At 48.3% G+C, this 141661-nt stretch overlaps 4 protein-coding genes and 1 non-coding gene across 11 annotated transcripts; 1 reads left to right on the top strand and 4 right to left on the bottom strand.

Annotated features, from left to right (window-relative positions):
• Nucleotides 1-7012: 7012 nt before the first annotated feature.
• On the bottom strand, nt 7013-40528 carry Ywhae (tyrosine 3-monooxygenase/tryptophan 5-monooxygenase activation protein epsilon). 2 transcript variants are annotated; one of them, XM_051157978.1, is made up of 7 exons: nt 40337-40528; nt 21919-22118; nt 18003-18109; nt 16666-16872; nt 14606-14742; nt 8804-8848; nt 7013-7273 (listed from the first exon to the last, which is right to left on the bottom strand). In XM_051157978.1, exons 1-6 carry the CDS (start codon nt 40398-40400, stop codon nt 8841-8843), a joined length of 723 nt encoding a protein of 240 aa, XP_051013935.1. In that variant the 5' UTR covers nt 40401-40528; the 3' UTR covers nt 7013-7273; nt 8804-8840. The 2 variants fall into 2 exon arrangements, with proteins under 2 accessions (XP_051013935.1, XP_051013934.1); XM_051157977.1 differs by lacking the exon at nt 8804-8848.
• A 19548-nt stretch (nt 40529-60076) lies between these two features.
• Nucleotides 60077-83463, bottom strand: Crk (CRK proto-oncogene, adaptor protein). 2 transcript variants are annotated; one of them, XM_051157975.1, is made up of 3 exons: nt 83159-83463; nt 70757-71292; nt 60077-60249 (listed from the first exon to the last, which is right to left on the bottom strand). In XM_051157975.1, the coding sequence occupies exons 1-3, from the start codon at nt 83397-83399 to the stop codon at nt 60112-60114; spliced, it is 915 nt and encodes a 304-aa protein (XP_051013932.1). In that variant the 5' UTR covers nt 83400-83463; the 3' UTR covers nt 60077-60111. The 2 variants fall into 2 exon arrangements, with proteins under 2 accessions (XP_051013932.1, XP_051013933.1); XM_051157976.1 differs by having other exon boundaries at nt 60101-60249; nt 70927-71292.
• A 7780-nt stretch (nt 83464-91243) lies between these two features.
• On the bottom strand, nt 91244-113819 carry Myo1c (myosin IC). Of its 5 annotated transcripts, none has more exons than XM_051157969.1 (32): nt 113578-113819; nt 106498-106653; nt 106292-106407; nt 105581-105779; nt 105418-105498; nt 103496-103675; nt 103313-103411; nt 102998-103111; nt 102841-102912; nt 102409-102528; nt 102199-102281; nt 101883-101988; nt 101688-101768; nt 101351-101442; nt 98227-98321; nt 98104-98150; nt 97928-98008; nt 95895-96000; nt 95677-95794; nt 95097-95210; nt 94944-95020; nt 94588-94656; nt 94404-94488; nt 94141-94300; nt 93837-93920; nt 92893-92986; nt 92737-92792; nt 92455-92590; nt 92277-92347; nt 91769-91866; nt 91573-91672; nt 91244-91289 (listed from the first exon to the last, which is right to left on the bottom strand). In XM_051157969.1, exons 1-32 carry the CDS (start codon nt 113650-113652, stop codon nt 91263-91265), a joined length of 3192 nt encoding a protein of 1063 aa, XP_051013926.1. In that variant the 5' UTR covers nt 113653-113819; the 3' UTR covers nt 91244-91262. The 5 variants fall into 5 exon arrangements, with proteins under 5 accessions (XP_051013926.1, XP_051013929.1, XP_051013930.1 ...); XM_051157972.1 differs by lacking the exon at nt 113578-113819 and adding an exon at nt 112717-112880; XM_051157973.1 differs by lacking the exon at nt 113578-113819 and adding an exon at nt 112713-112878.
• A 2337-nt stretch (nt 113820-116156) lies between these two features.
• On the bottom strand, nt 116157-137099 carry Inpp5k (inositol polyphosphate-5-phosphatase K). Its single transcript, XM_051157968.1, has 12 exons — nt 137052-137099; nt 134807-134914; nt 134428-134536; nt 130781-130897; nt 130302-130477; nt 129666-129777; nt 128493-128602; nt 119327-119513; nt 117570-117707; nt 117258-117341; nt 117023-117127; nt 116157-116899 (listed from the first exon to the last, which is right to left on the bottom strand). Exons 3-12 carry the CDS (start codon nt 134524-134526, stop codon nt 116840-116842), a joined length of 1188 nt encoding a protein of 395 aa, XP_051013925.1. The 5' UTR covers nt 134527-134536; nt 134807-134914; nt 137052-137099; the 3' UTR covers nt 116157-116839.
• Nucleotides 118697-118801, top strand: LOC127200857 (U6 spliceosomal RNA). The gene has a single exon (XR_007832084.1). It is a non-coding gene; the product is annotated as a U6 spliceosomal RNA (small nuclear RNA).
• Nucleotides 137100-141661: the final 4562 nt, after the last annotated feature.

Raw genomic sequence — 141661 nt, 5'->3', positions numbered from 1 at the left:
TTTACATATAGGGAAACTGAGGAGTTCAAATATGTGAGGCTGATCAGATACATTTGCCACATGCCTCAGGGCCTGAGTGTGATCCCTGGAACCCAAATAAAAAAGGCAAGATGTTTCCTGGTGTGGCCCACACTTTTAATCCCAGGACTCAGGAGGCAAATGATCTCTGAGTTCGAGGTCAGCCTGGTCTACAAACCCAGTTATAGGACAGCCTGGGCCACATAGTAAGATCTTGTCTCAAAATAAATCAAGAGGCAGAGGCAGCTGGACTTCTGTGAGTTCGAGGCCAGCCTGGTCTACAGAGCTAGTTCCAAAACAGCGCTACACAAAGAAACCCTGTCTAGAAAAACAAACAAAAACAAAACACACACACACACAAACATACAAATCAGAAAATGCTGGGCGGTGGTGGTGCAGGCCTTTAATCCCAGCTCTCAAGAGGCAGAGGCAGGCAAATCTCAGTGAGGTCCCTACAGAGTTCTAGGGCAGCCAAGGTTACACAAAGAAACCGAATGGAAAAGATAAAAAATCAGGATATGATGTGACAAGTTAATAATCTCAGCAACTCCTGGGGCCAGACAAGGAGTGGATGGGGGAATCGCCCAGAGCCTTCCTGCCAAGTAACCCTGAAATGAACTCTTGAGAAGAGCATCCTTGCCTCCCGGTGTAAGGTAGGAAGTTATCTTCTGACTTCCTCACACCTGAACCAGTTTGTACGCTCAGTCTCTCAACCTCCTTCCCTCTGTATCTTTCCTCCTCTCCTTCCCCTCCCTCTCCCTCACTTATATACACACAATAATTTGGTTTGGTTTGGTTTGGTTTTCTGAGACAGGGTTTCTCTGTGTAGCCTTGGCTACCCTGGACTCACTCTACAGACCAGGCTGGCCTCAAACTCACAGCGATCTGCCTGCTTCAGCCTCCCAAGTGCTGGGATTAAAGGCATGCGCCAGCACGCCCGGCAATAATTTTTAAAAATAATAAGCAAGGAGTTAAAATGTTTGTGCATTTTAGTTTACACAGGATTCAAGTCTGGATCTCCAGAGATGCCGCCGTGGCCTGGATCAGTGCTGTCCACAACAGGGCTTAGTGCTAATGCTAGGTACCTGGGAAGATGACGTGACCTCCACAGATAGACCCAAGAGGCCAGAGAGGGCACTGGGCTTAGAAGACTTGAGGGGCATGCTCCAGGTGGAAGGAACAGGCGTGACCTCATGGAACAGGGACAGGCTTGTTATAAACAGGGAACCTCAAGGACCTCAGTTTGGCCAAGAGGAGCAGGCAAGGTACGAGGGCAGAGCGCCACAAGGGAGGCTGTGTACTTCACAGGAACTGGCCAGGCACACTGGTTCATGGCTGCAGTTGAATTTGGGTAAAGATGTGCCAATCGGGTCTTAGCTCAAAGAACCATTTCCCTGACTCGTCCTACTGTTTTTCCCATTTCCTCTTCAGTTCCTTGGACCCCGATTCTTCATTCCTTCTGTTGATTTTCTTTCTTGGCTGCAGCACGTGAGGCCAACCCAAGAACTTCCCTGCGCAATGCTTTCATCGAGTCCCGTAGGTTTTAGCATGCTGGGGGGTTGTTTTCTTTCAATTTCAGTAACCTTTAAATTTTCAATGACTCCTCGTTTTAAGTGAGTTTGTATAGGATATTGCATGGTTTTTTTTGGGGGGGGGGATTTCTAGCTTTATTCTGCCATGGTCATATAGGATACAAAACAAGTCGTCTATGGTAGGAAGAGGTAGCTTTGCAAACACAACTTGTTTGAATGCCAGAACCTGTGTTTTCAAAAAGCACACCCTACCCCACCCCACCCCCGACCCTGTCAGGAAAAAAAAAGAAGGGGTGCGGAGATGGTTCTGAGGTTGAGAGCACTGGCTGCTAGTCGATAGGATCCAGGTTTGAGTCCCACATGACAGCTCACAAGTGTCTAACTCCAGTATCAACAGCAATGTTCTCTTTAGGCACTGCATACATGTGCCACATAGGCATACATACATGCAGGCGAAACACACGCCTCCTCCCCCCTTTTTTTTAAAGAGGACTCCTGGGCACTTGGGATTGAGGCAAGGGTTCAAGGCCAGCCTGGTCTACATATAGAGTTCCAGACCAGCTAAATCTACATAAGACCCGGACTCAAAACAAAATGACAAAACTGAGCTGGGGGTAGAGAGAGAGGAAGTGCTAGCTCAGTGGTTAAGAGCAATGGCTGCTCTTCAGATGACCTGGGTTCCCAGTACCTAGGTGGATGCTCACAGCAGGTAAACCCCAGTTCCAGATCTGTGGGCACTGCACAAATGTGCAGACACACACACTGACAAAACACCAATACATAAGCCGGGTGTGGTGGTGCACGCCTTTAATCCCAGCACTCAGGAGGCAGAGGCAGGTGATCGCTGTGAGTTCGAGGCCAGCCTGGTCTACAAAGTGAGTCCAGGATGGCTAAGGCTACACAGAGAAACCGTCTCGAAAAACAAAAAACAAAAAACAACAACAACAACAACAACAACAAAACCAATACACACGAGATTTCAGGTGTAATTATATTGTTTACTGAATGCAATGTTCAGAGAATACTAATATATCAAGAGCTCACACTTTGGGGGACATTCAACTTTTGCAGCCTAGGCAATGGAAGGAACTGTCCTTGCAGGATGTAGGCACCTTCCCAGCCTTCATTGCTTGCCCATCTTTACTCGAACTTGGCTCTTCCTGCCTTTAGACTTCTCCATGGTCTCCTGAGTAAAGGCTGGTCTTCCGTTCACTATATGGCTGAAGGTGGCCTTTGACTTCTGAGCCTTACTTCAGCTTCCTCAAGGTGCTAGGCAGGTTAGTTTTTATTACCAACTTTGCTTGGAAATGCTCATGAAAGGCTGGAGAGATGTTTAGAGAATAGCTCACATGGTAGCTCACATCTGCTTTTTTTTTTAATTTCATGTGCATTGGTGTGAGGGTGTCAGAATCCCTGGAACTGGAGTTACAGACAGTTGTGAGCTGCCGTGTGGTTGCTGGGAATTGAACCCGGGTCCATTGGAAGAGCAGACAGCGCTCTTAACCACTGAGCCATCTCTCCAGCCCCTCACAACTGCTCTTAACTCCAGTTTCAAGGCTCCATTGCTTCTTCAGTCCTCAGTGAAGAACGGGCCCATGCTGCAGGTACACACATGCAGGCAAAACACCCATAGACATAAAACGCTTGGCCAGGCATGGTGGCGCACACCTTTCAACCCCAGCACTTGAGAGGCAAGCAGAGGCTAGAGAGTGGGTTCCATACAGGATAGCCAGGGCTGTCTGGTGTATACAAAAACCCACCTGGGGTGTGTGTGTCAATGCTCATGCCAGGTCCATGTTAGTCTACACACGCTGGACAAGCCAACTTGAGTGACATCTGTATGGCCAGGCTTGGGGTAAAGCTCCATTGGTACAGTGCTGCCCAGTAAGCAAATTCCAGGTTTACCCTCAGCACTGCCTACACCAGTGTGGCAGCACACACCTGTCTTCCCAGCACCCGGGAGATGGAGGTAGAAAGTTCAAAGTCATCCTTGGCTGAATCTCCTGGCCAGCGTAAGTAATATGAGACCCAAACTCACAAGAAAACTGAGTTGGATATTACTTCATCCCGTCAGGATCTTGACGCTGGGGGTGCATGTATTCTTGTTTCTGTGTAGCCTTGGCTGTCCTGTACTTGCTTTGTAGATCACACTGGCCCTGAACTCAGGACATTAGCCTGCCTCTGCACCTGTTGGGATTACAGGCGTGTGCCCTCTGTGCCTTTTTGTCTTTTGAGACAGGGTTTCTGTGTAGCCTTGGCTATCCTGGACTCACTTTGTAGATCAAACTGGCCTTGAGCTCATATAAATACCCTGCCTCTGCCTCCTGAGTGCTGGGATTAGAGGCATGCACCACCACAGCCACTTTTAAAAAATGTATTTATGTATAGTGTTTTGCCTACATGTACACTTGTGTGTCAGAAGATGGCTGTGAGCCACCATGTGGTTGCTGGGAATTGAACTCAGAACCTCTGCAAGAGCAGCTAGTGCTCTTAACCTCTGAGCCATCTCTCCAGCCCTCTTGATTGAGACAGGGTTTCTGTGTAGCCTTGGCTATCCTGGACTCACTTTGTAGATCAAACTGGCCTTGAGCTCATATAAATACCCTGCCTCTGCCTCCTGAGTGCTGGGATTAAAGGCATGCACCACCACAGCCACTTTTAAAAAATGTATTTATGTATAGTGTTTTGCCTACATGTACACTTGTGTGTCAGAAGATGGCTGTGAGCCACCGTGTGGTTGCTGGGAATTGAACTCAGGACCTCTGCAAGAGCAGCTAGTGCTCTTAACCTCTGAGCCATCTCTCCAGCCCTCTTGGTTTTGTTTTTTCTTTTTAACTTCACTATTAACAAACAAACAAACAAAGACTTGAGAGTATTATGCCACGTGTTCGCTAGCCCTTGTGGAGCCAGGTGAGTTCTGCCAGAACTGGAGTTCCAGGCAATGGTGACCAGCCTGACAGGGGGTCTAGGAACTGAACTTGTCCACTGTAGGGTGTGCTCCTCCTTAGCCACTGGGCCATTTTTCCAACTCTATCTCCACTGTTTAACTCCATCAAGTCCAAGAATTGGTAGACATTAGTGTTTGGTGTGCTAACACAGTGGGCATCTGCATTCCCCAAGTGGCTTCAAAACACTGGCAGGGTTTTAGGTCTTTGATCTTGGCCTTAAGAGTATCTAGAAACCTATGCTGGATAGAAAGCAACCAATCATCTGAAAGCCCTTTATGACACCGAAGACCACTGCCCCTTCCATTATGAGACGGAAAAGGAATTCACAGTATCCTTTCAACTGCTGGAGATAAACTAGAACTGGCCATGCACATGACTATGATGCTAGCAATTTGGGAGGCTGCGGCAGCATGGTACCGTTGACTTAGCTAACTTGTGTGGCTATGATCTTGTGTAATACTCAGGGTCCTCTCCTTTAAATAAAAGCTGGGCTTCATCATCCACCAAATACTTCCTACGCCAGATTACAAATCATAACAGTAGTGTAGCCAGGCATGGTGGCGCATGCCTTGAATCCCAGCACTCAGGAGGCAGAGACAGGCAGATCATTGAGTTCGAGGCCAGCCTGGTCTACAAAATCAAGTCCAGGATAACCAGGATTGTTACACAGAGAAACCCCATCTCGAAAAACCTTTAAAAAATCGTAGCATAAGCCGGGCGTGGTGGCGCACGCCTTTAAACCCAGCACTTGGGAGGCAGAGTCAGGGGGATTGCTGTGAGTTCGAGGCCAGCCTGGTCTACAAAGTGAGTCCAGGATGGCCAAGGCTACACAGAGAAACCCTGTCTGGGGGGGAGGAGTAGTGTACCACTTTTAGTCAACTGTGTTGTTTTCTAATTGAAAATATTCTTTCGGGGACTGGAGAGATGGCTCAAGGTTAGGAGCACTGACTGTTCTTCCAAAGGTCCCAAATCCTATTCCCAGCAACCACATGGTGGCTCACAACCATCTCTAATGTGATCTGATACCCTCTTCTGGCCTGTGGATGTACATGCAGGCAGAGCACTGCGTATGTAATAAAAGACACATAAATCTTTAAGTTTTTTTTCACCCCCAGCATGGCAAAAGGTATGTTTTCTGACACGGGATATTTACAAATGCACCATGCCATCCACACAAACACTTCAGCACTCAACACTGTTTACCGCAGCACCTTCAGAACAACAAAGCTGGATCTCCTCTCCAACTGTCCTTAGGAACGCAGGCCCTGGCCTGTGTTAACGGACAGAGCTATCTACACATTTACCACACAAACTGCCTCTGAGGAAACTACGTACGCGCTTAGATGTCTCTCTGGGAAGGGGCGACTCTGACAACGGACCCAGTCAATTCCCATTCTTCCTGCTGACCTTTGCAGTAAGAATTGTTATTTTACTTTTGACCAAGGAGGATTATTTCAACACATGGAACAAAGTATTGCTGTAGAACTCAAAATTAAACAGTAGAAAATGATCCATAGTTACACCTGTGTTAAATGATTGTTGTACTTTAATGATAAATTTAAACATAAATACTGTGTTGCTAACTGGTTTGAAAGACAGGACAAGTAATCTACTGACGTGGTTGTTCAACACCAGATTACAAGCAATTTCCCCACCCCCCAAATACACATCATTGGGAAACAAATGATTCATGAAGATAAAATGGGGTATATTTTCACATTCAGACAAACAATACTGTCAAATATGTTTGGACTAGAGATTTTATTTTAGAAGTATAAAGGATGGAGGCATAATATATTTGGCATTTTTAATTTAGGTTTGTTTTATTTAAGTTTAATGTTAATTCCATGCTGTGTTTCAGTAAGAACAATACAGATCCGCATCTGTGGCTCCAGTCAGATATCCAGTAGTACAAATTAGCTTCAAGTTACACATACTGAACAGAAGAGGTTGAGCGAGCGAGGGAGGAGGGAGGGAGGAAAGGAGGGAGGGAGGGAGGAGCGAGGGAGGAGGACAGAGTTGAACACGCATGCAGGCTTCCACACCACCTTCAATGCTAACCTGCTTCAGAGGGGGAGGAGTCGGCAGGAATGAGCAGCCACGGATTGTTGAACTGTCACCAGCACCATGCTTTTCAGCAACACTTCAGCAGAGTTCCAAACACATTTTACAGCAAAACCATTACAACAAACTCCCCCAAACACCTCAAGCTAACACCCAATTAAGTTTAAACATTGGTATAAAATTCAATTGAAACAATTAAAAAAAGGAAAAATGACAGCACATATGCCTCTATTGTGTGATTAATCTTTCTGAGATGCATCACTTAGAAGTCTAATGGCTTTCAAATGTCATTTCCATTTCTAATGATGATCTTGCCACAAGTGGCCGGAGACAATACAGTAATGCTGAAAAAGCCTCTATGCAGTCCTGTTAGTGTCGTAAAGAACCTAAAAGCTGGGACCAGTAAAATCCACAGAAATTCACTCTTGCCTTAAGAACTTCTGAAAACTGTGTTTGTTTGTTTTTAAAAAAGGGGAGGGGAGGGGGAAAAAAAAAAAAGAAAAAGAAAAGAAAAACAACAGGGCAGGAACCTAAATTCTGAGACCAAATGTAAAAGTCAAATTTGGTGGTTCTCAGTGACAATGGGGAACTTCCCAGGGGAGGGGTGGAGAGGGTGGGGTGGTCAGAGATGGTTTCTCTTGTTGGCTTTTATTATGTCTCACTGATTTTCATCTTCCACATCCTGCAGCGCTTCTTTATTCTGCTCTTCACCTGTAAGGAACAAGGCACGGTTATTTCACACTGCCACATGCCCTAATGGTCACACTCCAAGCTAAGGGCCCTAGCTCCACTGTTAGCAAACACAGGCGAGCAGGCAAAGGTCTTCTAACCCTCACAACTTAAACCAACTCAACCCTCACTTGCTTAAACAAGAGCTGCCAACCAGTCCTGAAATAGTCAAGTGTTAGAGGATAATAAAATTAAAAATTTAAAGGCTCAGAAATCAAATGGCTCTGGTCAAACAAGTTCTTCAAGAATACACAGCAGAAATAATAGTCTTAAAATGACCTTCAAGCCTCTGTGTGTTTCTTGGGTCATATAACTTTCTCAGTAACCTCAGCTCTTGAGGAACCAACAGTATTTTGGGGGTGGGGTGGGAGGAAAGTAACCCACAAGCACGGCATCAGCCCGCCTTCCAGGGAACAAAAGCTCCATACAAGTTCTTTGGTGTTTGGAGAGGAGGTGCCACTGCACATGAGCACTTCTTTGTTTGGTGGCCAGATAGGCCAAACAGCAGATTCTTTTCCCTCCGAGTGCAGCACCCGGCCACTGAGGTGACTGCAGAAGGGCACTGGGCCAGCACTCCAGCCGTTTCTCTTTACTCTTTGAACACAACAATTAGCCTGCCGAGTTTCAGCTGCACTAAGACATGCACCGGAGGGTCATCTACCTATGTATGTAAGCACTTATCAAGTCAGCCATAGTGAGGAAACATGCCAAGCTTTCCCCAAGTAAATGATCAAACAGGTAAAAATTAAATTATTTTGGAGAATTACTATTTTGAATCAAAAAATTTAATCAGAGGGTAGGAAGTACAGCATGTACTCAACATGCATAAGGCTGTATGTTCAGTCCCCGGCAATACACACGTAACCACACGCTATTAAGTGCTACTTAACCAATTTTGAAAATTCTATTTTAAAAACAAGCGAAAGCAGTCTAACAGAAATAGTTTAGATAACAAGCTTTCTAAAGGTTCTTGTAGTAACAAAGTTTGACACTGTGATTAACAAGTCACGTTAAAACCAGGCCTTTATCACAGCACCAAGGGTTCAAGGCCAGCCTGAACTACATAATAAGACCCTGTCTCAAAAATAAAAGCTGCTTAGAGCTCATGGAGGGTTTATCTTGTAAGATGGAAAAGACATGCAAGACAAACATAACCACTTCCTAGGAACAATGTGAGGGAGGCCAACCCTGCAGAGTAATGCCGCACACTCAAGAGCGGGCACGTTCAGTCTCACTTGTAGTAGGAGCACACCAGCAAATGTGCTAACACATCTAGGGAACACACACAAGCAACTGGCAGATATGACTAGAGTCGCAGCCACTCAGACTCGAGACAGTAAAGTCATTTAATCATATAAGCTACTTCCAACTAGGCAAGGCAGGTAGCAGGCCACTGCTGTCTCCAGACTTAACTCACTCCAGGTGAGTCTGGAGGAAAGGCAGTAACAGGCAGGCATGATTAGTGAGAGCCAAACTTAAAGCAGAGCTCCCTGCACCATGGCAACAACTTACAAAGTGGCTTTAGGGGAAAGAAGAGGTGGGTTTTCCTTTAGGAATCTACAGTCAAGAGAGGGAGGGAGAACAATCAGGTGAAAGCACATTACAGGAAAATAAACCACAACAGGACAAAGGAGACATCCAGGAGTCAGCTCTGCTCTTCCTATTTGAATAAACCTCAAGAGTCAGCTCTGCTCTTCCTATTTGAATAAACCTCAAGAAATAACCTGTCCAATTTCCCCTTTACTCCCAAGAAATCCTTTGGAGGTTTATAAATGGGGAAGAGGTCCACGGATGTTTTTTGTCAACTTCAGGAGGAGTAGGCAGTGTACACATTTCCCTTCTATGAAACTAGTCCTTTAAGTACTTAAGAGAAAAGGCCAAGACACCATGAAAACAGCAGTTAGGCATTGATGGTGCATGTCTGAGTTCCAGAACAGCCCAGTCTACAGCCAGGGCTACACAAAGAGACCCTGTCCTGAAAAACCAAAACCAACAACAAAAAATACCCATCACCATGGGAAACAGTGTGACAGCATGATCTGGTAAGAGAAGCTGACAGACAGACAGACACACACACACACACAGAATTAGAATAATTTTTAAAAAGAATTATCTTCTTTGCCGAGCGGTGGCGCACGCCTTTAATCCCAGCACCAGGGAGGCAGAGGCAGGCAGATCGTTGTGAGTTCGAGGCCAGGCTGGTCTACAAAGCAAGTCCAGGACAGCCAAGGCTACACAGAGAAACTCCGTCTCTAAAAAAAAAACAAAAAACAAAACAAAACAAAAAGAAAAAAAATTCTCTTCTTGAGCTGGAGGGCAAGATGGGCTCAGTTCCTGCACCCATGTGGTGGCTCATAGCCACCTATAACTTAAGCTGTAACTTAAGTTCCAAGTGACCTGACACCCTCTTCTGGCCTCTGCAGGCACCAGGCAGGCATGTAGTGTACACACATACACACAGGCAAAATACACTCAAAATTAAACAAACAAAAAACTATATTCCAGTAAAATTAAACCAATAATTAGCATCATGCACAGAAAAAATATACACGTAGGCAATATACAAGTGCTCGCCCACACACATGCACGTGTACACAGGCACTCACACACACATATGCACGTGTACACAGGCACTCGCCCATACACATGCACGTGTACACAGGCACTCACGCACACATATGCACGTGTACACAGGCACTCACGCACACATATGCACATGTACACAGGCACTCGCCCACACATATGCACATGTACACAGGCACTCACGCACACATATGCACATGTACACAGGCACTCGCCCACACATATGCACGTGTACACAGGCACTCACGCACACACATGCACGTGTACACAGGCACTCGCCCACACATATGCACATGTACACAGGCACTCACGCACACACATGCACGTGTACACAGGCACTCACGCACACATATGCACATGTACACAGGCACTCACGCACACATGCACGTGTACACAGGCACCACGCACACATATGCCATGTACACAGGCACTCGCCCACACACATGCACGTGTACACAGGCACTCACGCACACATATGCACATGTACACAGGCACTCACGCACACATATGCACATGTACACAGGCACTCGCCCACACATATGCACATGTACACAGGCACTCACGCACACATGCACTGTACACGGCACTCGCCCACATATCAGTGTACACAGGCAACTCACGCACACACATGCACGTGTACACAGGCACTCGCCCACACATATGCACATGTACACAGGCACTCACGCACACACATGCACGTGTACACAGGCACTCACGCACACATATGCACATGTACACAGGCACTCACGCACACATATGCACGTGTACACAGGCACTCACGCACACATATGCACATGTACACAGGCACTCGCCCACACAATGCACGTGTACACAGGCATTCACGCACACACTGCACATGTACACAGGCACTCACGCACACATATGCACTGTACACAGGCACTCACGCACACACATGCACATGTACACAGGCACTCACGCACCATGCACATGTACACAGGCACTCACGCACACATATGCACATGTACACAGGCACTCACGCACACATATGCACTGTACACAGGCACTCACGCACACATATGCACATGTACACAGGCACTCACGCACACATATGCACGTGTACACAGGCACTCACGCACACATGCACATGTACACAGGCACTCACGCACACATATGCACATGTACACAGGCACTCGCCCACACACATGCACGTGTACACAGGCACTCACGCACACATATGCACATGTACACAGGCACTCACGCACACATATGCACATGTACACAGGCACTCACGCACACACATGCACATGTACACAGGCACTCACGCACACATATGCACATGTACACAGGCACTCACGCACACATATGCACGTGTACACAGGCACTCACGCACACATATGCACATGTACACAGGCACTCACGCACACATATGCACATGTACACAGGCACTCACGCACACATATGCACATGTACACAGGCACTCACGCACACATATGCACATGTACACAGGCACTCACGCACACATATGCACGTGTACACAGGCACTCACGCACACATATGCACATGTACAAGGCACTCACGCACACATATGCACATGTACACAGGCACTCACGCACACATATGCACATGTACACAGGCACTCACGCACACATATGCACATGTACACAGGCACTCACGCACACATATGCACGTGTACACAGGCACTCACGCACACATGCACATGTACACAGGCACTCACGCACACATATGCACATGTACACAGGCACTCACGCACACATATGCACATGTACACAGGCACTCACGCACACATATGCACATGTACACAGGCACTCACGCACACACATCTGTAACGGTGTTAGTGTTTGCTGCATGAGACTGTAGTATGAGGCCACATAAGAAAGCCGCGTGGTGCAGGCTTTGCATCTCAGTGCTGAAATGAGGAGTGGTAGATCTCTGCAGGTGGAGCAATCCTACACAAGGAGAGAGAGGGAACCACGGTGGGCAACACCCAAGAAGAAACAGCACCCTAGGCTGTCTGTCCTCTGGCTTCCAGACATATCACAACCTACCCGGGCCCCTAGAAATTTATAAAACTTTACAGAGCCTGGTAAGAAGACACTCTGTCTATCATGCCTTCAATCTGCAGAACCCCAGTAAAGGCAGAAAGAACAGTATGAGCTAAGTGTGACTGGCACACACCTTTAATCCCAGCAATCAGTAGGCAGAGGCAGGTGGATCTGAGTTCGAGGCTAGTCTGGTCTATACTGAGAAACTACGAGCCGCCCCCAGACTCTACAAAGCTATCTTCAGCCCTCTATGTGCGTACACTCATGCATAGGTGTACACAAAAACATACAAAACAAAATTAAACTTGTATAAATTATGTCTTACTCATTTAAATGGGGGGCAGGGGTTTGAGATAGGGTTTCAGGCAGCCTGGAGCTTACTAGTAGACCAGGATTGGCTTCCAATTTAAGAGATTTGCCTGCCCAAAGTATTGAGTGCTGGGATTAAAGGCAAGTAAGTACCTAAAATCACTTTTACTGATACTGGTTTATCATTAATAATTACCTACAGCAAAATTATAAAAGACAAGCATTGTAATATCCACAATCTAGCAACTCATTACAACATAGCTCAGGTGGACCTCAAATGCACCATACTTTTGGGGGGAGGGGGCGCAGCTGTCCTAGACTCACTTTGTAGACCAAGCTGGCCTCAAACTCGCAGAAATCTACCTCCCGTTGACTCTCTGAGTGCTGGGATTACAAGCATGTCACTGCATCTGGATCCAACGGTGTGGGAAGGATTGTAAACTTTGTCCCAGGTGAAGGCACTCTTGGGGGACTCTGCCCTTGGACACACCATGGATACTCCTTGAGATAGACTGGGTGGAGCCATCCTGGGCCTGGATTCAGGAAGGGGACCTAGGGACTCCACCTGTACTATTTATTGTTTTTCTCATCAACCCTCAATGGGAGAGGGAGACCGCCCCTTGCACGTGAGAGATAGGAAGGCGGAGACGACAGAGAGGAGCAGCAGGTTCAGACTGGGCTTGAGCGCACGTGTATCTGGAAGAGGATCAGCAAACAGGCTGGACCAGCGTGTAGGCCAGAGACACCTAGGGACTCGTCCTGTGGAACGGATACCGCAAGGTTCGCTCTAGTTTCCCTTTAACATTTTTTCCCTTTTGTGTAAGCTAGTTGGGTTGTATAATAAAGTTTAGTTGTTAAGAAACAGAGCCAACACAATGGAACATCTTAAAAGGCATTTTAGAGACTGGCAAGACACCTACAGACATAAAATAGTATTTTTTTTTTTAAATGAATTTTATTAAAAACAAAACAAAAAACTAAACTAAAAACGGTTGATTCCAATGCCCTACATATCAATTGTGTAAATTCATCTCATAATAGATCAACCCCAGACAAAACTCATCTTTGGAGAACAAATGAAGTATAGCTAGACAAGTGTTAAAACATGCGCTAACACGCACAAGGGCCTGGACTCTCTGTCTCTCTCTCACACTCTCTCTCTCCTCTCTCACACACACTCTCTCTCTCCTCTCTCTCTCACACACTCTCTCTCCTCTCACACACTCTCTCTCCTCTCTCACACACACTCTCTCTCTCCTCTCTCTCTCACACACTCTCTCTCCTCTCTCTCTCTCACACACACTCTCTCTCCTCTCTCTCACACAACTCTCCTCCCTCCTCTCCTCTCCTCTCAACCACTCTCTCTCTCTCTCTCACCTCTCTCTCTCCTCTCACACACACTCTCTCCTCTCTCTCTCTCTCACTCTACTCCTCTCTCTCTCTCTCCACCTCCCTCTCTCCACTCCCTCTTCTACTCTCTCTCCTCTCCTCTCTCCCCTCGCCTCCTCACTCTCCCGCCTCTCTCTCTCTCTCCTTCTCCCCACACAACTCTCTCTCCTCTCTCTCTCTCTCTCTCACACACACTCTCTCCTCTCTCTCTCACACACACTCTATCTCCTCTCTCTCTCTCACACACACTCTCTCCTCTCTCTCACACACACACTCTATCTCCTCTCTCTCTCAAGACTTCTACACAGGGACCCAAGCACAGTCAGAAATGAAGAATGTATGTAACCTGGCATATACAGCTTGGGGTGTGGAAAGAGACCCCCCCAATGCAGAAAGGCTGTTTCAGTAACACCTACTGCTGCCATGTAGCTTTATGAACAGCTTCTGTTATCTCCTCCCAAAGTAAATTTCAAGAAAATAAAAGGCAATGCTGGGGGCTGGAGAGGGGAGGCTCACAAACACGTGCAACTCCAGTTCGAGAGGATACATTGTTGCTTTCTGGCCTCAGGACACTTATACACACAAAACACTCAAGCACATTAAGACAAAACAATAAAAGTGTAAAGAATAAATAAAAATAAAATGGCTTGTCATTCTGCCCTTAGAGGGATTAAAGCAGCATGAGTGCTAACAAACATTATTACAGGCAAATCTCTTACATTTTTTTTAATATTAGCGTAAGATTTCTACACATGTATGAGATTGTCAAATAGGCCTTTTATTTTCCATCAAAGGCCAAAATGGCACTCAGTGCAGACAGGCTATGAGTGTGAATTATATACTGAGATTAAGAAACATCAAGAGGCCAGGCATGGTAGCGCATGCCTTTCATTCCAGCACCCAGGAGGCAGAGACAGCCTGGTCTACACAGAGAAGCCCTGTCTGGGGGCGGAAGGGGAAGAAGGGGGGATGAGGCAGCCACCGAAAGCGAGCTGCCGGGCTTGCTCACCGTCACCCTGCATGTCTGAGGTCCACAGCGTCAGGTTATCACGTAGCAGCTGCATGATGAGCGTAGAGTCCTTATAGCTTTCTTCACTCAGCGTGTCCAGTTCTGCAATTGCGTCATCAAAAGCTGCTTTTGCCAACCTGAAATGAACGCACTGTCAGCAATCTATTAATAATGAAGACAGCAACAACAGCGCACCTGTTACCCCACCAGTCACACTGACAGAAAGGCACCATACACAACTGCCAAAGATTTAACTTTCTGTAAAAGTATGTAAGAGTCTACATTTTTGTCCAGCTTGCTTTTAATTTAAAAAAATGTATTTCAGGGGCTGGAGAGATGCCTCAGAGGTTAAGAGCACTGTCTGCTCTTCCAGAGGTCCTGAGTTCAATTCCCAGCAACCACATGGTGGCTCACAACCATCTATGAGATCTGGTGCCTTTTTCTGGCTATAGGACACATGCAGGCAGAATACTGTATAAATACATATTTTTTAAATGTATTTCTAGAATTTTGTATGGATACACCTGTCACAGTTGGCTCTTTCTATCCATCACATAGATCCCAAGGACCAAATTCAGTCTTTCAGGCTTGATAACAAGCATCCTTTACCTACCTCTCGGCCACCTCAAGAGATGTTAAGAGTTGTTTTTTAAACACCTTCCTAAACCAAGGTTGGCCTTGGAATCCCAACCCTAGATAGCATAAACTGTCTTGAAAAACAAAACAAAAAACCCCAAAAGAAAAGAAAAAGGGGTGGGGGGCTTGCCAAGAACAAGCAAATCAGAGACAGTAAAACAGGTTAGGGGAGAAGAGGCATTGGAGTTACTGCTTAAGCTTAGTTTGGGTGATAAAAATGTTTTGAAATAGCTAGTTATAAAACATTGTAAACATATTAAATTCCACTCAGTTATACACAAGAAAATGGTTACAATGAATTCCTTGTAGTATACAATTTTACCAGTAAAACAATTCTTAAATTGTATTCATAATTTAAAAATCACAAGATGAAATAAAAAATGGGAGGAAAGAGCTCAGAGGAGCATTGGCTGCTCCTGAGTTCAATTCCCAGCAACCACATGGTGGCTCCCAACCATCTATAATGAGATCTGGTGCCCTCTGACGGCATGTAAGCACACATGCAGCCAAATACTATATACATAATAAATAAATGGACCCTTTTTTTTTTTTAAATGGGAGCAAAGGAGGTCGGAGAGATGGTTCAGTGGTTAAGTACATCCCCTGGCTTCCAGAGGATCCAAGTTCAAATCTCAGCATCTACAGTAGCTCACAACTAGAAATTGCCTCATGTGATTCCTAGGGGCCATCATAGTAGACAGAGAGTCAATTCCCTCAAGTTGTCCTTTGGCAGTCATCTGCCATGCCATGGGCACATGTACACCACACACACAAACATACAGCAAAAACTTTTGTGTGGCAATAGTTTTACATCCAGCAATGAGAATTTAAATAAAACTGTTCATATTAAACAGAAAAAACATTTTAAAAAGTATGATTACTAAAGAATATTAAAAGCATTCCCAGGGAGATGAGGTGGCAAATGTCTATCATCCATTTAAGGCTAGGCTAGAAACCTAGTAACAAGTTCCTGTCTCAAATAAAAACAAGCAAACTCAAAAGACCGAATGAATGCTAATGAAAGTTAAGTCAGCCAAAAGCTGGGTGTGGTGGCATGTGCCTATAATCCCAACACCAGGAGGCAGAGGCAAGTGGACCTGTGAGTTCGAGGCCAGCCTGGTCTCCAGGACAGCCAGGGCTATACAGAGAAATCCTGTGTCAAAAAAATGAAAATAAAAATAACGGGGGGGGGGGGAATCAAGCCAGCCAGGCGATCGTGGTACACGCCTATAATCCTAGCACTCGGGAGGCAGAGGGGGGCAGATCTCTTTGAGTTTGAGGGCAGCCTGGTCTACAGACTTCCAGGATAGCCAAAGCTAGATAGAGAACTAAGTCACAACTCCCATGAAAACCCACAAGAGGACAAAAGGTAGCTCCTCCGGAACCTTTGCGCTCTATACTGGGAACTCTCGTCCATGACTTACCTGCAGGCACGGTCAGGGGAATTAAGAATTTCATAGTAGAATACAGAAAAGTTGAGAGCAAGACCTAAACGAATGGGGTGCGTTGGCGGAAGTTCTGTCATCGCAATGTCACTAGCAGCTTTGTAAGCCACAAGGCTGTTCTCTGCGGCCTCCTTCCTGTCATTCCCTGTGGCAAACTCAGCCAGATACCTGTGGTAGTCCCCTTTCCTGCAAGACAAGAGCCCACGCCCCACAGTTAGAAACACTTCTTCAAGCACGGCCATCCTCTCCACCATGGAGCACATAACAAAACAAAGTTAACAATTGAGATAGACTTTTAGAAACTGCACAAACACCTTCAGCATCCATCAGGCTGGCTCAACTCTTCTCTCTATTTAAAATCATTGGAAAAATAACTGAAGGAAGGGGGGTGAGGTGGCGCATGCTTTTAATCCCAGCACTCGGGAGGCGGGCGGATCGCTGTGAGTTCAAGGCCAGCCTGGTCTACAGAGTGAGTTCAGGACAGCCAAGGCTACACAGAGAGACCCTGTCTCAAACAAACAAAACAAAACAAAAAACAAAAAACAAACAAACAACTGAAGGGAGGTGGGGGGACCACCTGACCAGCATAAAAATTGTTTCCAAAGACCCACGTGCATTCACTCACTACAAAACCCACATGCGGCCATCGCTGCAGCCCCAGGACACCTGGAGCCTGGGCGTGGTGAGGCCCCATTATTCCTGAGCTATTCCCAGCCTTGTGATTTCTCTCTATAGAAAGCTAAGATTATATTGTGAAATTTGAAAGCTTAGCTTAAAGGAAAGAAGCCACAAAAGCAAAAGACCCAGGCAGGGTGTGGTGACATATAACCTAGCACTTAGGAAGCTGGCAGAGGCTCACTCCAATTCTGAGACCAACTTCATCTAGAGTTCCCAGTCAACCAGAGCTACACTTCTCAAAGTAATTTTGAAAAAAAAAATTTTTGACCTCTTCTCAAAATAAACTGGGCATGGTGCACACTTTAATCCCACTCAGGAAGCAGAGGCAGGCAGCTCTCTACACTCCAGGCTGGCATAGTCCACCATTAGTGAGCTCCAGCCCAGCCAAAGACAGACAATGGGGTGGCGATGACCGAAAGCCAGGTATTTTGTACAACAGTCTGACAATCCCAAATGTAACAATATTAATTCTTCACTAACATTGTACTTGCAACTAATTAATAAAACTTTTAAGTTCTGGTAACTAACCCTCCAATATTCAACTATTTTAAATAAAAGTTGAAAACCTACATTTGAAAAGTTATGGTTTCTAAAGCCAACTTTAAATCTTACATTTTCCCTTCTAGTATAGAACCTACATTTTATAATAGAAAACCTTGGACTCGCCAGTGTTCGCTGCTGGAATGAGGTGTTTGTCCAGTACATCCAGGATGTCACAGCAGATTAACTTGAGCTCAGTTTCAACCTGAGGGAGGGAGAACATCAGATTAAGTACAGCAATTCCAGAGCCTTCTTATATTCTACCTAAGCCTAGTCTGAAGAGCTTACTCTTCAACAGAGCATGTATGTCTCCAAACTCCTCCCCCAAAACTCAAGTTGACAGAAAACTGTAAGAGTAGGAAAGGCTCTTCCTCATTAAAGCTAGCACCCCCCCACACACACAGTCCACCCAAAGAATCAGCAGTAATAGACAAACACTGACTCTAAGTGCTAGGCATTTCTTTCCATTATAAGGCACCAACTATGATGGCTATTTTTGGTTGTCAACTTGACTATGCTTTGAAGTAACTAACCCAAGCAGCAAGTTTGAGGTAGGAGACCCATTCTAAGCCATGAGGTCAAAGGATCCACCTAAGCCTGGCCACACCTTCAGTGGTAGCGCACATAAAAGGACAAGGATGAAGGAAGATGTCACTAGCAAGCTCATCCAGCCTGAACCATTCCTTCCCTGGTCTTAGAACCTACACTTTGGGGCTCCAATGTGGACTAAACTGGCAGCTTTCTAGGACCTTGCAGAGACTGCTGCACCAGATAAGGGCTGCTGAGACATCTAGTCTCCTGAAGCAAACAACTACCAGATCCTTGGCCATTTTGTCAGGAGACAGCTATAACTGGACTCAGGCCACAGCCTCTAAGCCACCCTAATAAATCCTGTGTGGTGCCGGGCATGGTGGCGTACGCCTTTAACCCCAGCACTCAGGAGGCAGAGGTAGGCGGATTGCTGTGAGTTCGAGGATAGCCTGGTCTACAAAGTGAGTCCAGGACAGCAAAGGCTACACAGAGAAACCATCTCAAAAAAACCAAAAACAAACAAACAAACCAAAAATTTTGTGTGTGTGTGTGTGTGTGTGTTAATTTATCCACTCATTTTAAAGATAGACTATTTGCCCAAAGGCTATCAACTTTTTGTTTTGGTTTTTCAAGACAGGGTCTGTGTAGCCTTGGCTGTCCTGGACTCACTTTGTAGACCAGGCCTTGTCCTAGACAGTCCATCCTTGGCCTCTTCTACTTTCTAGTTTCCTACTCCTGCCGAGAGGCTTCATCAAGACTTTTTACTTCACCTCTCAAGTAACTAGTTACTTCCCTTGTCTCCTCATCCATATCCTACAGTCTTAACCATAATTTTTCTTAATTTCCCCATGCCCAAGGACACCAAATTGTCTGTCAATCTATATTCTTTGCTCCAAGATATCTGAGGGTAGTGACAATCCCAACTTACCTCCATAAGACCTCTGGCATGTTCCATAAGCCAGTTGTATCACCTACAAATTAGGATAATAGCCACCTTCCCAGGGTTACTTATTTACTTAACTTTTTACTCTTGCTAGGATTAAGCCCAGAGGCTTATGCATGCTGGTCAAGAGTTCTACCCTCAAATAGTATGCGCCCATTTTTATATATACATATGCTACAAACCATCTGAAATAGCTTCACAAATTCCTTCTTTTGAGAGTGTTGAAAACTCCAATAGCTTCCATTGTTAAATACAACAAATAGAGCCGGGTATGGTGGCCCACGCCTTTAATCCCAGCAGAGGCAGGCAGATCTCTGTGAGTTCGAGGCCAGCCTGGTCTACAAAACAAGTCCAAGATAGCCAAGGCTACACAGAGAAACTCTGTCTTGAAAAACCAAAACAACAAACAAACAAAAAACTCACCCAAACAAATAGAATGAGTCTCTGCAAACATTTTATAACCCATTTATTTACTATACAGAGGCATACAAAAATTCGTCAAGTTGGTCTATATGGGGTTAGGAAGATGGCTCACTGAAGGTGATGGGCTGAGTGCAAGCTCTGGGACCCACAAAGTATAAGAAGACCAACTCACACAGTTGTTCTTACTTAAGTACACCACGGCACCCCATGCACATACACAAATAAGCGTAAAAACTGAAGTTGTCCCCTATGCTCACTACAAGCAGTCAATGAAGCTTTATAAGAACCATAGAAAAGGCGACAGTCCCATTTGCTCTTTATTGTGTGTGTCATGTTCAAAACTTAATACCTGAGGCCAAACAAGGCTCAGGAGCAGTGTGCCCGCCAAGCCTGAGCCCTAGCACTGTGCCTCCTGAACGACACTTCCCCTTCTGCAGCTTCTCAAACAGCTCTTTGCTTTTATCCCAAAATACTCTATAGACTAATTTCTAAACAAAGTTAAGTGAACCGCTAAAAACATAAAATACACACACACACACACACACACACACACACACACACACACACGTAGTTTATTAGGTAGTGACCTAAAATACCCATACATCTAACACAAATTACCTAAAGCTGGAGCTTTAGACTTAGCCAGGTACTCAAAAGAAACAAGTCTCCTTTCTCTACCAGATATTAACATTTTTTAATTTTATGTGCATTGGTGTTTTGCCTGCATGTATGTCTGTATGAGGATGTCAGCTCTTGGAGTTACAGACGGTTCTGAGCTTCCATGAGGTTGCTGGGAATTGAACCTGGGTCCTCTAGAAGAACAGTCAGTGCTCTTAGCCTTAGAGCCATCTCTCCAGCCCTCTACCAGATATTAAATATAAATATAAAAAGCAACAATTTAGGAAATTCAGGTAAATACCACCTGTTTCTTATGTCACAAATGCTGCTATTTCCGGCTCAAGAGATAAAAGTGGCTGTGGGACAGGCACGGCACCTCCTCCTGTATCCCAGCACTCCAGGACAGCCAGGGCTACACAGAGAAACCCTGTCTCAAAAAAACCGAAACAAAACAGCCAGGTAGTGGTAGTGCATGCCTTTAATCCCAGCACTGGGGAGGCAGAGGCAAGAGGGTCTCTGTATGTTCGAGGCCAGCCTGGTCTACAGAGAGTTCCAGGACAGCTAGAGCTGTTACACAGAGAAACTCTGTCTCAAAAAACAAAACAAAATGTCGCCTTTAATCCCAGCACTCAGGAGGCAGAGCCAGGCAAATTTGGTGTGAGTTTGAGGCCAGCCTGGTCTACAAAGCAAGTCCAGGACAGCCAAGGTTACACAGAGAAACCCTGTCTTCTGGCGGCGGCAGCGGTGGGGGGGGGGGGGGGGCGCACCCTCTATAGCATGAGCAAAAATAAACCTTTCCTCTATGTAAATTAATCACTTCTAATCAGATACCATTAATTAATGGTACCAATGTTCCCTACATTTGAGAAAAATCATCTTCCCTTAAAAAAAAAAAAAAGCAAAGGAAAAAAACCAGCCAGGCATGGTGGCACACACCAGTAATCCCAGCACTCCAGGACAGCCAAGGCTACACAGAGAAACTCTGTCTCAAAAAACCAAAACAGGCCAAGCCTTTAATCCCAGCACTTGGGAGGCAGAGGGAGGATTGCTGTGAGTTCGAGGCCAGCCTGGTACAAAGCAAGTCCAGGACAGTCAAGGCTACACAAGAGAAACCCTGTCTCAAAAAACAAAAAGAAAAGAAAGAAAGAAAATCCAAAACATGGCGTCAAGGTGAGTGTGGTGGTACAGTGCTTTTAATCGCAGTACTCAGAGCTGAAGGCAGCGTAGCCAACATCATGAATTCCAGGCCAGCCAGAGATACAAAGAGAGATCCTGTCAAGAGCACTGGCTTTCAGAGGACCCAGGTTCAATTGTCAGCACCCACATGGCAGTTTACAATCACTTTTAACTCCAGTGCAGAGGATCTGACTCTTCTAGCACCATCTTACTCTTAAGGGCACCAGGCATACACATGGTAGAGACAAGAAAGGCAAAATGCCCATACGTAGTCCAAAAATTAAAATGGAGTAACAAATCAAATAAAACGGCGGCAGTCTCACCATTTGCCGGTACTCCCGAATCATCTTTAGTTTGTCCTCTCCTCCCTTGTTTTCTTCCTTCTGTTCAATGCTGCTGATTATTCTCCAGGATGCTCTTCTGGCTCCAATCACATTTTTATATGCAACAGATAAAAGGTTTCGTTCTTCAACTGTCAGCTCCACGTCCATCCCTGCTACTTTCTTCATTGATTCCACCATTTCTGTGCAGGAAATGTTAAAAAGAGGCTATAGATTTAACAAGTTTTGTTGACCCATCCCTTTCATGGTTATCTTAGTTTCCCCGACGAAGTTAATAGAAAATACATAACTTTGGGGGCGGGGGGTAGACCCTGGAAGTCAAGAGGGGAGAGTGCATTCCTGCAATCATTGCATAGAGACTGATGCAGAAAGATTGTCTTAAGTTCAAAATCCACTTTCAGCTGCAATAGTATGGGACCAGCCAAAGCTGCATAGGAAGATCCTGTCTGAACACAAACAAAAGGAAAGGAGCTAGCCCAGCTAGAACACAAAAGCCTTGGGTTTAATCTGGATCACATATCCCTTCTAATAATAAGTTTAACAAACATAACTTTATAATCACCAAAACAAGTGAGTCAAGCCAAGCATTGAGTGAGGGTGCACTGCACACATGCCTGCAATTTCAGAAGGCTAAGCTATCAACACACTAGGTGTCAGGGGGACCTAGTCTAAAATAAGCTATGTAAGAAAAAGCCAGGCACAGTGGCTCATACCTGTAATCTCAACACTCAGGGAGGCAGAGGCTGGTGGATCTCTGGGCTTTTGAGGACAGCCTGGTCTACAGAGCAAGTTCAGGACAGCCAAGGCTACACAGAGAAAAACTGTCTCAAAAAATAAAATAAAGGTTGCTATACAACAGTGGCTCATGCCTGAAATCCTAGCAATAGGAAGCTGAAACAGGATTTCTAAGAATTTAGGGACAGCCTAGATCAAATTCCTCTGCTGGAATAACTTTTGGTAACTATTACTTGTTACCACTAGATGGCAAGCAAAGAAAAGGAGCCAAATAATCTGAGATATTCCAAATATAGCAGAAAAAGAAACACTAACAGTTTATGAATAAAAAAGGAAAAACTGAAAATATAAATACTGAGTACCTATGATAAAGAAAAGGGGAAGAGGGTGGTTTACAAAGGTCTTAATGACACTGCTTATTACGTAGGAAAATTTTAGATTGGTTGATTCAGAATCCCTGGTGATAAGAGCCAATAATGTACACTGTAACAAGCATACAGTAATTCTATGAGTAAGGATCCATTAGCCAACAGTTATCACACAATGAACTAAGCTACATTAAACCAAAGGATGATAAAACAAATGGAAAAATGTTGACCAACTATTTCATAATTTTAAAGACCAGAAACTGAAGCCAAGGGTAATCTGGCTAAAGTCAGACCAATAAAACCAAAACCAGGACCTGGAGAGATGGCACAGAGGTTAAGCATACTGACTGCTCTTCCAGAGGTCCTGAGTTCAATCCCCAGCAACCACATGGTGGCTCACAGCCATCTATAATGTAATCTGGTGCCTTCTTCCGGCCTGCAGGGCCACATGCAGGCAGAACACTGTATATATAATAAATCTTAAACACACACACACACACACACACACACACACACACTGACCAAGACAGATAGGAGAGACAGACCGTTAGAGAATGAGAGTCCCCATCACACACAGCAGTCCTTCACTAGGAGAAAATAACAAGATGTGAACAGGTTAATATGATGCTTGCTGCCAGCTGGGCAGTGGTGGTGCACACCTTTAATCCCAGCACTTGGGAGACAGAGGCAGGTGGATTGCTGTGAGTTCGAGGCCAGCCTGGTCTACAAAGTGAGTCCAGGATAGTCAAGGCTACACAGAGAAACCCTGTCTCAAAAAACAAAAACAAAAAAAAGAAGTTCAAGGCCATCGTCTGCTATATATCAAGTTGGAAGCCAACCCAGGCTACATGAGACCCCTCTAAAAACAAGTAACTTAGACCTTTTTTTTTTTTTTTAAAAAAAAAAAAAAAAAAAAAAAAGTCTCACACTGCTGTTACCCAGGTTGGCATAAAGCACTAAGCAAGCTCAGGCTGCCTCAAATTCACAGTAATCCTCTTTCCCTGGCCTCTTAAGTACTAAGGTGCCAGGGATGAACCATGTATAAACCTATGTGGTGTACATGAGCATTCACGTGAAGCCAAGGAGGATGCCAGGTGCCCTGCTCTATCATTTTCTGCTTATTCTCTTTAGACAGGTCTCTCACTGAAGAGGCTGGGGTCTAACTCTTAGGTCAACAAGCCTCAGCAATCCTCTAGACCAGTGAATGGTTCCCAGCCTGTGGGTTGAGACTCCTTTGGGGGTCAAACAACCCTTTAACAGGGTCACCCTAAGATCATTGGAAAACACAAGATACTATATTACAATTCATAACAGTTAACAAGATTTCAGTTATGAAGTAGCTATAAGAACCATTTTATGGTTGGGGGTCACCACAACACCAGGAACTGTATTAAAGAGCTGCAGCATTAGGAAGGTTGAGAACCACTCTAGACCCAAAGTGCTTGGCCACATCCAAAATCACATGGCAACAGGAGTTTGTACACAGTCCTCATAGCTTATGAAGCAAGCATTCTTACCCACTGATTCACCTCCCCAACCAAATTTGGACAGTTTTGAGAAGATATGAATTAATTATATTCAGAATGAGCTGGGTATAGTAGCATATACCTTTAATTCTAGCACTCATAAGGCAGAGGCACACAGATCTTTTGTGATTTCAAGGCCAGCCTGGTCAACATACTGGGTGAAATGGTAACCAGGGATACAAAGACCTTTCTCCAGACACAGAAAGATTCATTATGATACCTATAGAAAATTTTATTATTAGCAGGACTGCACTCCAAAGTGCTAGCTACAATGCCATTCTCAGAGGGTTAAACTGACTTATAACTGCCTTGTAAACATTAAATCTCTGCCAACCTTGACAGGTTCCAGGGTTTGTTGTTTTGGTTTTTCAGAGACAGGGTTTCTCTGTGTGGCCCTGCCTGTCCTGGAACTCAAGTCTGTAGAGCAGCAGGCTGGCCTCAAACTCAGAAGAGTTTCTGTCTCTGTCTCCTGAGGGCTGGAGTTAATTAAAAGGCATATGCCCCACTGCCTAAGGACAACACAGTGTTTCTCGGTTTTTGGAGACAAGGTTTCTCTGTGTAGCTTCGGCTGTCCTGGACTCACTTTGTAGACAAGGCTAGCCTGGAACTCATAGTGATCCGCCTGCCTTTGCCTCCCTAGTACTGAAATTAAAGGAGTGACTGGCACTGTCATCACTCTTAAAAAGCTGAACTCATTCAGGTCAGAGGGCAAGGGGTGGATACCTTTGATCCCAGCACTTGGAAGGCAAAAGCAGAGCTCTGAGTTTGAGGCCATCGTCTACATAGTGAATTCTGGACAGCCAGAGCTACAAGAGCTACATAGTGAGACTTTATCTCAAAATACAAAACAAAAAGCTGCACTCCTGTGAATATTCTTCAAAACCCCTTATGAACCAGGAATAGTAATATATCCCTGAAATCCCAGAACCAGGAAAGCTGCCAATGTGAGGCTTGTCTAGGATAAACGGAAATCCAGTATCAAAAACAACAAAGGTTTAGATACAAGCCTGGAGTTCGCTTTCCACTCTTACAAAAGACCCAAGTTTGGTTCCCAACACACAGAGTGGCTCACCACCTCCTAACTCCAGTTCTAGAGTTCCAGGGAATCCAACACTTTTTTTCTGGCTCCTGTGGGCACTGGTACATGTGGTGCAAATAAACCCCAGCAGCCACAGGGAGGCGCGCGCGCGCACACACACACACACACACAGAAATACAGTAAAATCTTCAAATCCACCCTGGTATACAAGCAAGCCCAGGACAGCAAGGGTTATTACACAGAGAAACCCCGTTTGAAAAGAAAAAGACAGGAAGGAAAGATGGAGGGAAGGAAGGAGACAGAGCAAAGTGTTGGCAGCATTCTGAAATAAAGGTAGGTCAGGGTAGCCGCCGGTGGTGGCACACCCCTCTAATCCCAGCACTCGGGAGGCAGAGGCAAGTGGATCGCTGTGAGTTCAAGGCCAGCCTGGTCTACAAAGGGAGTCCAAGACAGCAAGGCTACACAGAGGTCTGTCTGCCTTGGCTCCCCAAGTGCTGGGACTAAAGGTGTACACCACCACAGCCTGGCTTGAGATGGTATCTTATATAACTTGAATTCTGTTATATAGCAGAAGCAGGCCTTTTGCCTCCGTCCACAGAGTGTTGGGATTATAGGCATGCCTGGTGCCCAAGGAATTTCAAAGAGGGTACAGGGTCTCCTGGAACTGAAGTTACAATGAGTGCTGGAAATCAACCCTGGGTCCTCACAAGAGCAGCAAGTGTTCCACTGCCGAGCCACCTCTCCAGCCCATTTATTTTGAGTCAGGGAGCTGGGTAGCCTGGAATTCTCTATGCAGCCAGGGATGACACAGATTCCTGACCCTCTGCCTCCACCTCCTGAGTCAGCTTTTATAATGCCAACTCTGGTCTATGTCCTTAATCAGCACAGGTGAGGCAGAGATATCAGATTACCATATTAAAAAAAAAAAAAATCAACTCAGTACGCTCTCGCCCCAGCCTGGTAAGTAAAAAATTGATTTAAGTAGATGCACAATGCAAAACTTCATCCAGGCATAGTGTAGCACACAGCTGCATCCCTGAAGTTGCAGCTATTGGAAAGGCTGAGGGAAGATAACCTCAGCCACCCCTCACCTCCCAAATTAAGCCTAAGCAACATAGCAAGCTGTCATTTCAAAACAGAAGGGGCCCGATGAGACGGTTTGATGGCCTTGGTTCAATTTCTACAACCAACATGGAGAAAGGAAAGAACAAACTTCCACAAGTGGTTCTCTGGCTTCCACATGTACACAGTCGTTATCATTCGTACATAAGCAAGAAACACACACACACACACACACACACACACACACACACACACTCATGAAAGGGTGTAAGAAAAAAATGTTTTAATTTTTAAATTAATTTTTTGCTTTGTTTTTCTAGACAGGGTTTTCTCTGTGAGGTCCTGGCTGTCCTGGAACTTACTCTTAGACCAGACTGGCCTTGAATTCAAAGTACTGCCTTCCTCCACCTCCCAAAGGCGTAATACACCACTCAGCTCCACCTTAGTTTGGTTCCTCTGTTTTTTTGTTTTTCAAGACAGGGTTTCTCTGTGTGGCCTGCCTCTGCCTTCCTCGTGCTGGTACTAAAGGTGTATACCATCACCACCCTGCTTTCCACCTTTAAAAAACTTTCACTAAATCTATGGTTCAGCAATTAGGCTACAGTGACCAGTTAGGGAACCCCAGGGATTGACAGGCCCTTGCCTCCCCAGAGAGAGAATTACAAGCATGTTGAAAAGATAAGCAAGTAATAGACTTTTAACTGGGTGCTGGAGCTTAAACTCAAGTGTCTGTGATTGCCATGACAAGCACCTGACAGACTGAGTATTTCCCCAGGCCCCAAAGCAATTTCCACATTGTAAAATTAAAAACTAAGAATAGAACTTCAATGAGAGATCAGCAGTTCAAGGCCATCTAGGCTAAGCAGCAAGTTCAAGGTTAGCTGAATGAGCGGCCTCAGAAAGGCTGGTTGATATTTATAACACTGCACAAACAGCAAGTGTGAAGTGGAAGGATTGCTTTAGAGTAAACCACACTGTACATAAAACACTAACAATGTTGCATATTTGTTTTCATTTACATTTTTATTTTTTTATTTTTTGGTTTTACATGTATTTTTATACACTTACTTTAAAATTTGGGGGGGGGGGGGGGCGGCGGTTCAAGATATGGCTTTTCTGTGTGCCCTTGGCTGTCCTGGACTCACTTTGTAGACCAGGCTGGCCCTGAACCCACAGAGATCTGCCTGCCTCTGCCTCCCAGAGTGACACCAGGCTACTCTACTTACTTTATGTGTATGAGTTCCTGAGTGTATTATGCGCACCTAATCCATGCAAGTGTCTGAGCAGACCAGAGGAAATTGTCAGACTCCCTAGAACTGAAGTTACAGACAGCTGTGAGTTGCTTTGTGGGTGCTGGGGACAAAGCTTTGACCCTCTGCAAGAGCAACAAGCATTCTTAACTGTGAACTGTGAAGCCATGTCCCTGGCCCCTTCATTTAAATATATTTATCTGGAAAACAAGTGGTACCTGCTTTGCAGGTCTCACTATGCCGCTATTTATTTGGACCAGGCTGTCCTCCAACTCAAAAGATATCCCAATCCCTGCTTCCAAAGTGTTATGATTAAAGGCATCTGTCACACAGAATAGCATTTAAGAATGGTAGCTAAAAGGTAGGCGCATGGCATTAATCCAAGCACTTGGGAGGCAGAGGCAGGAGGCTCTCTGAGTTTGAGGCCAGCCTGGTCTACAAAGTGAGTCCAGGACAGCCAGGGCTACACAGAGAAACTCTGCCTGGGAGGGGATGGGGATGACAAGATGAACAGTGAAATTACTTTAAAGATTTATTATGGTAGTCAATAGTTGTCTTTTAAGACAGGATTTATGAGCTGGAGAGATAGCTCAGAGGATAAGAGCACTGTCTTCTCTTCCAAACGTCCTAAGTTCAATTCCCAGCAATCACATGGTGACTCACAACCATGTATGATGAGATCCGATGCCTTCTGGCCTGCAGACAAAATACTGTGTACGTAATAAATTAATAAATCTTAAAAAAAAAAAAAAAAGGACAGGATTTATGACAGGATCTGGCTATGTAGTCCAGGCTGTCCTTTCAATTCAGAACCCTGCAGCTTAAAATATCACCAGGATTATAGCACAAGCGGCTGAAAATGGTTTGAGTCTCATGAAGCCCAGGCTGGCCGGTCTCTAACTTGCTATGGAGTGCTAGGATTACAGGTATGTGCTGCCATGTCCATTTTATGTGGCACAAGGAATCAACTAGGCACACACTACCAAGTGAGCTTTGCCCTTTAGGAAGGTTTTATAGTAGGGTGGTATTTTATATCAGTACCAAGTAGGAAAATCAACAGGGGACATGCTGCCCTGTCAGTCTATTACCCTCTAACAGAGCAGAGACCACTGTCAACAAGTCGGTCATGTTTTGTTTTGTTGTTTGAGAGAAGGTCTCTCTACGTATTCTGACTGTCCTGGGATTCACTATATAAGCAATCTGGCCTGGAACCCAGAGGTCTACCTGTATCTGCCTCCTTTTTAAGCACACACCACCACGTTCAGCTTCACAATGAATCTTTTCCCATACTAAAAGTAAGCACTCCAGTCAGGCATGGTGATTAGGAGGATATCTGAGTTCAATGCCACCCTGGGCTACAGGGGAAAAAACACCCGCAAAAGGTTATGGTCAGAGATGTGAGTTCCAGAACCAAGTAAGAGACAACCACAAGGTGCCCCCTGACCTCCACACAATGATGCACACACCCATCTCCATAATGCTAAAAAAAATTTTTTTTCAAGACAGGGTTTCTCTGTGTAGCCTTGGCTGTCCTGGACTCACTTTGTAGACCAGGCTGGCCTTGAACTCACAGTCATCCGCCTGCCTCTGCCTCCTGAGTGCTGGGATTAAAGGTGTGCACTACCACGCCCACCCTGCAACCAATGTTCTTAACTGCTGAACCACCTCTCTGGGCCCAAAATCTGATGATTTTGGCAGCATAGTTATAAAGTATGAACAAATCTACAAATATATGTGGGCAAAGTTCTGAATTTAGGGCACTGTTGCAAGCTCTAAGTCTCTAAGTATTATTTAGAACCAGCTCAGGACAGAAAAAATAGAACCAGCATAAGTGGCTCTGACACTGTCACACTGACTGGTGGGCAGATAGCTCTACTATCAGCAACTTATGACTTCTCTCATTCCCATTTAGATAGTTGAGACAGCTAAGAGTTTCAATTTTCAGCTGGGTGTGGTGGCACACGCCTTTAATCCCAGCTCTCGGGATGCAGAGGCAGGTGATCGATCTGAGTTCGAGGCCAGCCTGGTATATAAAGCAAGTCCAGGACGGCCAAGGCTACAAAGAGAAACCCTGTCTCAAAAAACCAAAAAGAGTTTCAATTTCCTTTTGCTCTGTCTTATTTTCTACCAAATGCAAAATTTGAAGAAAACCAAAGTTCTCAGGACATGGATCTACAATATCTGTGGTGGAGAACAAAGCTTAGAAAATTTTAAGTGCGTAAACTAACCTGGGCATGGTAGCATATGCCTGGAAATAAGACCCATGTCTCAAAATAAAAATTAGGGCAGGCATGGTGGGACATAGCAGAGACACATCTCTGTGAGCTAAAGGCCAGCCTGAACCTACATAGCAAGCCTGGGGTACACATTTAGATCCTGTCTTAAAAAAAGAAATTAGCTGGGTATGCTAGAACACACATGTAACATTCCACTACTTGAACAGAAGGGACAGGACTGTCAGAAGCTTGAAATCAGCCAGTACATAAAGCAAGTTACAGGCCAGCCAAGGATAGAGATCCTAACATCACCAAAAATAAGAATAAAAATAGGGACTGAGGAGACTGCTTAGCCCATCAAGTTGCTTGCAGTACAAGCATGAGGACTTGAGATCCATCTCTAAAACTTACACTAAAAAAAAAAAAATCAACAAGAAAGCTGGTACTGTCAAATGGCAAGCTCAAGCCAAATGTTCTAGCATAATAATAAATTAGCAGGTTTTTTTTTTCAAGACATCTGGATTTCATAATAAAATTTATAGATTCCCCTGGTCATAACTCGCTTTTATTTAATGAGCTTAAACAAGCCCCCAGAACTGTTCCTATGGGACTGCTTAAGCATCAGCATCTAGTTACAGATCGAGCTCAATCTGTGAAGGTTATGTGGGCAACTCTACCCACCAGCTGAGATGTAACAGTACTTAACTGCAGCAAATTAGCCACAGAAAGAGTAAAGTCACTGTGCTGCTGCTACTCACTGCCCTCTGATGGACTCTGCTTCACAGCTATCAGGCCTATTTGGAATGCTAATTATATACCCATCACTGCCCTTCCAAAAATGTTCCACATTTGTTAAGGACATTCCTATAGATAAAAGGGGGGGGGGAATATTTTTTACAAAGTACTCTGTGAGCTGGGCATGGTGGTGCATGCCTTTAATCCCAGCACTCGGGAAGCAGAGGCAGGCGGATCGCTGTGAGTTCGAGGCCAGCCTGGCCTACAAAGCGAGTCTAGAACAGCCAAGGGTACACAGGGAGACCCTGTCTCAAAAAACCAAAACCAAAAACAAAACAAAACAAAAAAATGCTCTGTATAAATGTGACTTTAGCCATAGCCCAGAGACAATGATATTATCCATGGTGGGGTTTTTTGTTCAGTTTTTAAGATTTTAAATGATGTAAGGGAGGGGATGTGTGTTGAGTGCACCAAGGAGGCCAAATATATAAGCCTTAGTTGGTCTGGAACTCACTAAGGAGCGGGCTGGCCCCAACTAGCACAGTTCCTGCTGCCTCTGTCTTGAAAGTGCTAGGATTAAAGGTGTGTCCAGCCCCAACTAGGGTTTTTAAGAAAGACAGGACACCTTGCTTTGTACACCCTGCAAGAAACCTAGTGCTCAGGAGGCTGAGGTAAGAAGGACAAGTTTGAGCCTAGGTCGCACAATAGCGAATCTCCTTCTCAAGGGGTAAAAAGGGGTGTCTCCTCATTGATCCATAGCACCAAGAGGGAGGAACGCCATGACCCTGAATGTGAGCAGGCCACAGCAATCTCTCATTCATTATGCCTTGAGATGAAATTTAAGTAGGCCAGGCTTCTGTTGAATAATACTAAGATACTTTAAATTCATAAACATAAATCATAAACAACATCAATGGGCTCTAGAGAAGTCCTAAGCATCAAGATAACAGTACCTAGCCTGGTATGGTGCTGCTGCCTGCACTCAAGAAAAAGGAGGATCACCAACTAAAGGCTAGCCTCGGCTACACAGCAAGACCCATTCTCAAAAAACAAGTATCACAGGGCTGAGGAAATGGCTCAGAGATTAAGAACAGCTGCTGGGCTGGGCGTGGTGGCACACGCCTTTAATCCCAGCACTCGGGAGGCAGAGGCAGGCGGACCGCTGTGAGTTCAAAGCCACCTGGTCTACAAAAGGGAATCTAGGACAGCCAAGGCTACACAGAGAAACCCTGTCTCGTGTAAAAAAACAAAACAACAAAACAAACAAAACAAAAAGAACAGTTGCTGTTCTTAAAGAAGTCCAGAGTTGAGATCCCAGCACCAACATGGTGGCTAATGGCTATCTCAACTTCAGTTTCACGGGATCTGTCACCCTCTTTTGACCCTCAAGGGCACCAGGTATGCACATGGTGCACATACACTGGAAATAAACCTTTTTTTCTAAAGATTTATTTATTGATAGTGTATACAGCATTCTACCTGCACGCCAGAACACTAGATCTCGTTATAGATGGTTGTGAGCCATTATGTGGCTGCTGGGAATTGAACTTATGACCTTTGGAAGAGTAGCCAGTGCTCCTAACCTTTAAGCCATCTCTCTAACCCCAAGCCTTTTTTTTAAAAAAAAAAAAAAACAAAAAAGCTATTTCGGGCTGGAGAGATGGCTCAGAGGTTAAGAGCACTGATTGCTCTTCCAGAGGTCCTGAGTTCAATTCCCAGCAACCACATGGTGGCTCACAACCATCTATAGTGTGATCTGATGCCCTCTTCTGGCATGCAAGTATATATGCAGGCAGCACTGTATACAAAATAAATAAATAAATTGTAAAAAAAAAAAAAAAAGAAAGCTTTTTCAAAACTACTAACAAACATATAGTCAGGTGTGGTGACACACCCTTTTAATCCCAGCACTGGGAGGCAGAGGCAGGAGGACGTCTACAAAGTGAGTCCAAGACAGCCAAGGATACAGAGAAACCCTGTCTTGAAAAACCAAAAAAAGAAAAAAGAAAAACAAGAAAGAAAGAGAGGAAGAAAGAAGGAAGCATACTACACACACACTCCGTGACTCCTTACTCAATTACATACAGAACTGAGAAGAGCACATTGGTCTTCTCATTCAATCTCCCAAATGCTGAATGTTGGGACTACAGGCCTGCTCCACCTCCCTAGCAATGTACTATCCCAAACTGTTTCTTTTGACTGTTAAAATGAAGGGAACATTCTTTTTTTGTTTTGTTTTTCGAGACAGGGTTTCTCTGTGTAGCCTTGGCTGTCCTGGACTCGCTTTGTAGACCAGGCTGGCCTTGAACTCACAGTGATCCGCCTGCCTCTGCCTCCTGAGTGCTGGGATTAAAGGCGTGGGCCACCACACCGGCTAATGAAGGGAACATTCTAATTGCCAATATTGTTATATAAAGTAAAAAATTTTGTGAAAATGGCATCGATAGCTCTAGGTTTTGCATTAAAAAATATGTATACCATAAAGTTCTGGAATTCATTTTTTTCTAATAAAAAAAAAAGATTTATTTATTGTGTATACAGTGTTCTGCCTGCCTGCCAGAAGAGGGCACCACATCTCATTATAGATGGTTATAAACTACCACGTGGTTGCTGGAAATTGAACTCAGGACCTTTTTAAGAGCAGCTAGTGCTCTTAACCACTGAGCCATCTCTCCAGCCCTGGAACTCATCTTTTATATAGCCTGTTACTAGTTTATATACAAACAAGTAGTTTTCTTGAAATACAGGAAAACTATATTGCAAAAACAGCCATATAGTCCTTTAAAAAAAAAAAAATTAAGTTTCAGGTTAAGTAGTGGTGGCACAGGCCCTTAAACCAACACTCGGAGAGCATAGGCAGAGATGTTTGTGAGTTCAAGGCCAACCTGGTTTACAGAGCAAGTTCTGGGACAGCCAGGGCTACAGAGAAATCTTGTCTCAAAAACCACCCCCTAAAAGTTTTAAATCACGTAAGAGTACTCAAAAAACAACTTATAAAATCAGATACACTAAACTTTCACTTAGCATACCAGACTTAAGTCAGATATTTAATACCTTCTAGAGGTGGAACTGTAGGTCAGAGGTAGAGCATGTGTTAGGATGCACGTGGCCCTGGGCTCCCCAGTACAAGAGGCCAGAAGAAATAACATATTCTCCTAGCCAAGCTATTCAACACTGAAAGGTCATGTGCTTTTGCTTTTATTCCCCAGTGCCTTGCCTGTGTTCAGCCGGCACTCTACCACTTAGTTAACTCAAACCCTGATTCTACTTTAAAACAAAGTCTGGCTAATTGCAAAGACGTCTGTTCTCCTGCCTCTCACCTCCTACTGGGCTGGTCCGTGAGCTCTAGTGGTCTGCTTCAGACATTTTTAAATGAAAAGTGGGAAGAGGCTGAAGAGTTGGCTCAGTAGTTAAGAACATTCGTTCTTGCAGATGTCCCAAGTTTGACTCCCAGCACACTCACGGCCATGGCTCACAAGTCAGTCCAATTCCAGGGGATTCAATATCCTTTTCTGACTTCTGCAGGCACCAGGCATGCATGTGGCACAGAGACATACTCGAAGGCAAAAACATTCACACAGAAAATGAAAGCAGTTCTTTTAAAAAGCGAAAAGAAGGCCTATGAGAACGCTCAGGTAAGGCACCCGCCGTCACGCCTGAGCACCTAAGTTCAATCTCCAGGACCTACACGGGGGAAAGACCGTTTCCCACTGGCTGTTCTTTGACCTCCATACATGTGCCACAGCATATGCTGATGCACACAACACACATATACATAGTAGCCCATGCCTTTAATCCCAGCACTCAGGAAGCAGCAGGTGCAGGTGGATCTCTGAGTTCAAGGCCAGCCTGATCTACACAGTGATTTCCAGGACAGTCAGCTATATTGTGAGACGTCTTTCAAAAAACCAAAATGACATCCTGGCACAGTGCCAAACACCTGTAACCCCAGCACTTGAGAGGCAGAGGTGGGTGGGATCATTGTGAGTTCAAAGCCAGCCTGGTCTACAAAGTGAGTCCAGAACAGCCAAGGATACACAGAGAAACCCTGGGATGGGGGGAGAACCACACATACAAACCAATTTTAAAATGAACAGAATGCATGAAGAACACCCACAGTAGTAAAAGTCACTTCAAATAACTGTGATTTATCAAGTCATGGTATGCCCAGATGTGTAAGACAAATGAACAAGCACAATACTATGGGAAAAAAAAAAAAAAAATCCAGCCAGGCGGTAGTGGCACCTTTAATCCCAGCACTCGGGAGGCAGAGGCAGGTGGATCCCTGTGAGTTCAAGGACACCCTGGTCTACAATGAGTCCAGGACAGCCAAGGCTACATAGGGAAACCTTGTCTCGGAAAGAAAGAAACAAACAAACAAGGAAGGAAGGAAAGATCCAATGCACAAAAAGAACGTCTCTTTATTTTGGAGGGAAGCGAGAGAGTGTCTTGTAACCAAGAATTCACTACATGTAGCAGAAGCTGGCCTTAATCTCCAAATTCTCCTGTTTTGTCCTCGGAAGCACTGGGGTTGGAGTATACCGCCCATCTTGTTAAGAGCATCCATCCCTTGTAAGCAAAGCCAGGGGCAGGGGCATGACTGTGAACACACTGAATTTCAGCAACTTGAGAGGCACAGAAGTCCTCTTTGTGAGTTCCGGTCAACATAGTGAGACCAAGTCTCTGAATGAACGCACGCACGCACGCACGCACGCACGCACGCCTCTGTCCTTCCCTAACTAGCACAGTATGTTCTTAGAAATGGTCTTTTAAACAGCTCTCAAGTCAATGACTCAGAACAGATGCATTTTTGGTGTTTCAGTATTTGGAGTCACCCAAGTGACCATGAAAGGGGGGGAAAACTCAACAAGCTACACCACACATAATGAATTTTTTTTTTTTTTTTAATTTTTAAATTATTTTCAGGGCTGGAGAGATGGCTCAGAGGTTAAGAGCACTGGCTGCTCTTCCATAGGTCCTGAGTTCAATTCCCAGCAACCACATGGTGGCTCACAACCATCTATAATGAGATCAGGTGCCCTCTTCTGGCAGGCAGAACAGTGTATCTAAATAAATCTTTAAAAATAAATAAATAAATAAATAAATAATTTTCTTTTTATTTGTTATGTATATGGGTGTTCTGGCTGCATGTATGTCTCTGTACCACATGTGTGTCTGGTGCCGGAGGAGGTCATGGGATGCCCTGGAATTGGCAGTTGCAGGTGGTTGTAAGCTGCCACTTAGGTGCTGGGAATTGACCCCAGGTACCCTGGAAGGACAACCAGTGCTCTTTACCACTAAGCCATCTCTCCAGCCCCCTCTTTTTTTTTTTAATTTATCTTTTTTTGATTTTTCAAGACAGGGTTTCTCTGTGTAGCTTTGGTTGTCCTGGACTCGCTTTGTAGACCAGGCTGGCCTCGAACTCACAGAGATCCACCAGCCTCTGCCTCCCAAGGAGTGCTGGGATTAAAAGCGTGCGTCACCACCGCCTGGCTTTTTTTTTTTTTTTTTTTTAAACGATAGAGTCTATGTAACTCTGGTGGGCCCAGAACTCAGAGATCTGCCTGCATCTGCCTCCTGAGTGCTGGGACTGAAGATATATGCCACCACACCTGGCTAATTTTGTCTTTTTCAAACAGGGTTTCATAACACAGGCTAGCCTGGAGCTTCAGGTCCTCCTGCCTTGTCTTGTAAGTGTAATGTAAGGAATGTGCCACCACACTAACCCCACTGAGGCAATCTGGGCAGGATGAAGATTAGGAAAAGACAAAACCAGAACCACCACATAAGCCAAATATTACAATTGTTGACCCCTCTGATCCCAGAAAATAAAAGACACTCCTTTTTGGACCACCAAACTCAGCTGCTTGGGAGGCTGAGGTAAGATGGCAATGGCAAGTTCAAGGCCACCCTAGGCAACTTAGTGAAACCCTGTCTCAAAATAGAGCTGGCTAGATATAGTACCATGGTAGATCACTTGTCTAGTATTAGTATGCATAAGGCTCTCAGTACAATCTCCAGCAATGCCCTCTTAACTTTTCTATACTGTGTTTTACTTTTCTTTCTTTCTTTCTTTTTTTTTTTTTTTTTTTTTGGTTTTTCGAGACAGGGTCTCCCTGTGTAGCCTTGGCTGTCCTAGACTCACTTTGTAGACCAGGCTGGCTTCAAACTCACATCAATCCACCTGCCTCTGCCTCCCAAGTGCTGGGATTAAAGGCGTGCGCCACCATCGCCAGGCTTTATACTGTGTTTTAAATGTATGAAAGTTATAATAATTTGTTTGACCATGCTAACTTGGTTAATACAGCTAAAAGCATACCAAAAAAAAAACTTTGTTGGACTACTGACTTGTTAAACGATTACTAAACTAGGCTGGGTGTGGTAGCGTACTCCCAAGCACTGTTAGGCAGAGCCAAGAGGATAGAGTCTGAGGCCAGTCTGATCTATATAGTTAGTTCTAAGATAGCCAGGGCTCTTGAGAGACTACTAAACTTAAAAGTGAATAGTCCTAGCCTCAAGCCTTAATATTTCCTATATAAGCCCCCATTTGGTTCTGTTCTTGAAACATAGTATCTCACCTCTTCCAAGACCATTAAGTAATCTACAGAAATTGATTTCTATTCCCTATGGGGAAGAGTAAAAGATACAGCATGCAATGCAGCGGGACGTGGTGCCGTATGCCTTTAATCCCAGCACTTGGGAGGCTGAGGCAGGAGGATCGCTCTGAGTTTGAGGCCAACCTGGTCTACGAAGTGTGTCGAGGAAGGCTACACAGAGAAACCTTGTCTCAAAAACAAACAAACAAAAAAGATACAGCATGCAAAATACAAGATAAACCTAGGACAGTAGCAAGGAGGGTCAGTTAAAAGGCCAACATTTACCTGTAAGCACCCAAAAACTCAGGATTCCCCGGCTTTCTTTCACCAAACCTGATGCTTTATTTACATAGTGATTAGGACCATAGATCTACTTGTTACACTAACAAAACTGAATTGCCACACTTAGTGGGGGTGATCACGTTTTCTGGCTGCCTTCCTCCTCTCTTTCTACTGATACAGTCCTTATGCCAAATCACAGGAGTGCCTCCAGTCCTGCAGAGTCTGAAGGGGACGCAATCAACAGTCACCCTGTGGCTTATCTAGCCTTATGCTCAATAACCAACAATGCCAGGCTTTAGTCAAAAACCCTCGTCACTCAAATCCCAAGTATGATTTAAAATTAATTTGTCATTTATCTGGAAACTACAACCATATAAGCTTGCAAATCCTTTTTAAAATGACTTTTAGAAACAAACCAAAAGCTGCCACAGGACCAAACTGGCATTCAAGGAAAAGAGTCTGACTTAACTTTTGAAACATAAGTGGCTTAGCCGGGCGTGGTGGCGCACGCCTGTAATCCCAGCACTCGGGAGGCAGAGGCAGGCGGATCGCTGTGAGTTCGAGGTCAGCCTGGTCTACAAAGTGAGTTCAGGATGGCCAAGGCTACACAGAGAAACCCTGTCTCGAAAAAACAAAAAAAACAAAAAACAAAAAACAAAAAAGAAAGAAAGAAAGAAAGAAAAATAAGTGGCTTAACTAATTTGGAAAAAAATCTGAGGGGTAACAATTGCAAGGATGTCTCACCCCACCCTACTCCACTCCTCAAACAGTAAAATCACAGGAACCAGTCTTAGCTGGCAGGCCTTTAGCCCCAGCACTAGGGGGGCAGAGACAGGAGGAGCTCTGTGAGTTCAAAGCAGGGGGTCTCCACAGTTTCAGGACAGCCACAGGTAGAGTGAGACCTTGCCTCAAAAAACAAATACATCAATCACAGGAACCATGTAAGTGACTTCTCACTTTGTAAATACTAATTTGATGAAATGTTGCCCTAAGTCAAGAAATCTAGCTACAAAATTAGGGGAAAGGAAGACTAGAATATGCAGCCGACTAGACAAACACAATAAATATTTCAACGAAATTCCCAAAGACTAAATTCAAGTTAGCTAAGGATTTAACTAAGTGAGAGCGCTGACCTACCACGTACAAGGAATTGAGTTCCATCACTCAGGGCTCAGGGGGACGTCAAATGAACACTATTAAAATGTGTACATAAAACTATTTATTTCAAGTGGGTAAAACAGGGCTGAGGTGTAGTCCAGTATTTGAGCACATGCCTTGCAAGCACGCAAGCTTGGGTTCCAGCCCCGGTCACGTAACGATAAATTCATAAAACAGAAAAAAAAAAAGAAAAACTAGGATCTCCTACATTCCTAATTTAAAATCCCCACGCCTCAACTGAGTACTCCAAATAGGTAAAGACCGCCCCCCCCTCCCGGAGCCAAGGAAGACATTCCAAACTTGGGTTGTCAACCAAAAAGAGTGTTACTCAACATTTATTTGATTTAACTAATTTTCCAACAGGTCATAATGCTGTGAAGAGTAAAGTCATTTTTACAGACTGGGTAGTCTGAGGCACGGGCACTCGCAAAGGGCAATCAGTACTGAAGAGTCTTGGCATGCCTGGTCTCCTGTATTCTATTCTATCCATCAGAACTCGATGCTTGTGAAGGTGGGGGGGGTGGGGTTGGGTGGGGGAACCTCACGAACTTTGGCACATCCTGGGTAAGAGCAAAGGGGTTATGAATGAGACTCTGCACCTCCCCGAGAAAAAGGCGAGGCTGAAAAGCGCCCCCCCCTCAAAAAAAAAAAAAAAAAAAAAACGTTCAACCCCAAGGTGTGCCTGCCTATGGGAAGAAATCCAATCGCCGCATCTCAGCCTGCCTCCACCCAGAGGACGATCTGCAGTGATTTCCACACACCCCACCCTCACCAAAGACTACTCCCCACCACCGGCCCGGAGAGGCCGTCCGCTCCCGAGGCTTCTCCTTTGTGAGGCTTCCACAGCCGCCGCCCCACACTGGGCCTCCGGGGAAAAGCCACCGCCCCCACCCGCCATATTTCCCTGAAAAGGCGCCCGCGCTACCAGCTCCCAGAGATTCCGCCCTCAACCGAGCGACCGGTGCCGCTTCTCGCATCACCCCTCACCCACCCAATCGCCCTCCATATCCCGCCGCGATCCCGACCGAGAGCTCCCGTGGGGACTGCGCGCCGGGAGACGGCACCCGCCATCTCCTCCTCCTCCTCCTCCACCACCTCCTCCTCCTCCTCCCCTTCCCCCGCCCGGGGACTCGCCCTCCCCCTCCAGCCGCCATTTTACAACCACCTCCTCCACCCTCCACCCCGGGCCTTGCAGGCTGGCGAACGTCTGCAAAGCTAAGGACACCGGAGGGGTCAAACTCCCGGGCCCGGAGACTCCCACGGCTCCGCGGGCCTGCGGGCCATCTCCTGCTTCCCGACCCACGTCCCAAGCCTGGCTCGGAGACCATGCCGCCATTTTGTCTCCGGTTCCCGGCCTCTGTGGGCGGCGGCGCGGCGGCGGCGGGCGGCGGAGGGTCCGAGACTTCCAGCCCCGCGACGTCCCCCCGACTCACCGTCGTATCGCTCGGCCTGCTCTGCCAGCTTCGCCTGGTACACCAGATCCTCCCGATCATCCATAGCGGCAGCGGCTCCGGCAGGGTCTGCGCGACGGATGGAAGCGGATAGCGTCTCCGACTCTCTCAGCTTCTCGCTCCGCGTCCGAGCAGTAAAAATGGCGGCGCCTCAATCCGGGACTTCCGCCTGCGCACGCGGACAACTGCTCAGCTCTATGGCAACCGCTCCCTGGCAACTGGCGGGGACGTGGGGGGGGGGGGAGTAGGGGAGGGGGGGGCGGACCCGGGAGTTCGGCGCCAGAAAAGGCTGGAACCAGCGCGACGGACGCCCCTCCTCCTCCTCCTCCTCCTCCTCCGGCGGCTCAGCGCCGAGGCGGGAACTGCGGCTTCCACCGAGCCTGGCTGGCTCAGCTGGAGGCGTTGTCGGGCTGGACCGCCCGAGCGGAGTGAGACCGGAGCCTGTGCGGCGACCACGGGTTCTTGGAACGCCAGGCCTTGCTCCATCGGCTCAGCCCTGCACTGTGCACCCTTGCACGTTTTTTCCTTATCCATACTCCTTTTCCAGGTCTCTTTTAGCCCCTAGGCAAAGAATTGACCGGTGAAAAAGGGAGAGCTCGAGTTTTCAGGTGTCATCTCTCTTGCTCACACACTGTGGGCATTTTCTTGTCCTGTTCATCTGTATTTTCTCTCTTTGGACCTTCAAAGACAGGACTTTTGTTAAAAAGTCTCTAGTCTTGCCTCGCGTGTTGGGGCATGCCTTGAATCCCAGCACTAAGGAGGCAGAGGCAGGCGGATCCACAAAGCAAAGCCGAGGTGGTTTTTTGGGGGGGTTTGTTTGGTTTGGGGGGGGTTGGTTGGTTGGTTTTTCGAGACAGGATTTCTCTGCATATCCCTGGCCATCCTGGACTCACTTTGTAGACCAGGCTGGCCTGGAACTCACAGGGATCCACCAGCCTCTGCCTCCTGAGTGACGGGATTAAAGACGTGCGCCATCACTGCCCAGCCGATAATCATATTTTGACACAAAGGGTGAGCAAAGAAGTAAACGTGGGTGACTGGGCCTTTCCGGGTCACCCGATTTCAGGACCCTCTACTCAGCTTTTTGCAGTCACATTCTCTCTTGGACTTTGGCCTGGAATTTAGAATGATAGAGGAACAGTGGATGGGCAAACTCTAAGTCAAGACAGGCAAACACATTTACAACCTGTGTGCCTTAGCTTAGATAACGGACAATGGCAACTACCCTCTTTGCATCCTTTTTTTTGGGGGGGGGGGTTTCGAGACAGGGTTTCTCTGTGTAGCCTTGGCCATCCTGGACTCACTTTGTAGACCAGGCTGGGCTCGACCTCTTTGCATCCTTTACTGGTCAACAGACAACCGTGAAACAAACACCTGAAAAAGCAGGAAAGGAGTTGGGGTGGGTTGGGGGGGGGGGGGACCTGGAAACATGAATTCAGTTTTGACCCTGCCAGCAAGATGGAACTTGTTCCTGAGATGGCTGGACCCAGAAAACTGTCTCTTAACATTATCATATTGCAAAATACAAGCAAAAGCTAATCGATGATAGTCTCTGGTCAGAGAGGAAAGGACGGACAGGAATAGCATCTCAGAGGCCACAAGACTTTGTAGGTGATCAGCTGTGGGGAATAAAGCAAAACCTGACTTTCCATGGCCCCACCCTGTCAGAGGAATAAATAAACAACAGTACCCCCAGCATAGCAGAAACAGCCCCGAATATGGTAGCTCGCTCCTTACAATCCCAGCCCTGAGAGGCTGAGGCAGGAGCATTGAGCTTGGAGCCAGCCTTGTTGACATAGTTTCCGGTTCCAGGCCAGCCTGGGTAAGAGAGTAAGACTATCTAAAAAGCAAACAGGAAGGCCAGAGAGGGTGGTCCACATGGGAGGCAGAGGCAGGTGGATCTCTGAGTGCCAGGCCAACCTAGTCTACAGGCTGAGTTCCAGGCCAGCTGGTCTACACTGTGAGACCCTGTCTCAAAAAATACACACAGACACATACCGAATGATAAAACAATCCAGGAAGAGTTGGCTGATAGGATACAGAGGAAAAACCTGAGTTCCGTTTAGGACACGATGGTTCTGAGGTTCCCCAAGAATTATGTAGGCAGAATAGCATAGCATGAAGTTGAAAAAGGAAACGGGTAGACCTGGTATGGTGGTGCATACCTGTAACCCAGCACTGAGGACACTGAGCCAAGAGGATTGGGAGCTCAAGGCCACCCTCAGCTACACATCAAAGGCAACCCTGCCTGGTGTTAGTATATTGTATCTCTTAGGCAACTGTTTCATTTGCGGCAATCAGGTGGTTTGGTTTTTTTGTTTTGTTTTTTTTAAGATTTATTTACTGTAATTGTGCACATAGGGGTTTACCCGTCTGTAGGTCTATATATCATGTGTGTGTCTGGTGCCCTGGGAGACAGAAGAGAGCGTCCTGGATGCCCAGGAGCTGGAATTCACAGATGATTGTGAGCCACCACGTGTGTGCTGTGAACCGTGAACGAACCCCGGCTTCTCTGCAAGAGCAATCAGAGCTCTGACTTGCTAAGATGTCTCTCCATTCCCTGTCATTAGTTTTTAAAAGTCAGGTGGAAAAACCTGGCACTGCTTCGAGGCTGCTCTTACTGTACATTACCCACTTCAGACCACGAGGTCGGTGGAGACTTCACAACCTATTGTAAATCCTTTAGGGTAATCACTGCATAATTTACCTACTTAAGGGGCTGGAGAGATGGCCCAGAGGTTAAGAGCACTGGCTGCTCTTCCAGAGGTCCTGAGTTCAATTCCCAGCAACCACAGGGTGGCTGACACCCATCTATAATGTGATCTGATGACCTCTTCTGGCCTGCAGGCGTACATGCAGACAGAGCACTGTATACATAATAATAAATAAATAAAAATATTTTTAGGGGGCTGGAGAGATGGCTCAGTGGTTAAGAGCACTGCCTGCTCTTCCAAAGGACCCAGGGTTCAATTCCCAGCACCCACATGGCAGGTCACAACTGTCTGTAACTCCAAGATCTGATACTCTCATACTAAGGCACATTAAAATTAAATAAAATATTTTAAAAATATTTTTTAAATTTACATACTTAAGTATGTAACTCAGATTTACTTAATAGACACAAAAGCTGTGGCTATAGCTCAGTAAAGTTCTTGCCTAGTATGTCAAATTGACACAAAGTATAGTCATCTGAGAGGAGGGAACCTCAGTTAAGAAAATGCCTCCATAAGATCCAGCTGCAGACAAGTGATTGATGGGAGAGGTACCACCATCGCTGAACTGGCGGTTCTGGGTTCTACAAGAAAGCAGAGAGTAAACCAGTAAGCACCACCCTCCATGGCCTCTGCCTCAGCTCCTGGTTCCAGGTTCCTGCCCTGTGTGAGTTCCTTTAATGATGAACTGTGATGTGGAAGCATAAAGCAACTACGCCCTCCTTCCCCAAGTTTCTTTGGTCGTATTTTCATCACTGCAATAGTAACCTTGGGTGAGTGAGACACCTAGCGTGCACAAAGCCCTGGGCTCCATCTACTGTCATATAGGATAGCCATTAGTTAAGCCCACTTTGGAGTCAGAGGCAGGTGGATTTTTATAAATCTGAGGCTAGCCTGGTGTATATGGCCAGTTCCTGGCCAGTCAGAGCTACACAGTAAGAGCCTGTCTCAAAACAAAAACAAATCACCCATGGTGGTATAGGCTGTGATCCCACACTCTGGAAGTAGAGATTAGAAAGTAAGAAGTTCAAGATGGCTCAGCTGTTAAGAAGCACTTACTTCTGGGCTGGAGAGATGGCTCAGAGGTTAAGAGCACTGACTGCTCCAGAGGTCCTGAGTTCAATTCCCAGCAATCACATGGTGGCTCACAACCATCTATAATGTCATCAAATGCCCTCTTCTGGCCTGCAAGTGTACATGCAGATAGAGCACTGTACTAATAATAAAGAAATAAATCTTTTAAAAAAAAAAGAAGTTCAGCTGGGCGTGGTGGCGCACGCCTTTAATCCCAGCATTTGGGAGGCAGAGGCAGGTGGATCGCTGTGAGTTCAAGGCCAGCCTGGTCTACAAAGTGAGTCTAGGACAGGCAAGGCTACACAGAGAAACCTTGTCTCGAAAAAAAAAAAAAAAAAAAAAAAAAAAAAAAAAAAAAAAAAGATCATCACTGTCTGATCCACGGAACAGCAGTGACTCCACAGCCACCAAAGGCCCATACTGAGAGGTCCAAAACACACTGCTGTTGTTCCCCAGAGAGAAGGAAATCCTGTCATGTGGATCGTCCATGCCCTCCTGCCGCAGGACCATGGGTCCACACTCCAGTGAGCCCTCAGGGACCCTGGGCTGCTGCTCCTGCCACCACTGCTTTTCGGGTTGCAGCCTGGTGCAGTGTGGGCCAAGGAGATGATGGCGTTCTTTGGGTCAAGCCCAAGCGAGGACAAGAAGCTGAGCTGGGCCAACATCAATGGTTTCTGTGAGCAACTCAACGAAGACTTTGAGAGGCCTCCACTTGCCACCTGCTTGATGGCCCACATGATCCAGTACCCCACAGGAGTAGGAAGCCATCCAGGCCTTGACAGCCAGCAACAATCTTCCGAATTGAATGGGGAGCAGGAGAGCTGGCCCTGAGGACACAGAAGCAGGAGAGCTGGCCCTGGCCTGATGACAAGAGAGCAGGCCCTGATCCAGGGCTCTGAGTTGACCTCACCCCAAACATCTACCCCATATATGACCTGCTGGAACACATGAAGGGGCCAGACCTGCAGATTCAAAGATTAAGAATCTCCTTGACGGGGGCTGGAGAGATGGCTCAGTGGTTAAGAGCACTGCCTGCTCTTTGAAAGGACCCGGGTTCAATTCCTAGCACCCACATGACAGCTCACAACTGTCTGTAACTCCAAGATCTGACACCCTCACACCAACACACATAAATTAAAAAATTAAATAAAAAATTAAATTTAAAAAAAAAAAAAAAAAAAAAAAAAAAGAATCTCCTTGACAGTCGGCAACAACTGGATATCCGATAGCAGTCCCAGTGAGGATCCAGTAAAGATAATGTAAGCCTCCAACCAGACCCATGACTCATAGCAATGAACATTTGAAAGTAAACATAAATGGCCAAAGGCTATACTGCATGACACACTACAGCTTCTGTGACAAGATTTTTTGTTTGTTTTATTTTACTAGGAGGAGGAGAGGGATTTTGGTACATGACATGTAAATCATAGACATTCAATAAAAGTCTCCTAAGTCATCAGGGCAGGGCCGGCTCTCCTGCCTAGGTAGCATAAGATCCTGTCTCTAAAAACAAAAACAAAAATAAATTAGGGGCTGGTGAAATGGCTCAGCAGATAGAGGTGTGCTCACCACCAAGTATCAGGATGGAATTCAATCCTTGGGACCCATAATACGGGAGAAAGCCAACTCACAAAAGCTGCCCTCTGACCTCCACATGCACACAAGACACATGTCTGTACATACATACAAATAAACAGACAAATGTGGTAGTGATGTGTTTCAATACAGGGTCCCTTGGCTGGACTGGAACTTGTTCTGTAGACCAGGCTGGCCTTGAGCTCAGAGATCCACCTGCCTCTGCCTCCCAAGTGGGATTAAAGGTGTGTGCAACCATCACCTCAAAAAACAAAAACAAAACAAAAACAAAAAAATAGGAAAAGGGGTACATCAGTGAGAGCTCAGTCAAATGCCTCTTAAGCCTGAGGACCTGAACCCAATCTCTCAGAACCCAGAGAAAAAAAATCTAGCATGATGTTTTCCACCTGTAACTCAGTACTGGGGAGATGGGAACAGGGGTCCCTGAGAGTTGCTGGCCAGCCAGCTCAGCCTACTTGGCAAAATCTTGGCTTATAAGAAACCATGTTCTAGGCTGGAGAGATGGTTCAGAGGTTAAGCTGCTCTTCCAAAGGTCCTGAGTTCAATTCCTAGCAACGACATGGTGGCTCACAACCATTTATAATGAGATCTGGTGCCCTCTTCTGGTGTGCATGTGCAGGTGTACACACAAGCAGAAGCAAGCAGAATATTGTATGTATAATAATAAGTAAATAAATCTTTTTAAAAAATAAGTAAAAAGAAAAAGAAAAGAGACCATGTTCTAAAAAAACTACAAGGCACCTAAGGAAAGACAGCTGAGGTTGTCCTGTGGCCTACACACACACACACACACAGACACACCATGCACACACAGTTTATTGCCAGCATTGTGTTTGTGTGTGTGTGTAAGTGTATGCTTTCCCTACATTATTTTTTTTTTGAGACAGGGCTTCCCTGTGTAGGCCTGGTTGTTCTGGACTCACTTTGTAGACCAGGCTGGCCTCAAACTCCTCCTGCCTCTCAAGTGCTGGGATTAAAGACATGAGCCACCACACCCGGCTTAAATTAGGTTTTATCTGCCTAGACCTACTCCTGGAAACTTCTAGCCTCCTTAGAATCTTAATCTAGGCCTAGGATGTTTTCAGCCTCTGAGACTCTGCTAAATAAACTCACCCTTTCTTCCTTTCTTCTTTCTGAACTCTGGATGGCTGGTTCAACTCTGTCTCGAGAAAAAAAAAAAAAAAAAGGATGTTCTGGTTCAAGTCTACAATATCTACTGGGTAGTAGTGGGGCACGCCTCTCACTCCGCACTCAGAGTCAGGCTGATCTCTGAGTTCAAAGCCAGCCTGGCATTCAGAGTAAGTTCTAGGACAGCCAGAGCCACACAGAGAAACCCTGTCTCAAAAGAAAAAAAAAAAAAAAAAACCTCACTCTCTTCCCCCCTCTCTCTATCCCACTCTCCCTCTTCTTCTTCTTCCTCTGTCTCTGTCTCTCTCTGGGGCACCCCTACCCCCTTTTCTTCTCCCCCCACGCTCATCTAATAAACTTCTCTACAACATTAAAAAGAAAAAACAAAACCGACAACAACAAAAACAGACTCTAGAAGCAGCATTTAGGACATAGAGGGAGGAAGATAAAGAATTCAAGACCACCAGGTGCCATGGCGCACGCCTGTAATCCCAGCACTTGGGAGGCAGAGGCAGGCAGATCTCTGTGAGTTCGAGGCCAGCCTGGTCTACAAAGTGAGTCCAGGACAGCCAGAGCTACACAGAGAAACTCTATCTCAGAAAAACACAAACAAAACAAAACAAAATATTCAGGACCATCCTTGGCCTGTACAGTAAGTTTGGAGACAGCCCGAGCACCATGGAACCATCTCTCAAAAAAAGAAAGCAAAGGCTTGTGGGATAGATCAGCAGGGAAAGGCCCCTGTTGGCATGTCTACTTATCTAGGTTTGATCCCTGGGACCCATCAGATGGAAGGAGAGAGCAGAGAGAGAGAGAGAGAGAGAGCGCTCTGCGAAGTCTGTGCATATGATCACACATGTGCCTCCATACACATAACTGTAACAGCATGGTGGTGCAGGCCTTTAATCTTAGCACTTCTCCTTTTCTTTCTTTCTTTCTTTCTTTTTTTTTTTTTTTAAGACATGTTTTCTATGTTTTCTCTGTGTAGTCCTAGCTGCCCTGGAATTGCTTTGTAGACCAGGCTGTCCTTGAATTCACAAAAGATCCCCCTGCCTCTGCTTCCCAAGTGCTGGGGTTAAAGGCATGCGCCACCACACCCAGCTCAAAAAAATTTTCTTTTTAATTTAAAAATTCTTGGGGCTGGGCACAGTAACGCACATCTGTAAACCCAGCACTTGGGAGGCAGAAGCAGGCAGATCTCTATGAGTTCAGGGCCAGCCTGGTCTGCAAAGTGAGTCCAGGACAGCCAGGGCTACATAGAGAAACCCTGTTCTGAAAAACCTAAATAAATAAATAAATAAAATTAATTTAATTAAAGTTCTTGGGAAGGCTCAAGAGATAACTCAGTGGCTAAGAGTACTGGCTACTCTTCCAAAGGACAAGAGTTCAGTTCCCAGCACTGATACAATAGCTCACTACCATCCACAACTCCAGTTTCAGGGATCCAAGAGTGCCCTCTTCGGGCTGGAGAGATGGCTCAGCGGTTAAGAGCACTGCCTGCTCTTCCAAAGGACCCGGGGTTCAATTCCCAGCACCCACATGGCAGCTCACAAGTGTCTGTAACTTCAAAATCTGACACCCTCACACCAACATATATAAATTAAAATTACATAAAAATATTGAAAAAAGAAAAAAAGAATGTCTATGGTTAAAAAAAAAAAAAAAAGAATGCCCTCTTCTGGTCTCCTAGGGCACCAGGCACGCAGGTGTGCAAAAGACATACACACAGGCAAAACACCCACGTACATAAAATAAAAATCTTGGGCTGGAATTGGTGGCTCATGCCTTTAATCCCAACACTCAGGAAGCAAAAAAAAAAATCTCAGATCCATGCAAGACATCTCATTGGGCAAGGAGCCTAGAGACCTCACGGTGGGAGAAACTGACTCCCGCAAGTGTTAAAGTGCTCTGTCTGTCTGTCTGTCTCTCTCTCTCTCTCTCTCTCTCTCTCACACACACAGACTCACACAGATAAATGTAATTTTTTTTCAAGACAGGGTCTCTCTGTGTAGCCTTGGGTGCCCTGGACTCACTTTGTACACCACGCTGGCCTCAAACTCACAGTGATCCACCTAGCCTCTGCCTCCCGAGTGCTGGGATTAAAGGCGTGCGCCACCATACCCGGCTTGATAAATGTAATTTAAAAATAATCTTGTCAGGAGTGTAGCACATGCCTGTGATGCAAACATTGAGGAAGAAGAAGAGCATAGAGTCGGAGGCAATAAATAGAATCCTCGTTCTCAACCTTCCTAATGCTGTGACCCTTTAATACAGTTCCTCATGTGGTGGTGACCCCCAACCATAAAAATTATTTTCATTGCTACTTCATAACTATAAATCATGCTACTGTTATGAGTTAATGACAATATCTGTGTTTTCCAATGGTCTATGTGACTCCCAAAGGGGTCAAGATGCACAAGTTGAGAACCTCCATTTATTTATTCATCAATAGATGAAGAAAAAAGAAAGTTGGAGGTCAACCTGGCCGACATGGGGAAATCTGTGTTGGTGTGTTATGGCAGGGTCTCACTATGCAGCCCCAACTGCTCTGGAGTTCACGATGTAAACTAGGCTGGCCTCAAACTCAGAGATTCCCTCTGCCTCTCTCTCCTGAGTGTTAGGGCTGGTTAAAGATGTGACAAAAACAAATCTTTTTATTTTATTTGTTTTTGTTTTGTTTTGTTTTTGAGACAGGGTTTCTCTGTGTAGCCTTGGTTGTCTTCGACTCACTTTGTAGACCAGGCTGGCCTCGAACTCACAAAGATCCACCTGCCTCTGCCTCCTGAGTGCTGAGATTAAAGGTGTGTGCCACCACCCCAGCCCTGGAAAGCTTTATTTAAACAACGAAGCCAGGTATGGTGCCCCAGTGTGTACTCCCAGCATTCTGTGGCTGCCACAGGATGAGCTACAGTTTGAGGCTAGTTTGAACTAATCCTAACCAGGACCCACATAAAATTCTTTTTTAAAATAGAGCTTGGGGCATAGTTTAATAAAATAATGCTTATTGGCACACACAGGGTCCTGGGTTCAATCCTCAGGAAAGCAATGTGCTTTTGGTTCTTTGAGTAAGATGCATTCTCAGGGCCTGGCACTCAGGAGGCACAGGCAAGAGGATCTCTGTGAGTTCGAGGCCAGCCTGGTCTACAAAGTGAATTCCAGAGCTAGAGCCACATAGTGAGATCCTACCTAAAAAAAAAAAAAAAAGATAGACAAGTATTACCTCTAATCCTAGCACCTGAGAAACAGACACAGGGGCCTGTTCCAAATACAAGAATAGTCTGGTTTATACAGCAAGCCCATGACAGCCACCACAGAACCAGGCTGTGTCTAAAGGTAAAAAACAAACAAAAAAACTAAGCCAGGCTTGGTGGTACACAAAAGCCCTATCCAGGTTCTTCCTCTCGGCTTCCAGGGCTGCATGGCCCGGTTAGTCCTCTCCCAGAAATTTTTTTGTTTTGTTTTGTTTTGTTTTTGAGACAGGGTCTCTCTGTGTAGCCTTGGCTGTCCTGGACTCACTTTGTAGACCAGGCTGGCCTCGAGCTCACAGCGATCCACCTGCCTCTGCCTCCCAAGTGCTGGGATTACAGGCGTGCGCCACCGCGCCCGGCTTCTCTCCCAGAATTTGAAGGTGATAAACGTGGTTTGTTTTGAGCCTGAAAGTTGGTGGCAATTAGTTACAGCAGCAATAGGAAAATCTTACAAAGTCTCTGCACGAGTCTTTTGATTCAACTGTGTTATTTTTAGCCCAGAATCCCTGGAGTAAGATTACTGAGTCACAGAGATGGCCACATCTCAGCATCTCATCTTCCAAAGGCTGTTTACCCATCGTCAGCACGCCTGTCTCTTTAAAAGATAATTATGGAAGTTTAAAATGTATCTCACATGATCATGTGAGTGTATTTGATTTTTCTTTCTTAGTTGTTTTTTGTTGTTATTTATTTGAGACATGGTTTCTCTGTGTAGCCTTGGCTATCCTGAACTCATTTTGTAGACCAACCAGGCTGGCCTCGAACTCACAGTGATCCCTCTGCCTCTGCCTCCCGAGTGCTGGGATTAAAGGCATGTGCCACCATGCCCGTCTTACTCTTACATTTTATTAGTATGTTTGTACATGTATTTATAGGCATATGAACTTTCAGCATTGACCATGGACATCCAAGAACACCCCCGCCCCCGCTGAGAACCTGTCTCTAAGTGGGGAGGGCAATGGAGACCTGCCTTAGGAATTAAGAGCACTGTGTTCTTCTGGAGGACCTGGGTTCAGTTCCTGGCACTCACATGGTAGCTCAGAACCATCTGTAACTCCAGTTCCAGGAGACACAATGTTCTCCTTTTGTTTCCAAGGGCACTGCACACATATGCATTGCACACACAAATATACACACATGCAAAACATTCATACACATAAAATATATCTTTTAAAACAAACAAACAAAGCCGGGCGTGGTGGTGCACGCCTGTAATCCCAGCACTCGGGAGGCAGAGGCAGGCGGATCGCTGTGAGTTCGAGGCCAGCCTGGTCTACAAAGTGAGTCCAGGACAGCCAAGGCTACATAGAGAAACCCTGTCTCGAAAAACCAAACCAACCAAACAAATAAACAAACAAACAACTCAGGTCATGGGTCTTGGCAGCAAGTACTTTTACCTGCTGAGCCATATTGTAGGTCCCTTCTTACCAACAGAGAGAGCAGCAGTAGCTCTCCTCCTAGGGACTGTGTCCTCTGCAGCCACACAGTCAGCAGTGATGTGTTAACCACCCCCACCCCCCGGCCAACACTGATGCCACTATTGCAGAGATGGGCACAGACCAATGGACAGGTCAGTAGAGTAGCACCTGGGATCCACAGCTGTCTATGACAGTAGGCCGCAGCAGAAGCAGGGTGTCTCCCGGCACTAAAATCCAAGCGATTAGCTTTCTTTTTTGAGGAAGGGTTTGAAACAGGGTCTCTCTGTGTAGCCTTGGGTCCTGGACTCACTTTGAAGACCAGGCCAGCCTCGAACTTGTGCTGGGATTAAAGGTGTGCGCCACCACGCCTGGCCTAGAAAAGCTTTTTTTTTTTTTTTAATCAGCTTTCTTTCACTGCATCCCAAATTCAAAGCTTGTCAATACTTTTTCTGATCTAGTGCATCTTGAAACTGTTTGTTTGTTTTTCCGAGACAGGGTTTCTCTGTGTAGCCTTGGCTGTCCTGGAACTCACTTTGCAGACCAGGCTAGCCTCGAACTCATAGAGATCCACTTGCCTCTGCCTCCAGAGTGCTGGGATTAAAGGCGTACGTCATTTTGAAATTATTGTTAGTTTGTATATGTATATAGCACAGCATGCATGTGGGGACTAGAGAGGAAAAAAAACCCCATGGAATTAGTTCTCTCCGTCCATGTGTGGGCCCCAGGGATGGAACACAGGTTGCCAGACATGGTTACCTGCCAAGCCATCTTGCTAGCCTTCTCGTATTGTTCTCATGAAGACTGTACTGGGCAGCTCAGGATAATCCAGAATGATCTTTCTTGAATCAACACTCAGATCAGAGTAGCACCGTCCCTTCCTTCAGGTCTCAGGGGTTAGAATGTGGGCATTCTCAAGGGAACATCATTCTCTCTACCCCACGGTCGCCAATTAAGACCGACAACATCATTATCACACCCAACGTGATTAACATATATTTCATTGTATCATCTAATGCCTGGCCTGGGATCAATTTTCTATGATTTTCTCAAGAGTTTGGGTTTCTTTCTTTTAACTTTCTTTTCTCTTTTTGTTTCTTTCTTTCTTTTTTTTTTTTTTTTTTTAAGATTTATTATGTGGGACTGGAGAGATGGCTCAGTGGTTAAGAGCACTGACTGCTCTTCCAGAGGTCCTGAGTTCAATTCCCAGCAACCACATGGTGGCTCACATGTGCTCTGATGCATACTGTATACATAATAAATATGTATACAATGTTCTGACTGCATGTACAGCTGCAGGCCAGAAGAGGGCACCAGATCTCACTATAGATGAATGTGAGCCACCATGTGGTTGCTGGGAATTGAACTCAGGACCTTTGGAAGAACCTCTGAGCCGTTTCTCCAGCCTTTGGGTTTATTTGGTCTACAAAGCAAGTCCAAGAAATCCAAGGCTAAGCCTGTCTTGAATAACCAAAATAAAGTAAAATAAAATAGCACCTATTCTGGCTCTGCTTACCACCATGTGGTTTTTTTTTTTTTAATTTATTTATTATTTGTACAGTAAGTATTTTGCCCACATGTGTGCCTGCAGGGCAGAAGAGGGCACCAGATCTCATTATAAATGGTTGTGAGAGAGGCAGGTGGATCACTGTGAGTTTGAGGCCAGCCTGGTCTACAAAGCGATTCTAGGACAAGCCAAGGCTACACAGAGAAACCTTGTCTCAAAAAACCAATAAATAAATAAATAAATAGTTGTGAGCCACCACGTGGTTGCTGGGAATTGAACTCAAGACCTTTGGAAGAACAGTGTTCTTAACCTCTGAGCCATCTCTCTGGCCCCTCTTTATTTTTTAAACAATTTTATTTTATTTTTTTAGAGACTTATTTATTTATTATGTATACGGTGCTCTGCCTGATTATACACTCACAGGCCAGAAGAGGGCATCAGATTACACTGTAGATGGTTGTGAGCCACCATGTGGTTGCTGGGAATTGAACTCAGGACCTCTGGAAGAGCAGGCGGAGCTTTTAACCTTGGAGCCATCTCTCCAGCCCTATTTTTTATTTTTTGAGACAGGGCTTCTCTGTGTAACCTTGGTTGTCCTGAACTCCCTTTGTAGACCAGGCTGGCCTCGAACTCACAGAGATCCCCCTACCTCTGCCTCCCGAGTGCTGGGATTAAAGGTGTGTGCCACCATGCCCAGCCACCATGTGGCTTTTGAACACCACTGCTTTTTTAAAAAAAAATATTTTTCATATATGCACAGTATTTTGCCTGCATGTACACCAGAAGAGGCACCAGATTTCATAGATGGTTGTGAGCCATCATGTGGTTGCTGGGAATTGAACTCAGGACTGTTGGAAGAGCAGGCAGGGCTCTTAACCTCTGAGCCATCTCTCCAGCCTTGTTTTGTTTTTTGAAACAGGGTTTCTTTGTGCAGCCTTGGCTGTCCCGGACTCACTTTGTAGATCACTTTGTAGATCAAGCTGGCCTTGAACTCACAGTGATGGATCTCTGAACCATCTCTCTAGCCCCCTTGTATTCTTTTTGTTATAGCCCAGGACTCCTGATAGTGTTGGGTACTTGGCTTGGGTCAATTCTACCAGCTCACCTTGGCATTAGGACATGGTTATGCCCTTAGCCATTGCACACAGATGGAATTTACTAGAAAGTAACATACCCTATTACTTCTGAGCTGCTGACTTTAGAACCTACAACACCAAGCCCTAAACCCTAACAGGACAGATACTGCATGTGCATGCATGTCTGTGAGTCATGCATGTGTTGTCTGAAGCAGCCAGAAGGGTACCCTGTAACTGGAGCTACCCAGAGTTCTGAGATGCTCTATGGGTGCTGGGGACTGAACCTAGGGCCTCTGCAAGAGCAAGTGAGGTTCACCACTGAGCCACCTAACCCTGAATAACATTTTGAACATATTATGCAATTCCCATATATATATATATGTATTTCAAAACAAAGTATGCTGGACATAACCATGATGCTTTGAGGACTGGGACTCAGCCTTTTTTAATGTGGCTAAAGCTAAAAACTCAAATACAAAGCAGTAAAGAAATAACTGTAAGCAGGGTGGTGTTGTCGCACGCCTTTAACCTCAGCACTCAGGAGGAAGAGGCAGGCGGATCTCTGTGAGTTTGAGGAGAGCCTGTATACAAAGTGAGTCCAGGATAGGCAAAGCTACAGAGAAACCCTGTCTAAAAAAAAAAACAAACAAACAAACAACAACAACAACAACAACAACAAAAAACAAAATAAAGGGCCTGGAGAGATGGTTCAGAGGTTAAGAACACTGGCTGCTTTTCCCGAGGTCTGGAGTTCAATTCCCATGGTGGCTCACAACCATCTATAATGAGATCTGGTGCCCTCTGCAGGTGTACCTGCAGGCAGAATACTGTATACATAATAAATAGATCTTTTTTAAAAAGTAAGATTAATCACTCTTATGTATAATACAATAGAGATGGACAGTATTACCCTCCCTTCTGTGAAAGAAAAACACACCAAGGGCTGGGAAGCACCATCCCTCTTGAGAGCTGCAGAAACATTTTGTGTATCTACAAAGAACCATATTTAGATGTGGCTGAACCCAGTCCTTGAACTTCCACACCAGTGAAGCAGCCGAGGAAACCTGTCCATATTCTCCACCACACCTGTGGTACTTTGCATAGGAATGGCCCCCATAGACGAATGAAAGCTTGGGCCAAAGGGCGTGGCACTTAGGAGGTGTGGCCTTCTTTGATGCACTGTCATTGTAGAGGCAGGCCTTGCGGTTATGTACGCTCAGGCTACATCCAGTCTCCTGCTGCTGCTGCCTACAGATCAAGATGTAGAACTCTCGGCTGCTCCTCCAGCACCATGTCTGCCTGCTGGCCAACACACTGAAGACGAACCAACCTCTGAAACTGTAAGCCAGCCCCAATTAAATGTTTTCCTTTCTAAGAGCGGCTGTGGTCCACGGTTTCCCTTTGCTGCAACAGAAACCCTAAGACAGTAGGGCGAGGTGGCACACGCCTGTAACCCCAGCACTCAGAGAGACAGCAGGTAGATTTCTGAGGCCAGCCTGGTCTACAAAGTGAGTCCAAGACAGCCAAGGCTACACAGAGAAACCTTGTCTAGGAAAGAAAGAAAGAAAGAAAGAAAGAAAGAAAGAAAGAAAGAAAGAAAGCAAGCCTAGAACAACATGTTTATGGTTTTACAGTGCTGGCTAAGGAAACCAAAGCCTTGACCACTAGTGTTGGGCATCTCCTCTTCCTCTGAAGCCATCGTGAAGCCGCAGCAACAATTGAGTCCTGGGAGCCAAGCAGTGTGCTAGGCTCTGAAAATATAAGAAACGGAAAGACCACTCTTGCCTTGCTGGGATTGTTACATTTGAGTTATGAAATCACAGAATGATACATAAACATGGCAGGATAAAGGGCCATGCCTTTAACCCGACCCCAGAAGTCAGGAGAAGAGGCAGGCAGATCCCCATGGCAGCCAACCTGGTCTACAAAACCAACCAGGTTCCAAAACAGCCAGGCTACACAGAGAAACCATGTCTTTTTTTTTTTTTTTTTTTTAAAGATTTATTTATTGCATATGAGTGCTTTATCTGCAGAAGAGGGTATAAGATTACATTACAGGTGGTTGTGAGCCACCATGTGGTTGCTGGGAATTGAACTCAGGACCTCTGGAAGAGCAGGTGGCGTTCTTAACCACCGAGTCATCTCCACAGCCCGAGAAACCCTGTCTTGAGGAAGGAAAAAGGGTGTCATTTGAGAGGACACCATGAGGGTAAGTAGGACTTGAGGGGTCGAGGACATCCCTAAGGACACAACATTTCAGTTGAAAGCAAGAGTACAAGCTAAGGATGTGTGAGTCCATAGAGGGAGCAGCGCCGTGAAGACTGGCCAGAGGGAGAGTGATCCCAGCGCACTTCCTTTAGTGTGAGCCGCGGCAGAGCGCCTGCAGCTCCCACTCTACAGCTGGGCCCCTTCCACGTCTCTCCTATGCAGGCACCCCTTCTTTGCATCTACGAGAAAACTTCACCTCAAGTTGCCTGAGCTACTAAACATGGGCTGTATGAGAACTCGGAGACTATGTAAAGGAACCCAACATTCAACATAGTAAAACAAAAGTTGGATAGTTTATTTTATTGTCAAAAATTGAAATACACTTTCACCTTGCTATTAAGCTTGCATATACTAAAGCTGGATCCCCCGAGTCAGCTTCTATTACCTCTACACTTCTAAGTCCTCGGCAGCAGCTGTGAGGTTGCGTTTTGAGTCTAAGGCAGAGTATCATATAGGCAGCAGATAAGCTTTGTCTGTTAGGTATTTAGGAGACAGGGGTCTTGCTAAGTTGCCCAGGCTGTCCTTGAATTCCTGGGTTCAAGTAACCCCACAGCCTAAGAGGCACTGGTGTAGACCGGAGTACCTTGCAGCTTTAACTGCAGTTCCCAGCACTAAGGAATGAGGTCAGTCTGAAGCACACATGTACACTTTGGGGAAGGGTGGCACGAACATGCAGCAGCGTACAATCTACTTCTGCTGTTCTTACCTTTATTAACTTTCCCTGAGCATTTGCTGCTTACATTAGAAAGGAGAAATTAATCGAGTATCTACACCAACATTCTAAAGACCAACTGGCTAAAGTTTACGAAGTTCCCCATCTTCTTATGCTTACATATACCTATTTCCAGACTAGTGATGTCCGCTGTTTACAACAGGCTTCCTTTAGATTTTATACACATGCCACAGCAGTGTCATACTTTCTAGAGATCCCATAGCGCACGCCAACAGTTCACCCCATCATTAGGCATCCACCATGTATAGAACAGTTTATGTGACTCCTGATGGGCAGTTGAGACACACACCTTCTAGTCCTTCTAAACATAAAAACATTCTTTTTTGACAAATATTTCAAGATTATTTTCTCCAAAAGATCACCAAGCCAAACATTTGGCCATACTTTTATTTACTACATATGCTATAAACATATACAATACATGCTACAAAAAAAAAACATTTTTAAAAATTTAACTGTCAAGAAAGTGTATAGTGTTATAATACAATGGCACATGTTCATATTTTATTTCAAATTGGTTTGCTTATCACCCATTTCAAACCATTAATAGTGAAATGTTACTTGTGGAAAATGAAAATTATCTATTTGCATCATTAATAAACAATTCCAACAAATTAATAAGAATTAACCATGTCAAACATTAGTATCCAAAAATGGGCTCTTGCAGAAGTGACTATATAAAACATAGCAGCCAATTTCAGTTTACTTTGCTCTGTGACAATGTACATATGCACTTGACTAGGATTCTAGCACTTGCTATTTTTGGAAGATATTTGTAAGAAGTCCTTTGATCTCTTGAGGTCCAGTAACTGCTACACCCAGCCAAATCCAACCTGACAGTCCATGTAGTGGCTTGGAACAACTAATCACTGAGGAGTCTTTATGATTCGCATAGAGCTGAGTATCCCATCAACACCACACATAATGAAGAGACAGTACAAGGCAGCATCAAAGGCAAAATAAAATCAAATAAAATAAAACCATCAACATTCAAATCAGGTGTGACAAGGATTTGCTACAAATATTTTAGATGCATAATTTCAGGAACAGATTTTTAATTTTTATTATTACTTTATTTTTGTTTGTTTTTGAGACAAGGTCTGACTTTATAACTCAGACTGTCCTGGAAGTAGCTCTGTAGACCAGGCTGGCCCTGAACTCAGATCTACCTGCCTCTGTCTCCCAAGTGCTTGGGACTAAAGCCATGTGCCACCATGCCTGGCTTAGGAAAACAAGACTTAATGTGCATTTGGATTTCTAGAGTAACTAAAAACTGAAACAAGTAGTTAGGTGGGCGCTGTCGCATACTGCAAGTCTGTCTGTTCAACACCGTCACGCACCCAGTGCGAGCTTAGCATTGTGCCAACACCTCTCAAGTTGAGTATTAATGTTTTTTATCAAGCATTTACCTTAGAGTGAAGTTTAAAAAAAAAAGTGTTAAGTTAGCGTCAACTCATTAAGTTTGCCTGCAGTAATGTATGCAATTCTGTGCTGACTGGTACCCCTGGGCCATGTAACAGGCTTCTGCACTCTGCTCACTCTTTGTACAAAATGTCTACACACATGTGCTAAGCAATGTGCTAGTCACTGCAATACCATGATTTGGTGTATGTTCAAAGAATGCAAATTCATTATATTAATCTCTACAGGACAACTAAGAAGGTACATTATTTTGTTCTAAAATGAGGTTCAAAGCAAAGTGTAAGGTGTTTCTACTGGTCACACCACACCAGAGACCAGCAAGGCCTTTATCACCTCAAAGTCTCACGTTACAGTCTAAAGAAACCCTAAACCATCTGTGGCCTCAGAGGCCTAGTCTCTGGAGCATCTGACCCCATATAAATCATTCTATACTTTAAAGGGCTTGTAAACTAAATCTGGACAAATAAAAACCCAAATGAAGGCAATTTATAATGTAATATACTTCAAGAACTATTTCGGCCATGTAAAATGATACATAAGTAACTTATGATTGGCACAGTTTTCAAAGTACTAATCCTACCCCAAATGCATAGAATTCTAACCTGCCTTTTATACAACTTGCACATGATGCAGAGGGCAGAGTTTGGCCCTTGATACCTTCTATTAGATCTAAGTGATTGGTCCTTCCACTCCAAGTAAAATCTGAGAGCCTAAGCACCCCGTGAGGATGCTGGCAATCAGGAGAAATGGCCCTGCGGATCCGTCTCATCAGCAAGGAGCCTCTTTAGCTGCAGTAGCAGTGTGAACCTACGATGCCCCTTTGGGGGAAGGCAGAGAGCTGGGAGTTTATCCACTGAGTGAGTCCAATACTGGCTTAAAGCTATGCACTGAATAAAGTGCTCTGCACATCCTGCTTCTCATCTGGAATGAAGACGTACTATCCTAAGAATCAAGCCACTTATAGGTACACAGGAGAGTAACAAGGAAAGAATCCAAGAAAAAGTATGAAGCATTGACTGGGAAGGAAGACAAATGCCTCTAGTAGTGTTCTCAGAATCCAAAGGATTTGAAATGTCAGAATGAGTCATACAATGGTCATGGTCCATAAATGCAAATGCAATCCCACTGGGTAATATTCACACAGTGCATGATTACTTCATGGAGTGGGAGGGAACAGTTTGCTGCCATTTGATAGTAAGGTTTCAGAATGAAAACAGAACCACTGAAGAAATCAGGGTAAGCAGTGTGAAACATCGTTTTCCTGCCCATCAGTTTCCACAGGTTGATCTGTACTGCCCAAGAGGAAGGAGGCAAGTGGTCACCTCTTCTCATACAGGCACGGCCACTACCACCTACAACTGCCAACTCAAAAGTTAACCATACAAGCCTCTGGTTTCGTACCCTGAATATGGTAAATACAAGTGAGAGTGGAGTAACTCAGTCTTAAGGAAGATCACAGGTAACAGAATGCTTACATAACTAGACTGCTTTTGACACCTGGAAGAGAACTGTATAGATGGCAATGGGGGGGGGGAGGGAACGGACTGTTCCCATCTGTCAGCAAACTGTTGAGCTATACTCAGCTGAAGTCCTCCTCAGGGTTCTGTTGATCCAGCAGACGGACATGTGTGAAGGGGAAGTGACCGCGCTTGCCATTGCACTCCCCTTCCCACTGACCACTCACATTAATCTTCGTAACCTTTACCAGCTCACCGACCTGCAGGACGAGAATAAGGAGAGCACTTTATTTCAGTTAAGAATGCAAGCTGACCATCTCCATTCTGCTAGGCATCCCCTGCCCATGTGATTGCTGTAGGGCTGATGTTATAGAAATGGCTACTCACTACCTCCCCAGCCCCACCACCGACTGGTTACGTGTGGTTAATGCAGGCAAAAGGAAGGAGTGCTGTTAGCAGTGGACAGAGACACCGAGAACACACACAGTCAAAAGGGTCCTAGCTACTTCCTGCAAGCCTCAGCACGTCTAGATGAGCCAATGTCCCTTTTCTCTGTCCTCCTATCCTCAGCAACCTCATCCCACAAGATCTGGCTCAGGGGATAAAGCCTACCGCTTCCTGACATGTGTAGTGGCATGGCCTGACCTAGGACAACTCTCAGGTATGCTGTGGCCGCCACTGCGTGCACAGCAGAGGGCAACCACAGCAAGCGAGCTGCACTGGGACCTTGAAAATTGTTCCTACTGTTTCTGAGCCAAGGCCAAGTAGGAAGAGAAGGTACAGGCCAGAACGCCAAGTCCTCTCAGTTCTGCACAATGTCACCTCTCTCACATCTACCAGCTGACTTGCTGCTCCTTAAACTGGCACATGTTTATTACCCAGTTGGGGAAAAAGGAAACAAAATCCACCAACGACTATAGCCAATACCAGTTAGTTATCACTGCTCCCACTTAGAAAATATAATCTTTGCCATGAACCTAAGACAAGGTCAGTGTATAAATGGATTCGCTGAGGCAGGCAGAACAATGATTCAAACCCCTGAACAAACAGCACGGTGGTGCAGGTGCGTGCTGGAGACAGGAGGAGGAAGATCAGGAGCCTAAGTCACCCTCAGCTACAGGGAAGATGTGAGGCAAGCCTGCTGCACTACAGGAACTCTGTCACAAAAAAAGAAAACCACAGCAGAAGACTGAATAAAAAGCCAGATAATGACCACTCCTTGCTTGTCACTTGAGTTTTGCATAGAGCTGTTCATGTCTTCTGAGTATATTTTAAGGCACAATAGGTTTGTTTGCTTGTTTGTTTTTTCAATACAGGATTTCTCTGTAGCCCTGGCTGTCCAGGAACTTACTCTGTAGACCAGGCTGGCCTTAAACTCAGAGATCTACCTGCCTTTGCCTCCCCAGCTGGGATTAAAGGCGTGCGCCACCATGCAAGGCAGATGTTAGCTTCCAATTCTCCTAATAACCCTCAGGATAAAAATGCTTTTGACTTTATAAACAAAGTGGAAAATTAGGGTAATTATGATATTCACACAGCAAATGATTTGAACTCAGAATTACCTTACACCAAAGCTTATGGTGGTATTAGATTGGGAACTTTTTGTTTGTTTGTGTTTTGTTGTTTGGTTTGGTTTGTTTGAAAGACAGGGTTTTTTTGTTTTGCCCTAGCTGTCCTAAAACACACTTTGTAGACCAGGGTGTTCTCAGACCCAGAGTTCTGCCTGCCTCTGCCTCCTAAGTGCTGAGATTAAAGGCTTGTGCCACGCCCTCACCGCCTAGATTGGGAACTTTGAAGCTGTTATATAGGGCTTCATGGACTCCCCAAAACCTTCTCCAGTAGTTACTGGGCACAGATAACTCATGTGAACATCTGGGGTCTGATCTCATGAACAGGGAGACTCTTGCTTACTATCCTGTCTGTAATTTGCCCCCCAAAATCTGAAAACCTTGGTGGTGGTGTTTGGATAACAAAAACAAAACAGACCAGAAGAGAGTAACAGAAGCAAGAGTAAAATACAGAGAAGACAGCTGCTGCACCTGTCTCTGCCCTGACAACTGGGCCGCCTGTGCAGAGGCAGAAGAGGACGGCAGGCCACACCACATCCAGGCCTGCCCCTCCAGTCTGCTGGCACCAGGGTTCAGTTCATTGTTAACAATTATTCAATTCATCCTGACGTCCAAGGTGGCTGACTCTGACATATAGTCCTCAAGGACCCAAGACAGCAGAGTGAGATTTTCTTGCTAGTCAAAGTAAACTAAGGCTGGGGTGCAATTCCATGATATGGCAGGCACACAGCACACACAAGGCCCAAGACAACAGACACAAGGAAGCATTCTGAAGTGTTGAAAATAATTGATGCTTTGACCTGTGTGAGCATCACATTCATGTCCATGTCTGTAAACCCACTGAACTGCACTTTCACATCCTGTATGTTACCAAATGATTTTATACCTCAGTAAAAAGTGGGAGGCTACCAGTCAACATCTTACTGAGCTCTTCCTAGGTGTTACATCAGCCCAACTATCATCAGGCCCCTTCTGCTTTTAAGAGAATGGGGGTTCCTGTAAGGCCAGAGACTACTAGGATAGAATTGTGTGTACCATACAGCAAACCTTTGGACAAATCAAAGCCATCTTTTCCCCACTTTTCTTTCTTCGTGTGTGTGTGTGTGTGTGTGTGTGTGTGTGTGTGTGTGTGTGTGTGTGTGTGTGTTGTTGCCTGATTTTTTTTTTTTTTTGGTTTTTCAAGACAGGGTCTCTCTATGTAGCCTTGGCTGTCCTGGACTCACTTTGTAGACTAGGCTGGCCTCGAACTCACAGCGATCCGCCTGCCTGTGCCTCCCAAGTGCTGGGATTAAAGGCATGCGTCACCGCGCCCGGCTGCTTGTCTAATTTTTGAGACAGGGTCTCCTTACTAGCCAGTCCTGGCTGGCCTCAATTTTACAGAGAGCTGCCTGCTTTTCAAACCCAAATTCTGGGATGAAAGGTGTATGCTACTATGCCTAGCCTTGGAGCCATCTTTAAGATATACAGGTGCATACCTGTAATCCCACCTCTGGGAGGGCAGCAGTAAGGCAGGTCTGAGTTAAAGGCGTGCGCCACCAGGCACAGCTAATAAGTAGATCTTAAAAAGCAAAAACAGAAAAAGATATAGATTCTCCTGGTTCTATACTACAAAGGAGACTGGAGAAAACAGTATCTTACTCTTAAATACAAAATTCTTTTCTTAAACACGTAAGTTCTCAGCATAGATATCAAAATAGCAGGAGCTAAAAAGGCAAACACCAATAAAATGATTGTAATTCCCGCACCCCACCCCCACACCAAGGGTTTCTGTGTAGCCTTACCTGTCCTGGACTCACTTTATAGACCACCTGCCACTGCCTCTCTGAATGCTGGGATTATAGGCATGCACACCGCACCTGGCTAATTGTAATTTTTAAATGGACCTAAGAGGACACATAAGTAGTCAGCTGGGCTAGTAAAAACTCCCCCAAGTGGCCTTCAACTACAAATTCTTCAAAAAGACATTATTAAAATTAATAACCCATGCCAGGCATGGTGGAGCATGTCTGTAATCTCAGCACTCAGGGAAGCAGAGGCAGGTGGTTCTCTGTGAGTTCAGGGCCAGCCTGGTCTACAAAGGGAGTCCAGGATAGACAAAGCTGCACAAAGAAAACCAAAACCAAACCAACCAAACAAACTAGTAATCCTTTGTGCCTCGTGGGGTCAAGGTTAAGAGAGCTGACTGACTTAAGAGAGCTGGGCTGCCACTGAAGCCACACGAGACAGGATTCCCAACAGTTCTTGCTGTTTCAGAAAGCCAGAATTATGCTTAGACAACTATTCACTAAACCATGGTTTTAAAGCCAAACAAAACACTTAGAACTTCCTTGACTTGGCTTTCTGATGGTCATGCAGCCACGGCTGAACTGGTGCACCTTGCAAATGCGGGGATTATAAGCATGCATTACCACATCCAGTCTCGTACTATTTTATTGTCTGTTTGTGACAGGGTCTGGCTGGTCTGGAACTTACTATGTAAGATAAGTCTAGCCTCCAACTCGTAGAAAGCCTCTGCTCCCCTCAAGTGCTGGGATAAAGGCAGAGAACATAAATCTGCCCCAGAAGTGCTACAATGTTTTCCTGTCTCTGTCTCTCGCTCAGATTTATTTTTTTTTTTTATGTATATGAGTGCTCTCTCTGCATGTATGCCTGCATGCCAGAAGAGGGTATCAGATGCCAGAATAGATGGTTGTGGGGCACCATGTGATTGCTGAGAATTGGACACAGGACGTCCGGGAGAACAGGCAATGTTCTTAACAGCTCAGCCTTCTCTCCAGTCCTGTTTTTCTTTCTTGAGGCAAACTCACCTCTTGGAGGGCCTGGTGCCTGCTATATTGTCCAGGCCAGATCTGCCATTATCTCCTCTACCTGCCTGCCTGGTAGACTTATGGGTATATGCCACAACCCATAGTGAAGTGTTACGGTCCCCCTCTGTCCTATACCACCTCGCTCCACCCTACCCCACGACAAGGATTCTCTGTGAAGTCCTGGCTGTCCTGGAACTGGCTCTAGAGACCTCCTGCCTTTGCTTCCCAACTTTTAGAACACAGGGATTAAAGGTGTGCACCACCACGTCCAGCTTTATTTTTATGTGCATTGATGCTTTGCCTGCATGTATGTCTGTGTGAGGGTGTTGGATAGCCTAGAACTAGAGTTACAGACAATTTGTGAGCTGTCATGTAGGTGCTGGGAATTGAACCCAGGTCCTCTAGAAGGGCAGCACTAACTACTGGGCCATCTCCCAACTCATTTCAATGGGGTGGGGCGGAGAGGAACTGAGACTCTGGCTGTCCTGGAGCTTGTTCTGTAGACCAGGCTGCCTCAAAATCAGAGATCAGCCTGCCTTTGCCTCCTAAGAACTGGGACTAGAGGCGTGCGCCACCACTGCCAGGCTTATCATTTTAAAATTTCTTTTTCTTTCTTTCTTTTTTTTTTTTGTTTGTTTGCTTGGTTGGTTTTTTTTGAGACAGGATTTCTCTGTGTGAGAGAGCCCTTGGCTGCCCTGGACTCCCTTAGCGGTGGGATTAAAGATGTGCACCACATCGCCTGGTGTCATTTTAAGTTTTATTTATTACTACTACTAGTACTGGTTTTTCAAGACAGGGTCTCTCTGTGTAGCCTTGGCTGTCCTGGACTCACTTTGTAGACCAGGCTGGCCTCCACAGAGATCCGCCTGCCTCTACCTACCTGAGTGCTGGGATTAAAGGCATGCACCACCATGGCTGGCTATTTCAAATTTTAAATGAGCATAAATAGAAAAAAATAAGAACCAGTTAGGGTATATGGTGCAATACATACAATCTGAGAATTCCAGAAGTTGAGCCAGGAGACTCAAGGCCAGCCTGGGCTACAGTGAGATCCTGTTCTGAACATTAACTATAAAAACAAACAAGAAATAAAAGAAAAAAGAGTTTAATACATATATACATATTTTTTTTTTTAATTTTTGGTGTTTTGAGACAGGGTTTTTTTCTCTGTGTAGCCTTGGCTGTCCTGGACTCACTTTGTAGACCAGGCTGGCCTCGAACTCACAGCGATCCACCTGCTTCTGCCTCCCGACTGCTGGGATTAAAAGTGTGCGCCACCACACCCAGTTTCCAAACAGTTTTAACATAACAAAGGCAAACAATATTTCAAGAGTTGTCTGGGTGGGGGGATTAAAGAAATTATAACAATCTAAGGCAGAAGCAAGCAAACTACTGCTTCTGAATCAAACCCAGTCTGCTGTTTTGTGTGTCAGGGTGTGCCCATGTGCTGCTAACTGAGGTTAGAGGAGCACTCTGTGGAGTCAGCATCTCCTTCCCCTTCTGCAGGGCTTGAGGGCCACATGGTCTATTCACAGACACTCTAACCTGTCACAGTAAGGCAGTTAAACCAAGACAACAAGTGAAGCCTAGTGTGTCCCAATACAGCTAGCTCCTCTAGTGAGCTAGCAAGAGAACTTGCTTCAAAAATCTTAAGACTTGCGGGGCATGGTGGCGCTGGCCTTTAATCCTAGCACTCAGGAGGCAGAGGCAGGTGGATCTCTGTGAGTTCGAGACTAGCCTGGTCTACAAAGCGAGTCTAGGCCAGCCAAGGCTGCACAGAGAAACAGTCTTATGATACTTAAAGCCCTCAAATTGTGCAGTGTCAGAGGCATGGCACAACTCACACAAGAGTGCCACGAAGGATTTTAAGATGTTGAGAGCCGGGCGTGGGGGAGCGCACCTTTAATTTCAGCACTGGGGAGGCAGAGGCAGGCGGATCATTGTGAGTTTGAGGGGATCCACGTCTACAAAGCGAGTCCAGGACACCCAAGGCTACACAGAGAAACTCTGCCTCAAAAAACCAAAACCAAACCAAACCAAACCAAAAAAGATGTTGACGGAAACACAGGAGTACTGAGTTAGTAGGCTAAAGAAAGCTCCTAGTTTTGATATTAGGTCATACTATAGATACTGAAAAATGTCGTGTTTCTAATATTGGGTTGTGGAAGTTTGTTGTCCTGCCCCGACTCCCTAGTCAGGGTCTCTCTGTGTCCTGGACTCCCTTTATAGACCAGGCTGGCCATCACGCCTGGCTTGTGACTGTGGAAGTTTGTAATGATAAAAGAAATCACTTGGGAGACAGATGCAGGAAGATCAGGATCAAGGCCATCTTCAACTTCACAAGGAAATGGAGAATACAGTGGGCTCCATACAACCCGGTCTCAAAAATACCAAGGTCTGGACCGGTGGCTCAATGGGTAGAGGCACTTGTCACCAAGCCAGTGAGCGTAGTCCTTGATACCACATGGTGGAAGAGAAGTGACTCACACAAATTGTCCTCTGGATCTCCACATGTAAAGTCATTACAAGTATGTTCCCAAGAATAAATACACAAATGTAATTTGTTTTGTTTTGTTTTTCCAGACAGGGTTTCTCTGTGTAGCCTTGACTGTCGTGGACTCGCTTTGTAGACCAGGCTGGCCTCGAACTCATAGAGATCTGCCTGCTTCTGCCTCCCAAGTGCTGAGATTACACAAACGTAATCTTAAAAAAGATTAAGGGTAGGCATGGTAGCGCATGCCTTTAATTCCAGCACTGAGGAATCTTTAGAAAGCAACAACAAGCAAACAAACAATAAACAAATAAGCAAAAATGGGCAATAGGATGTGAATATGAGCACAGTTAATAAATATCATAAAAAACCCAGCTATAGGTGGGTGTGGTGGCACATGTCTTTAATCCCAGCACTTGGGAGGCAGAGGCAGATGGATCTTTGTGAGTTCCAGGCCAGCCTGGTCTACAAAGGGAGTCTGGGATAGCCAAGGCTACACAGAGAAACCCTGTCTCAAAAAACAAAAACAAAAACAAAACAAAACAAAGTAAAAATCAAGAAAAAAAAATCAAAAAAACAAAACAGAAACCAGTTATAAGCCAGGGTGTGGTGGCGCACGCCTTTAATCCCAGCACTCGGGAGGCAGAGGCAGGCGGATCGCTGTGAGTTCGAGGTCAGCCTGGTCTACAGAGTGAGTCCAGGATAGCCAAGGCTACACAGAGAAACCCTGTCTCGAAAATTTAAAAAAAAAAAAAAAAAAAAAAAGAAGAAGAAACCTATTATTTTTTATGATCACTCAAAACAAACAAAGAGTATGTAACTCACAAATACAAATATAAAGTGAGAAGTGAGAGTGGCAATGTTCAACATGAGCTCAAGATATGACAAACTGTGTGCTGTCTAACAGAGGAACACATCTCATTAGGTAAGTTATTACAGCTATTCAAAGCTAAGCTGAAAATGTTTTCTTTTAATTACATTTATTGTTTTTAAAAACAGCCATCAGGTTATTAGAACACAAGTACTTAAGACTGAATCCAACCGTAGTGACAGAGGTTTGTAATCTCAGCACTTGAGGGCTGCGCATACACTTCAGTGGTCATCCCCTGCCTAGATCCTAGTTAACAAGAAACAACAAGAAAAAAAAAAACTAGTTCGAGGCCAGCCTGGTCTACAAAGCAAGTCTAGGACAGCCAAGGCTACACAGAGAAACCCTGTTCGAAAAACCAAAAAAAGAAACCGAACAACAACAAAAAGTATTTGAGAGGCTATGGCTATGGCAGGAAGACACCATTCAAGAACAGCCTAGGCTTTACTGATGTCAAGACCAGGCTACACTACATTAAAATCCCATCTCAAAGCTGGGCGGGTGGTCCACGCCTTTAATCCGAGCACTCGGGAGGCAGAGACAGGCAGATCGCTGTGAGTTCGAGGCCAGCCTGGACTACAAAGCAAGTCCAGGACAGCCAAGGCTACACAGAGAAACCCTGTCTCGAAAAACCAAAAAAAAAAAAACAGAACAAAAAAAGCAGAGCACAGCTGACACAGTGCCCTCCTCTCCTGGTGTGCAGGCCTATCCCAGGAACATTGCTTCACTGGCCAGTCCCTTGTGGATAAAACCGGTAGTCAGCGTCAAGCGCCCACACACAATGTCCACAGCCCTGTGTTAGAAAGGAGCACCATCCCCTCAACCCGCATGAGCCTGAAAACTTGCTTTCCTCATCTGCCAAGCAGTGTGACATAGACAACACACATTCCATCTCTCAAGGCCAAGACATGACACTTTAAAGTTAGTTAGGACATAATCTCAAAAAATATAGTTTCAGCAGGGCTGTGATGGTTCATGCCTGTAATCCTAACAGTTGGGGCTTCTGCAGGAGTGTCAAGAATTTGAGGCCAGCCAGCTACATAGTCAGCTCTAGGCCAGACTGGGCTAGAATGAATGCCCATAGCAACAGAACAAACAGAACACTTTAAAATTATAGTTTTAAGCTGAGTATGGTGGCATATGTCTTTATTCCGAGCACTCTCTCTGTGAGCACAAGACCAGCCTGGTCTACATAGTGAGTTCAGGACAGCCAGAGCTACATAGTGAGATCCTGCCTAAACAAACAAACTAACTAAACAACTACATAATACAGTTTTCAGTCAAACATAGGAAATTCAACTAGGAAATTAACTTAACTAGACCAAAAAAATGAGTAGCAAATTTTTGGGGCTGGTGAGATGGCTCAGTGGTTAAGAATATTACTTGCTCCTCTTCTTCTTCTTCTTCTCTTCTTTTTTTTTGGTTTTTTGAGACAGGGTTTCTCTGCCTGCTTCAAGACAGCGATCCTCCTGCCTCTGCCTCCCGAGTGCTGGGATTAAAGGCCTGGCTACCATGCCTGGCACTACTTGCTCTTCTAAAGTACCAGGGGTTGCGTGCTGGCACCCACAAGGCAACCTGTTGCTCCAGGTCTAGGGCATCTAGTGCCCGTTTCTGGCCACTGTGGGCACGCGGCACAGACATATATGCAGGGAAAAACTCATTACATACAATAAAAATAAAAACTTTTACAATTCAAATGCAGCCAGGTGTGGTGGCACACACCTTTAATCCCAGAACTTGGGAGGCAGAGGCAGTTGAACTGATGTGAGTTCAAGGCCAGCCTGGTCTACAAAGTGAGTCCAGGACAGAGAAACTGTGTTTTTAAAAAAACAAAAAAAAAACAAAAACAAAAACCATTAACATCAATCTGGTTCACATAAATATTAGCTCATCTATGGATTAACATGCACAGGCAGCTCCTACTCCTTACTGTAGGAACAAAACCCAAAGGAAAAAGAGGAGGAAGATCACAGGCGCACAGCAGCCTTCTCTGCTATGTGTCCATACAGGCCATGCTCATGAGAACTGGCTGTCCTCTCTACTCCAGTCAGTCTACTGGCAGCAGGGCAGCAGGGCACCTCTACATTAGCTTTTGTCCCAAATCACTTACTCTTCATAACACAGAAAAGGAGTGAGGAAAAATAGGCAAGAGGATGAGCTGTGAGTGCTAAGAGGAACAAATGTAATGATGCCAAGCCCCAAAGCAGGCTATGACAAATGACTAGAGGTATCCTTATGCACACCTGACTTCTGCCTTGTCAAACACACTAAGATGCAAACACCCTCTTAGTTATGGCTCGATTCACATCTACAATACTACTTGTCTGTCCGTCTCTCCCTCTGTGTGTGTGCGTGTGTGTGTCTTACACTATGGACGAAATCTGGTGAAAGCTGGCATTCAGCTTTTCCAGATTCATGGCAAACATAATTAATAGTAAGAAATTTACTATCTGCTAAAATAAAAGCAGTTTTTGAATAAGCATGGTGGTACGTACAATCCTTTCATCCCAGCACTGAGGAAACAGAAGCAGGCAGATCACTATGAGCTAGAGGTCAGCCTGATCTACAAAGTGAGTTTCAAGATATGCAGGGCTACAGACACCCAAACTCAAAAACAAGAAAACAAAAAACAGAAGAAAAAAAATCCCACTTAAGTATATTGCTACAAGCCACTTATTACACTCCAGTCTGTGTGAACCCATTTTGTTTTACACAGTGACAAACAGCAAGAAAGAAGTTAGGACATAGATGAAAAAAGCTACTTCAGGTTAATTCCTATTTAGGTGGTTATTAGTCTAGGTTTAGTAGATCAATCAGAACATTCAGTTATACAGTTTAAAATTACTTATTGCAAAAGAGGTTTTCTCTAAGAAAGAGAAAACCCCACATAAATGCCAAAGTCAGCACTTAATGGTTTGACATGTGTAACATCACAAAGCTGCTGCTGCATCAGCATTCCTACAAAGCTGTAAGAGCTCTGAAAGGGAGACCCTGGAGCAGGTCTCGTCTTTCTACAGTTTGCACATTATGTACCTCCAAAGCCAAGGCTGTCTTGTCGTAGGCATTAGGGACTCGCTTCTGGATAACCCTGGCATAAATGGGCCCATTCTGGAGGTTAGGGAGCGGAGTGTTGACGCTGGGTTGGGCATAGGGCCCAGGCTCCGGCCCACCCAGTGGCTGTGGGTGGGAACCCTCCTGGTTACCTCCAATCAGAGCCGACACTGAGGCGGAGGCAGGTCTATACTTCTCCACGTAGGGGACGGGGATCATCCCCCTCCTCCCTTCGCTGTCCTCTGCATTCCACCACTGCTCTTCAGGCTTATCACGGATTCTCAGGATGTCTCCTTTCTTAAAGGGAAGATCTTCTTCATCGTTCCCATTAAAGTCAAAGAGGGCTCGCACATACTCGGCCTCTTCCTGCCTGAGAATCACTCCACTACCCTGCCTTGATCTGGAAACTGGTTCTATCAATGTTGTAGTGTCCAAATAGTGTATTTTGTAGAATTCCAGTAAAGCAGGCAATGAATCAAATTCTTGATCTCCTATTCGGAGCCTGGAGGGACTCACTCCTGGAAAAAACAGAGCAAAATGTCATTTAAAGATATACTATACTGGAGATGAAGCAGATTTTTTTTTTTTTTTTTTTTTTGGTTTTTTCGAGACAGGGTTTCTCTGTGTAGCCCTGGCTGTCCTGGACTCGCTTTGTGGACCAGGCTGGCCTCGAACTCACAGTGATCCGCCTGCCTCTGCCTCCCGAGTGCTGGGATTAAAGGCGTGCGCCACCACGCCCGGCTCAAGATGAAGCAGATTTTATGCATTTCTTATACAATGTTCGACCAGCAAAAAAAGTACACTGAAAAAAAAAAAAAAACCAAAACAAAATAAACCAAACCAAACGAACAAAACTAAAGCCCTCTATCTTCACTGCCTAAATGGTATCACCCTGTAGCAGGAATGTCCTCTTCCATAGGCCCAAGGTTCCATTCTCAGCACCCACATGGTGGCTCAAACGGCTCTAACTGCAGTCCCAGGGATCCATGCCCATTCTCAGCTCCTTGGGCACTTGACCCACACGATGCACAGATGTCATGTAGACACAACACTCATACACACAGAGTAAACGCACATCCTCTGGGAAGAAGGCTATGCAGACAGTACACTGCCTTGATTCTCCCAGTGTTCTGCAGCCTGAGGAAACACAGCAAGCTCTGCCCCGCCCCTCCCTCTGGCTATTATGAAACAAGGTCTGGGTGGCCTCCGCTGGCCTGGAACCCACTGTGTAGACCAGGCTCACACAGATCACAGACATCCACCTGTTGCTGCCACTCAAGTGCTGGGATTAAAGACATGTGCACTTGGCCTCAAGTTTTTCCGCCCCCGCCCCCCCTCTTCTCCAAGTTAAGGTTTCTCTGTGTAGCTCTTGCTGTCCTGGTACTCACATTGTAGACCAGGCTGGCTTTGAACTTACAGAGATCCGCCTGACTCTGCCTACCAAGTGCAAGCACTCCTGTTTTTTTAATAGGTCCCTGAAACTGCTTCAGGAAGAGATGAAAAAAGCTTGAAAGCTACTGTAAGCTCACACACTACCATCACTACAATGTACAATTCCTAAGAGGTCATCCGATTCCCTGGAATTTGAAGTACAGATGGGTTTGTGTGCTGCCATGTGGGTGCAAGGAACTGAACCCAGGTTCTCTGCAAAAGCAGCAAGTACTCCCATTGAGAGCCATTTCCTCAGACCCAAAGACTTAATTACTTTTATGAATGTGTGTGTGGAGGTATGTGCATATTTGTACATGTGTCTAGAGTTCAGAAGAGGAAGCTGGATACCCTGTAGTTGGAGTCATAGGTGTGAACCGCCTGACAAAAATGCTGGCAACTGAGACTTCAGTAAGAGCAACATGGAGCTAGGCGTGGTGGCACACACCTTTAATCCCAGCACTTGGGAGGCAGAGGCAGGCAGATCTCTGCATTCAAGACCAGCCTGGTCTACAATGGGAGTCTAGGGCAGCCAAGGCTACACAGAGAAACCCTGTCTTGAAACCCCACCCCCCAAAAAAGCAGCATGTGCTCTCAATCTCCATCTGAAGACTATCCTTTTCTAAAATTTTATGTGCATGTATATATTCCTGAGTGTATGTATATGTACCATGTGTGTACGAGGTCAGAGAGGTATTGGATATCCTGGAACTAGAATTACAGGTGGTTCTGAGCCACCTTGTAGGTGCTGGGAACCAAAGCCCAGTCTTCTGCAAGAGCAGTAAGTGCTCTTAACCCCTGAGCCATCTCTCCAACTCCAATATTCTTTTTATTTATTTATTTATTTACTGGCTATTTTTTCTGACAGGGTTTCTGTGTAGCCTTGGCTACCCTAGACTCATTTTGTAGATTAGGCTGGCCTCAAACTCACAGATTTGTCTGCCTCTGCCTCCCGAAGTGTTGGGATTAAAGGCATGCACCACCACACTCAGCTTTTACATTTATTTTTAAAGTTCTTTATTATTATGCATACAGTGCTCTGCCTGCAGGTCAGAAGAGGACACCAGATTACATTATAGATGGTTGTGAGCCACCATGTATGTGGAGCTGGGAATTGAACTCAGGACCTCTAGAAGAACAGTCAGTGTTCTTAACCACTGAGCCATCTCTCCAGCCCCTACATTTATTTTTAAAATATTATTTGTTTGAGGGGCTGGAGAGATGGCCCAGAGGTTAAGAGCACTGACTGCTCTTCCAAAGGTCATGAGTTCAATTCCCAGCAACCACATGGTGGCTCACAACCATCTCTTCTGGCCTGCAGGCAGAATGCTGTATACATAATAAATAAATTTTAAAAAATTATTTGTTTGAGACCAGGTCTATGTAGCCCTGGCTGGCCTGAAAGTCACTATGTAGACCAGGCTGACTTTAAAGTCACAAAGACTCAGTTTCTCCCACACCAGTCCTGGGAATGAAGTTATGTGCCAAGCCTAGACTTATAAAAAAAATTTTTTTTTACATATACCAAGCCTAGACTATTTATTTCTGTTTACTATTATTTGTATGAGTGTAGAAGTCAGAGGGCAACTCACAGAAGTTTATTTTCTTCTATCTCACCGAGGCAATGTTTCTGTTATTTTTGCTGTGCCTCATACCCCAGGCTGACTCCTGAAATCCCAGGAGTTTCTATCTCTGCCTCCATGTCACTTAGGAGTACTAGGATGGCAGGTGTGAGCTACTGCACCCAGCTTTGTTACTTGGATTTCAGGGCTTTAATTCCAGTCACCAGGCTTGTCTGGCAAGAGCTTTTAACCACTGAGCCATCTAACTGGCTTAAATCTTTTCTGAAATTACATTTAGTGTGAAGTCTGTGTTACTTCCTGTGTTAGTAAGAGGACAATTTTAAAAAGTAGGCCCTCTTGCCGGGCGGTTGCGCCGCACACCTTTAATCCCAGCACTTGGGAGGCAGAGGCAGGTGAATCGCTGTGAGTTTGACGCCAGCCTGGTCTACAAATTGAGTCCAGGACAGTCAAGGCTACACAGAGAAACCCTGTCTCGAAAAAACAAAACACACACACAAAAAACAACAACAACACCCCAACTATCATGTAGTTCCCAGGGATTGAACTCAGGGCATCAGGCTTGGTGGAAGAGCATTTATTGTGGGCTGGAGAGATGGCTCAGAGGTTAAGAGTACTGGTTGTTCTTCTAAAGGTTCTGAGTTCAATTCCCATCAACCATATGGTGGCTCACAGCCATCTCTAATGAGACCTGGTGCCCTCTTCTAGTGTGCAGGTGTACATGTAGGCAGAACAAACACTGTAGAAAAAATAAACAAATTTTAAAGAGCATTTATTTATCAGTTGAGTGATTTCATCAGCTCCATACATGTGTGCATGTGTGAGAGAATACGAACATGTTATACCACCTACGTGCAGCGCTCCCAGAGGCCAGGTCACTAGATCTGGAGTTACAGGTGGTTGTAAGCCCTCTTAAGGCGGCTGCTGGAACAGAAGCCAGGTCTAGAAGATCATGGAGCAATCTTAACTGCCAAGTCATGTCTCTGGCCCCTACGTTATTCTTTGTTCCCTGTGTACCCTTGGCTGTCCTGGACTCTGTAGACTAAGCTGGCCTCAAACTCACAAATATTTACCTGCCTCTGGCCCAGTGTTTGGATTAAAAGGTGTGGGCCACCACGCCCTGCTCATTGATTATTCTTTTTCTTTTCTTTTCTTTTTTTAGTTTTTCGAGACAGGGTTTCCCTGTGTAGCTTTGGCTGTCCTGGACTCACTTTGTAGACCAGGCTGGCCTCGAACTCACAGAGATCCACCTGCCTCTGCTTCCCAGAGTGCTGGGATTACAGGCGGGTGCCACCACAGCTCTGCTTCATTGATTATTCTTAATCAACATAAATAAATGTCTAACTCTGAAACTAGGAAAGTGGTCAAATGAAATTCTAGTCCCAGCTTTATACAATTTACAAAGAGAAAAAGGTGTGAACCCTGTGGTGAGCAAGAAACAAAGCAGCATGTCTTCACAAGGCTTTTATTGCAATGGGTGGTGCGTTCTTTTAAAAACCAGCAGTAGCAACAAAACAAAACCAGCAACAATAGTAAACTGCCCTGAGGCACAGCAAATGACAAGACAAGGGCAGCTCTAACAAGGCACAAACATCTCTAAGCACCTGGACTCTAAGAAGGGTGACCATTCTCCACCCTCCTCCAGCTGCTTTGGCCTATTACAATACTAAGGGCAAGTGGGATGTGCTTGTGTGAGGCCAGGGGCTGCTGGAGCCAACCCCCTTTGAAAGGTAAGTGCCAGATCTGGTGGCACCAGCCTTTAATCCTAGCACTGGGTAGGCAGAGGCAGGCGGATTAACTGTGAGTTCAAGGCTAGCCTGGTCTACACAGAGAAACCCTGTCTCCAAAAAAAAAAAAAAAAAGTAAGCGCAACAAAAAATTTTATTATTTTATTTTAATTAAAAAAAATTTTTTTCATTCAGGATTTTGTTGTGTAGCCCTCGGTGTCCTGGAACTCACTGTGGAGATTCACACGTCTGCCTCCCGAGAGCTGGGATTAAAGGAGCACCAGCACTGCCCAGCACAACAGAAACTTAAAGCTAAAGTTAACCTAGAGACTCAGTTTCAGAAGCTCCTCTAGCACACAAGGAAGACACGGCCTGAGGAGCCAGCTCAGCAGCTCAGCATGCTTGCTGCTCTTGCAGAGGGTTGGGCTCCCAGCAACTGTGGCTCTAGTTTCAGGAGATCCAACACCCTCTTTGGGCCCCCAGGAGCACCAGGCACAAAAGTGGTGCAGATACACACATACAGGCAAGGCACATCTTTTTTTGGTTTTGTTTTGTTTAAATGCCAAAGATAATTTTAACTCTTCTTGTTCCAGTGCTGCTAATGCTGCATGGTATAAACCGGGCTCACTGGTCTTTTTCTCTTGCCTAGGCAATCCCAGCCAACAAAACAGAAGCAAAGCATTAAACAAAGCCTTTGACACATTTTTCCTGCAAATCACTCTTCGTCAGTGCTGACACTACAATAATGGAGGGATGCTGGTTTGACCCTGTGGGCAGTCAGATATATGGAGCAGGCAAACTTCACTGACTCAACTCCAGAAGGGAAGAAAGGGAAAAGAATGTACGTAAGTCATAGATAAGCCCAGACCTCACCACAGCTGCGCACTTGGGTCCCTTCTCCCTCCTCCTAACCACAAACAGCCAAAGGCAGGAAGCGGAAGGGAAGGGAAGGAAGGAGATACTTGCTCAGTCTAGAGGACAGATGAACTACAGAATTCACTGCTGTCTGGGATGTGGAAAACCTCACACCCTCTACACCAAACCTGGGCGAGACTCAGAATGTGCAGCTTGGATATTAGGATAGAACCTAGGTCCTCACACAGGGTAGGCAAGTTTGAGACAAGGTCTTATAAAGTTGCCCAGTCCTCAACTTCTGATCCTCCTGCCTCAGCCTACCCAAGGAGCTTGAATTAGAGGCCTATATTGTTAGACCCAGCTTGAGAGTGCAGTTATAAATTAACATCTTGAAAAATAAATATTAGCCGGGTGTGGTGGTAAGAACTTAGGAGGCAGGAACAGAAAGATCGCCCTAATTTCCTGGCCACCCTGGTCTACAAGTTGAGTTCTAGGCCATCCAAAGCTATACAGTAAGACAAGAAACTAAATAAAGTAAGTAAATAAATACATAAGCAGACAGTTGGGTTTTTTGTTTTGTTTTGTTTGGTAGGTGCTTCTCTGCATCTGCAGAACCAATGCTAAGCTCTTCAGGTCTCAGGAAATATCAGTTTTTACAATGTTATTCCCAAAGAATTTAACACCTGAGGGCTCTATGCTAAAACAGGCCCGGTTATTTCTGGCAAGATCACCAACAACTATTCTACCATCAATCTTTCCAAAATCTCACAGCACTTCCTCTTTCTCTCATCACCGATCCTTTCTTCCTCTGGCATTTACAGAAGCTGTTTAAATAACCCCACTGCTTGTCCAACACAAAGGATCAAAGCCTGCTGTCTCTCCATCTAAGAAAGGGCTCTGAGGGCCAAGGAAGCCTGGCGTGGCAATGCAACCTATAATCCTGGTATTTGGGAGGAGAAGTGAGAGAGTATCAGTTCAAGATCATCTTTGGCTACAAAAGGGAATTCCAGGCCAGCCTGGGCTACACGAGACCATTTTAAAAAACATATCAAATATTGACAATAAACAAGTGAATAAAGACTATGCAAACAAAAATCCTTAAAAAAAAAAAAAAAAAAAAAAAAACAGGCATGGTGACGCACGCCTTTAATCCCAGCACTCGAGAAGCAGAGACTGGTGGATCACTGTGAGTTTGAGGCCAGCCTGGTCTACAGAGTGAGTCTAGGACAGCCAAGACTACAGAGAAACCCTGTCTCAAGAAACAAACAAAAAACCCCAAGAGAACAAAACAGTGGCTATTGGCATGGTACTTTGTAGAGCCATGTTTGATGGAAAGTCAGATCCTCACTCAGTGGCTGTAATAAGCTGTTATCTAGTTTCTTCTCTGTGCCTCAGTCTCTAACAGTTTCTAAAGTGGCTGATGAAGACCAGCCTCAAGTGAGACCCCTCTCCAGAAAACTAAAACAACAAAAATCTGCTTAAAAAAATAACAAGCCGGCAGTGGTGGCGCACGCCTTTAATCCCAGCACCCGGGAGGCAGACGCAGGCGGATTGCTGTAAATTCGAGGCCAGCCTGGTCTACAAAGCAAGTCCAGGACAGCCAAGGCCAACATAGAGAGACCCTGTCTCGAAAAACAAAAATAAATAAATAAATACAAAAACAAACAAACAACAACAGAACAGCCAGTGCGATGGCAGCAGGTGAAGGAGCTTGCCATACAAGCCCAGAGACCTGAGTTTGATCCCTGAAACCCACATAAGCATGGAAGAAGAAAACTAGATCCCACTAATCTCTACACTTTAGCACACACACCCATAATAACAGTACAAGTTTACAGTAAGAAAGTTGTATTTAAAAGTGGCTGGGGGGGGGGGGCAGCACGATGGTTGAAAAGTAAAAGCACCTGCCACCAAGCCTGACAACCAGAAGTCTGATCCCCAGAATTCACGTGGTAGAACAGATCCCCACTGGGTTTTCTGATCCCCATATGTGCCCCATAGCACTTATGCACCCCACATGCACACAAAATAAATAAATGTACAAAAAGTGGCTGGTATACCATAGATACTCAACAAGACAAACATCCGACTTCATCTTCCCCTCAAACCCTCTCAGACCCTTAAGACATGCTCAGTTTCAGGCCGGGCAGAGCCTGATGCACAGGCACGAGGATCTGAGTAGATTCCCAGCACAGCGTCCACAGTGAAAAGCCCCTGCAAGCCCAACACTGACAGGCTAACACTGAAGGGCACCAGCGGGCTAATGGCCACAATCTAGTCATCTGCTGAGATCCAGGTATAACAAGAAATCCTTCCTCAAAGAAAATAAAGTGGCAGGCTGGGCGTAGTAGCACACGCATTTAATCCCAGCACTCGAGAGGCAGAAGCAGGCAGATCACTAAGAGTTTGAGGCCAGCCTGGTCTACAAAGAGAGTCCAGGACAGCCAAGGCTACACAGAGAAACCCTGTTTCTGAAAACAAAAAGCAAAAAGATTAATATTTATAACCTGGTCATTTACTCAATATGCTTGTCGTATTCAAGTATTTTATATATTTGAATCCATTTCTTCATTACAATAGCCCACCCTATGAGGCATTGCTATTTCCCCCCCTCCCCAGTTATAACAGTTATAGCAGCTCTGGCTGTCCTAGAACTTGCTCAGTAGACCAGGCTGGCCTCAAACTCACAGAGATCCAGCTGTCTCTGCCTCCCGAGTGCTGGGATTAAAGATGTGCATCCACAACTACCCAGCTGGTATTGCTATTTTGCAACTTTCTCAAGTGAAGAAACTGAAGCAAAGAAAAAGTAACAAACAAACAAACAAACAAAAAGTGACCCAAAGTTGTACAATTAAGTAGCAGATAGGGGCTGGGTGTGGTGGTGCATGTCTTTAATGCCAGCCCTCTCTGTGAGTTCGAGGCCAGCCTGGTCTACAAAGTGAGTCCAGGATAGCCAAGGCTACACAGAGAAACCCATAGGGCTGAAGAGATGGGTCAGTGGTTAGGGGCAAGTGGCTGCTCTTCTAGAAGACTGGGTTCAATTCCCAACACCTACTTGGCAGCTCACAACTGTCTGTTAGTCCAGTTCCAGGGATCCAACACTCTGGCACAGAATACACTCAGGCAAAACACCAATGCAAATGAAATAAAAATAATTTAAGGGAGCTGGGAGTGGTGGTGCACATACGCCTTTAATCCCGGAGACAGGTGGCTCTCTGAATTTGGGGCCAGCCTGAGCTACATTAGTCTCTAGGCCAGCCAAAACTACATAGTGAGACCCTATCTTTAAATTATATATATGTACATATACATATGTATACAGAGAGAGAGAGCAAGAGAAAGAGACAGACAGACAGACAGACAGACACATACACACTTTATTCCAGTTTGGTTTCTTGACCTTCAATTCACTCAAAGCCAGGAATGATCCGGCTTCCTGCCTCCACCTCCTACATGTTGGGATTACAGGCCTGATCTGTGTGATGCTGGGGATTGAAATCAGGGCCTTCATTCTTGCTAGAATAAAGAGCCTATCAACTGAGACCCACCACCAGCTTCCCAGTCAGTTCAGGACTCTATCAGTCAAAGTTTAGTCTTTTATTATCTTAGGCAGAAGAAACCATGGATCCAAGTCTTCCCAAGAGGCTCACCTTGAAGACCAGCCTTACAGAATATGAGCAGTAGAGCGGAACAAAGTTTCCCCTATGGCTTGGGCATAGCCACGCTCCCAGGCCAGAGCAGCATAGGAGATCATCTATGGGAGTAAAGACCTATGGTAAGTTCAAATGGGGTCATTACCTGGGCCTGGTGGCTTATGCCTGTAATCCCCACAACAGAAAGGCAGAAGCAGGAGGATCTTATGTTAGCCTGGTTGACACAGTGAGTCCCATGTCAGAGTTACCAGAAGTCTCAAATAAAAAGGTTGTTGGGCTAAGGTGACAACCCCCGACCTACCTTACCCACATGCTCTTTAGTGTGTAAACACAAGCACATGGTGTGGGGATGAACGGTGTGGGCACGTGGAGGCCAGGACAAGCCTCAGGAGCTAGTTCTCTTATTCTACCCCAGGATCCAAGAATCAAACTTAAGATCCTCAGGCCTGCAAGGCAGGTTTTTACCCAGAGAGCTATGCTGCTTGTTCTTATATTTATTTATTTAAAATTCTGAGCCAAGTACCCTAGTGCACACCTTAAATCCCAGCACTCAGGAGGTAGAGGCAGGTGGATTTTTCTGGGTTCAAAGCCAGAATTGTTACACAGAATTGTAGGCTAGCTAGGGCTATTTGAGAGCTTGTCTTAAATCAAACAAACAAACAAAAAATGGAGTTTCCTATATGCACTGCAGGGATCCCAAAGCAAATAAACAAAGACTATCAAAACTATACAGTAAGAAAAAAAACAAAAACAAAAAAACTACACAGTAAGGAGTTAGTTCTCAGGTTGCCCTGCCCAGTTCAAATTCCGGTTTAGTCACATACTAAACTCCAGTTTAGTTACATACTAAACTCCGGTTTAGTCACATACTAAATGTCACAAGTTACCGGACCTCTAGTTCCTCTTCCAAAATATGAGAATATCTGAGGAAATAGAGACTGCAGTGCGTCACTCACTGGATGCTGTGGAGAGTACATGACAGAAGGCACACAAAGCACATGGCAATGCATCTGGCATATGATAATCAGTCAGTAAGTGCCAGCTATTAATATTATATATGCCCCTCTAAAACGCAAGTGATTTCTGTGTGGCTTCCAAAGAAAAGCTGCCTAATGGGGAGAAGAACACAGACTAAGTAGCCATCATAAAGGAGAGACAGCAAGCCAGCTGACTGCCCTACAGAGAACATGGGTATATGACAGAACAAACTGCCACAATGCCAAGGAACTTTCCACACCTCAGCCCCAAACTGGCAATCTTGTCTCCTAGGCCAACCGCCTGTCTTGAGAAGGTGGAGCTACTGAGATATAAAGCCACAACACCCAGGTATAAAGAAGCGTCAAACTAACAAGCCTGCCTGCTGCTAGTCCCACACTTTCTAACAAAAATGCACAGGAGAAAGCTGAGGACTGAATCCCTCGCCCCCAGCTACTGGGAGTAAAACCTGGGCTGTCCAAATACCAGGCAAATAACCTTCCACTGAACTATATCCCCAGTCCCACCCTGTAGCACAGCTCTTTATTTTGAGGCATGGTCTGGCTAAGTTTTCCAGGATGGCCTGGAACGTGTAAAATCTTCATGACTCACCTTCCTAGGTGCTGAGATTAGAAGCATGAACTATGAAATTTGGCTGAGGATTTAATTTCAATGATAACATACCATCCTACTACTGCGCTTAGCACAGAACAATAAATTACCTTGCAGATGGTACAAAAACACAATTCATCTTGTGTAGGGCAGATGTGCTGCATTAATAGTCCTAGCTTACTTATATTATGAAAACAACAAGACCTGGAAGGCCTAAATTTGTAAACTACAAACACGTCAATACTCAAGTTTTCCCCTTACCTTCTGTGCTAACAAAAAGGACTGTCTGTCCCACCTCCTTATTTCTGGCCAAAGTGAATAAATCTAACTTAGGACTATCCTAAGAGGGCAAGTTTGTTAAAGGGCTAGCCAAAGAGTCTTCATTCCCGAGACTGGCTTAGCTCTTGGGAGGAAAAGGCTTGCACTTCAAACATGCAGAAAGCGAGAAGCTGGTGCTGTTACACAAACAGATGCCAGCAATCTCAGAATCACTTTGCATCTCACAAACTTCAAGAGCTAGGTGCGTGGATTTCCTTAACACTGCCAAGACAACTCAATAGCATAAAGACAGTTACAACTCAACGGTCCTTGACAAGGTAGACCCAGCGGGATAATTATTCTTGGTGTATCTTCCACCCAGGTCTGTTCCCAAATCCTGGAAGACTTTGACCACAGCACCAAGTTACTGGGCAAGAAAAGCTCCAGAAGGGCATGACTGACACTGTGTAAGCTCAGGGAGAATGTAACTCCATTCACTTCCAGGGTTGTTCTCACTGGCTTATGCCTGGTTTATTTTCTGAAGGAGAGAAAAAAAAAAAAAAATCTTCCTCTACTAATCACTTTGAAACTAGAAACTCCAGTTGCAGCAGGCAGCCTTTTGGACACTTAAAACCTCTTGGGACACAATTTGCCATCTAGGCTTCGATTACGCTGGGCTAGTCACAGAAAGCTTTTTTTCTATTACCAAGTCACTAAGTTCACCACCTTCGTATTCCACAAGGGAAGAGCACGGTAAGAAAGATTTTGGAAAAATGCCCAAGAAAGGAAAACGCTGACCGGCTTCCTGAGGGTGTCTCCATCCCTCCCAGCCAGCCAGTACGTGGTGACTTCCTACCGAAGGCCACCAGGGGAGTATGGACAAACCCGGGCTCTAATACCGCAGGAAACGTTTCAAGCCTGAATGCCACTTGTAGGATTAGCAGATCCATGCTGGGCACCTCTGCCAAATAATGTCCCCCGCAATATCCCCATTAACTCTTTGTCCCCAAGTTGCCTTGCCTGGCCCTGCCCTGCCCTTGGGCCTGACCCTGGAGCCCAAGCCCCACCCCGGGGCCGCAGCAGTTCCCCTTCCCCGGCTCCCAAGGCACACCCAGAGGCCACGGTGAGCGGCTCGTCCTCCACCACAATCCCGCTCGTCCGTGGGAACCAGCTTGCGCTGAAGGCATCTCCCCCTCCAGGGTCACTCCAGCCCTCTCTGCCCACGTCCTCCAGCAGCCGACCAGAGTTCCACGGCCCTCACCCCCGCCCGGGGCCTCCCGCCCGTCTGTCCCTCACCCGGCGGAGGCTGAGCGGGCGACGGAGGCACTGGAGGGCGCGGGCCGCTGCTGTTGATGATGTAGTGAGAGACGCGCGAGTTTTCGGAGACGCTGAGCACATAGTCCCCGGGGCTGGTACTCGAGTCCCGCACCAGGAACACCCCGTGCCGCTGGCCCTGCAATAGCGCCACCGCCTCCTGCCGGCTCAAGCGGCCCCAGTACCAGCTACTCCGCTCCTCCGAGTCGAAGTTGCCCGCCATGGCCGCCTCCGCGCCTTCACGCTGGGCCGCCGCCGCCGCCACGCGCGCCCCTCCAGCCCTGGCGCCCGCCGCCCAGCGGACCGGCTCCGGTGTCAGCCTCCCAGCAGCGCCCGAAATGGCGGCGGCGGCCGCGGGCCTTCCCCACCGGAAATGACGCGCTCTCTACCCGAGGGAGGTTGCCGGGAAGGGGACCGCCGCCCGCCATTGGGAGAAGGGAAACGGAGTCCTTAGGGCCCGCAATGCGCATGCGGCTTCTGGGCGTCGCCTCGCGGTCCGGACCCCGATGGCCCAGGATGGGGAGGCGGAGTCTAGGACTAAGGGGCGGAGCCTCAACCTACAGGCCGACTGATCAGTGTTTGACAGGTGGGTCTGGGAGGTCTTTCGCCCAGGACCAGCAGGTAGCAACTCCAATAAGAGGATGATGAGGTCCCAGGGGTATTAGTCTCCCTCAAAGCGTCCTGACAAGCTGGTCCTTTTCTGGTGTTTTCTTCTGTTTTCCCCGAGGCCAACTGAAGTTCTTGTTATTCAGTAATACCCATAGGCATAGCATTTGCCTTGCAGGTGCAATGGTGATCCAAACTGGGCCTTCCTAAGTCACTGAATTCACAGACCAGTGGGAGGAACCAGGAAACTATTCGTGACAAAGAAACACCAAATGCTGCGGTGGGAAACGGGGATGCAAAGAAATCAAATAAGCAGTCTGTAGAGAGATCCAAGGACTAGGTGAAGTGACAAGTGACGCAGGACTGCAATCCCAATACATGAGACGCTGAGACAGGAGCATCACCGCGAGTCTGAGGCCCTGTATGACAACAAAAAGGACCGCACAGATGAGGTGGTGCCGGATGAACGGTGGGGTGTTGAGTGGCAAGTGGAAAAGGGTACCCAGGCAAAGAAAGCAAAATGCCCAGCCAGGCAAACGAATGGCATTCTCCCTACTGAGGCTCCCATGTCAACCAGCCGGATTCTTCTAAACCCTCCGCTTGTTGCCCTGGGTATATTCTACTCTCACTTCCTGCTCATGATCAATTCAATTTTTTTTTTTAAAGAAAAATTTTTTGAGCGGGGCGTGGTAGCGCACATCTTTAATCCCAGCACTCGGGGAGGTAAAGGCAAGTGGCTCACTGTGAGTTCCAGGCCAGTCTGGTCTACAAAGTGAGTCAAGGACAGCCAAGGCTACACAGAAAAGACTCAAAGTGATCCACCTGCCTCTGCCCTGAGTGCTGGGATTAAAGGCGTGCACCACATTTAAAAGTGTGTATACTTTTAAATTTAAGTTCTTGCTGGGCATACTGGAATACAACTTTAATCCCAAAATTTGGGAGGCAGAGCCAGGTGGTTCCTGAGTTTAAGGCCAGCTTGTCTACAGAGTAAGTTCCAGGACAGCCCGGGCTACATAGAGAAAAACTGCCTAAAATAAATAAATAAATAATACCAATAAACAAACAAAGAAAGTTCTTAGCCGGGCAGTGGTGGCGCACGCCTTTAATCCCAGCACTCAGGAGGCAGAGGCAGGCGGATCACTGTGAGTTTGAGGCCAGCCTGGTCTACAAAGTGAGTCCAGGACAGACAAAGCTACGCAGAGAAATCCTGTCTGGAAAAATCATAAAAAGAAAAAGTTCTCTAAAGTAAGATGTGTTTAGTGGCTATAATCCCAGGTCTCAGGTGGCAGAAGCAAGTGGATCTGTGTGAGTTCGAGGCCAGCCTGGCCTATATATTGTGTTTCAGGACAGCCAGGGCTATGTAGAACTTCTGAACCAAGAACAGTGATGCCCCGCCCACCAAGTTGATCTTCATGTTTTACAAGAATCCCTCTTTAATTCTTTTTTCTTTTTTAAGATTGATTTATTGTGTATACAATGCTCTGCCTGCATATACACCGGCAGGCCAGAAGAGGGCACCAAATCACATTATAGATGGTTGTGAGCCACCACGTGGTTGCTGGGAATTGAACTCAGGACCTCTGAAAGAGCAGTCAGTGTTCTTAACCACTGAGCCATCTCTCCAGCCCACCCCCCTTTAATTCTTCTCCCTCCTCTCTCCCTCCTTTCCCTTTTTTTGTCCCCAGAGCTGGGGATCGAACCCAGGGCTTTGCTCATGTTAAGTAGTCTTTCTTATCCAAGTTACATTTCAAGACCACCTTTCTCCTTTTTTAGATAAGGTCTCACTATATAGCCTAGGTTGGCCTTAAATTGGAGATCCTCTGCCTCGGCTTCCTGAGTACTGGGATTACAGGTATGAACCACCATGCCCTCCACTCCCCTTTAAAAGTAAAAAAGGGGGGCCTGGAGAGATGGCTCAGAGGTTAAGAGCACCGGCTACTCTGGCAGAGGTCCTGAGTTCAATTCCCAGCAACCACATGGTGGCTCACAGCCATCTATAATGAGATCTGGTGGTGCCCTCTTCTGGCCTGCAGATGTACATGCAGGCAGAACACTGTAAACATAATAAATAAATCTTTAAAAAGTAAAATAAAAGGGCTGGGCGTGGTGACGCATACCTTTAATCCCAGCACTCGGGAGGCAGAGGCTGGTGGATCACTGTGAGGCCAGCCTGGTTCTCAAGTAACAAAACAAAGAAAAGACTTGAACTACTCAACTGTCTTTTCTAGACCCTATCTTTATTTTTTATTTGTTTGTTTGTTTGGTTTTGGTTTTTGAGACAAGGTTTCTCTGTGTAGTCTTGACTGTCCTGGACTCACTTTGTAGACCAGGCTGTCCCTCTTATGAGCCACACACAAGACCTTCGAATGGATTTCCGCCCCCCATGCCCTTCCCCCCCCCCTCACTGCCCCCCTCTCTCAGGACCACTCTTGCTCCAAATACCAGGGTCATTTCCACACCCCGCCCCTTTCCTTCCTCTTCCTTCCCACTTGTCTAGTGATGTGCTCCTCCAAACTGTCTTTCGGTTTGATTTTGAAAGACTTGATCTTCCTTTGCAGTCCCAGATTGGCCCAGAACTGACAATGTAGGCCAATCTGGCTTTGAGCTTATGGTAATCTTCCTGTCTGTGCCTCCCTTGTGCTGAAGTTACAAGTATGTGACACCACGACTGGCTTAGGTGCAGGGTTTTGTTTTTGCTTTAGCTTATTTATTTATTTATTTATTTATTTTATGTATGTGAGTGCTCTGTCTGCATGTACACCTGCAGGCCAGAAGAGGGCAGCAGAGCACATTACAAATGAGCCACCATGTGGCTGCTGGGAATTGAACTCAGGACCCCTGGAAGAGTAGCAGGTAGGGCTCTTAACCTCTGAGACATCTCTCCAGCCCTGGTTTAGGATTTTATGAAACCCAAGTTTGCTAGTGTAGCCCAGGTTGGCCTCAAACTCAATCTTCCCGCCTTTGAACTCAGATTTGGGGAATACAAGTATGTGTTAGCTGGATGCAGGATTCTACGCTGCCTTTGCAGTGAGGCCTTCTCTGACCAGCTCATTATAATAAAATCCTAAACTACACAGCTGACACAATGTATCCTCCCCACGTCTCTGTTTATAGAATCCCCTAAGACCTCCTCCTAATATACATTACTTTAAAAAAAGAAAATTTGAGCCAGGCGGTAGTGGCCCATACCTTTAATCCTACCACTTGTGAGGCAGAGGCAGGTGGGTCTCTGAATTTGAGGCCAGTCTGGTCTACAGAGTGAGTTCCAGAACAGCCAGAGCTACACAGAGAACCCCTATCTTGAAAAACAAAAACAAACAAACATACAACAACAACAAAAAAGAGCCGGGTATGGTGATGTACATGTCTTTAATCACAGCACTCTGGAGGCAGTCTAGGAAGCTAGGGTGACACAGAAAAACCCTGTGTCAAAAAACAAAACAAAACAAAAAAGAAAGAAAACAAGAAGAAAGAAAGTTGACAGAGTTTCACTGGCTTTGAACTTGCTATGTAAGCCAGGCTTGCCTCTGCTTCTTGAGTTCCGAGTGGGATGACCACACTGTATGTAGTCCTGGCTGTCCTGCAACTCACTCTATAGACCAGGCTGGTCTCAAACTCACAGCAATCCACCTGCCTCTATCTCCCTGAGTGCTGGGATTAAAGGTGTGTGCCACCACCGCCCCGCCTTGTTTTTGTTGTTGTTGTTGTTGTTTTTGTGTTTTGTTTGGTGGTTTTTTAATTTTTTATTTATTTTTATTTTTTAGACAGGGTTTCTCTGTGTAATAGTCCTGGCTATCCTGGAACTCACTATGTAGACCTGGGCAGCCTCAAACTCACCGAGATCCTCCTGCTTCTGCCTCCCTCGTGCTGGGGTTTAAGGTGCACACCATCGCGCCCAGCCTGGCCAGATCTTTTCGCTGTGTCTGTCTTGTTACTGCCCAGGCAGCACTCAGTAAACACTGGAGCGATGAAGAGCTGAATGGAGGACGGTGCAAGCTTTTGTTCAAAGCCAAAGTCAGCTCCTGGGACCAGCCAACAACTGATGGCTGACACTCAGGGTGAATTCCAGTCCCAAACTATGCCTTTTTTTTTTTTTTTAAGTACACTCTTTAAAAAAAAAGTACACTCTTTTTAAAAAATATTTATTTATTATTATGCATACAGTGCTGAAAAAGGCATCAGATCACATTATAGATGGTTGTGAGCCACCATGTGGTTGCTGGGAATTGAACTCATGACCTCTGGAAGAACAACCAGTGCTCTTAACCGCTGAGCCATCTCTCCAGCCCCCATGCCTTTTTTTAACCTCTCAAAATTACCCAAGCCTGTAATCTCAGCACTTGGGAAGTGAGTTCAAGATTAGCCTAAACTACACAGTGAGTTTGAAGCCAGCCTAGGCTACGTCTCCCTCCCTCCCCTGCCTCCTGGAGGGGGTAAAAAAAAAAAGGCAAGGAAAATCCAAGTCAGGTATGGTGGCTCACACCCCTGTAACCACAAGCCCAACTCTTGGGAGACCCCATTCAAGCCTATCCTCCAGTACGTACAAAGGCTGAGGTCAGCCAGCGCTACAGTGAGACCCTGTGTGAAATGAACTAGATGAACCAAAAGCAGTCATTTTGCTGACGAGTGGGTTATAGTCATGACATCCCTCTCCCACCTGCCAATTTATTACAAGTATGTAATGTTAAAGCTGTGATCACAGCTATCTCAGTGCCTGTCTTATCAGCCTCTTGGAGCCTCAGTTACCATCGATAGAACTGGCAGGTTCATTAGACTGGGCAGCAAGTACCTCTAACCGCTCAACCATCTCACTGGTCCCCACTATGATCTGTTCTGGAAATTAGACTGGGGGAGCTATTAAATGCAGATATGCTCACCAGATGACATCAGCCCCCAAGGGTCGTATGCTGTGGGTGCTACGTTCTCTGAGGACTTCTGCCCTGTGTGGCCCCCACTGAGCAGCAGCCCGGTGCCTCTCCTTCTCTTGCATCTTGGCCATGACAGCTTTTGTCTACTGTGACGACTACTGTGACGTGCCTCCCTCGTGTCATGCTTCTAGAAGGTCTGCGGCATATCTGCGGGCAGGTGGCAACTTGCAGCGTTCAATCTTCCCTCTGCAGAGAGGAAACCGGCTACCCTCCAGGAAGTCACCTCTTTCTTGCACTTGGGGTCCTTGCTCTTGGGTGTGGATCACACTTCCCTTCGGGCTGCAGGGCAGGCATGTGACCTAGGGCTGGCCAATCATTATGTTTTGGGTTTTTTGGTTGGTTTGTTTTGTTCAGACAGGGTTTCTCTGTGTAGCTTTGGCTGTCCTGACTCACTTTGTAGACCTGGCTGGCCTCCAATTCAGTGATCCCCCTGCCTCTGCCTCCCAAGGGCTGGGATTACAAACTGAGCCACTGTGCCTGGGTCACTGTGTTCTAACTACAATGACTAGGGGGCAGAGCATCCTATTTACTTGAGTGATGTCACCTCAGAGATGGTCAGATTATTAGGGAAGAAATGTTTTCTTTTTGCCCCTAACTGGTAGACTAAAAGCCTGAACCTACAACAGCTGTTGCGCTTACCAACATATGTGTGCGCGCACCAGGGTATGCATGTGTGAACAGTGGATGACTCTTTCAATGGCGCCCAGAGATAAGGCCTAAAACTGGTCCCAGACATGCTCCTAACAATGTCTTCTGAGCATCTAGAAGTAGCTCTCTCCAGGACAATAAAATGGCTGTTGTTGACAAATGCCTTTTTCTGCCCAGGCCCCTTTGGACTGGGTTCCTCATCCCCAGAACTGGGGACTCCAAACACGAGCTTCTCTACAAAGTGCTCACCCCTCCCCACCTCAATCTGTCTTGCTTTAACACTGCCCTTGGGCTTGTACTAACCGTGCTAGACTGGTCCAGTGGTGTAGCCAGACCAGGTGTTTGTTTGCCCAAAGTCGGAGCCCTGTGCCAGGCTGAGCAGCTTTGGTACAGCCACTGGCTCCTCTATTTTGTTTGTTTTTTGTTTGTTTGTTTGCTTGTAGACAGAGTCTCTCTACATGGCCTTGGAACTTGATATGTATAGCAGGATGGCCTAGAACTCAGAAATCCAACCCACCTGCCTCTGCCCCCTGAGCACTGGGATTAAGGCTTGCAATCCCTCACAGAACTTGGTTTCTCTCTATTGCTCTCCCCCCACCCCCCACCCCGCTTGTCTCCTTTCATCCTGAGCATCAAGTCCCAGGCTGCCTTCCGGGGCCCTCATTTCCCCAGAACACACAGGGCTGGCAAACACATATTGCTTTATTTAGTGTTTCTCTGGATTACAGAAGTGTCAGCAGAGGGCTCAGAAGGAACTGGGCAAACCCAAGGCCTTCTGGGGTGGAGAGAGGCAGCAGAAAGAGGTGATGACCCTGCAGTTCCTCCAAGGACAGCCCTGTCCCATGCTTCCAGGTCACAGAGGCGCCCTGGCCAATAAAGACCTTACCATCCTTAAACTGGGTCCAAGGTCTGTGTGAGGAGGTTGTCATCCTAAGGCACAGACCCAGGCAAAAGATCTCCTCCCACCTGGTGGCTCCCAAGGGTGATTGCTGGTCAGAGAGCCCTTGTGTTATGGGCCTCCCTGTCCCTGGGAATGGCAGGGAGGTGCACTGAGGGCTGAGGATTTGTCCCAATCTGCTACTAGGCAAGGCTTCCTTGGGGCCTCTGACCCCAGCTCTGTGATTCCAGGGCCTGGACTAGACCATTTCTCGGAAGTCTTCCAAACTCTTAAGACCTCAGACTGGGGTGAAAATATTAAAAACTTTTTTTTTTTCCTTTTCTTTTCTTTTTCTTTCTTTTTTTTTAATGCTGGGGATTGAGCCCAGGGTCTCACACATGCTTAGCACCAGTTCTACCACTGGACTATACCCCAGCCACAAAAAGGGCGTTCTTAAGGCAGGAAGATGGGGTAGGCAAAGGTGGCCTCAGCCCCCGGGTGGAGGTCAGAGTGGGCTGCATAAGGTATAGGTGGATGGACAGACAGACAAGGTGCCAAGGGAATAAAGAGGAGAGGCTTGGCCAGGGAAGAAGACCCCACAGCCCAGCCCACCAGTCTTTCAGCTACATTCCTTGCCCTGTTTTGAGTCAGGGAAAACACATCCAGTGTGTTTAGGGTAGGAAAATGGCTTTTTTTTTAAAAAAATAGTTTCCTATAAATCGTCAAAAAAATCTCAGAGAAAACCTCAGTTAAAATTCCCTTCTCTCAGATATTTGGCAGATATCAGCAGAGGGCTGGCCTGGCCTGCGCAGGCCCCTGCTTTTCTATTGCTGTGGCCCGGCCTGGCCCACTCCTGGGGTAACTCCCTGGCCCCTGGTCACCTCGAGAGAGGGCGGGCAGGAGGCAGGAGTTGGCAGGTGGGCTTTCAGGGTGCCCCTGGATCCCTGTCTGGAAGCTGGAGTCTTTGGTAACTGAGAGGGGAGGAGGGGGAGAAGCGAAGCGACAGGAGGGGCCGCTGGGGCCTTCATCACCGAGAATTCAGCCGTGGGGCCACCTGTCGGGGAGAAGCCCGGGGTGAGTAGAGGAGCTTCAGGTTGGGGAGGGGTGCTGTGTGGCCTTGGTACTGAAGACTTTTCTATTCCCACAGCAACACCTACTCCTGCACTCTCTCCCATCGCCCTCCTTATTATGACCCTTTTATGGTCTCCATAGAGGCCCAAGCAGCGCCTCTCTCCGGCCTTCGTGGGCCTGCAGCAGGGAACAGGGAACACCTCTTCCGAGGAGGGCTTGGTCACCAACGGCTCCACCTTAGACCCAAGGCAGCAGGTCCCACTCACCACAGCCAGGTGGCCATTCTTAGCCTTGGTGATGAGCAGCTCCGAGCCAGATGTGAAGTCAATGATGCCGTCCCTGCCTGGACCCCCTGCAAACGTGATGCTGCAGGCAAGGAAGCTCGTGAGGACTTGTTCACAGAGGGGGACCCCCTAGGATGGTCCTTCCCCTGTGTCCTCGCGCCACCCCCACGTGCTTCACCTGCCCTGGTTGATGTTGATGCTGTTCACGCGATCGGCACTGAGGGCCGTCTTGGTTAGCGTCTCTATCACGTGATCACTCTGCAGCACCACATCTCCCTGGTGAGCAAGATGTGTAGAATGAGCCAAGCTTTGTTAAGGGCTAGAGGACAACCCCCACTGCCCAACCCCCTAAGACCCCCTCACCCTCCCGCCCCTGCCCACTGCCCTCACCCACATCCCATGCCCCCTCACCCCTGCCCACTGCCCCCACCCACATCCCATGCCCCCTCACCCCTGCCCACTGCCCCACCCCCCATCCCATGCCCCCTCACCCCTGCCCACTGCCCCACCCCCCCATCCCATGCCCCCTCACTCCTGCCCACTCCCCCTAGCCCCCATCCCATGCCGCCCCACCCCACCTCCCTACCCTTTCACCTCCCTAACCCCACCCATTGCCCCCACCCCTCCATCCCCTGCCCTCCCACCTCCCACCCCGCCCACTGCCTCCCAAGCCCTAAAGGGGGTACCTTCTGCTTGCTGTCCTCACGTTGCACGTGAAGCACAAATAGGCTATCGCTCAGGCTACTGACAGAGATCCCTGCGAGGGGAGGTCCGAGGTCAGAGATCAGGGGTCAGTGGTCAGGGGTCAGGGGTCAGGGCAGGGCTCCTTCCCAGCCCCTGAAGGCCTCTACCCTGAAGGCTTACCCGTTAGGTTGGTATAGTCGATCCTCTGCTTGACTTTGGCATCCTCCACGATGACCACAGCACTGGGTGTGAGCAGCAGCTGCCGGGAGCGAGGTTTGTAACCCTTGCGGTCGTATTTCACCACTGGCACGGCATACTGCAGACACAGGACAGCGTGAGGGGGCAGGGAAGGGGCGAAGGGGACCCAGGGATCACTTCCTCGCCCGCTGCTCAGCCATGGTGCACCTTCTCCAGCCCTTGGGCAGAGACCTGTGCGGGGCTGGGGCTGCATGGGGCTCTTACCTGGATGGGTTCAGAGCCCAAGGCCTGAAGCACTCTGGGGCTGATTTCCTCTGTGCCTGCAACCAAGATGGGAGGAAAAAGAAGCCAGGTAAGGCCAGAAGGGGACAGGATGCAAGGCTCAGGGCTGGAAAGGGGTGGGGTGGGGGTGGGGCTCACCAAGCCTCGTGCTGATGAAAAGCCTGGGGACGCTCTGGGGGTAATTGTCCTTCTTGCCCTTGAAAATTTCACTAGCCACAGCCTTTTGCTGCAGCTGAAGAGACATAAATAAATAAATAAATAAATAAATTAAATAAATTAAATAAATAAATTAATTAAAAAAAATTTTTTTTTAACAGCATCAAAAGGCCTGGGACCATCCGGAGGGCAGACCCCACAGCTCTTTGGTGCCTGGTCACCAATACTCCCATCAGCTCCTCCATTCCTGATCCACTGTCCCCACCACACAAGGCAGAGAGCTCCCTACAGGAGTCATGACAGGACTGTCAAGTTCCAGGCATGACTCTGGAGATGATTCAGGGGCTCTTAAGCCCCCTCAAGAGTCAGCTCCAGCTTAGGACCATGTAGGTGACTAACTGCTGGTTATCTGAGTGTGTGCGTGTGTCATGGTGTCCTCATGACTGCTGGGACAGGTTATGGGTGTGTGTGTGTCCCCTCGTCATCACCCAGCACTGTGCTGGCAAATACAAGGCACAGCAAACCACTGACACTAAGCAGTGAGTGTGAAGCTGGTCCAAACAAAGGCTCTGGGCAGCATCTACCAACCAAAGCAAGCTGGCCACAATGTTCCTTCTATTGGTTTTTCCAGTCTTATTGCAGCTTCCACTTCCTTTTGAAGCTACAGGGTTGACCAGGGGAAATGCCTTCCTGACAGGCAGGCACACTTCCTGCAATGCCTGCTCTTCCCAGGGCCCCTAACAGCCAAGTTTGTGCTGCCCATGCTCCTCCCCAACACACACAGGGTCCCTAACAGCCAAGTATGTGCTGCCCATGCTCCCCACACACACACAGGGCCCCTAACAGCCAAGCATGTGCTGCCCATGCCCCACACACACACAGGGCCCCTAACAGCCAAGCATGTGCTGCCCACGCCCTGCCCCCACCTGCTGCTTCCACTCAGGGCTGATGCTCCGGCAGTACTTCCTAACCATGTTCTTCATGCACAGCTCCCGCAGCAGCTCTGAGGCCTGTGGGAAGAGAGGGGTCAGAACACCTTTCCAGCCTGCTCTCCCCAGGGAAGACTCCAGCAGCCTCCTCCAGCCAGCCAGTCCTGTGGACTGTTTTCTCTCCGGGAACTCACTTTCGTGGCCGCTGTCCCTACAGAACCCCCCCTGGACCCGCGGTAAGGAACCCCTGGGTTAAGTGCTTTGATGGCTAGCCCTAATTTAGTGTGGAGAGCCCACAGACCTCTCTCAAGGCAGGTGGGGGTGTGGGCCAAGAGGTGTCCAGAATATTCCGGGGTAGTTGCCGCCTCAGGTTGAGCAAAAATGATGTGCGCACGTAGTCCAGGAAGAAGGCGTTCTCAGGGCAGCGAGGTGCATGGCGCAAGATGAAGCCATGGATAAGTCTGGGGGTGGTGGGCCAAACACAGCTAGGGTGAGAAACCTGACAACCGATCCCCATACTCACCTTGATCGGCAGTCCCCCCCTAATGGCCCCCCAGAACTCACCGACGGATGGTTTGAGCTGCCCATTTCCTCTTGGCTGCCTTCCTCCGGCCCAGTGTGCCACGCCACCATGACTGGATACAGATGGCTGTGGATACCACAGATGTCTGACTTTTATCCTCTCACCATGGTGGTCCATCCCACCCCCTAGACCCTGGCCCTCCAGAGAACCTCTGGGCCCCCACACCTGATCGCTTCACACGGAGAAACTTCTGCCGCCAATGAAAGCCCCTCCAGGCTGCCTGGATCTTGGTAGCTGTGGTAGGGAAAGAACGTGAACTGTCAGAGCTCAGGGCCCTGGCTGAGGGCCTGGCATGGTCAACCGCATGAAAGAAGATCAGCTGAGTTATAGGACGGTGAGGGTCCGGGATGACGAGTCACTGAGAGGCAGCAAGTGAGTGTGGGATGGCGGCCTTTGCTGGCAGTGGGAGGAAGAGGGAGAGCTGAACGTGGTTGGGAGGGTCTCACGGAGAGAAAGGCCAGAGGCAGAGATTTCTGTTCCCCAGGACCCCCCGTGGGACAGCAAAGGGGAGTCTCTCTCACCTAGGCTCTGCCGTCGGACTTCCAGGGAGTCCTCTGTGGCAAACAAGGTCTTGGGGAATCGGATGAAGATCTTAGTCCTGGGAGGACACCAGTGATCAGCCTCTGGGTGGCACCTCCGTCCTCCTCCGGGCACCAGGAGCAGGCCCCACTCACCTGCCCATTTTGTATTCTTCTGGCTTGTAGCCGAGGTGTCTGACCAGCACAGCCACCCCGTCCTGGGGCCGTCCTGCCCACGTGGGCCATGTCTCTGGGCACAGTGACTTGTACCTGGGGATATGGAGACCCCCTCAGCTTTGCTGGGAATCTACAGGTGCTCCCACTGTCTGCTGCATGAGGAACCGAAACACTCTTCCCATCTGCCTAAGGCAGAGATAGGATTCACGTTCTATTGGCTCAGGTCCTGCCCCTCATCCCCCCCCCCCCCCGAAGAGCTACAGAGCCACAAAATCCTCTGTGCTCTTCTCAGCACTGTCTTTGGTGTCAGCCTGTCACTGAGCTCTTCCTGTGACCCTCACCAGGGGCTTCAGGAGGATGGAGCTGTGTGTATGCCTAGTACCCTCTTTTCTGAGACTAACATTAAGCCTATGGCATAAAAAAAGTTCCTAGCCTAGGACCCATAGCAGCTCAGGGCCCCCAAACCCTCATATCTGAACTAGAGCTCCTCCCCCACAGGTTCCAGGGGGGGTCTCACCCTCCCACCTCACCCAGTCACTGGTGGGACGACCCCACCCACCTCTGCAGGAAAGCCTCATATTTCCGTCGATAGGCAAAGCCAGCCCTACGCACACGCAGATTCTCCATGAGGCCCAGGTACTTCACCTGGTGTCGGATAAGCACCTCATCAAAGCGACCTGAGAGAAAGGTGACAAAGAGGGTCCTCAGCCTGTCCCTGAAAGGCAGTGTCCACATCCTGGCAGCACAACCCACAGCTCGTGGGGTCACGGAACCTACCAGGCTGTTTGGCGTCATTTGGCTTGATGCAGCGGATATAGGCAGGCTCCTTAGAGTTCAGGATCTCCACCAGCTGCAGGAGGCTCATCTTGAACTGGGTGGCTACCTGGTGAGCCAAGTAGGTATAGGAGGTTGGCTGGGGCCAGGCGGAGGCCGCTGCAGCCTGCATGTCCCCTCCAGAAGCTTCTTCCTGTCACCCTGGCCTCACAACGGAAGGGGCTAGACACCACTTTAATTCCTTTCAGCCAGTTAAGAGACTTCAGCTTAGAAACCCAGCTCTCCTGTTCACCACACCCGACCTCTCCCCCTCACCATCTTTTTCTTGGCGCTGAAGAACAAAGTCAGGGTCACCCCCACCCCTCTTTATTTTTGAGACAACTGATCAGTCTGAGGAAGAGTGCGCTGGGGAAGAGCTTCTGGAAAGGACCCTGAAGTGAGACTGTTAAGTGTCAGCAGGAGACTGCAGGAGAGAAAGGCAGTCCCGGCAGATGGACGGCTGAGCAAAAAGGCTTGACACAGGGTTTAAGGCAGGCAGGGGCTATGTGTCTGAGCAGAGCTACACGGGAGAGACTAGATGTTATCCTTAGGGAAACACAGAGCCCATGAGGAATCTGGAGCAAAGGAGTGGCAGTGAGATTTGTGTGTCAGACTGTCTCCACAGCATTTCTGTTAGATGGATTGGGAGGGGCTGGAGGGGAGCCAGGGAACCGGGGAGGAGGTTGGCCGGCTCAACGGAGCAGTACCAGGGGCTGACCTCGAATAGTGGTTATAGGGACATCATAGGACAGGGAGCTGAGAGATGCTCAGGGAACGGAAATAGGCATCACCCAGTGTTTGGGCAAAAGAGCTGGCAAAGTCCTTGGCCTGGTGGAGAGTGATCCCCATCCTGAGTCAGGAAGAGAAGGCTGGGGGGCCGGGCTCGAAAGGGTCCACTTGGGGCCACCAGGGTCACTGGATACAGAGATCAGAGGCATGCTACAGAGTAAGGGGAGGGGAGGGCGTGGAGCTGTCGTGAGTGGGGAGATACTAGCTGGGAGGAGGAAGTGGGAAGGACAGGGGAAACAGAAGCAGGGTCCTGGGTGGGCACCACAATGCTGCTGTGACCCAGCTGGAAGTCTTCTGGTCCTCTCTCCCTCCTGGCCTGGAGCTGTGATGACCTCTTCTGGCTCAGCCCAGTTGTTGCACCTCTGCCTCCAGCTGGCTGAAGATGCCCTGCACCTGGCACCGCTGGCCACACGTGCCTTCTCCAGCATGTGCTCCACTACGCTGCTCTTTTCAACTGTCTAGCTTTCCGTGTTGAGCTCTTGCTGCCCACAGCGCCCTCCTAAAGGTCCATGCCCTCACCTCAGATGCTGCCTCTGCCCTGGAGCCTTCCCGGGCTCCTACCCCTCCACCCCTTTCAGGCAGTGACACTCCCTCTTTATGGTTCCCAAAGCACCCCTGCACCTGGTTTCGAGGGCACCTATTTGTTTCTGATTCCTCAGAGCTGGGAGATGTGTGCTCACCAAGTGAATGCACACAGGCTGGAGGTGCCATGGGTACCCACACAGACAGATGCGGGGAAGCACACAACGGTACGTTTGGAGAAAGGTGGACGCGCAGGTTATGCACTTAGAAACGAGAAAGGGCTAGTGAGGTGGCTCATGGGTAAAAACACTTCCTGACAAGCCTGTCAACCCAAGTTTGATTCCTGAGACTTATGTGCTGGAAAGACAGAACTGACTCTACTGACTCTAATAGGTTGTCTTCTGACTTCCACTCATACCATGGCATGTGCACGTACACACACACACACACACACACACACACACACACACACACACACTCATACATACACAAGTAGGTAAATGTAATAAGTTGGAGAAAAGAAAGAATGAAAGAGGCAGAGATGGCCCGGAGAGCCGCCCCCTGCAGACACCAATGGACGGTTGGGCACAGGGCATTAACAAACACGCTCCCAGGCAGGTGCGGTGGCCGTACTCAGTCACACACACACACACACACCCCTCCACTGTCAGAGCCTCCACACGCACCGTCTCTGGCCGCTTCTTGTCCCCGAGCTCACTCCTGTCAAAGCACTGGTTCATTATGGGGTTCACCGAGCTGCACATGGTCTGTGAGGCAGAAGGGGGGGGTCAGTGGGAAGAACAAAGCCAGCGACCCATGTGGGTACCCAAGCCACCTCAGCGCGCCCCCGTGTCTTCCTCACCTCCTTCAAGTTCCGGAAGAGGAGGTCGTTGTTTTTATCCAGGAACCCTGGAAGAGGAGAACAGGTGAAAGGTCAGGGGGTGCCCCCTCCCTGGCCCGTGGGACCCAGCTTCAGAATCCTTACCAGTCACGCTGTAGGTCACCTCTCCAGCATAATGAAGAAGGCGGAACTCCCCTCGGCCTAGGGATTTCCTGGTCTTCTGGTCAGCAAGCTTATGCCTGAGGGGGGCAAGAACAGGAAACTTCAAGATTTCTGACCCAGGGCGTACCTCTGCCTGTTGAGGAGTACTTAAGAGCCATCCAGGAAGGCTGTCCCACAGATTGCACACCAAGTGGCAGAGGGTGCAGGCCTAAGGTCTGCTGCAGAGTTCAAGGAGCTCAGAAGAGTAGCAAAGCTGTCCAGGGACACACAGCACCAGGAACTAGGGGTAGGAACTTGGGCTCGGGCCTGCCAGTCACTCCAGGCTTCTTTCATTGCCTCTGGCCTCTGCCCCGATGCTTAGAAGGTAGTGAAAGTGTCCTCTCCATTTTCAGAACGGAATTTGTCCTGAGGCTACTTGCATCACAAACAGGTGTGTACCCTGTAGCCCACTGTTTACTTTTCAGAACTATTCTGAGCAACTAAGCAGAGCTACTGGCAAAGACTTAAGGCACAAAGGTGCATGGGGTAGCCTTGCTTTTACAGCAGACACCTGGAGTGTGGGCTACAAAGGAACTCACTGGCAGGACGCTTGCCTAACTTGTGAAGCCGTAAATTCTATCTTCAATGCCGCAAAAGAAATAAGGAAAACAAACAAACAAACAAAAAACCCTGGAGAGGCTCATTGGGAGCGCTCAAGGCAGGGTGAGGGCTGCAAAATCACCAGCCCTTGAAGGACATATTTTGAAGAAATTCTTCTGCTAGATGATACAGGAAAAACAGAACATAACATTATCTTAAGCTTTGTACACAAAAAAAGCGCTTGACTTTAGGAAAATATGTATAGGAAAAGGCAGGAAGGAAATGCCTGGAATTGTTAGCAGTGATGACCTCTGGGTAACAGGGTGACCAGAGACTCTGCACACTTCCCAGCTCTCTCTAATGAGCAGTGTTATTTTTATAATCCAAAGTCAATTTTAGGGGGGCACTGGGAGGAGAGGAGGTCAGACTGCAATCAGGATGTAAAATGAATAAACAAACAAATTAATGGAGAAAAAAATGTGGGGAGGGGGAGGGAATTTTAATGTTTGGTATCAACGCACATGCCTGTAACTCTAGCACAGGAGACAGGAAGACAGGACTAGGAGTTCAAGGCCATCATTTTCTACATAATGAGTTCGAGGCAGAGTGGATAACATGAGACCCTGTCTCAGTTGCAAGCAACCTTAATCTCATCACTTGGAGAGTGGTGTGTGTGTGTTGGAGCTCTGAGTTTTGAGTGCTGTGTGTGTGTGTGTGTGTGTGTGTTAAAAGCAGGTGGATCTCTGAATTTGAAGCCAGCCTGGACTACAGAGCAAATTCCAGGACAGCCAGGGCTATACAGAGAAATTCTTTCAGAGGGAGAGGGGGGGAGGGAGGGAGAGAGGGAGAGAGAGAGAGACACGATAATCATGTCAGGTCTGTAAGTCTAGCATTCCAAAGACAGAAACAGGTGGATCTTTATACCTCCAGGTCATGCAGGGATACAGTGATATCTGTCTTTAAAAAAAAAACCAAACAATATGCCTCCCCCTCAAAAAAAAAAAAAAAAAAAAAAATCCCTCCAAGGCCGGGCGTGGTGGCGCACACCTTTAATCCCAGCACTTGGGAGGCAGAGGCAGGCGGATCACCGAGTTCAAGGCCAGCCTGGTCTATAAAGCGAATCCAGGACAGCCAAGGCTACACAGAGAAACCATGTCTCAAAAAACCAAAAAAAAAAAAAAAAAAAAAAGAAAAAGAAAAATCCCTCCAAATGTTTTGCCTGCTTCCTTCTTTCCTTTTTTTTTTTTTTTTTTGCTTTTTGTTTGGCTAGGAGCTCACATGATGGTAGCCCAAGTTAGCTTCAAACTCACAGCAATCTCCCTGCCTCTGCTTCTTGAGTGCATGAACCATCAAACATACCCAGAAACATTTTTTCTTTTTTCTTTCTTTCTTTTTTTCTCTTTTCCCAAGACAGGGTTTCACTGTGGCTGTCCTGGATTCGCTTTGTAGACCAGGCTGGCTTCGAATTCACAGAGATCTGCCAGCTTCTGCTTGCCAAGTGTTAGGATGTGCCACCACTGCCCAGTGAGACTTTTTTTTCCCCATGTACTGTTAGGTTTTCTTTTGTTTTTGTTTTTTTGTCGTTTTTTTTCCTTTGAGCAGGGTCTCTGTGTAGCCCTGGCTGGCCTGGAACTCACAGAGACCTGGCTGCCTCTGCTCTGGAGTGCTGGATTAAAGGCGCACATTTCATGTTTGGCTTCATGCACTGCTAAGCAAACACTGCCCAAGGCTTTGAGTCCAAAAGCCCTGGGAGTCTACCATCTAAGCCAACCTCTAAAATCTAAATAGGTAACCTTGATCAAATGAAAGAGTTTTTCTGAGTTTTGGTTAGACAGAATACAAGAAAGTACGCTTATGCCCAAATTGGGTTTTCTGTGGGCTATAGGCTAGGAGGTGAGGTGCACCCAGTCTGTGTGCTGAGCTTCCCCACTTTAGGGAGAGTCCTTTTGTGTTTTGTTTGTTTTCTGTAGACAGGATCACGTAGCCGTGAGTTTGCTATGTAGCCAAGACTATCTCCACTTTGTAAGTCTAGGAGATTCCTTTCATAAAAAGCAATTTGAAAATAAGGAAGCTTAAAAAAAATAAACAACTTAGCAAGTTCCATTCTCCAGGAAGATTAAGGAGGAAGGTACAACAGTGGCCTTTCCCCCACCCCCTTTCGAGACAGGGTTTCTCTGTGTTAGTCTTGGCTGTACTCACTTTGTAGACCAGGCTGGCCTCGAACTCACAGCAATCCGCCTGTCTCTGCCTCCCAAGTGCTGGGATTAAAGGCGTGCGCCACCACACCCAGCCCTAATGGTGGCTTTTTATAACGATTCTCATCATCACTTTCTCTGCTGATTAGTTTGTGGCTGGTGGTTTTGTTTTTGATTTGGGTTCTGAAGATCCAGAATCAGTCCTGTGCATACTGGGCAAGCCCTCTCCTACCGAGCTATGCCTTCAGCCATGGTGTTGCCACTGTGGGGGGGATCCCAGGCTGCCCCAGGTTCTGCCAAACTTGAGCCCTTTGCCCCGGCAGCCCACTCACGTCAGAAAGTGGGGGTGGTGCTTGACAGTGTCCTCCAGTTTCTCCAGGAAGGTCAGGTCAGTGGCCTCCCCGGGACGCAGGCACTCTTCATCCTGCAGGGCGGCGCACAGGGGAGAGAGTTATGGGAAAGGAGGTGAGGACACTACGTAGGGAGCCACAGACATGGGAGAAAGGGTAAGAGCCTGTGGAGCCCCGACAGGGAGCCTGCAGACTGCGTTAGCACCTCATCTCCCCCTGCCCAGCCCCACACTCTGACCCAGTGGACACACATGGAGAGAAAGGAGGGAGGCCTTCCCAGCTGTCTCCCGACATGAGACCATAAGAGCAGAGGACGCACCAAGATGGAGATGATACCCTTGAACTTCTCCTCCACCAGGTCACAGATGATCTTGTTGTTGAAATACTGGACAGGTTCCCACTGCACAGAACGAGAAGGGCATCAGCGATAGGGTTCCTTCCGCACTCCGTCCTGGGAGCCCCAGGGCCTAGCTTCCCACCCCACGCAGGATATGGCGGGCATGAAACAACGTACCGCGATGCCCTCCGCCTCGTATTCCTCCTGCTCAGACTTGAGAGTCAACTCAATGAAGAGCTGCTGCAGTTTCTCGTTGCAGTAGTTGATGCAGAACTGCTCGAAGCTGAGGGGCAGTGGGGAGAATTCGCGGTAGTGCCAGGGACACAAAGCCGGGGACGGGGAAAGGGCAGGAACCAGGCACAAGCAGCAGGGCTAAGAGACGCAAAGCAGGATCACGGCTGGGAATGAGAGGTAGGGGGTGGAAGCGGGGTGGGGGGGGGGGCACAGGAGACGTTAGTGGGCAGGCTGGCAAGGGTAAGAGTACAGGACTGACCTGTTATGTTGAAACACTTCGAAGCCATAAATGTCCAGGAGTCCGAGAACTGTGGTGCTTCGCCAGCTGGGGTTCTCAGCCTCCTAGGGCCAGCCAGTCAGCAGACAGCATGGGTCCCTTCTGTGTCCACCCCAGCTCCCGGCCAGGCCACAGGCCTTCCTGCCCACCCTCCCTGCCATCCTCGGAGGCAGCATGGACTTGAGTGCTCACCTTCGAGGCCAGTGACCTGTTGATCTTTCTGACCAGCCAGGTGAACGTGCGGCTGTACACGGCCTTGGCGAGAGCATCCCTCGCGTACGCAGCCTGTTCAAGGTTCAGCGGGCTCAGGAGCTGCCGCGGAGGAAAAGACAGGAGGTGAATGGCACAGACACCCTTCTGGCTGACCTCCCCTCAGACTGTGGCATCAGACAAGGACACTGTCATTGCTCTGACCCCCTAGCTCCCTTAAACTGGAGGGTGCTATTTGGGACACCAGAGGGAAGCTGGTATAGGGGTCTCATTTTTGGAGGTGGGAACCATGGCCACTGTACCCCTCCAGCACGGCTGGAGACCTGGAGTAGGCAAGTGGAGGGGTGCCATCTGATGAGGCCCCCCCCCAGGACCGCCCACACCTCCTGTTCCCGTAGCCACTCTGAGCCTCACCTCTTCCCCCTTGGCGATGATCTTCCTGTGTGTCAGGGCTTCCCTCAGCGTTGTGCCTTCCACACCAAGGAGCTGCCAAGGGTGGAGTGGGCACAGTGAGGGGTCGGTTCCCCTCACCTCAGCTGTCCCTTCCTTGCCCTCTGCCCGTCACACTCACCCTGGTCAGATACTTGAGCTGGTTCTCAGTTGTAACCTGGGCGTTGCTTTCTTCATCAGCAGCAAAGTGGATGTTGCCCAAATGTAGGACACTGGCCACAATGCTTAGCAAGTCCTGAGGTGACAGCAGGGGCCATGTGGTGGTTATGGGGTGGGGGTGGGGGTGGGAGTCAGGGCAACTACGAGATGCTCAAATAGGGAGGGGAGATGGTTGGTAAGGCACTCAGGAACAGAAGGGGGCTTGAAGTAGAAATGGGGTCCAAAAGAAGCAGGTATATTTGGGGTGTGAAGACAGGGGGTGCCACAGAACCCTAACCTCCACTTCATCCTCTGTGAAGTCAATGACTGACAGTGCCTTCCGGACGACCTTCCAGTCACTCTTGTCATTGATGGAGGAGACTTTGGCACACTGGCCCTGGGGAAAGAGCATAGCTGTCCGCCAGCCAGCACTGGCACTGTGCCCCCTGGGTGGCACCAACTCTGCCTGCCAACCACTCACCTTCACCAGGTACAAGTAGCTCTGGGGGTTCCGTTCCAAGCCCAGACGGCGAAGGGTCTCCTCCTCGCCCCCCTCCAGCAGTTGGTAGAAGACATGGAAGTTCCGTTCTCCGTGATTCTGGTGTACCACACGTGACTTTTCCAGGAGGTAACTGAGGATGTGGCCTCCCACGGGGGCACCCTGTGGGTAGGGTGGGGAACAGGGTTGGTCAGCCGGACCAGGAGAAAGAACCCATCTTCCTCTTTCTCTCCTGTAGCAGGCCTGGGCTCTAATTCCAGCTCCGCTGCTAAGCGGGCTCAGGCACCTGCTCCGGTCTTAGCTTCCTCATCTAAGAAATGGAGACAGAGCTCAGTGGCTAAGTGACCTGTGGACAGCCGGACGGGGACACACACACACACACACACACACACACACACACACACACACACACACAGAAAAAGAAAAAGAACAGCTGGGTGTGGTGTCACATGACTTTAATCCCAGCACTTGGGAGGCAGAGGCAGGCAGATCTCTGGAAGTTCAAGGCCAGCCTGGTCTACAGAGTGAGGCCAGGACAGCCAAGGCTACAAGAGAGACCTTGTCTTGAAAAACCAAAAAAAAAAAAAAAAAAAAAAAAAAAAAAAAAAGAAAGAAAGAAAAAGAAAAGAGAAAGAATTCAACTCTAGTTACTTCCAGAAGTATACTCATATGCCTGCCAGGCACTGCAAATTTAACAAGCCTGACGGCGCATTCCAGTTTTCCCCTCTCCCACACTTGTATTCGTGCCTTCCCATCTTCGGCAGGGGAAACACTGTCCTGCAAGTTGTTCAAGAGAGGAGTCTGTGGTCCTCCTAGTAGCCTCCCCACCCACCCCATCTACTCCCTGTATCCAAACTGCCAATCGATCCTGCTGCCTTGAAAGCACGCAGAATCCAGCCTCTGCTCCCCACCTGTACGCCCTACCGCCCTGATCTGATCTGCCGTCATCTGTCACCTAGATTATTACCTCACCCTCCTAACCGGTTTCCCTCCTTGGCTGGGCTCCTCTATCATCCTTCCAACAAAGGCTAGAATGACCTTTCCAGTAGGGAAGCTGCATCGTGGCACACTACTGTTCAGAGCTCTCTCATAATTCCTTTTCACTTAGCTTTAAAAAGGAAAAAAAAAAATTGCTGGCCTCTGAGTATAGATCTCAGCACAACCTATGTTCTTTTTGTAAATTTTTGTTTTTGGGTTTTTCAAGACAGGATTTCTCTGTGTAACCTTGGCTGTCCTGGATTCACTTTGTAGACCAGGCTGGCCTCGAACTCACAGGAATCTGCCTGCCTCTGCCTCCTGAGTGCTAGAGCTGCCCGGCGCCTTTTCTTAACATGACTTAAGGTCCTTGGTTTAATTCCCACACCAAGTGGGGGGAAAAAAATCTTTGCAAAGACCTAAAAGGCCCTGGAGTGTCTGGCTTCCCACCCCCTTTTTTTCCGGATTGTAGTCTTTAAACACACTAAGGGCTCTGCCTCTGCCTCTGCCAGGCCTTGGTCCTCATATCTACCTGACCCCTCCCCCAGGCATCTGCCACACTTGCTCCCCAGTCTACCAAACCATTACTGAAATGCCCCCTTCGAGTGAGGCTATCTGCTTTGAAGCTGCAGGCCCAGCTATAGGACTACAGGAAGATGAGGCAGGACAGTCAGGAGTGTAAGGGCAGTCTGGGTTACCATTGCAGCAGCTCCCACTTTTATTTATTTATTTATTTTTTTTCCCTGCTAAGCCTTGAATTATTATGCTTCTGCTTATAACCTATCACTCTGGGAGGCAAGGTCTGTTTGATTCATTGCTCTAATTAGGAGCAGCACGTAGAAGAGTGCCTGGCACATAGTAAATGCTCAACAAATGGTGAACCGAGTGGCAAACCCACCCCTCCCGTGCCTCAGTATACCCACGGATACCTTGAAGTCAAACTGCACGTCCATGTACTTCCCAAACCGGCTGGAGTTATCATTACGGAGAGTCTTGGCGTTTCCAAAGGCCTAGGAGTGGATGGGGAATCTGAGGAGAGCCCAGCATTTTCTTCTCATCCTACCCTCTCCTCAGACGCTGCTACCCTCTCACCTCCAGCACGGGGTTGCTCTGTAGCAGCCGGTCTCTCACAGCGCCACCCCGCTCAGGGGCTGGGCAGGTCTCTGCATAGAACTGTAGGAGTCTCTTGGTGGCCTCTGTCTTGCCTGCCCCACTCTCTCCAGAAATCATCACCGCCTGGTCCCGACGCTCAGTACGAAGTGCCCGGTACACAGTGTCAGCCACTGCAAACCTGGGGCAGAGGTTTGTCAGGGAGTTGACAGGGAGAGGAAGCCCCACCCATATCTGACTGGACCACTCTTGTAAACTGTGGGGGTGGGGTTATAGCCTGGAAGATGGAGAAGGGGGCTGAGGGGTAGGAATCCCCCTCACAGGGTAGGCCCACACAGCCGAGGACAGAAGTCTGAAAGGGTCACTTGAGGTGGGTTGCCAGCCTGGTGGAAGCTGGGCACACCTGGTATGCAGGAGCCCTCACAGGTGAACCATGTTAAAATAGCTAAAGGACTAAGTCACGAGTGGGAACTGAGCCTAGGAGCCGAGAGTCCCAGAGGACGGAATTCTGAGACTTGGCTAATAAGAACCGAGGCAACTTTAGGGTGAGCAATCACGGGATTCCTCACAGTTGTGAACAGTGAGTCACCCAAGGCAGGGGTCAGCAACCATTTCCAGAGTGGGGATCGGGTGGGGTCATCTCGCGTTGACGAGAGAGCAGGTCATTCCTGGAAGGGTTAGGAAACCACTCACAGATGAGGTGGCACTTCATAGAAACTGACACCACGGTAGCGGTCCATATGCTGCCGGCTGTAGATCTGTAGGTCTCGGTAGGGATTGACAGAGACCAGGACAGGGCCGATGTAGGTCTGTGGGGGGTGGGGGCAGAGGAGAAGGTCAGAAGGCTGAAGGCTCCTCCGCCCTCGGTCTGCAGCCCCAGCACCACTCATAATACCCACATAGATGAGGTTCTCCCGGAATCGCCGCCGGAGGTTCTCAATGAAGGCGGCCTCGCTGGTGAAGTTCTCCAGCAGGACAAAGTCCTGCACCCCAACCCGGTCTCGGGCAGTCAGGGCGCTCTCCATGGTCACCCGCACCCCGTCACTGCCCAGGGCCTGTGGAGAAGCAGCCACAAGCCACAGTCAGAGTCTACAGGTTAAAAGCAAGGTCTTTACCTTGCTCTACCCCGTCCCGCAGGACGTAGAAGGCATTTGGCATTTGGACACAGGCTACAGAACATGTTTGGGACATATGGCTGGGTCACGGGGATGCTGGAATGCAGAAAAGAGGTCACATAGGGCACACGGGCCATGCGCCAAGGCCATGGGACCCGGCAGACACTGAACAAGAGCATGCAATCCAGAGACATGTAGTTTTGAGTGAAGAAAGGTGGGTCGTGAGGAGGAGCTCCTAGGAACGGCAGAAAGAATGCCGTGTTGACCTTGGACAAATCTCCTCCTTTCTCAGGACTGCTTCCTCCTCAGGGAAGAGGAGTGAGTTCAGGTGACCTCAGATCCCTCAGCTATGTGTTACAGGTGCTTTGGAGGACAAATGGTTCACAGTGAATTCTGCAGACAGGGAGGGGCCATCTCTCCTGTTCTCACCGACCCCAAATCCCCAGCGGTAGAGTTGTTTAGCGATCAAGCAAGAGCTCACTTCCCAGGAGAGGGTTTCCCCATCGGCTACCACCCCAGCTGGAATTGACACCCACCCCAGATTGGGGTGGCCTGCCCTCCCTCAACTGGAACCACTCCCTCCACTCCAGCTGCCAGATACACGCACAGTTCCTCAGGAGGGGGGGGGGGGTGTTCCACCAGGGAAAACCCAGCTGCCACCCGAGGGTGGGGCAGGTATATGCTTAGCTAGACCCTCATGCCATGTCCAGCGCACAGCTTTCCCCTCAAAGAGGGCCTGGGGTCAAGGAAGAGGAAGGTATTGGAGGCGGCTGTAAATCCCTGGTCAGTCACCAAGTCTCCCTTGACCCTAGTTGCTCAGGAGTTCCTCCGTCACCCCTAAGAGGCTGGGGCCTGCCTCCCTCAGACCTGCCCACCCAGCCCGAAGCTGCTGCCAAACACAGCCGCAGCCACCGCCCCCTGTCCTCTGGTGAGGGGTCACAGCAGTCACCAGGAGCGACCCCGCATGGCCCTAGGTGCCAAATGTTCTGCAGCCCTCTCCGCCTCGGCCTCCTGTCCTAGCAACTTTCAGGGACGTTTCCACCGAAATTCCTGGGCCGCACCCGCTTCATGGCCCGCCCAGGAGGTGCCAGGGGCCACCCAGCGACACCCCGGATCCCCAACCCGCCCGAGCCCCTGCTCACCGACGCCCGGTAGCGCATCCTGCCCGACCCGGCGCCCCGCTCCGCTGCCCGCGCTCTTGGTCCGAGCTGGGCTGCGGCGTCAGCGAGGGAGGGGCGGGCCCGGACCCGCCCCCCCGGCTCCCCCGGTCCCCTGCCCCCCCTCGCAGGCCCCTGGGCTCCGGGGGCTCGGAGCCTCGACCCCCGGGTCTTTCTGCAGCCAGTCGGCCCCGGCTGGGTGGGAGGGGGCCGCGGGACCTAAGAGGGGGCGCGCGAGGGGCGGAGCCTCCTGCGTGCCGCGGGCTCCGCCTGAGTCAGGTTTTCCAGGAGGAACGCTGTTAGTTCCAGGGTGGGGCCCGGAACCCGCGCGGCCGCCGCGTCTACGCGGCCCCGGAACTCACTTCCGGGCTCGTGTCTACAACCCGGGGCCGGACACCCTGCGTGAAAGCAGGGCTGAAGCCCATGGGTCACGGAGGAAGCAGGATTTCCCTCCCTACCCCCAACCTCGAGTCCCGGGAAAGTTAAAAATAGAACGAAATGTCCAAATACGGCCGGCGTGCCTGGACAGGCGGAGCCTCTGTACGGGACACTGTCCACCTCCCCATACACACCCGGGGAGGACCGGTTCCATTCTTTAAATCCCTAGAAAAGAAATTGAGACAGGATCTCCTTGCGTAGCCCAAGCTGGCCTAGAACTCCAAGATCCTCTGGCTTCAGCCTCTTGAGTGCTGAGATTAGAAACCTGTGCCAAACGGTGCCCTGGGCAGAAAAATCTCTTGAAGGATCTCTTCTCCAGCAAAGAAAATAAGTCCTAGGCTCTGGGATGGCAGCTGGATGCCCTTTTTTTTTTTTTTTTTAAACGCAGCATGGCCCCTATAGAAGTTTGAGTTTCCCGGGTGGGCAGCCCCCTCTGACTGTTCCTGCATGTGCAGCCAATAATACCCTTATGCTCCATCCTGAACATCCTCAGGACTCAGTGCCTCATGGGCTCGCCCCCCCCCCCTTCTTTTCTGGTCCCTCTGGACTCCTCCCTTCCCTCTACTCAGGCCCTCAGCTGTCTCCCCAATCCAGCTCATAGCAGCAGCACCCTCGCTGGTTCTTTGAAGGCACTAGCCTTTTTAAAGGCCTGAGATGTGTATGTGTGTGAGGCGTGGGGGTGGGGGGATTCAGCTCAGTTGACGCCGCTTGTGGCATGTCGATGTCTAAGGTAAAACAAACAAACAGACAAACCCTTGCCTTTTCTTTCTTTCGTTCTTTCTTTCTCTTTTTGGTTTTTGGAGACAGGGTTTCTCTGTGTAGCCTTGACTGTTCTAGACTCATTCTGTAGACCAGGCTGGCCTTGAACACTCAGCGATCCACCTGCCTCTGCCTCCCGAGGGCTGGGATTAAAGGCGTGCGCCACCACCGCCCAGCTCCCTGGCCATTTCTTACTAGCAATATGACCATAAGCAAGCCCCTTAACTTAAGAGACAGTCTTTAAAATGAGGCTAATACCTGCCAGAATTGTTGCATTGCCTGAAATGCACCCTGGGCACTGCCCAAGCCCTCAACACCACTATCCTCTTCCTCTTTCTCCCAGCCACACTCAAGCTTGGGGGGAGAGTCTAGTAGGGGAAAGCCCCTCGCCCCGACTCCCCGCCGCGCCTATCTGCCACTTGCAAAGGGTTCTCAAGTGCCTTATCTCTTCCTCGCCCTTTGTAAAGAACTTGAAACGTATATACTGAGGATAAAGACTTGGTCTAGGGAGGAAGGCGGAGTTAAGGACCCAAAGCACCAAAAACTCCCTACCCTTTGGGCCCTGCCTGGCCTCCCTGGGGAGGAGGTGAGCCAGCGACAGGTGCTGGCTGCAGCCTCAAGGGGAAGGATGGTTCATTACTTCGTGAACAACAGCCTGAGCCACAATCCGGGGGTGGGGGGGGGGTGGCGAAAGGCGCCAGCTGGGGAATGAAGCCCTTTGGAGCCGGCCAGGGGAGTGGATGGCGCAGGTGGAAGATGGGTGAAAGACATGGCAAGGGGAAACGCCATCTACGATGCCCCTAGGTTTAAAAACGCGGAGAGGATGCGGCCTTCAGCCCACCTCAGAAGACAGGGGCAGGAGAGCTTGGGAGTCCTCAGCCGGAGCTGGGCTCGTTCCCCTCCCCCTGCCGCGGCCACAGTGAGCTCCAGCTCCGGCTAGTGGAGTCTGGGTGGGAGGGACGGGCTGGAAGAGGAGGGACTTCGAGGCCGCAGTGCCCGCCCCGCCCCACCGCGTCAAGCGGCTGGAATGAGGGGAATCCGCGTGCGGAGGGGTCCGGCGGGCTTCACCCATCCTGAGCCGCGCAGCCGCATTCCTGGGATGCCCTCTGGCGCCCCTACGGTCACCGCCCCGCATACGAAGGAGGGTGCTTTCGCCGCCACCCTGAGGGCCTGGGCCAGCCACAGCCCCGGTAATCTCTCCTAGACTGCCCCACCTCTCTGGACAGGAGCGTGAGTCCAGAGAGGGGAAGTGAAGTGGGGAACCGAGGGTGTAAGGGACACCGCCATGCCAGGCGCTTCCTGCGTTCTTAGTTTATGTCACTCTTGTCAGTGCCCAGCGCCACACCATGAGTTCCGTGTTGTTAATTCTATTTCAGAAGGAGAACTGAGACTAGGCAGATGAAGAGCCTTGTTCACGATTTCTAGACTTGTATGCGGAATGGGACCGGAACCAAGGACCTCTAATACTAATATTCCGGTAGGGCTGCTCTGATCCCTCCCAACGGTTAACAGGACTGCGCTGACAGTTTTCCTCAGGGAACCTGTATCATGTGACTACTGATGTGTATGCTTTAGGGGGGGCAACTGAGGAACAAGTGAGGGCCATGGGCTCCACAGCATGGCCTGGGCTTAAGGTTGGCTGCAGGCTGAGTGACCCAAGACATATGTCCTAAAAGTACCTCTGGGGGCTCCTCCTACCTGCGCAGATGTGTACTGGGACTCCAGGGAATGGGGCTAGCAGCAGACCTGGGTCATCCAGCGGCCCCTACCCAGTGCTTCTAAGCCTGATCTCTCATGGAGTGAAGGGCTGTGGGCAGCCAGCCCCCAATGCTGCCCAAGGCCCCAGGGTTGGAGGAACTGCTAGAACAGGCCTAAGCTGATTTCCACTGAGGCAAATACGGCCTGGTGGAGCAGGCAACACAACCAGCCTGCATGGTAGCTCAGTGCTGGGCACAAAGCAGATATTCTTGTTTTATCTCACTGTGTAACCCAGGCTAACCTGGGACTCTCAACAGTCTCTTACCTCGGCCTCCCTAGTGCTGAGATTACAAAAGTACACTACCAAGCCTGGCCGTATTTAGGTCTGGGCCCAGAGTGTCCCATCAGGGAACTGTGAGGGGGAGTGAAAGTTATTCACAGGGCCCAATTAAGGACTCCAATCCCGTGGATCTTTGATCTGCCAGAGATCTTTACCTGCGAGACCACCAAAAATAATAAACAGAGCACCTTGCCCCTACCAGAGTTTTCCCCTTCACTGGCCTTCCTGGGAAGGAGGCCTGTCTCCGGGAACTAACTGTCTGTAATCGTGATCTGGCATTCAAGGCCGCTCCTCCTCCCCTTATGCCAGTCAGTCATCACCTCCTAACACCTGCTTGCTCCAGCCTACCTGCCTTCTCCTAAGGTTCTCCCTGCCTTCCTCACACCAACCAAAATTCCCATATTGGCCTATGGTGTTTACAAATGCAAATCTGACAGCGAACACCTCAAGTTAATGGAGGAGGCTAGAGAGAGAGCATAGTTCCCTACGTGCAAAACTTGCCCTTCACACACTCACTTCTTCTTCTTCTTTATTTTTTTATATTTATTTATTTATTTTGGTTTTTCTGTAGCCTTGGCTGTCCTGGACTCGCTTTGTAGACCAGGCTGGCCTCGAACTCACAGCGATCCACCTGCTTCTGCCTCTTGAGTGCTGGTATTAAAAGTGTGCGCCACCATGGCCCAGCTTACACTCACTCCTCCTTGTCAAGCCCTTACGAATGGACTGTTTACTGCACTGCTCCTGTATTAGACTGTCACTGCACACGTAGCCCTCTGCAGTTCTTTCTTTACACTCCCCCCCACCACCACCACCACCACACACAGCCAGGAGGTGCTGCCAACCACCAACCACAGGAACTGCATGGGTCTGTGGCTTTACACCTGCAGCTTCCTTGGTCCAGCTCACTCTGCACGCCCCACCTCACACTAAGCTCAGAAATTGGCTTCTCCATAGCTCCTTCCTTATTTCCCCAATACACAGCCTTCTCCAAACCAAATCAAGTACTAATCACCTGTTTCCTTGCCAGTCTCTGCCGAGAGACTGCTCCGGTCTTAGGCAAGCACTCAGCTAGGCACCCGCTAGAGATTCAATAACCCACTGGTGGGCGCTTGCATGAATGAATGAAATCTCAGGAGTGTGAGCAAGAGGCTGGCGCATGCTGGAACTGAATAAAACAGTGAGCCAGCCATTCATTCTCTCATTCATTTCCGAGCCCCGCACCCGCCACATTTCCACGAATGGTTCGCAGGGATCGCGGGCGCGCCTGGGCTTCGGGGGTGAAGGACGGGAAGGGGCGGGGCTCCACCAGTTTCTCCGGAACCCAGAACAGGGAGGGCTGCGGGAGTGGCCCGAAGGGAGCACTGGGTCCCTGGAGCCCGCGCCCGCGCCTTACCCGCGTGCGTCCCCAAAAGACTGAGCGCCAGTGCCTCTGGGTCCTGGGACCCTGCACCAGTCGTGTGGAGCGATACCCAGCCTGAGACAGCATTACCGTGGCTCCAGCTACTGAAGGCGCCCAGCCGCCAGTCCCTTCCTCCAGCCGGCTGGCCAACGGAGGCCACCCGTCGGTGAACGGAGTACCCTGTAGCCGCGTCCCCTCCGGCGCGTACCCACCGGTTTCGTTCTTCGGGTGTTCGGGCGGGGGCTGGGCTGGACAGCGTAGCCACCTCCGGAGTCCGCGGCCCCGGTACGCTCTCTCCGCCCAGGGCCCGCTAGGGGCCGGGCCGCTGCCTATCGTCATCCCCCGCAAGGCCCAGAGTCAGGCGCGCGCGCGCCCATGGGCCCCGCCCCATGCTGGTGGCCCTCTTCAGGGCCCGAGCCAGCGCCCGCTAAGGCTTGGTGCTGCACTTCTCTACCAACTCCCAGGACAAGACGCGTCACAGTTACACACTCGAGCGCGCGCCCGAGCGCGCACATATCCCTCCAGTAGGAGACAAGGCTCATGGTGTTAGTGCTCGGTGGGCGAGAGCGCCAGATGCAGCTCTCCGTCCCTAAGCAAACCAGACCCTCACTACACCGCCTGGTCGCGCTTGGCCAGTTCTTCCTCATTTCTAATTTTCGGTCTTCACCCACCTTCTCGTTCCATGCTACTTGAGTTGGGCAATCCCAGTTCTGCGTGCCCGGCGGGGAAAAGAGAGGCATTAATTGTACTGTGTGCCTGCAAATTTGACGTGTACAAGTCTTTTGGCATCAGAGCACTGTCATCTTGCTATGTCCAGTTTGCAGCTAAGCCCATTTAGGTTGAGGCAGCTGGCAGAGGAATTCAAATCCAAACTTCCGATTTGGGGGAAAAAAATTCTTCTAGTACCCATTCTTTCCACTTAACTCCTTCTCTTAATGGTTTCTGTCCCCATCAAAGATCAGAACAGGTCTTCACTGCTCCTCTCTTTCCAGAGCGATGTACCGAAAGAGGCCGCCCAACCCAGGAGAGACCCTGCTACCATCCCTCCCTGCCCACAGTATCTCCCAGCTTACTAGTTTGCACGGCCTGTGTGGATGGACCACGCGGATGATCTCTCCCGTTGGTATCAGTTCTACTTGTAGCGCCATTCCGCTGAGTGGAGAAAGCCAGCCTGGAGAACGCAAAAACTGCCCAGCGGCCCACAGGCTCTGGCGGCTCCACTGTCTGTCTCACGCTGGGATGGCCAGTTGGTTCTGCTTCAACTCCAGCCCCAGGGGAGGTGGCTGGTCCAGCGTCTCAGGACACAGCTGGAGCAGTCCAGGTCTGATTGGGAGGTCCCTTGGCCAGAGGGTTGGGGCAGGAAGAGGAGGGGCTGAAGGATGGAGGAAATGCCTGTTGTCTCAGGTAACCAGAGGAGCTGATGCATCCACCCAGGAGGGACCCTGGGCTCCAGGTCAAAGGTTAGGAGGCAACAGGCCTCCCAGCAACTCCTTAGCACCGGCCTCTCAAGCTGTCCTCTCTCAGATAATTCCCCTAAACAGAGGCACATCTTTGCACAAACCAATAGGGTCCCTTAGGCAGCAATGCCCCTTTTGAGGTCCCCGAACTTGGCTGCCTCTGACCCCATTCCCCCCCCCCCCCCCCGATTTTTTGTTTTTAAAGACAGGGCTTCTGTGTGTAGCACCTGGGTGTCCTGGACTCAAGTTGTAGACCAGGCTATCCTTGAACTCACAGAGGTCTGCCTGCCTCTGTCTCTCTAGTGCTGGAATTAAAAGTGTACACTACCATGCCCACCCCTGGCTTTTCAAGACAGGGTTTCTCTGTGTAGACGACCAGGCTGGCCTGGAACTCAGAGATCTGCCTGCCTTTGCCTTCCAAGTGCTAGGATTAAAGGCATACACCACCACTGCCTTTTTTTTTTTCCCCCTGGTTTTTTTTTTTTTTTTTGAGAAAGGGTTTCTCTGTGTAGCCTTGCCTGTCCTGGACTCACTTTGTAGACCAGGCCTGCCTCTGACTCCCAGCATTGGGATTCAAGGCGTGCGACACCACGCCCAGCTTTTTTTTTTTTTTTTTTTTTAAGTGTTTGATTATGCTGTCCCTAATAGTCTTGAACTTCTGGATCAGGTGATTCTTCTGCTTCATCTGAGTGCGGGGAGGACAGGCAGTGCTGACCACTTGACCACACCTTGCTTTAGAGGCTAGGGCTGGTCATGCTGGGCACAAGGGGTTGCTGGGAACAGCAAGAGGCTTTTGCTCTACCCACGTCTAGAGCCTCAAGGTAAGTTCCTGGGTCCCTTGGGTGTGTTCCCCCTCTGTTTATTTTCAACTGAACACCCCCCCCCCCAACAGTGTTCCTGTTTTTCTGTCTGCATTGTTGCTAAATCACAGCTGACATTTTCCTGGCCTGGAACTGAGCTCCCGGTCTCCAGTCATTCCTTATAGGAAATGAGAATGGGGAAGTCAGGGGGAAACAGACTTTTCCAGAAGGAGAGGCTGGCATGGGAGGAGCAGAGGATCCCTGGGACTGCACTGATACTGACGGCTGGGCACCTTTCCTTTTCCCCCTCAGCTTTCCCCGCCCAGGAAAGGCCTATGAAGCTTCCTTCCTCTGGGAAACACATCCATCCAGAGCAGGCTCATCCTAGTGGCCACACAATGGCTCTTATCAGTCTCGGAGCCAGGCACTGAGACCCAGCACACACCAAGTCTCACCTATTTCCTGTTTCCACCCAACGGGTCAGGGGTGGGCCCAGAACAGCCATATCCTGACTGGGGCCTGAGAGGGAGAGCAATCCCCTTCCTTTTTCTGCCTCTCAATCACAGCTGAACTTACCCGGCTCAGTTCAGGAGGGACCCTGCACCAGCGCGCCAGGACAGTAGTGTTTCTAAGTGTGGGAAGGGTCAGGGTGAGTTTGTGGAGAAGGATTGGGGCCCTGGGCCCTAGAGCCAGCCCCAGGGCTTCCTGAGTCAGAATGGTGATGCTATTTGAAGCGCTTTGGCTCCTGGCAACAGCGCTCTCTGTGACTTGTCAGCGGGTATACTGTTTGTATTTTCAGGGTAACTGAGCCTCCTGTGGGTAAGGTAGAGTAGGATGGATCGCAGATGCAAGCCCAGTCTCTAGGTCCCATTCCTATATGCTGGTCCTCTCGCCCATCAAAGGAGTCACATACAAGCGTAAAAGCCACATTTATAATTCTCCCCTATGTGACACAGAACAGCCAGCCATGGCTCACTAGAGGCCTGGGAGGATCATTCTTAACAGACGGCAGCTCCCAGAAGAGAGCACAGAACCCAGAGTAACTGGAGACATGTCAGTCTCAGGTCACAAGATGAACATGGGAATCGCAGGGCCAAGACTCCCTGAGCTGTCTTCTCCTGGGAGAAGAGGTGTCGAGTCACTATTGGCAGAAGGGACAGGAACTGGCAGGATAGCGACAGGCTCCATCCACAGGGCACCTGGAGAATGCTGAGGCCTCTTGCTAGTAGGTCCTTCAAACTGTCTTGAGCCCAGCTCCTCTGCTGCTGCCCATTTCGAGCCCCCCACCTCCCCACCCCCGCTGCCGGGCCCAGGAGGAGCAGTGTTTGTGCCAAAGGCTCAGACAGGAGTGTAGCAGGTGACCTTGATCTGAAGGATCCCCCTAGAGGACTGCCACCTGTGAGCCCTTTGTGAAGGGCAGGTGAGGACAGGGGCCTCACTCACATGCGGAAGCTAGCCTTAGGCCCCAGAACTTCCTGGTCAGAGTCCACATTACAGGGCAGAGGTGGGCGCACTCTCTGCTTAGGGCTTCTGCTGAAAACGGGTCTCGGAGCCTCTGTTCATCCCATGGGGACAAACTCCGAGATGCCAAGACTTTTGGAATCCAGTGCTGTGTGAACTTATGGGGCCTGTACAAATGTGAACATCCCCCCCCCCCCGGCCGCCCGAGGCCCAGGATGGTGTGATAGGAATGCAGGCCTGTGCCAGATGGGGCATGTGCCTGGCACAGCGACTTGGGTGTGAGAGGGGGTGTTTATGTGTGGGGAAAAGGAGGATAAAGAAATGACATGCAGGCTAGTGGCTTTTTCCATGTGCAGCGGACCGTCCCCAAGTCTTCACTATTGACACACTACTTTGTTTCAACCACGTCTTAGTAACAAGAACTTGTATTAACGGGCCAGTTCATCTGGCCTGGAGAGAGCAGAGCAGTCTGGCTGAGCTCCCTTGGGAGGCGGGGAGCTGGAGGGTAGGCAGTTGCCTCCTCAGGGGCTGGGCCGGACCAGTGCTCCTGGCAGTGCTGAGGCAGAACTGGCTTCCGGCTCTAGCCTCCGCCCTGGATTCATTCACTAGCATTGGGCTCAGAGCTGTACTTCAGGCTCACACAGTGCGTCATCTGTCAAAAAGAATCGATGTGGGATCTGCAGGGGTAAAAGAAGTGGCAGGAGAGGTTAAGCAGAGGTCTTACCCACTTTCCCCATGCCCCAGCACCGCCCAACACATGTGGTTCCACAGGCGTACCGTCTCCCACCAGTACCCCTTACCTTGAAGGGTTGACTTATCCCCACTACAGAGTTCAGGTTGTTGCTATAGTAACAGAGGAGAAACTGATCCTCAGTGTCAGGGACGTCACTGATGTCGATGTACACCTGGGGCAACAGGAATGGGGTCAGCTCTAGGGCTCTGGGCCCTGCCCAGTGGTGGAGTGGTAAGTTACCCTACACCCCTTCCTTCCGGAGGACAAGAATGTTTAGGCAAGCCTGCATGCTGGAGACATACCTGGTTTGGGTTGTCAGCACAGGAGACCTGGTTGTCGCCAACCCAGACATAGGACACGTAGTCGTTAATGTGGCGCATCCCTACCTGTGGTTGAAGAGGGTGTGAGAGCTAGACAAAGCCCTGAGGAGAGGCTGGTCTGACTGCCGGGGCTGGCCACTACACGAAGTCTCCCCTTTCCTGGCAGGCCCTAAGTGGGTAAGGGTCCCTGGGGCGAACAAGGGTAAGCTATTCGGTTGTCCGTGCCAGCTGCTGTGAGACTCAGTGATGGACAAACCAGGGGTGATGGATGCCCTGCCTTGCCTGCCACCTCACCTTGTAGAGTCCAATCCAGTCCCAGGGGCTGCTGAGGAATTCTGGGGTGGAGGTGTAGCTGACCAACATGTCGTTCTCCATGGTCCAGAGGGACTCGGGCATCATGGTGATGAGCGGCACAGACATCTGCGGGTTCAGCTGGACACAGGGGTGGGCAGTAGGCTGAAACCCTTAAGGCAGCTGCTCCTTACTGTGTTCTTTTAGCGTGGTGGGGGCAACGGGGATGCCCAGAGAAGTGGGCATGGGACTTCGCTAGGCTACTCTAGCTGACCCTAGCTGCCCAGTAGGAAAGAGGAAGTGCCACAGGCTTGTTGGGGGAGAGCTTGCCCTGCCAGGGGAATGGGGTCCAGAACCAGGTAGGGAGATAGCACGGAGTACAGAACTGAGGGTGTGTGGATGGGGGAAGAGGGACTTGCTTTAAGAAAAGAGGTCTGTGGTGCACGCCTTTAATCCCAGCACTCGGGAGGCAGAGGCAGGTGGATCGCTGTGAGTTTGAGGCCAGCCTGGACTACATAGTCCAGGACAGCCAAAGCTACACAGAGAACCCTGTCTCTGGGGGAGGGGGGTGAAAGAAAAAGAAAAGGAAAAAAGAAAAGAGGTCTGGGGGCTGGAGAGATGGCTTAGAGGGTAAGAGCAACACCTGCTCTTCCAAAGGTCCTGAGTTCACTTCCCAGCAACCACTTGGTGGCTCATAACCATCTATAAAGAGATCCTGTGCCTTCCTGTGGTGGACAGGCACACATGTGGGCAGAATACTGCATAAATAATAAATAAAATTTAAAAAGAAAAGAGTTCTGGGCTGGGCATGGTGATGCATGCCTTTAATCTCAGCTGTGAGTTCAAGGGCCAGCCTCGCCTGGTCTACAAAGCAAGTCTAGAACAGCCAGGCTAACACAGAGAAGTCCTATCTAAAAAAAAAAAAAAAAAAAAAAAAAAAAAAAAGAGTCTGGAGCTGGAGAGAGAGGGCTCAGTGGTTAAGAACACTGTCTGCTCTTCCAGATGTCCTGAGTTCAATTCCCAGCAACCATATGGTGGTTCACAACCATCTATACTGGGATCTGATGCCCTCTTCTGGCGGGCAGGCACACAAAACTATATACATAATAAACAAATCCTTTAAAAAAAAAGTGTTTGCTTTGGCAACACATATATGAAAATTGGAATGTTCCAGAAGATTAGCATGGCCCCCGTGTGAGGATGACATGCAAATTTGAGAAGTGTTCTACTTAAAAAGCAAAAAACAAAGAGGTCTGACAGCTACTCTCTTCTGAGGTTTCTGTCTGTGGGGAAATGCTGTGGTAAGAACCTCTGTGAAAATGTGGAAGGGCCAGCACTGAAGCTGCGTGGAGCAGACAGCTTAATGTGGCCAGCACTGTGCAGTTATCAGGCGGCAAGCTGTAAGGGAGGGAGAGAGCTCCCTCTGCAACTCTATCTAGATACAATTAGGACAAATAAAAGGAAGTTCTACTTCTCACAGTAGGTAATAAGCCTGATGGAACTCATTAACCTCCGGGGAGAATACCGAGAGGAAACCAAACCCTATTCACAGGTGCCTCAACACCTCTTGACAGCGAGAGCCATCAACAGCTCCTCAGAATCCCTGGGACACCTGACCCCGGAGGAAAGGCAGTCATGTCCTCCTACTGGTGTCCCCTGAAGACTGCCTGACAGTACAAGCCAGCTGGAGCGGGGTTGGTGGTGTGGCCCAGCACAGCTATCCCTCCCTCTGCCCAGTTTTGGGAAGCCCAGAGGTTCACCTCCAAGCTGAAGGTGCCAGTGACAGGCTTATGGTCACTGATACTGTACGTCATGTGGCTGATGTAGCTCTTCAGTGTCAGCGCGAAGTAGGAGGTCGGCAGACTGGAGACCAAGGGGCTGACCTGGGGCTGCCGCTTCAGCCTCCACAGGATGCGGTCAGTCCACGCAGGTTTGCGTTTTTTCTCACTTAGGGTAGAGAAAAGAGTGCGAGGGGAAAGAGTTGGCAGGAGAGCAGGACTGTGCCTGCACGTGTCTGCTTCACGGTTAAGCAGTAGTCAAAGGCTTCTGGGCCAGGACTGAGGAAGCACAGTGGCTGGGAGGGTACCCCGTGGGATGAGCAGGATCAACCAGATCCTCTGCCTAAGCCCACGTGTTTATGAATTAAGCTGTGACTTAGGAACATTGCATTCAAGGCACCCCCCCTCAAAAAAAAAAAAAAAAAAAAGGAAGGAAGAAAGAAAGCAGAAAAGGAACCTATGTTGGGTTTTGAAGCTGTGGAGACTCAGATTTGGATTTGGGGGATGCTTACCACAGGCCTGTGGTTAGTATGGTCACCACTCACCCTTTACAGTAGGGAGATTGAGTCTTAGAATGGGGGTGATTTCCCCAAAGCCACAGAGCTACTAAGTGGTGCAGCCAGGACTCAAGGCCAAGCAAGCACCACGACCACAGAGCACGTGCTCTGGACCACTAGGCTACCCCCTCAGGCTCCAGCCTCCTCATCTGCAAAGTGACACGGAACAGTTGTCACCTCACAGGGCTGCTAAGATGACCAGATGAGCTGAATTGCCTCTAGCCCTGGAAGAGGCTGAAATCGGCTCTCTGTAGAAGGCGGTCTGTGGTTAGACGGGGCTGCTGTGTAGGTGAGGGTGGCTTCTGCTGCTGCCTCCATCAGTGCACAGGTGTGTGCGACCACGCCCAAGCTGCGTGTGCCAACGGTCTACCTTAGGGCTTCTGTAAGTGCTGGGCAGGCACGCTATCAACTGAGCTACATCCCCACTTCCACTGTGATTCTGTGGTCTCAACAGTCACCAGAAAGTGCTTCTCATATAAGCACGAGGCCTCAAGTAGAATCCTTGTAAAATTCAAAACCGTGTTAAGTCAGGTCCCACAGCATGCGCCTGTAGGCCCAGTGTGAAGGAAGCAGGCTAGATTACCGGCCAATTATGTAATGGAATGGGTGAGCTCTAGGTCAGTAAGTGACCCTACTTTAAAAAATGAGGTAGGAGCCAGGTGTGTTGGCGCACGCCTTTACTCCCAGCACTGAGGCAGTAGAGGCAGATGGATCTCTTTGAGTGCAAGGCCAGCCTGGTCTACAGAGTGAGTTCTAAGAAGACAGCCAGCGCTAGGTAGAGAGACCTATCCCCACCCCATACCCCCCAAAAAGAAAGAAAAAACAACAAACAAACAAACAAAGAAAAGGCTGGGGAGTAAAGGTGTTTGTCACCAAGCCTGACAAGCTAAGTTCAACACCCAGAACCCACATGGTAGAAGCAAAAGCGAGAACCAACTCTCAGGAGCTGGTCTTAGGTCTTTACACGCACGGCATAACAAGTGCACCTCCCCCCACCCACACTATAAATGTAAAAATGTGGTTTTTGGCTTTTTAAGACAAGGTCTCCCTGTACCTGTGTCCAGCTGTGTGGTGTCTTGTTTAATTGTTGTTGTTCTTTTTTTAATTTAAAGGGTTTTTTTTGGTTTGTTCTGTTTTTTGAGACAGGGTTTCTCTGTGTAGCCTTGGCTGTCCTGGACTTGCTTTGTAGACCAGGCTGGCCTCGAACTCACAGCGATCTGCCTGCCTCTGCCTCCTGAGTGCTGGGATTAAAGGCGTGCACCACCACGCCCGGTTAACTTTCTTGGTTGTCCTGGACTTACTTTGTAGACCAGGCTGGCCTCGAACTCAGAGATCTGCCAGTCTTTCCCTCCCATGTTGGGACTAAAGATGTGCTCCACCATGCCCGGCCTTAATATAAACATTTACAGCTGGGCTGGGAGGCAGAGGCAGGCAGATATCTCTGTGAGTTTGAGGCCAGCCTGGTCTACAAAGCAAGTCCAGGACAGCCAAGGCTGCACAGAGAGACCCTGTTTGGAAAAACCAACAAAGCCACACTAGACACTGGCATTTTGGCCTACACACACATTCATATTCATTCATTCAATCTCTCCTGAAAGAGTCAGACGTGGTGGCTCGTGTCTGTAATCCCAGCTCTCAGCTGGCTAAGGCAGGAGGGAGGACCAGATGCTGAGGCCAATCTGGGCTATGCAGAGTTCCAAGACAGTGCTGACTAGAGTGAGCTCTGGTCTCAAGGAGGGAGCAGGCCACTGGTGAGATGGCTCAGCAGGAAAGAGTACTGGCTGCTCTCTCAGAGGACCTGGGTTCAATTCCCAGCATCTATAGGCGCTAACAACCAATTGCAGAAGATATGATGTCTTCTTTGATGTCTGTGAATAATGCCAGGCATGCGTGGTATACAGATACAGGCAGGCAAAACGTATTTACAATAAAAAATGAATAGATAATTTTTTTTGTGCTCTATCTGCATGTATATCTGCATGCCTGAAGAGGGCATCAGATCCCAGTATAGATGGTTGTGAGCCACTATGTGGGTGCTGGGAATCAAACTCAGGACCTCTGAAGGGCAGACACTGCTCTTAACCACTAAGCCATCTCTCCCGCTCCCGAACAGATTAAAAAATTTAAAAGATGTAGAATCATGGAGGAAGACACTGATGCGGGCCTCTGGCCTCCACAGACACGTGCACAGGCAACAAACAAGTGTACCCACATACATGTATATACACACAAAATCCAAACAAACAAAAAAAGTAAACAACAACAAAAGCCAGCCTTAGCCCCTGCAAATGCTTTCCAGTTGGGCAGTGGTGGTGTACACCTTTAATCCCAGCACTTGGGGAGGCAGAAGCGAAGGCAGGTGACTCTCTGTGAGTTCAAGGTCAGCCTCCTCTACGGGGCTAGTTCTTGGACAGCCAGGGCTACACAGAGAAACTCTGTCTCAAAAAGCAAACAACAACAAAACCCCAACAACAATAACAGCCAACAAAGAATGCCTCCAGTCTTACTGTGCAGCCTCCCATGTCCCAATCACTTTGAAAGTCTCTGCCTCCTGCTTTCGTCAATCCTATTTGCACTGAGTAATCCCAATGCACTGCTGTCATCTCAGCAGAAGCACAGCTGTCAGCAAACGAGGGTGATACCATGGTAAACTGAGAGGCTGGAACCAGAGGCCAGCTGGAGGAAGGTTCTTGTCTGGTGGCTCGGAGTTATGCCTTGAGGCAAGTGACTTCACCTTGCTACATCTCAGTTTCTTGAACTTTAAGATGGTGTGATAAGAGCACTTACTTCAGAGACGCTGAGGCATCAAGGAGTGGCCAAGAAGTGGAAACTCTGGCTCAACTGCTTTCTGCTTGCCAGCGCCTAAGGTTTCCAGATGCTCTTTCTCCGGGGTTTCTTGTTATTTGTTCAGAGACAGAGTCTTACTATGTACCCCTGCTCAGCCTGGAACTCACTATGTGAGCCAAGATGGCCTCAACTTAGAGATCCACCTGCCTCCGTCTCTCCAGTGTTGGCGTTACTGGGAAACCATCTGTCTTGGTGGTCATCATCAACATGAGGTGGTAAGAGCCACACAAATACACTCCTTCAAAGCACAGCTTCTCCCCAACTCTCTGAGATGGCTAAGAACCCAGACCTCCTGTCACGATAGTGTCTTCACACCTGAACCAACATCTGTCTCCTTCCTCCTCCCCTCTTCCTATCTTTAGCATTTGCACTGTTCATCTTTTTCAGTAAGGCTTCATAAGTCATGCACATAAGATTAAAAAGCAGTGTTAACATGGCAGATGTGGTGCACACCTTTAATCTTAGCAGAGGCAGGCTGGCTTCCATATCAAGTTCCAGGCCAGCAGGAGCCACATAACGAGACCTTATCTCAAAACAAAAATAAAAACCAACCAACCAAACCAAAGAGTATCAAGGAAATTCTTTCTGTAGTTCTGGATGGAACCTAGGGCATGTGGTAGGTAACTATCGTTAAGCTATACCCCCAGTTCCCTGAGCTTGGTTGACAAGACAGGAAAAAAAAAAAAAAAAGGCAAATTAAATATGTTCAAATATTATTGTACCTATTCAAGTTCTACGTGTTGCATAATTTAAAAGTAGATTCTTAGTGTGCTATGCACTGTGACACTTCCTTTTTTTCCCCCCAAGATAGGGTTTATCCATGTAGCCTAGGCTTTCTTGGACTCACTTTCTGGGCCAGGCTGGCCTTGAACTCACAGAGATCCGCCTGCCTCTGCCTCCTGAGTGCTCAGATTACAGACGTGTGCCACCACGCCTGGCTGTGACACTTGTCTTATTGGCTGCTCCAATCTTTCCGATCAGTCTGTCATTCATATTTTAAAGAGGATTTATTCACCTTTGTTTATGTGCAGGGGTGCTGGCTGCAGGCATGTTTGTGTTCCACAAGCATGCAGTGCCCAAAGAGGCCAGAATGTGTCAGAACCTCTGGAACAGGAGTTATGGGCAGCGGTGAGTTGCCATGTGGGTGGCATCAGGAACCTGGGTCCTCTGCAAGTGTAACAAGTGCTATGATCCTCTGAGCCATCTCTCCAGCCCCATTATCCTGTCTTACAAGTCACATTGTCCCCCCTAAAGCTGAGATAGTCTATCTGGCCTGGTGGAAGCAGGGTGCTTGCGCAGATCTTCTGACTACAAAATCTGTGTGCCTTCACTGTCCCCCTCACCTCTAATGATTTGAGTGTGACTGTTTCTCAAAGAAATGAACTTTCCCGTTCAGAAAACTAAAGCCACAAAACTCTGCATGATTCTCTAGATTCTAAGCAAAACAAAGCAAAACAAAATTCTCTGTGCTCAGTTTCTGCAAACACAAGCACTTTTCACTTCAGCTCCCTATGGACGGCTTTTAAGTGCCTCACTGAACTCTGGAGCATGGTTAACTGGTCATGCATTTAATGTGTCCGTGACACAAGTCTTGACTAGCTTTGATCATCATATCCTCTGCTCAATGCCCACACTGCAGCCACATGGTTACTGTAATGACACCTGCTGCAATCCCTGACTCTACCAGGATTTCCTGCCCTGCCCTCAGCCCCTCCGCCCTCCCCTGTAATGGAGCCGACCTCGTTTCTCATTACATCTTGGCTCAGGGACGCTGCCTGGCTGATGAAAGCTGCATTCTATGCTCTGGACACAAATCATCCAGAGTCACTTTGTATTGCTAGACAGACACATAAATCACCCACCGTCGCCTAGGACAGCTACACAGGCTAGGGTCTTGTCTCCTCGGGGTGCTGCTCATCAGGGCTGCTGGAGGACTTCCTCTATCTGCCAGCACTGCTGCCTCCTTCAGCACACTCTTAGGAATGAGGTGTACAGCTCAGAGCAGAACGCTTACCTAGGACATGTGGGGCTCTACAGTCAACACCACTGCAACAATAAACAGATAAACAACCAACCCCCTTACTTGACAAGTATAATTGACCCCTCCCTCCTGTCTCCGGCTGCCAGCTTCCTTGGTACTTCTTTGAGTTCTGGAAATGTACTAGCAAACTCCTGACCAAGCTCACCATGATGGTTTGACTCTTGTTGCTGTTGGTGGGCCCCTTTGCTGGTCTGGGTTGAATGTTTTTCTCAGACCCCCAGATCAAACACAGGCTGGGCTGAGCATAAATGAGCCCCAGGTTCTGCTCAGGTATCAAGAGGACAGCAGTGGCTCATGGCAGGTTTCTTCTGCTTTGCAGTTAGGTATCAGTCTTTTTTATTTTTTATTTTTATTTTTTGGTTTTTCGAGACAAGGTTTCTCTATGTAATAGCTTTGGCTGTCCTGGACTGCCTTTGTAGACCAGGTTGGCCTCAAACTCACACTGATCCGCCTGCCTCTGCCTCCTGAATGCTGGGATTAAAAGTGTGTGCCACCACGCCCGGCCCAGAGTTAGGTATCAAACCGAGTGCCTTACACAGACAGCTTCTACCAATGAGCTATACATCTCCTGCACTTAAAAAAAATGATTTCATAATACATGCAGTTAATTTTCTTTTTAAAATGACTTATTCTTACACTGGTTTTGTGTGAAGATGTCAGATCCTCAGGAACTAAAATTACAGACAGTGGTGAACTGCCATGTGGGTGCTGGAAGTTGAACCCTGGTCACTCTGGAAGAGTATCCAGTGCTCTTAACCACTGAGCCACCTCTCCAGCCCCTGCACTTTGGTTTTTGAGACAGGTAGTAAGAAACTTTGTGATTCAGGAAGACTCTAAATCCGTGTCTGCCTGACTGCAGAGATGCGAGTTTTCAGTGGTGCTTGGAGCCCAAACACAGAGGGATGTCTGGACAGGAACAGTGGACTTCATTATTGAGATACTCCTGTGTAGTGCAGAAGTAGCTGTTGGTTCCTGTGGTGTATGTTGCTGAGTCCACCTAGAGAGCAAGCAGGCGTGCCAGGATTGCCTGTACACGCTATGCAATCCCAGGGCCTGGGAGATGGCTCAACTGGTGAAGTGCTTAAGGACATGAGGTTAGATTCTCAGCACTTGTTTTAAAGTATATGCCTGTAACCACAGGGATTGGGTGGGGGAGACAGTTGAATCCTTGGACCTCATTGATCATCAAGACTACAGCCAGACAAATAGTGACTGCTGCCAGATTCAATGAAAAACCCTGCCTAAAAAAAAAAAAAAAAGGAAAGCCTGGCATGACGGCACACACCTTTAATCCCAGCAATCAAGAAGCAGAGGCAGAGCAGGCACTCTGAGTTTGAGGCCCGCCTGGTCTACAGAATGAATTCCAGGATAGCCAGGCTCCAGAAAGTCCATGTCTTGAAAACAAAAAAAGCAGCTGGGCGTGGTGGTGCACGTCTTTAATTCCAGCACTCGGGAGGCAGAGGCAGGCAGATCTCTGTGAGTTCGAGGCCAGCCTGGTCTACAAAGTGAGTCCAGGACAGCCAGGACTATTATAAGAGAAACCCTGTCTCAAAAAAAAAAAAAAAAAAAAAAGCAAAACAGAAACAGTATGGAGAACGATGAAAAAGAGATACTGGCACCAACTTCTGTCCTCTGCACACATGTGCACACTCACACAAACACCTATATACACTCCACACACACACACACACACCAAAAAACACAAGTAAAATATAATCCCGGCTGCTTGAGGGGCAGAAGCCTAAGGGCCATGTCTTCTAGGGTTCTCTGTGTAGCCCCTGGCCTTCCTGGAACTCACTCTGCAGAAAAGGTTGGTCTCCAGCTCAGATCTGCCCGCCCTGCCTCCTGAGTGTTGGGAGTAAAGGTGTGCGCCACACCACACAGCTAACCTTCTTTTTTAATACGAAGTCAGCAACAGCAACGGGTGCATGTGGAGAAGGAAGCGATGGAAGCCGTCTGCACAATGCCTGGCACACGGTAGGAGCTCTGTGCCCGAGCACAGCGAGCCAGTATATAGCAACAAGCACCTGCATCCTCCCTAGGGTTTTTGTTTTTGTTTGTTTGTTTGGTCTTGATGCCAGCCTCTTTTGCTCTTGCTGGGAAGATTGGTGGCTATGAATTATTTGGGGTGGGTCTCCTGGCAAGCATTATATCCCAGCACCACAGACTTAGCTATGTTCTTAGTTGAAGTACTGTACATGAAAAAGCACTACCCAGGCCAGAGAACAGGCCCGAGCCTAGCCCACCCATCAGCTAAGCCACCTGAGGGCTTGTACTCACTACCTATGAGCCTAGCTACCCTGTCAGACCTTGCCAACTCCAGCCCTGCCCCCAGCTGCTTGCAAGGCCTCCCAGTCTGCTGGTAGTCTCTCTGCTATGACCCAGGGGAATTGCACCTTCCTAGTTAAGGATTGAACCCGGGGCCTGCAGGTGCTAGCCAACTGCTCGACCAAGTTACAGCTGCAGTTCACTTGGAGGTCTGGCCTCCGAGGCCCCAGGCAGCTCTTGAGGCTTTCCAGATTCCACACTGCTGCTCAAGTTCAATGGACGGCTGTAGAGGCCAGCACTTCCCTCCCGCGGCAGTCACACCAGCCAGCCAGCTTGTCCTCTTACCCACTTTCCAGCCTGCACTGTTGCCAGGCTGCCCTGTCTCCAGAGGGCATTGCCTCTTCTTGTGCAGACTGCCCTAGCCATAACCCTATCCACGTCCTGCTCCACAGTCCTCAAATGGCACACCCTCTTTCCTTTTCCTTGATAAGGACATTTAGGCTCTGTCAAACCATTTCTATGCATGAAGCTCATAGCTACCCTGGCCTGCTGTGGAGATAACGCTACTTCCCTTTTTACTCCTAAGGGTCTCGGCCACCCTGCTGATGGCCCCCCACTTCCCCCCACCACACACACACTAATAATCTGTGTCTTAAACTTCTGGGAAGCTGCTGCCAGAGCACCTCCTCTGTTTTGTTCTCTGGGAACTTCGTATTTTCCTTTGGGAAATTGTTTGTGTTGTTTTTCTAAGACAGGGCCTCAGGCAGGCGCAGTGGTGCGCCCCTGTAATCCCAGCACTCAGAGAGGCAGAGGCAGGTGGATCTCTGTGAGTTCCAGGCCAGCTTGGTCTACAAAGTGACTTCAGGACAGCTAAGGCTACACAGAGAAACCCTGTCTTGGGGTTAAAAAAAAAAGACAGGACCTCATGTAGCCCTGGATGGCTTTGAACTTGCTGTGTAGCTAAGGGTGGCCTTGCCTGCAGCTCCCAAGTGCAAGGATTACAACTATGCAAAACCACGGCTGGTTTTACACTCTTTTTCATCTCCTCACATAGTATTTGACTCACGCAGAGTTTGGGGCAGGGGAACTTAACGTGAGTAATTATCTTGGGTAACCTTTCTGCACTCCTGTATGAGACTAGAAGGCCCTGGGAAGTAGAAGAAAGTTCCCAGAATGCTATTGTGCCTCCACTCCTAGGTCAGGGCTGCCTCCGCCCTCTCCTATACTGTCCTTCAATTACCTCCTTCCCTACACTCTTGCTAATACCAACTTCCTGCCCACTCTCAGACCAGTCTGGGAAGTCCTCACAGGCAGAGCCCAAGAAAGGGTGGGGATCCCACTCCTGAGAGGTAATGGCGGGATCTAGTCCTGCCTCTCTGACCTCCACCCTGCTCCGAGGGCTGCCAGAGCCTCTGGGTACTGGTTCCCTCCTCACCTGGTGTCATAGTTGTTGGAGTGCTTATCAAACTTGTAGGTGGGCGGGAAGAGCAGCGGGCCTTCCTGGAACTCCCGGAGCAGTGGGTCATGTCTTTTGGCAATGCGGAGCTGTAGATAAAGACACAGTCCCCATCCCTCACAGTCCCGACTCAAGACGTCAGCACCACCCTCTTTGCCACCACTTCAGCAATCCCCATATCGTCTGACAATGTGACTTCACAGGAGCAGGGGAAGCCGCTGCTGCCATTTTCCCTTTCTAGCCTTCTCTGTGGAAAGCAGACTTTGAGTTCCAACTGTCTGGGGATCACTAGGAGGACGCAGAAAAACCAAGGCCCCAGAGGGGTGGCATATTCTCCTCCAAGAGGTAAGTAGGCTTGGGAAAAGTACATATAGGCTCAAGCATGTTATAAGGCCAGGGCTGGCCAAAGCTCACTCAGACCGCCTCTCCCTCCCTCAGTCTCTGGAGCAGTTGAGACTACAGGTGTGAGCAGCTGAGACTACAGGTGTGAGCAGCTGAGACTACAGGTGTGAGCAGCTGAGACTACAGGTGTGAGCAGCTGAGATTACAGGTGTGAGCAGCTGAGACGACAGGTGGAGCAGCTGAGACTACAGGTGTGAGCAGCTGAGACTACAGGTGTGAGCAGCTGAGACTACAGGTGTGAGCAGCTGAGACTACAGGTGTGAGCAGCTGAGATTACAAGTGTGAGCAGCTGAGGTTACAGGTGTGAGCAGCTGAGACGACAGGTGGAGCAGCTGGGCCCAGCCTGGCTCCCTGTGCTTGAGCATGCCAAGGGTTTCTTAGGTGACGCTCAGCCCTGACGGTATGGCTGCCCCACCTCCACATGCAAAACCTGGCTAGACCCCTGCTCCCACCATGGAGAAAGGAGAGCAGAGCCCAGACAACCTGAGTTCTGTTGCTCTCTGAGCATTTCACAGACAGCCACAATAGGCTCAGCTCACACACACATACCCCAGACCCTCTGTTCACTTCACACACACACAGAGACACACACACCCCAGCCCTCTGCTCACTACACACACACACACCAGACCCTCTGCTCACTACACACACACACACACACCAGACCCTCTGCTCACTACACACACACATACACACCAGACCCTCTGTTCACTTCACACACACACCCCAGACCCTCTGCTCACTTGATACCTGATCCTTCTCCCACAGCTCGCGGTAGCACTGCCTTGTTATACAGTCCTGAACAAAGAGCAACCCAAAGTCCTCAATTCGAAAGTTCATGTCTCCAAACCACAGAATGAGGCTTCAGGAAAAAAAGGAGGGCAGCCTGAGGGTTTGTGATGAGGTCAGTGAAGAGGCACAGGCCTGCTGAGCCCAAGGGCTGCTGGGGAGGAAAAAGCTGAGGGGGCAGGTGAGAAGCTAGATTCTAGGCAGGAGCAAATGAAGGCCAGGACATGCATGGGGCCACCAGGACAGTCCTTGGCACGGACGCCATTATTTAAGGTAAAGGCCTTTCCCAGATGAGCACATGGCAAATACAGGGCAGGCTCTAGGCCTCTGCTCCCCAGCTCGCCATCAGGACAAGCTGAGAAACAGCCCCGTGGTAAACTCAGGAACCACAAAGGGCTTGACCTGGGATGTTTACAAGTGTCCAGGGTTTCTAGGAAGGACAGAGAGGCCAGAGGAAGGTAGACATCGGGCAGGCAATGCTGGGTAGTCCAGCAGATGGGACGTCAGGAAGGGTGCTGGGGAGTGGACTCAGCAGTCAGCGCTAGCCTAGGCTGGTGAGGGGAGGGCAGGGGTGACAGTTTGCAGCTTCAGGCTCACTCATGGTCCAGTATGTTGGGGATACCATATCCCTCAAAAGTCTGATTCTCCAGGATTCTGTCAAAGTGCTCCAGGCGCTGGTCATTGTTGGACATATGGGGAGGCAGGTGGCAGTTGACGACGCTCACATAGTAGCCATAAAGCTTCAGGCACACGTTGACTCCCCCTTTGTTCCCCTGGTAGCAAAGCGGGGAAGAAGCATGGGGGAGACTGGATCGTATGCTCACCCCAGTTTTCCCAAGACCCCAGCCATAAACACCCAGCTTCCCCGCTAATTCTTCCATGCACAAAACTCAACACCCCAATCTAGGATCTCAGGAATACCCAGGCCCTGCTGGGGTGGCTGGGTGTGGGGTAGGGGTTGGGGGATGGGAAGGGCCCCAGGCTATGCAGAATAAGCTCATTTCACCCTGTTTTGCTTAGCTTCAAAGCATCCAGCCCTTGTCAGCTCAAGTCTCAGACGAGAGCTCAGTCCTTACCCAGTACCCGTAGAGGCCAGTAGGAGTGCATTTTGTAGAGATGGTCTGGATGTAGGGCAAATGCTGATACTTGGCAAAGACCAGTAAGAGAAGCCCCTGCATACGGACTTGAGAAATCTGCATCAGAGGGCAAAGGTCACTCATTAACCTGCAAAGGCCAATTGCAACCCTGCTAAGTGCAACCAGGCACTTTCAAGCGTCTGGAACCACAAGCCAAGCCCTGACCAAGAGGCTATGGAGCCCAGTTTGAGTCTGAATTTCACTCTTTTGCTTTCTTTCTCAGCTGCAAACACTACACTCTGGGAGCTGCAGTTTCTGTTTATGGTCCTGGGATGGAGGGAAGGGAAGAGGCTTCCAGGGTAGCACTCTCCTTCCAGACCGGCTTATGCACATTTAAATGCTCCTTCTCCTCCTCCTCCTCCGCTCACTCACGCTGGCCTAAGAGATCTCCGCCTGTCTTCTCATGACCTAAGCAGGAATAAGACTATGCCACACATACTGTGAAGATATTCATTTTTGGCTCAATGGTATTTGAGTGTATGTATCCCTGGCTTTTTATGTGGGTACTGGGATCTGAACCCCTAGAGAGACTATCGCAACAAGTGCTCTAACCCACTGAGCCATCTCTCCACCCCACTGCCCTTTTGTTTTGTTTTTGTTTGTTTGGTTTGGTTTTTCAAGACAGGGTTTCTCTGTGTAGCCTTGGCTGTCTTGGACTCGCGTTGTAGACCAGGCTGGCCTCGAACTCACAGCGATCCATCCACCTGCCTCTGCCTCTGGAGTGCTGGGATTAAACATGTGCACCACCACTGCCCGGCTACTGCCCTTTTTGATACAGGGTCTTGCTAGGTATCCTGGGAGACCTTGAGCTGGCAATGCTCTTGCATTAGCCTCTGAGTGCTGGGATCACAGGTGCGTGCCCCTACACTCACTTTGGCTTAGGGACTCTTAAACATTAGCAAGAACAAGAGAGAAGCTTCTAGGATGCTATTCTGAATCTTGAGTTGTCTGATGGCAACTCAAGTACAGAAATTCACTGTCTTAGGGCTGGAGAGATGGCTTAGCAGTTAACAGCACTGGCTGCTCTTCCAGAGGATCAGGGTTCAATTCCCAGCACCCATATGTCAGCTCACAACTGTCTATAACTCCTATTCCAGGAGATCCAACACCCTCACACAGACATATATGGAAGCAAAACACCAATGCACATGAAATAAAAATAAATTTTAAAAATTCATTGACTCTACACTTAATGCACCCATCCATTTTTCTTCTTTTTTTCACCCCAATGCCGAGGACCAATTTCAGAGCCTTGTGCATGCTGGGTAAGCATTTGAATACTTTTCTATACATGTTTTAGCCCACTGAAACAGTACCATGAAAATGATGGTGGGGTGGTGGTAGTGTGTGTGTGTGTGTGTGTGTGTGTGTGTGTGTGTGTGTGTGTGTGTGTGTGAGATATAACTAGAAAGTTAGGCATCATGGCATATGCCTATAATCCTAGCACTCACAGAGGCGGATCAGGAGTTTAAGGCCAGTCTGGGAAACAGGAGACAGTAATCGTTTTGCAGACTCTGTGGTTGTTATGTCCATGGAGGCAACGTACAGGGGATGGATGCGAGTACTGCGGACACAGGCTCCAGGGCTGGGGAGAGCAGCTGACGTTCATGGAAAGGCTTAAGCGTTCCCCCAGAGGTCAGGAATCACTAGCCCTGGCTTGCTGATGTAGGGCTGAAATTCCAGGAGGCAGGGGACCTAGAAAGGCTGTTTTGGGAGTGCCCACTATTGGTGGCTGCAGAGGTGGGGTGGGAAACGGCCATCCCTAGCGACACCCTCCCCCCCACCTCGGGGCTGGACTGTCCACCACTCCAGTAGCTGTTTCCGGAGCATGAGGTGCAAAGGCCAAGGAGGAAATCTCCGGGTGGGGAACTCAGCTGAGGCCTTCCAGGAATTATGAAACTTGATCCCACAGTCCAGGAGCAGAGTTAGCACAGTGAAAAAGTCAAAGTGGGGGGAACCCCAAACTCAGTACTGAACAAAAGAGAAAGTGGAGCCTGAGCCCTCTGACATTGCTACAGACGTCTATACTAACCTACTCTTGCCTACCCTAAGTCAGCATCTTTTTTCCTGTAACAGGAATTGAGCCTATGGCCTAGCATATGGGCTCTGAGCTACAGTCTTTTATTTTTCCCACTCACAACTACCTATGATAACGGAAATCCGGCTGGTCTATATTATGAGGGGCCAAATCCCAGGGTCGGGACAGAAACCAAGAACCTGAAACGACTCAGGAGTGGATCTTCAGGTAACCGTCACTAACAGAGCAGGTTGGGGCCACTGGGCTTCAGCACAAAGGCCAGTTGACTTGGTGAGAGAGCGGCAGGAAGTTGGGGACGAGAGGAAGGAGTAAGGGCAGGACCTGGTGAGACTAGGAAAGCAAGTGGGATTCTGAGGAAAAGCCAGAGATTTCCAGGGAAAGTGCCAGTGGGATGAAACTAAGGAGGAGGAGCCCAAGGGACTGGCAGGGGCTGACTAGACACTGGGGCAGCAAAGAGGGTCCCCTGAGTTCTTACATTACAGCTGGTAAATCCCCTCAAGGAACTGGCTGTAAGCAAGGTCCTCTCCCGTCCATCTTGGGAGAATGGGAGGCGTCTGTTTTGCCTGCTGAGACCTCAGGCTAGCTCTCAATTGTAGGAGGCCACATGAGTGGAATGGGTTGTGTCCCTGCCACAGGCGGAGCTAATTTCCTTGGCTCCATTCCACTCTAGTAATCCTTTGCCAATCAGTCCAGGCCCAGGAGGCGTGAGGCCTCGGGAAGGAGTGAGTACTGGGAGAGGGGCTTCTTCCTTCCATGAGGGAACAGCTCCACATTCCCCAGCAGAGGCTTCTCGGTTTGTCTCGTGGGAACTAAGGGTTCTGTGGCTGGCATTGCCTAGCCTCAGGGCAACTAAGTCTTCTGTTTCTCCTTCTGGGGGGGGGAGGCGCACATAGCTCTTGCTCCAGTAGCAAACTAGGTAACAAAATCAATACTGAAGAATTAAAAAAAAAAAAAAAACTGATCTAGAAAGGGAAACAGAGACTTCTAGTATTTCCAAGAAGCTGTCAAGTAGCTGCTTGGATTGGGAGTTTGCTCATTCACTGTGGGTGCAAGGCAGAATCAAACCCAGTGACCTAAAGCATTCCTGTCATCTCCTATGGGTTAAAGAGTCCCCAGAGGGTTGAGATTGTAAAATAACCCACACCAAGAGCTTATTTACACTGCTTAACACCAAGCCAGCACTCCGTACATTGTAGCAAGTACTACACTCAGGAGATTTCCTGCCGGGCAGTGAGCAGAGACCAGAGGGTGGGGCAGGGGTAGGCGCTGAGCTTTAACAAGCCCTGTTGCATTTCCACTAGGAAGTCTCTCAAGTGCTAAACATCTAGGCATGAAATAACCCCTAGAGTTGGGTCATAGCTCAGACCTAGGTACCCTGGGACAGAACAAGGCAGGCAGGGGGCTGAGTGCAATATGAGGTGTAAACCTTTCAATAAGTGGGAAAGAACGTGAAATGCTGAGTGGAAGAAAAAGGAACATTATCAGACAAACAATTAGAGTCAGTGCAGCTGACACACACTCCTCCATTTGGCCCGAGTTTTTAACTTACCTTGACAAAGTTCAGAGGGGAGAGCATATCCATGAAGAAACTGCTCCATGGGTCTTCAAATGCAACATCAGAAAGAAGGCTTATGATTCCAGAATTCATTTCCTGCAAACTGACCACGCCTAGTCAGAGGCTCCTGCTTCTCCCACAGGCATCACAGACTGTCTGTCGGACCCGGGTTCAGAGGACCAAGATTTCTCCCTGCCCTGACTGTGTGGCTGTTCGCCTCCATCCAACCCATGACCACTGTTGACCCCAGATAAGAACCCTGACACTGGACCCATTGAGGATGAGAGCTCCTCACCTTCAGACTCTGGCGTGAGGGAGGACGGTTACATCAGTCCTCTGCAGGGAGAGAGGGTGGGGGCCTCCAGACACCTACCCAATGATATATATGTCCAGGTCCAGTTCTTGGTTGTTCACTTGGAGCAGGTCACTGAGGTCCACAGTGGGGGCTTCCGAGGCCACATTCCATGTCACAACATGTATGCTGTGGAAATGGTAAGGACAGTCACAGAAAATGCAGGGGCTAAGGGGGCTGGAGAGATGGCTCAGAGGCTAAGGACACTGGCTGCTCTTCCAGAGGTCCTGAGTTCAATTCCCAGCAACCACATGGTGGCTCACAACCATCTATAATGAGATCTGGTGCCCTCTTCTGACGTGCAGGTTTACATGCAGGCAGAACACCGTATGCAAAATAATAAGTACATAAATCTTAAAAAAAAAAAAAAATGGAGGAATGAAGATTTTTTTCCAGATAATGGGCAGGGACTTAGGCCTGTTAAATGGCTTCCACTGCAGTGTTCATGGGAAATATGTCTGCATGTTTGTTTGTTTAGTGCTTTTGAGACAGTGTCTCACTATGAAGCCCTGGGTTGCCTCAAACTCCCTGTATAGATCAGAGTTGCCTGGGATTCACGGAGAGCAGCCTTCTTCCCACTCCTAAATTATGGGACTAAAGTTGTACAGCACGTGCCCAGCTTGCTTCTCAATCTTGTGGTAGTAAGGAGGGAATGGAGCAACGGAGCATAAAACGTCTCCCTTCCCTGTTACCCCTTGAACTGGCTCCTCCATCCAGGTTTCCAGCTGCCCATACCTGGCAGCACCTGACACAGAGCTGTCAAAGGGAACTCAAAAACAGCTGGCCAGGGAGAAGAACGAAGGAAGAGTCGGCTAGACAGGAATTTGTCAACCATTAGCCCCTCTAGCTATCTGCGTCTCATCGATCCTCTATGGTTCAGCCTGCCGGTTTCTGCTCCCATACCTCAACCTATGGTTCCCAAAAACACCGAGGAGCTAGAGGTTGAGTCTACCTGACCACGTGCCTCAGAGCTACAAGAACAGACATTTCAGAGAGAACCCAGTTAATGGCATATTCCCTCCCTCGCTCCTGCCTTGCAGATCCCTGGGGCACAGCAGATTCTGCTAAGGCCTTCATGGAGCCTAAGTAGAAGTTTCCAAGTAACTGGCTTCTTAGTCTCTACGTCAGGAGTACTCTATTGGGAGAAGCCATCGAGTGGAAGATAGCAGGAGGAATAATTACGCAGCAGCTCTCGGATGCCATGACGTCCCATCAGAAGTTCAGAATATCAGAGACGGACTGAGCCCTTAAGCGAGCATGTTGCTATAGCAACACTCCAAGAATCCCAGACTGTAGAGAGATGGAGCCTGTGAGTTCCAGGAACACTGAGGCACCAAAGCATAAGACCCTGAGGGTATGAGATCTGGTACCCTCTGGCCTGCAGGCATACATGAAGGCTGTATACACAATAATAAATAAATAAATCTAAACAAAACAAAACAAAAAAACAAACCAGCTCTTCTCCACCAGATCCTGTTCTTAGAGGCACATGTTCTAAGGAGTATGACTTGTAAAACACACACACACACCATTTTTCTTGGCTAGCTTAAAACAATTTCCTGCCTCTCCCTATGAATATAAACAAAATAATACAAAAACCACCTCGGGTCCTCTGACAGCCTCTTACTTTGTTGTTTACGGTCTCCCCCTGCTGTCCAGCAGAGGATTAAGGCAGGTAATCTTTTTACTCAATGGTTCCTTGTATTCCCAGGCACTTAACTGTAAGTGGATAAAGAATAAAACTTGGGATTTCTCATCCCAGTTCTCAGTTTTGATGATTAGCAGCAAATCCATGCACCGTGATTTACACTCAATTGAGTGATTAGCGGTGTTCCTCGTGATTAAAGAGCAGGCATGAGACCAGGCTTCGCTTCGCTAAAGGATTTTTTTCTTACCTAAATCTGATTTCGGATTTTTAGAGATCATAACCGGATCAAGAAGATCCCATGATGTACTGCTGATGGAAAATAGGAACAAAGCTTTCTACTCTGCAGCTGAAAGGGCGACCGTCGTTCCTTAGCCAACGCAACCCAACCCAAGAGTTGGGGAGCGTCTGCAGTGACCACCTCGGCAGCCCGAGTTTAGAGCGGGCATCAGATCTAACACAGCCCATTCAACACTGGCCTGGCAGAATTTGGGTGTCCTAACTAAGGCAGCCTTGTAGGTCTGTCCTCTTGATTGTGATTTGGTACCCAGCCCAACAAATCAGGCGAGACTGAAGATAGCTAACGGCTAGGAACCGACCGGCCTACACCGGCGTCCTCACCTGAGTACACAGCCTTTCCGTGCGCTGGGCCGCCGTGGGCTCTCTGACGACATCATTCCCACGCGGTACCTCGGTAGGCTCCTGCCTCCGCGCTCCAGCTAGTGAGGGCCGGAGCAGCAGCCCTGGGTCGCCGGGCTCAGCGGCACTGCTCCCTCCGGATTGTTTTTCCGGATTCTCAGCGCACTTCGGCTTCCGTAGGAGGTGGATCTTGAGCGCCCGGGGCTGTAGGGGTGCGGTTGGGGAACAGAGGCGGGACTGTCGAGCACAGCGAAACGCCCAGAGGCGGGACGGAGACCGGCTCGGAGACGCGGAGAGGCGTGTTCTAGGTGTCATCCACCCCTCGACGCCACACCGCCCTCGCCGATCCGCGAGCGGGCGGCGGCGCGGCCGCCAGAGCCCCGCATTCCCAGCCTGCCTTGCGTGAGGGCGCGGGCAGGAGGGGCGTTGCGGGCGGAAGTCGCCGTGGTGCGCAGACTTTTGGCTCGCGTCTGTTTTCTCTGCCGCCTACCCACCTTCAGAAATCAGGAGGGGCAGGGTGCGGATGCTCAATGTAGTCCGTTCTGCCGCTGGCCTCGCCCCGCACAAGTGAAAGTGTACCCTTGGCTGTGACCACGCTGGCTTCGAACTCACAGCGACCCGCCTGCCTCTACCTGTGCTGGGATTAAAGGAGTGCGCTACCGCGCCCTGTTTACAAGTTATTTCTGATGAAGAAACATCCTCATAGTGGTCACAGAGCACTTACATTCTTTCAAGTGACTTGCTGGCCATCTTTGGGTTTTTCTCCCCCCGCCCCCCTCCCCCCCCAAGACAATCTTGCTATTATGTCCTGGAATAGGCAGCTCAGAGCGGAGACTGCATGAGAGCACCACCACGCCCAGCTCGAAACTAGTTTTGCTGAATACAAAGCACGTTTTAGGACTCCAGAAATTGGACAAGTAGCTATCAGTGAATGAAAACCACGGCGTTGCTCCCATTTGGTGTGTATGTGGCTGAGCGCGATGATTTATTTTGCCAGACACTTCGATTTATTTCCTCTTTATTTCTCATTCTTAATTTTTTAGGGTGGAGGGATAGTGCATGGGATTGTTATTAGAGTTACGACTTTCCCCAGGAAAACTTAGTTTTACCAAAAAGCGTCATGAAATTCACACACTAGAAAGCCAAGGTGAAGATTCCTACTTTTCACACCTGTAGTAACAGCCACAAGAATCCACAAACATCCTGCTACTTTAAATATAAATTCTGCTCCAGGCGACACAGGACTTTAATCCCAGCACTTCGGAGGCAGGGGCAGGCGAATCTCTGTGAGTTTGAGGCCAGGCCTGGTCTACAGAGTGAGTCCAAGACAACCAGGGCTACACAGAGAAACCCTGTCTTGAAACAAAAGCCAAAAACAACCCCCACGCCCCGCAAAACACAACAGTTATGTTCTGGAACTAGGTGTAGTGGTGTATGCCCGTAATTCCAAGAGGCTGAAACAGGATGATTACTCCAAATTTGAGTCCAGTTTGGGCTACTTGAGAGTGTTACAGGACATCAGGACAATGATGTGATCCAGTCTCAAAATTGAGGGGGAGGGGGACAACCTCTGCTAACAAATTTAACAACCTGAGTTTTACCTTGGATGGAAGGACAGAATCACTACAAGCGGTCCTGACTTCCACACAGAGCCATAAACATAGTAATGAAGAAAGCTAAAGGGCTCAGAGGTTAAGATCACTGAACTGAGGACCTGGGCTTGGTTCCCACCACCCCCATGGTGGCTCCTAACAATGTAACTCCAGCTACAACGGATCAGAGCCCTTTCTGGAGCTCTTACGTGCGGTGAACATTAATCTTAAAATGTAAATTAAGAAACAAAACCCATTGCTGTTGTCTGTTCCTACTGTACTTTTAGACCAGGCTAGCCTCTTATACAAAGAGATCCACCTGCCTCCACCTCCCAAATGCTGGGATTAAAGCCCTGTGGCAGTCAGGCATGGTGGCACAGGCCTTTAATCTCAGCACTTGGGAGGCAGAGGCAGGTCAATCGATTTAAGTTCGAGGCCAGCTTGGTCTACAAAGTGAGTACAGGACAGCCAAGGATACACAGAGAAACCCTGTCTCGATAAACAAAAGAAAGAAAGAAAGAAAAAAAAAAAAAGGCTTTAAAGAAGATTTTTATTTCAATTATGTGCCAGTGAGTACACAAGAGTGCAATAAGTACCTGTAGAGACCCGAGGCATCACAGTCCCCTGGAGTTATACACAGTTGTAAACTGTGACACAGGTGCAGGGAATTGAACTCAGGTCCTCTGAAAAAGCAGTACATGCTCTTAACTGCTCAGCCGGCTCTCCAGCCCCCAAAGTGGTTTTTTTTTTTTTTTTTTTTTTTTTTCCCTTCTCTTCCCCCATAAAGTCCAGGCATGCTTTCCCTGATATTTTGGGTGTTTTCACTCTTTCTATCCAACCTCTTTTTCACTATGTGGCTGCTCAAGAAAGGTAGTGTTAGCCTGGTGTGGTGGCGCACGCCTTTAATGCTAGCACTTGGGAGGCAGAGGCAGGTGGATTGATGTGAGTTTGAGGCCAGCTTAGTTTACAGAGTCCAGGGCAGCCAAGGATACACAGAAAAACCCTGTCTCAAAAAACCAAAAAAAGAAAGAAGGTAGTTTTTTCTTCCTCTCCCAGGCAATTGCCAAGATCACAGTTGGCTTGCCATGCTGTTTTTCCTGACATCAATAAAACTGTCCATGACTTGAATAAATAAAAGCCAGAAGGTGCAGACCTTTAATCTCAGCACTTGGGAGGCAGAGGCAGGTGGATCAATGTGTGTTCGAGGCCAGCCTGGTCTACAAAGTGAGTCCAGGACAGCCAGGGCTCATGGTTTTGTTTGTTTGGAGACAGGGTTTATCTATGTAGCCCTGGCTGTCCCTGACTTACGTTGTAGACCAGGCTGGCCTCAAAAATCAGAGATCTGCCTGCCACTACCTCCAGAGTGCTGGGATTACAGGTGTGAACCACCACACCTGGCTCAGACAAGGGAATTTTTATTGTTTTTTTTTTTTTTTTTTTTTTTTTGAGATGGTTTCTCTGTAGGCATGGCTGTCCTAGACTCACTTTGTAGACCAGGTTGTCCTTGGACTCACAGAGATCCACCTGCCCCTGCCTCTGATGGGATTAAAGGCATCCACCATCCCTGGCCAACAAGGGAATTTTGTTTTGTTTTGGTTTGGTTTTTCGAGACAGTGTCTCTCTGTGTATCCTTGGCTGTCCTGGAACTCTCTTTGTAGACCAGGCTGGCCTCGAACTCACAGCGATCCACCTGCCTCTGCCTCCCGAGCGCTGGGATTAAAGGCGTGTACCACCACGCCCAGCTCAACAAGGGAATATTTTAATATGACCTTTTTTCATGCCTGTTAGGTAAAAGCACTGCCATTGAGGTATACCCCCAGCCTAAATCGATAATGTAAGTGATTTCTTTGGACCAGGAATATTTTATTTACATGAAATAAAATTTCAAGAGACACTACTGTATGTTTTCATAATTCTAGCCTGGTAAATAACCTGGGGAGACATCGGTAGGAGCTTTAAGGACATCTAAATTGAAAGGGGGCCATAGGAACATCACCAATAAGCTGGACTCAAAAAAAAAAAACTGTCTAGAATTTTATTAGACTGCTTTTTTCCCCCAATATACCTGTATTGGAAGATTGAGACAAAAAGGCACAAACTCACATTAAATAGACAGGTAATCTAATCAGTTCTACAAAGTGTAGTTTGTAAAAGGAGCACTAAGAACCAACCCAAGTAAGTCAGGGCCCCAGCAGGGACTGTAGGGTGAGAACGTGGAAGGGTACACACATGCCTGCAACACGGACCCTGTCCTGTCCCTCGCCAGTGTCTCTGCACGAGAAGGCCAGAGCCCAGCAGGCCCCGTACAGAGATCTGCTCATCTCCACGGGAGTGAGACCCTGGAGGTCTAATGGAGGCAACCAGTCTGAGGGGACACGACACACCCTCCTAGGTGATCACCAGCTCGAGCCTTTCATCACAAGCCCTGTGAGTGCTACTCAGGTTAGGGGGTGGGTAAGAGAAGGGACACGTCAAAGCTAACACTTGCCCAGCAGCAATACCACCCACGGGAATGGGACAGAGCAGGGACAACCTCTTTTGTGTTTGTTTCTGTGGACAGGAGCCCTCAGTCCAGGCTGATCTTAGGAAATCCTGCTTGGTGTCGTGTGGATGCTTTCAGATGTGGGCCACAGCCGGGGAGGCAGGAGGGGCTAGAGCGAAGCCAGGTGAGAGCAAGCCAGGCGCTGACTGATATGTCTCAAGTGCTGAAGAGCTACATAAACAACTACCGGCTTAGAGGCTCAGGCTCGCTCATGATAACCCACACCTGGACGTCAACCTCGTTAATGAAGAAGGAAAATCTTTAAAGCACAAATATGATTGACAGGTAATACAGAGCTCATAGGAGAACATTTCTATTTTTTTCCATTGGGAGTGCTTCTTTCCCAGGCTGCTAGCAGCTGAGATGCTACTCGCTGGCCAAGATGCCCCAAGTGCATTCCTACAGACTTCACAAGGCAGGGAGATCAGTACAGAGGAAGGTTTCTGTAATAGGCTGTA

This window comes from Acomys russatus, chromosome 16 (genome assembly GCF_903995435.1).
Source record: "Acomys russatus chromosome 16, mAcoRus1.1, whole genome shotgun sequence".
Taxonomy (NCBI): Eukaryota; Metazoa; Chordata; class Mammalia; order Rodentia; family Muridae; genus Acomys; species Acomys russatus.
The sequence above is the reverse complement of the archived record's forward strand: the minus strand, read 5'-3'. Positions and strand labels throughout refer to the sequence as shown.

Coding starts and splice junctions, on each gene's coding strand:
- Ywhae (XM_051157977.1), bottom strand. CDS start 40,400: ATGGATGATCGGGAGGATCTGGTGTACCAGGCGAAGCTGGCAGAGCAG. Junction 14,743..16,665: donor TCCCCTGACCGTGCCTGCAG/GTAAGTCATGGA, acceptor CGTTCATTTCAG/GTTGGCAAAAGCAGCTTTTG. Junction 7,274..14,605: donor CTCAGACATGCAGGGTGACG/GTGAGCAAGCCC, acceptor TGTTCCTTACAG/GTGAAGAGCAGAATAAAGAA.
- Crk (XM_051157975.1), bottom strand. CDS start 83,399: ATGGCGGGCAACTTCGACTCGGAGGAGCGGAGTAGCTGGTACTGGGGC. Junction 71,293..83,158: donor GCCCGCTCAGCCTCCGCCGG/GTGAGGGACAGA, acceptor TGTTTTTTCCAG/GAGTGAGTCCCTCCAGGCTC. Junction 60,250..70,756: donor AGACAGCCTTGGCTTTGGAG/GTACATAATGTG, acceptor CTCGTCCTGCAG/GTCGGTGAGCTGGTAAAGGT.
- Myo1c (XM_051157969.1), bottom strand. CDS start 113,652: ATGGCGCTACAAGTAGAACTGATACCAACGGGAGAGATCATCCGCGTG. Junction 101,769..101,882: donor ACGAGGCGGAGGGCATCGCG/GTACGTTGTTTC, acceptor CGTTCTGTGCAG/TGGGAACCTGTCCAGTATTT. Junction 95,211..95,676: donor TATGAGGCTTTCCTGCAGAG/GTGGGTGGGGTC, acceptor CCATATCCCCAG/GTACAAGTCACTGTGCCCAG.
- Inpp5k (XM_051157968.1), bottom strand. CDS start 134,526: ATGAATTCTGGAATCATAAGCCTTCTTTCTGATGTTGCATTTGAAGAC. Junction 130,478..130,780: donor CTGGCCTCTACGGGTACTGG/GTAAGGACTGAG, acceptor CTTTGCTACCAG/GGGAACAAAGGGGGAGTCAA. Junction 119,514..128,492: donor TCCAACAACTATGACACCAG/GTGAGGAGGGAA, acceptor CTCTACCCTAAG/TGAGAAAAAACGCAAACCTG.